Raw genomic sequence first — 121,896 nt, 5'->3', positions numbered from 1 at the left:
ACTCCTCAACTATAATTTTAAAGCAGCGGTTCTCAACCTGTGGGTCGCGACCCCTGTGTTTTGGTTGTTCGACCCCTGCCAGGGTCGTGACCCACAGGTTGAGAACCGCTGTTTTAAAGGAAATCATTCAGGGAAACCAGTTCATCAGTGAGGTGCTATGTGAAGGAAAGACTCACCCAGTAAAAAAAATCAAAAGAATGGAGGATGCAATTATAAATGGCCAGTAAATAAAGATAAAAATTTGTCTACTTAACAAGTAACCAAAGAACGGTTATAAATACCAATGAAGAAACACATGTGACCCATTAAAAAGGCAAAGATGGTAACAGTGAAAATACCAGTATAACCAAGGGGTTGTAGCAATAGGCCCTTTTGTAGACAACTGGTAGGAGAATAAATTGGGACATTTCTGGAGGTCAGTATCACAAAATATATAATATCCTGAAAAGCCCCTTTTTAGAAATACCAGTTTTAATAATTTGGTCTAAAGATATAATCAGACTAGTGTTTTATAATAAATGTATGTAAATTATAATCATACATCTACTGCTTATATAACTAGTCAGTAACTGCTAATATCAACTATAATTTTAAAGGAAAGGATTCAGGGAAATTTATTTGTAACAGTAAACATTAGAATTTGCTTCAGTATGGGAACTAGTTAAATAAAATATTTTATCTATACAATGGAATATTTTTACAGTCATAAATGATCACTATTTTGTTGAGTTGGAAAGATGTCTGCATTATGTTGTTATGTGAAAAAAAATCATGTTATAAGACAATCAATAGTATGATCACATTTTAATTTTAAAAATCTAGAGAGATATATCTCAAATGTTGAGTTACTACTAACAGTCATTACCTCTGGGTTATAGAATTACAGGTGAATTGCATTTTCCTCTACATTTACTTGCATTCTCTGAAAATTTTAAGTAAGCATATATCACTTTTATAATGAAGGGAAAAGGCAGTCAAAAGGCTATTACCACAGTGTAACAAAAGGAGAGTGATCAGGAGGTGTCTGTTAATTTGATCCCTGAGGTTAACCAAATTAAAAAATTCTAATCCCAGAGTCAATTCTATGATCTGAAACAGCAGCAGTTAACCACTAAATGGTAACCATTTAGTTACCATTTTGAGACCATTAGTTAGTGACCCTCAGTCTTCACTCTGACCCAGATTTGGGGAAGGGGGGTGTGGTAATATCTCCCAGTGCATTGGGTGCAATGAGTCACCTAAAATGATGGTGGAACCATTTGAGACCATGTATGGTCAAGGGCTGGATTAGGTCAAAATGAGTTGCACACCTTCAGAGGTAGTCAAAATTTCAAATACATTCTGCCAAGGGGATCAACTAGCAAAGGGATGCAGACTCCGCCTCTATTGACACCTCCTTCCTCCCCTTGGAATGCAGTATTGGTTCATTTCAAACTTGGATGCGGCAGCATCTCCTAGAAAGCTGAGTAAAACACAGACCGTAGGCCCCTCCCCGAAGTTTCTGATAGATCTGGGGTGGGCTTGGAGAACTTGCATTTTTAACAAGTTTGCAGCTAATGCTGATGCTGAGGGTCTGGAGCCCACACTGGTAGAACAGGAGTGACCAGCCTACATATCACTAGTGTGGCCATATGGATGATCCCCTTTTTATTTTATTTTTTTATTATTTATTCATTATAGAGAGGAGAGAGAGAGAGAGAGAGAGAGAAGGGGAGGGGAAGAGCAGGAAGCATCAACTCCCATATGTGCCTTGACCAGGCAAGCCCAGGGTTTTGAACCGGCAACCTCAGCGTTTCCAGGTTGACGTTTTATCCACTGTGCCACCACAGGTCAGGCTCGGATGATCCTCTTTTCAAAAATCACTGTATTACCACACTCTTGTCCATGTCCCTGAGTCTCATTTTTGTGTCCCACCTATTTATGAAATCATGTAGTTCTTAGTTTTTTCTGATTTACTTATTTCACTCAGTATAATGTTATCAAGGTCCATCCATGTTGTTGTAAATGATCCAATGTCATCATTTCTTATGGCTGAGTAGTATTCCATAGTATATATGTACCACATCTTCTTTATTCAATCTTCTATTGAAGGGCTTTTTGGTTGTTTCCAAGAGTGTGGTGGTTACCCAGGGTGGGGGAGAAAGATAGGGAGAGGGTAGCAGGAGGGGAGGGCACAAAGAAAACCAGATAGAAGGTGATGGAAGACAATTTGACTTTGGGTGATGGGTATGCAACATAAATGTCAAAATAACCTGGAGATGTTTTCTCTGAACCTGTACCTTGATTGATCAATGTCACCCCATTAAAATTAATAAAAAAATTTAAAAAAAAAGAGTGCAGCCCCTAGAAACACAAATTTAAAAAAATCACTGTATTGCTAGAAACTAAAATAATAAATAAAATTCAAGGTTTACCTTGCCCATAGTCTCTCGTTTCTCATTAAACCAAAGTTTTCATTTGTTTCCACTCCCTTCTAGGACTTTGGCCATGTGCACAGTCATTTTTTTTTTCATATTCGCAGTTGTCATAGATAGAAGTACAGAAAAGTATACATTTCCCCATGTTCTTGGAGGCTGTGTTCTCCTTATCTCCTCCAGCTCAGCACTGACAACCTGGTTCTGACCTGAATCTGTGCATAGCTCTCTCTGTGCTCATACACACATATACAATTAACAGTATAGAGAAATGGTCAAGAGCTCTGGCCTCAATTCAGGTGAAAATTCTGACTCAACTCTCTTAGCAATTAACTAACTGTATGTCCACAGGCATCTCTAGGCCTTAGAATCATTTTTCTGTAAGATTAGAATAACTATAACACCCATATTGAGTTTTTGAGAAATTCATATTAGTTAACACATAAGGAGCACTTAGCCAGTCACTGGCTTATTTACAAAAGATGAGTGTAAGTTATTATCTGTGCACACTGGGGGGAGGGGTTTACATATACTGCCTGCACCTTGTTATCCTCACAATACTGACATTCCTTCAGGGGCAGGGACAGAGCTCTCACTATCTAACAGGTGGATAATTCTCTACGATTGCATGGGTGCATTTGTACTTAGCCATACCCCTAGTGATGGGTGTTCTGGCCTGTCCAGACTTGTTGCACTACCATAAATGCCACAGCAGCAGAGAGGACAAGCAATCTTTCTGCCCCCTCCCCACTAGGGCAGCCTGTTCTGCTCTCCCCCTTTAGCACAGAAACTGCCCCTTGTTCCAGACCTCTCTTCAGACAGGGGTTTTGTTGGTCAAATATGTTTGCTCGCTTATAGTTTGCATTGGGTGTGGGGGACAGGCTGTAAGCAGGCAGGATCGTTATAGCCTAAGGCTTAGTTTTAAGACTAAGCCTTTCCCACCCTAAGTGACTTTGTATCAGAGACTTCTTTGTTTGTATATTGGATTAAAGCAGGGGTCTCAAACTTGCGGCCCGCGGGCCGCATGCGGTCCGCCGAACAATTTTGTGCAGCCCGCAGACTAATCCACGAAGTTCAAAATATTTTGGATAAAATTAAGTAAGCCCGTGGATTAGTCTGTGGGCTGCACAAAATTGTTCGGCGGGCCACATGCGGCCCGCGGGCCGCGAGTTTGAGACCCCTGGATTAAAGGTTTTGATTTCTACACTATAAAATGGGCAGACCGGGAGCTTGCTCTCTCTTGGTTTCTGAGATTAGCATTAGAGAGGAGAGCAGAGAAAGGCTACGTGGAAGAGAGGAGAAGCAGCCAAGATGGCGGAGTGCTGAAGGAGAAGCCAGTTTGTGCAGAGTTTGTGCAGAGAGAAGGAGATGGGGAACAGAGATAAATAAGGCTAGTGAGGTAGATACCTTTGATTCTAGGAATACTCAGATAAATCAGTGGCTTAGGAAGCCCTGAATGGAAAGGGAAGTGTTTTCCCACTGTGTGTATTTCTTGCCCACGGGTGCAAGCTAGGATTAAAGCTAATAGCCCACCAGTTCTTGGCTCCATTGTTTCATTACCGTCTGTCCGAATCAAATGCGAACCTGCATGGGCCAGGCGGCTGTGATGGTGGCCGTGGCTACTGGCTTTACAGGTTTCCTCCACAGGCCATCTCCATGTTCTAGCTCTCTTCCCCAGGCCTCCCCTTGTCAGACCAGCCCAGCCAGAGCTGAAGGCTCCAGAGCCCCGAGGAGGACTAGCTGGCAGCTGCGATGCTGAAGCCAGAGCCCCTGAAACACCATCATCCCCAAATGAGACAGCTGCCATGGTTCCTGGGGCCGGAATGAAGGTCGGACCAGCAAAAACATGCCAGGAAGCCATTTTGACTGTAACGAGGGAACAAAAACAAAACAAAATGCCCAGGCCATCAATTTGTGGATGTGCCCCAGATGTTTCCATCCACCACCTCCAGAACAACACTGGCAGGGACACCAGCCACGGATTTAGCCTGTTTTAGGAACTAGCCACTAACAATGAGAACTTGTATTGGCAGAGTGACTTACACATTCTCAGAAGATTCTCTTGGCTCTGTTGTATCGTTAGCGGTTCTTCTGTTCTAAGTTAAGAGACCCCCATGGCTCAGATCAACTGAGCTGTGATTTCGCTGCTCTGTGGAGCTTTGCTGAAATACTGGATCCAGCTACCTGTGAGCTAGGTGTTCTGTGTTGTAACGGCAGATTAAAATGCTCCCTTAAAATTCCTGAGAGTTCATCCTTTTCCCGCTAGACCTGGGAGCTGACAGTAATGGAAGGTAGATGTGCCCAAGACTGTTCCAGTGTAATCTGACATTTGATTCTCCCTGAAACCCAGGAATTATTCATCTCACTTTTCAGATAAGGCCATTGAGGCTGGGTGGGGTGGGGAGATGAAGCACTTTGCCCCAGGTCACTTACCTGGTCAGGGATAGAGCTGGATTCAAGCCCGAGTCCATGCAAATAAAAACGTGTGTCATTTCCACCACGCACACAACTTAATCATCAAAGCCCAACCTTACAAAAACAAACCTGCTTCTGAAACATAAGGAAAAAGGCACTTTCCCATAGTTGACTAGGATGTTTGTGCACCAAATCTATATTATATTTAATAGTTCTATCAGACTAGAAGCCAAATTATTTCTTATGCGCCTCTCCAGGCAGTTGGTTGTAAATATGAGGGCATAGTGATGATGATGTTGGTACTGGTGGTGGCAATTATCTTCTGTCCATTGAGTACTCACTCTGTGCCAAGCTCTGTGCTTAGCATTTTGCATATTCATCCTGACTCTTTTTTGGTCGCACAACAAGCCAGGTGTTTTGTGTTGTAAGGCACAAAAGAAAAAAAAATTCTGTGCAGGTGTCTAAGCATACACAGCTAGAACACAGCAGGCCTGAGACTTGGCCTCAGGATCCCAGCTGTGGAGCCAGTGCTTGGAACCACATCTCTGCCCTCCATCGGCCATAGGGTCCTGATAAAAGAAAACAGACATTAGAAACACTCCATGAGCTTCCACTGCACTGATGGCTATTCTTAGATTTACGTGTTTTCTTCGGCAAGGCTCAGACACAGACACTTTAAGTTCATCACTGCCTGTCACCATGTATCGCGGCTGTTCATTGTCAGCCCAGCACCCCCTGGCTTCAGGACCCATTCACCCTCTGCCTTACATCATTCTGTAAATCTGAGCCGTGATATCAATAGGTGAGTTCTCTTGCTAGCAGTAGGCCATTGTTGGTCAAATAAGTTTTTAAATATGACATATATGTTTGCTCACTTTGGGTGTAGGAGACAGGCTGTAAGCTGGCAAAGTCATTATACCCTAAGGCAGGGGTCCCCAAACTTTTTACACAGGGGGCCAGTTCACTGTCCCTCAGACTGTTGGAGGGCTGAACTATAAAAAAAAAAAAAACTATGAACAAATCCCTATGCACACTGCACGTATCTTATTTTAAAGTAAAAAAACAAAACGGGAAGAAATACAATATTTAAAATAAAGAACAAGTAAATTTAAATCAACAAACTGACCAGTATTTCAATGGGAACTATGCTCCTTTCACTGACCACCAGTGAAAGAGGTGCCCCTTCTGGAAGTGCGGCGGGGGCCAGATAAATGGCCTCAGGGGGCCGCATGTGGCCTGCGGGCCGTAGTTTGGGGACCCCTGCCCTAAGGCTTAGTTTTAAAACTAAGCTTTTGCCCACACCCTTGACTGTTGCATGATAGGGGGTGGTACACTCTTATGAGGAATCCCATTTATGCCTCAGATAAGTGACTTTGTATCAGAGATGTCCTTATTTGTATATTGGATTAAAGGTTTTGAATTCTACACTATAAAATGGGGACAGACTGGGGGCTCACTCTCTCGGTTCCTGCTATCAGCATTGCAGGGGCCTCCCCCATCCCTTACCCTTCATGGGAAAAGCAGGATTTCTGCTTTTCCCTTGTTTTCTCTTGTGGCTTGCCTGTCTTGGTGAGACACCAATAAACAGAATGGCCCACCATCCTCCGACTCCGCCATTTCTTTACCATCTTCCTGAATTCAATGAGAACCTGCATGTGAATGGCCACAATGGCAGCCCCTGGCCTTACAGCCATTTTTTGGAATTGATGATATAAATGCTTGGCTTAAATTAACTGGATAATTGCTTCAGTCTTTTTGGTAATTTGTCATCATGGGCTCTCACACAGCAGACATCAGTCATGGCTAAGATGACACACTGTGTCCTCCAAGAAATTGAGAAAGAGAATTGATTTCTGTATAAGACCCACCAACGCCCTGAACCTGAATTTCACATCTCTGCCCAAGAATTGCCTCTCCTGGCTTGGACAGAGCTCCCACTTGCTTACCAGACTCCTCACCTTACAATCAAAGGTCATCATTATCATGATGCATGACTGCTGTGTGCCCGCCAAGTTGGCAGTCCAGTCACATACCAGTGACACAGCGTTTCTGCTTAACTTGACAGCAGGCTTTTGCACCAGCAATGTTCAACTGGTGTGCCGCAAGAACTTTTAAAACATGCAATACCTGACTGTTTAGCTGGGGGCACTGACCTCTTCTGCCTTAGATAAAGTCCTCTGGTGTGAATGCCCTGTCTTGCACCATAAATATAATAATGTTGCATCTTATCGGTCACATCGCATCATAAGGTTGCATCTGATTGGTTACTTCTTGGTACCAGAAGTATAGGCACTTGATTTTTTTTTTTTTTTTGTATTTTTCTGAAGTTAGAAACGGGGAGGCAGTCAGACAGACTCCCGCATGTGCCCGACCGGGATCCACCTGGCATGCCCACCAGGGGGCGATGCTCTGCCCATCTGGGGCGTTGCTCTGTTGCAACCAGAGCCATTCTAGCACCTGAGGCAGAGGCCATAGAGCCATCCTCAGTGCCCAGGGCCAACTTTGCTCCAAAGGAGCCTCAGCTGCGGGAGGGGAAGAGAGAGACAGAGAGGAAGGAGAGGGGGAGGGCTGGAGAAGCAGATGGGCGCTTCTCCTGTGTGCCCTGGCTGGGAATCGAACCCAGGACTCCTGCACGCCAGGCCGACGCTCTACCACTGAGCCAACTGGCCAAGGCCTGGCACTTGATTTTTTTTAAAAAAGTCACTTTGGAGCAAAAAAGAAAGGTATTACTGCTTTTTGTTTAACCAAATACCCATTGATATCTGCTAGAGCACAAGTGTTCCACAGAACCTAGTTTGGGAAATGTTATCATCTTATCCAGGGCTTCTTTAAAGACAGAATGCAAAGAAATCTTTAAGTATTTTAAACATTTTTAATTTTATAAGTAATAGACCTGACTCAATTCTTTAAAAAAAATTAGAATATTGGAAATAAAGCTAAAGTCCCCTTTGACTAACATCCTCAATCCTGGTTCCCTCCTCCTCCCAGAGGTGGAGTGTTTTACCCCGTGTGTGCATATACAGGACACATACCCACATGCACACACACACACCCTCATAATTCATATAAAGTACAAAATATGGTTTTGGATTGTTTTTATGTTAATGGTATACTGTTTTGTAGCTTGCTTTTTCGGTGTAAAATGTGCATGGGAAATCTTTCATAGTGATCTGTAGCTATGTATCCTTCATTTCAAGTGCTCTGTGGCATCTCCTCTTATGATTTCATTGTGATATATTTATCTGTTTCTGTCCTGTTGGACCTGGAGATGGTTTCCACTCTGGGCTTATTAGACTTCATACAGCACTGAACATCCTTTTCCATGGTCCCCCAAGCACAAGCATGGGTATCACCACGCCTGACCTGTTGTGGTGCAGCAAATAGAGCGTCGACCTGGAATGTTGAGGTCGCCGGTTTGAAACCCCAGGCTTGCCCGGTCAGGCACATACAGGAAGCAACTACTATGAGTTGATGCTTCCCACTCCCCCACTTCTCTCTCCCTCTCTCTCTTCTCTCTCAAATCAATAAATAAAATCTTAAAAAAATAAGTAAAAAATAAAAATGAGGCTACTTTACTAAAAATAATAATAACAAGCAGAGATTACAAAGAAGAGCCTCGCAGGAAAAATACAGGTGATCAATAATCATGAAAACATATTCAATGTCATCATAATAAAAAAACTCACAAAGCAAACCAACATACTTCACTTGATTGACAATAACAGTATCAAAATAAATCATTTTTTTGCTTCTGCTGGGTCACAGGGTAGATTTTCTTTTTTTTTAAATTGAATTTATTGGGTTTTAGGTATCAGGTATACAACTCAACAAAACATCATTTGCAGACTATCATGCATCCATCACACCAAGCAAAGTCTCTTTCATCCCCATTCTTTTCCTTTGCCCACCTCCATCTATCCCTCTTTCCCCCTGCCCTCTGGTTATCACCATACTCTTATCTGTGTCTGTTTATTATATATGGTTGTTTTTTTTTTTTGCTTAATTCCTTCACCTTCTTTCATCCAGTCCCCAACACCCCTCCCCTCTGACAGCCGTCAGTCTGTTCCACATGTCCATGCCTCTGTTCATATTTGCTCATCAGTTTATTTTGTTCATTAGATTCCACATATGAGTGAAGTCATATGGTACTTGTCTTTCTCTGACTGGCTTATTTTACTTAGCATAATGCTTTCCAGGTCCATCCATGCTGGTATATTTTCCTTTGCCCAGTTGTGAACAAAGACTTTTCATTGGCAAGAAAGCCAAGGGCAGGAGTCTTCACAATGACTCAAGGAAGTCAGAAAGGAAATGAATAAGGTGGTGTGCTAGCTGCTTCTGAAAACCCGCCGAGGTTCATTTTCATGCCAACAGTCCCCAAATCCATTCACTGTCAAGACTACAGCCAAGGCTCCTTCTCAATCCAAAGGCAGCCTTCTGTCGTTCTGAGCTTTCTTTCTCCTTTCCAGACTCTGCTTTGTATGCTGTTGAAATTGGTGTTCTGATCTGAACTGCAGTAGAATGTGAGTGTGCACACATGTGGATGAGGAAGACAGGTTAATTATCATTGAATGTTTACTCTTGCCAAATTTTCACTGAGAAAGCTTACACCTCATAAATGGTGATGGACAAAGACTTGGCTTGGGGAGGTGAACACACAATATGGTGTACAGAGATGTGTTGTAGGATTGGGCACCTGAAACCTGTATAATTATGTCAACCAGTGTCATCCCAATAAATTTAATTAAAAAAAAGAAAAAAGAGGTTTATAAAAATGAGTGCCAAAATTCTCCCTCGTCCTCACCAATACTGAATTTTATCAAATGTTGCCATTGTTGTGAATTTAGTAAAAATGATTTATTTTGATACTGTTATTGTCAATTAAGTGAAGTATGTTGGTTTGCTTTGTGAGTTTTTTTATTATGATGACATTGAATATGTTTTCATGATTATTGATCACCTGTATTTTTCCTGCGAGGCTCTTCTTTGTAATCTCTGCTTGTTATTATTATTTTTAGTAAAGTAGCCTCATTTTTATTTTTTACTTATTTTTTTAAGATTTTATTTATTGATTTGAGAGAGAAGAGAGAGAGGGAGAGAGAAGTGGGGGAGTGGGAAGCATCAACTCATAGTAGTTGCTTCCTGTATGTGCCTGACCGGGCAAGCCTGGGGTTTCAAACCGGCGACCTCAGTATTCCAGGTCGACGCTCTATTTGCTGCACCACCACAGGTCAGGTATCTCTTATTTTTTAATTTTCTATGTTGGGCAGTGAATGGTACAGGCTATCTACATATATATAAAAATAGCCTGGGTCACATGGGCAGCAAAGATTTTTTTTTTCTAGTATAATTTATCTTTTTACTTTGTCTATGGCATTTCTTACAATACAAAATTATTTTTGTATGCAGTATTTCATTTACATAGATAAATATACAACTATTTTTCTTTATAACTGCCAGAACACTTCACTGTATTTTTTTTATTTTTAATTGATTGTGCTAACATGGTTTCAAGTTTCCCACTCAATTTAACACCCTCAAGCTCACACATTGTGCCCCCTGTACCCCATGCAAAGTCTCTTTCCATTCCCATTTCACCCCCTTTTCCCCTGCCCCCACCTCCACCCCCCCTTTCCCTCTGGAACTTGCTGCCCTGTTGTCTGTATCTATGTGCTATGTATATATAAATTGGCGAATCCCTTCCCCTTCTTTGATCCTGTCCCCTCATCCCCCTTCCTTCTGACAGCTTATTGTGTTAACTAGATTGCACATGTAAGTGAGATCATATGATATTTGTCTTTCTCTGCCTGGCTTATTTCATTAAGCATAATACTCTCCAGGTCCATCCATGCCATTGCAAAAGGTAAGATTTCCTTCTTTTTCACGGCCATGTAGTACTCCATTGTGTATATGAACCATGGCTTTTTAATCCACTCGTCCACTGTTGGACATGGGCTGTTTCCAGATCTAGGCTATTATAAAGAATGCTGCAATAATCATGGGGGTGCATATCTTCTTTTTTTTTCTTTTTTCTTTTTTTTTTTTTTATATTTCTGAAGCTGGAAACAGGGAGAGACAGTCAGACAGACTCCCGCATGCGCCCGACCGGGATCCACCCGGCACGCCCACCATGGGGCGACGCTCTGCCCACCAGGGGGCGATGCTCTGCCTATCCTGGGCGTCGCCATGTTGCAACCAGAGCCACTCTAGCGCCTGGGGCGGAGGCCACAGAGCCATCCCCAGCGCCCGGGCCATCTTTGCTCCAATGGAGCCTTGGCTGCGGGAGGGGAAGAGAGAGACAGAGAGGAAGGCGCAGCGGAGGGTTGGAGAAGCAAATGGGCGCTTCTCCTGTGTGCCCTGGCCGGGAATCGAACCCGGGTCCTCCGCACGCTAGGCCGACGCTCTACCGCTGAGCCAACCGGCCAGGGCTGCATATCTTCTTTTGAAGATGTTTTGGGATTCTTAGGGTATTCCTAAAAGTGGGATAGCTGAGTTATTAGTCAGTTTCATTTTTAATTTTTTGAGGAAATGTCATACTGTTTTCCACAGTGGCTGCACAAGTCTGCATTCCCACCAGCAGTGCAGGAGGGTTCCCTTTTCTCCACATTCTCATCAGCACTTGTTATTTGTTGATTTGTTAATGAGTGCCATTCTGACAGGCGTGAGGTGGTATCTCTTGGTGGTTTTAATTTGCATTTCTATGATTAGTGACATTGAACATTTTTTCATATGCCTAATGGCCATCTGTGTGTCCTCTTTGGAGAAGTGTCTATTTCAGGTCCTTTGCCCATTTTTAAATTGGATTGTTTATCTTATCTTCTTGGTGTTGAGTTTTAGAAGTTCTTTATATATTTTGGTTCTTAATCCTTTATCAGATATATGAGCAAATATGTTCTCCCATTGAGTGGGTTATCTTTTTATTTTGTTAATGGTGTCTTTAGCTGTGCAAAAGCTTTTTGGTTTGATATAGTCCCATTTGTTTATTTTTCCCTTTATTTCCCTTGCCTGCAGAGATATATTGGCAAATACATTGCTACAAGAGATATCAGAGTTTACTGTGTATGTTTTCTTCCAAGATTTTTATGGTTTCACAACTTACATTTGTCTTTTATCTATTTTGATTTTTTTTTTAAATGTAAAGCATTATGACTTAGTATTTTTTTAATTTTTTTATTTTATTTATTCATTTTTAGAGAGGAGAGAGAGACAGAGAGGGAGAGAGAGGAGAGAGAGACAGAGAGAGAGAAGGGGGGAGGAGCTGGAATCATCAACTCCCATATGTGCCTTGACCAGGCAAGCCCAGGGTTTCGAACCGGCGACCTCAGCATTTCCAGGTTGACGCTTTATCCACTGCGCCACCACAGGTCAGGCCTCTATTTTGAGTTTTTTTGTGAATGGTGTAAGTTGGTAGTCTAGTTTCATTTTTTTGCATGTACCTGTCCAAATTTCCCAACACCATTTATTAAAGAGACTGTCTTTACTCCATTGTATACTCATGCCTCCTTTGTCAAATATTAATTGACCATAAAGGTGTTTATTCCCTGTTCTCTTCTATTGATCTGTATGCCTGTTCTTATGCCAGTACCAACCTGTCTTGATTACAATGGCCTTGTAGTATAACTTGATATCAGAAAGTGTGATAGTTCCTGCTTTGTTTTTCTTTTTCAAGATTGCTGAGGCTCTTCGGGTTCTTTTTTGGTTCCATATAAATTTTTGGAATATTTGTTCTAGATTGGTGAAGTATGCATTGGATTTATAGATCGCTTTGGGTAGTATGGACATTTTGATGATGTTAATTTTTTTTATTTTTTTATTTTTCTGAAGCTGGAAACGGGGAGGCAGTCAGACAGACTCCCGCATGCGCCTGACTGGGATCCACCCGGCACGCCCACCACGGGGTGATGCTCTGCCCATCCCGGGCGTCACTCTGTCGCGACCAGAGCCACTCTAGCACCTGGGGCAGAGGCCAAGGAGCCATCCCCAGCGCCCAGGCCATCTTTTGCTCCAATGGAGCCTCGGCTACGGGAGGGGAAGACAGAGACAGAGAGGAAGGAGAGGGGGAGGAGTGGAGAAGCAGATGGGCGACTCTCCTGTGTGCCCTGGCCGGGAATCAAACTCGGGACTTCCGCACGCCAGGCCAACGCTCTACCACTGAGCCAACCGGCCAGGGCCGATGATGTTAATTCTTCCTATCTATGAATGTGCTCTATGCTTCCACTTGTTTGTATCTTCCTTAATTTCTTTTTTCAATGTCTTATAATCTTCTGAGTATAAGTCTTTTACCTCCTTAGTTAAATTATGCTTCTGTTGTGAGTATTGAATGCAGTTGGTCCTTTTGTGAGTGCTGTTATTCCTTCAAGCTGGCTGGCTTTAAGGGTCAACCTTGATTATATATATTAGACACTATGCAGTGTCTGTCCTGTTGGGCGTATTTATTCTGTGCAGTACCTGGTGGCTGCTGAACTCCTTTGGGCATGCTGCTTGTATAGCTAGCTGAGTCTAGCATTGGTGCAGTCTGCCATCCACTACTGTTTGTGTTGGTTCTGGGTCTTGTTGGGTTGGCATCAGCCGTTGACTGTAACCTGCCGTGGGCTACCTGTCTGAAAGTACTGCACTGTTTGCTGTTTGTGTCTGTGTTTTCTGTGCCTGGGTAGTATAGGAGGGGCCAAGCTATGTATAAGGACTAGCTTCCTCCTGCTTAGAGAAGATAGCAGCTCTGTAAAAGCCCCAAGTTCTATAAGATTTGCCTCCACTTTCAGTTGCTCTACCTCCTCTTGCAGCTGCCTGGTCTTACCAGAGTCTTCTGTAGAAAGAATGTCGTGTGGATTCAGACTGGCCTCACCCCACCAACCCCTTTACAGGTTCCAAACTTGATGGGTTAGGGCAGCTAAGATTGGGAATACAATGTCAGTGGGCCTCCCTATTTCAGGGGCCTTTTGGTCAGGAGCTCAATACAGGGAAAGTGGCCCCTATTCCAGAGCCTAATCCCTCAGACACTGGTGGACACTCCAATTTTATTTCTCCCCAGCAAGGTGAGAAGCAGGTTCAGGTTGGGTGGGGCCAACAGTGCTTCCTAAAGTTCTTCCAGCTGGTGAGCCCCTGGTCTCAGGGAGTTAGACTGAGTTTCCTCCTCTGTGGCTGACTGTGCCCCTCCTCCTCCCCAAATCCAAGGCTAAGCCCCTTAACCAGACCCAACAATATTGCGGGAATTCACTCTTCGAATGTCCATGCTCCAAGCCTCTCTCCCATCCTCCTGGGGAACCTAGCCCAGTGGGGCAGGAGACCCAGAACTTCGGCCAGCTGATTGTGAAGCTTCCTTCTTTCCACTGTGTGCAAACTGCCATGCCAGCACTGATCACAGAAAAGGGAATTCACCTCAGCCGGGCCATGACATGCCACCAGCAAGGGCTGTTACGTCCTGAACCAATGCTCTCTGCATCTGGCCTCCGGATGTGCCATTCCTGCACCTCCCTGGCAAGAACCCGGTGCTGACCAGTGGGAGACACTCCCCTTGACTGACCCTCAGCAAACTTCTTGGAGCTACAAGCAATTCAGAGTTTGTGGCTGCCTCTGCTGGGCCCAGGTACACATGGAAATGCTAAGCTGCTCACCTAGGCTGGCTTTTACCCACACTGGGCCTGGAGGAAAGTCAGAAAAAGGCCAAGGTTCCCTGAGCCCCACCTCCTGTGGCCTCTGTCTGCTGGCTGCTTATTGGGCTTGGCCACTGGAATAAAACCTCTGGTAGAGTCTAGAGCCTGTGGCAATTTGGGGATTAAAAAGGGTGGTGGGTATGGCTCCCATCTCTTGGCCCCTGGTGTCATTCTGTCCAGACGTTTTTTACAGACCTCAGTAGGGTGTGGCCACCAGGAATCCAGTGGGTGTGGCCCCTGAGACCCAGAGATGTGGTCTGCCTGCACTCTGGACAGTTTCTACTGAATCTCCCCTGGGGCGGAAGCACCATAGATTTGGGAATGTGTGGGGGAAAGCTCTGGCCTCAACACCAGAAAACTGAATCACTGATGTGCCCCCTGCTTCCTGGTGACTTCTCAGAACAGCCTGGTATCCATAGGGTGGGGCAGGAGAGGTTCTTGAGGGAGGGGCAGTTGCCTTCCCCCAGGCTGATGTCCCACAGAGATGACTGCTCCACCAAAGAAAGATGGCGACTGCAGTACTGGAGAATGACTCAGCACGAGTTCCAGTGGCTATCATCCACAGTGTCTCTCTCTGGGCTACCAACTTCATAGTCTCCTCAGGCAACTTTAGTCCTCTCAGCCTTTGCTTGCCAGAGCCCCGGGTAGGTGGCTGTGAACGAGATTTTCTGTGCTGGTCCTTTAAGATGGAGCCTGCATCTCCCAGAGCTCCGTTTCTTTCTCACAGACAGAAATCTTGGCTTTCACTGCCAAATGCCTCTTCCAGGCTCTGGGGCTCTAGGCTGGGGTGCAGGCCTGGAGCTGAGGACTCTCCCCTCTCAAAGCGACCCTCACTACAGTGAGAGTCCCTCTGGACCTCTGCCCCACTCACTCCTGGGAGCGGGGCAGCCCTTTCTGCATCTCTGCCCTTCCTACTAGTCTCATTGTGGCTTATTCTGTGATCCTTGGTTATAGACTCCTCTTTGTTTAGTACAAAGTTGGATTTTCAAGGTGATTGTTCTTAAAATAAACTGTAATCCAATTTAGTCCTGGGAGGTGGCAGTTGGAACGTCTGCCTACTCTATCTCCATCTTGGAATCCCTTAACTTCTTTTGTTGTTCCTTCTTTATTAAAATTAAAAAATTTTCAGTTACAGTTGATATTCAATATTACGTTATCTTCAGGTGTACAGCAAAGTGAAGTAGACATTTATATAACTTGTGTTCCCCTCAATATATCTAGACCCCACCTGGCACCACACAGTTGTTACAAATTTACTGACTATATTCCCTACACTGTACTTTATATCCCCATGAATTTTTGTAACTACCAATTTGTCCTTCTTACTCCTGACACCTTTTCCACCCTACTCCCTAAACCTACATCTGACAGCCATCAATTTGTTCTTTGTGTCTATGAGTCTGTTTCTGTTTGGTTGTTTATATTGTTTTTTAGATTCCACATACAAGTGAAATCATTTTTTCTCTGATTTATTTAACTTAGCATAATACCTTCTAGTTCAGGGGTCAGGAACCTATGGCTCGTGAGCCAGATGTGGCTCTTTTGATGGCTGCATCTGGCTCGCAGACAAATCTTTAATAAAAAAAAAACGTTAAAAATATAAAACATTCTCATGTATTACAATCCATTCATTTCCTACTGCTCATGTTCATGGTTGCGGGTGGCTGGAGCCAATCACAGCTGTCCTCCGGGACAACACCAGATTTTTATTGGATAATGCCTAACGTACATGGGTCATTGTATGACTCTCACAGAATTACATTTTAAAATATGTGGTGTTCATGGCTCTCTCAGCCAAGAAGTTTCCCAACCCCTGCTCTAGTTCCATCCATGCTGTCGCAAATGGTAATATTTCATTCTTTTTTAAGGCTGAGAAATACTCCATTGCATATATATGTAGTATGCCAAGTGAATACACTTGGCTATTGATGGGCATGGGGGTCTCATTTCATTCAGCCACCCTATGTCTTTTGATTGGAGCATTTATTCCATTTACATTTAAAGTAATTATTGATAGGTATGTAGTTATTGCTATTTTATTAACTTTTTATTTATTCTCCTTCTTCTTCCTCTTCTTTTTCAAGAAGTCCCGGCCTGCTAGTGATGGACTCCTTTAGGTTTTTCTTGTCTGGGAACTAGGCAAGTCTTTTAGGGGGTACAGAAGTAGAGAGGCTCTGGGGCTTTTTCATATGACGGTTGGAAGAACTTTGAGTTTAATCTAGTGATGGGAAGATCTGGAGCTTACCTTTCCCACTAATGTCTTAAAGCCTGTCTGGTAAGATGGGTCTGACTCACTCTATTTCACCCAAAGGAAACACTTGGGATCCATGGATGGAAGTTGTGGGAGCCAGATTGCAGTTCAGTTTAGGGAAGAATTTTCTAAGAGTCAAAATGAAAACAGCCTGACCTGTGGTGGTGCAGTGGATAAAGGTGTTGACCTGAAATGCTGAGGGTGCTGGTTTGAAACGCTGGGCTTGCCCTGGCCAGTTGGCTCAGTGGATAGAGTGTGGGCCTGGCGAGCAGACGTCGTGGGTTCGATCCCTGGTCAGGGCACACATGAGAAGTGACTGTCTGCTTCTCTCCCCCTTCTCCTCCCCTTTCTCTTTCTTTCCCTCTCATAGCCAGTGGCTCAGTTGGTTCGAGCATCAGCCTCAGGCGCTGAGGATTGCTCAGTTGATTTGAGCATAGGCTCCAGATGGGGGTTTCTGGGTGGAACCTGGTTGGGGCACATGCGAGAGTCTGTCTGTCTCCCTTCCTCTCACTTAAAAAAACAGAAAAAAGCCCATGCTTGTCCAGTCAAGGCACATACAAGCCGCAACCATGACTTGATGCTTCCCACTCCTCCCCACCTTTCTCCCTCTCTGTCTCTCTCTCCTCTAAAAGTTAATAAATAAAATCTTTTAAAAACTACAAACAAGTCAGTAGGAAGGGCATCCTCTGATTAAAACCATCTGAGCAGAGGCTAGCTGGCCTCTTCAGGTCGATTCTTGCCCTGGAATGGAGGTGTAAACTAGAGGACTCCTCCCTGTTTTCACTCTCTATGACATCTAAGCGTATCAATAAAATTAATTTTAAAGCACACAAAAATTCTAAGTCACAGGGAAGTTATAGGAGAAGGGGAGAAAATATTGGAGAATCAACAATTTAAAATAGGGATTTAAATAAGAGTTTATCTCAAAGCTTCACACGTAACGACTTCTTTAAAAGGAAGAGATGGGCCCTGGCTGGTTGGCTCAGCGGTAGAGCATCGGTCTGAAGTGCAGGAGTCCCGGGTTCGATTCCCGGCCAGGGCACACAGGAGAGGCGCCCATTTGCTTCTCCACCCCTCCCCCTCTCCTTCCTCTCTCTCTCTTCCCCTCCCGCAGCCGAGGAGCAAAGATGGCCCGGGCGCTGGGGATGGCTCTATGGTCTCTGCCTCAGGCGCTGGAATGGCTCTGAACTCAACAGAGCGATGCCCCAGATGGGCAATGCATCGCCCCCTGGTGGGCATGCCGGGTGGATCCCGGTCGGGCGCATGTGGGAGTCTGTCTGACTGCCTCCCCGTTTCCAGCTTCGGAAAAATGAAAAAAAAAAAAAAGGAAGAGATGCACTTCGCTGTTTCCAGGAGTCTGTACTACATGCTCCACCTTCCACCTCCACATCGTGCACGGTGTCCCACACGAAGGGATGATGGTGATGACCCACTGCACTGCAGCTAAGCCCTATGTTCTCTTCTTGGAACTTAATAAGCATACTGACCAGTGCAGGGGCTCAGAGTGAGGATGCCCCTATTTACAGCCAACATCTGTGTGCAAAAGTGTTAGTGCCAATAAGAGCAGAAAAGGCCCCAGAACCTTCCTGCCAGCTCTGCTTCCTGCTAACAAAAAGCATCCACCAGCGTCCAGGATTCTTCAGAAAATTTGGAAAAATTTTGTGCTCATGGCATTTATCTAAGGAGAAGGTCCGAGTTTTCATCAGCGTCTCAGAGGTGTTTATCACTAAAAGAAGAGTGAGATCTATACTCAGGGCACGCCTGCAGTTCCCTCCTCTGGGGGATACAGGCCCCTCATTGTCAGGTGGGGCAGGGGCAGGGGAAGTTAGAGAACTGATTCTGAATTTCCCCCAACTCTAAAGCACCAAGGCAGAGAAAGCATGGTTGCAAACATCCTTGCTTGCAAGGACCCTGGGCCCCAAGCCTTGATCTGTCAAACTAGGAGGGTGTGTGTGGCCCTGGGCCTTGAGGGCTCAGTGAAAATCAAGTTTCCCGTGGTTGCGATGGGCATATCCCTGTTAATCATAGTTACATAAAACCTCAAGGTGATGTGACTGGCCACACTCTGTTACTGTTATTACTACTTTAGTTACCAATTTTCCTGATTAAAAACAAAAAATATAAAAAACTGACTTATTGTCAAATTGACACAAGTAGGCACAGAATGAATCTCTAGGATGGTATTCAGTTATTCTGAAATATTACCCCTCTCCCCACCACCAACATGTACCATTTCAGTAAACTAATAAAAAGTATTTCAGTACTGTTTATATAGAAAATGGGAAGGGGTAAGATAGAAAAATGTAACCCAGACCAATATCAAGAGAAATGTTTTCCTTCTCCAGAGGCCTTTAAAAATGAGATACTCTTTTGTCTGGAATGACTCTAGTTCTTTTAAGCAGAGAGAAAAGTGAGACTCTAAGGCCCTTTATTCTTGTTGTTTTAAGAGGTGAACATCCTAAAGTGCTTTAAAACCCAAAGTGAAATCTGGGTGTTCACCCTGGGCACGAGCCGCAAACCCATGTGTGCGAGGAGGGACGTATGGAACACCAGGACAGACTCACCAATGGAGGCTCCTGGCCACATCTGTGAGCAGATTATTACACCAAGGTTCTGAATATTAGATTTTGCACTGCATGATTTTGAAAATTTAGATTCAGGAATCTGCAGAATATCTTCAGTAAAAGATCTAACAGAAATTTTTATCTTTCAATTTAAAAACATTTCCTAGTGCTGATTTAAATGACAACACTCTAACATCCACCCTTGTTTATGTTAAATCTATAATCAAAGATGGTGATGTAGAAATATACAGTCAATTGTCACTTAAAAACACACAAAAATTGGACATGCTATACACTTCTCTTTTAAAATGTATCTGTATTATTTCCACCAATCAAAACACACATAATATATTTTATTATAAAACATTAGGCAATGTTACTTTTGAGATATGCAATCTGAAAGGTCACATCTGGATTTACGACCAGTATGAAATATCAGAGGCGTTCCATTAGCGATCAAGCAGAAGTCATGATCATCACCGTGACTGACACAGCATCAGATCCAGAGGAAACCAGCATCCCATTCAGCCTCTCGACTGGGACTCTGGCTGCTGGCAAGGGCCCTGCGGAGGGTTTCTCCATTCAGCACTGTGGCTGAGTCTGCGTCCCACAGATCAGAACAGAGTCATCCTAGCATCTCCAGACCACAGCTGATCTCCTCCTACTCTGATGGACTCTGCTCTCGGGAACCTGCACTTGAAATCAAGACCGGACCAAGGGGGGGGCGATCATTTCAGTTTTGACCGAAAACAAACAAAACAAACCTAGTCCAAATTCCAGGCTAATAACAAATTACCTGGCTTATAAAAATATGTGTTCAAAATAGTTACTTTCAGGGTTGTGTACAATATAAGTTACAAAAATAAAATAGAGAAGATGAAAAATTGAGCACATTTTCAGTTCTTATCCACACATAGGCATTCATCCGTAGTGACCGGCGTGAAGCCCAGCGCATCGCACAAGGACCCTGGCACACCTCGCTCAGGAGGGAGGACCCTGCAGAGGCCAGGGCACTCCTACAGAGCTCTGCTGTCTGTAGGCCTGGCCTATCCTGGCTGCACTTGCCACTACCTGGGAAGGTGGTCTTGGCAGCAAAGTTCCTGCACAGGTGCAGCTCTGTCTGTGAACATGCAGAGGAGTGAGTGAGCAGGAAGCCCATCTGCGGAGGACCTGGTAAGTGGGACCTCAAGCTGTGGGCGGATAATACATTTTAAAAACTCTTCCCGTTCTTTGTTTTTCTTTCTCAAGATAGATTTAGTAAAGCTTTTAAAAAGAAAGTAGGTTAGAGAGGTCATTTTAAGATGCTTTTATGTGTATAGTGATAACTGTCTTTCCTAGCCCATCAGGCCTTCAAAAACAAAATCATCCCAAGCCCCATGAAATGTATTTCTGCCTCTGTCCAAGTTAGTATTTCCATTTTGTATTCAAATGTGTCTATATATCACAATATAAAACTACTATTTCAGTATTAAAGTTTCCACTTTTTAGTGATCAGATCAACCACGAAGATACAACTGGTACAGAGGGAATTATATATGCTGAATAACATTTTTAATAAACTTTCTTATCAAACCTCCTCAAAACAATTCTATAGAATGTTGACTCAACAGCTTCTAAAATAATCAAACACACCATACAAGCTGTAACAGAAAAGCCCGGGGAAAGTACTGTGCGCACAGGCAGCCGAAATGCAACCGTCGGTAGCGGTTTCTGCAGCGAAACTTCAACACTCAATATCTTAGTGAATTTGGGATAATTTCCACATGCAAAAGTCTGAAGGTATCAATTTCAGGTGAGCAGTTTTGAATCAGGAAATCTTCAATAGTTAACCACTATTCTTTTGGGCATTTCCTCCACATCCCTCCGAAGAGTTTCCCCAGGACACTCAAAGGTTTCAAGGGGGAACAGATGCCTCCACCAACTGGGAAACCAGCCCCAGGCTCCACTAACAGACCACAGGGAGATTAATGTGGTTTCTTTAAGGAAAGAAAGAAATACCGGTGAGCACGCAGTACTGGAGGAAGAAACACTGCCTGCTAAGTCCTGCATGCCTTGCATGAGGAAGGAAGAGGACTGATCACGTTGGGGGCAGAGCAAGGGCTCAGTGCCTGCAATCACCCTCAGGGATCACTGTAGCATTCTACTCTAAAGGCAGGTAATGGATTCAAGGAGCTATTTACCATCATATTATTGAAATTGATTGTTAGGTGGCTAATAAAGACAGTGAATTTCTAGATAGCATCTTAAATTAATAGTAAGTCCAGAAAACCAAGAAATAGAGTAGACAACATTTTAAAGGTATATACGTCTTAAGCAGCACAAAATTTGAAATTTTATCATGCAATAAAGCTGACGTACAACCATCACAGACTTAGATGACTTAGAACAAAGTGTGTATCTAAGTGGGTTTTAGCCCCAAACATGACAAATTTTTTAAATGTTCTATTGTTTATTTATTAAATAGACTTAATTATATTCCTTCTGAAATACAAAAGATAGACTAAATCATACTATAAAACAAGGTGAGATATGGTAATATGATGGTGGCCAATTAATACACATAAATCTATTTTTTCTGGACAGACAGCAAAGTACTTAAGGGGATTAAGAGGTAATTCTAGAAGGAACACTACCTGGAAGACTATTTGGCATTTAAATATTGATTTCCAAAGTGCTAGATGGCAAGTTGGAGCAAGCATTTGTGGTCACATGCATATAAGTCCCAACAGTTACTGAGGATGAGAAATTGTCACTACTATTACCATATAACTTAAAAAAATTCATTCATTCTAATTGCTCACCTGAAATGACCTTGAACAAAATCTCTAAAAGTGTGGCTTGCATTTTTTTCTTTAGACATAACCTGCTTCACTTTATAATCTAGGCAGGCAATGCTATTAGGACTGAGCAAGGGCAAGGCGTTGTGTTTCTTACATGCAGAACATAGACTTTTCTATTTGGTTCCATCAACTCCCGGGCATTTCAGGCCCATGGAGGCGAGACTTCTTCGCTGACGACAAGCCTGCTGTTTCTAACTCATCACCGACAGCCTTCCAGGGGTCCTGTGGAGGCCTCGAGGCTGTTGTCGGTGTCTGAGGCCAGCGTCTGCTCGGTGGACATAGATGAAATGTCATTGACAGATGATGACTGGGAAGGAGTGGCGCTGCTGCTTATTGCTGCATCTGTGCTAAGAGAACCAGAGGCAGTGAAACCGAGGCAGACAGCGTGCGACCCAGCCTGACCTCACGCCCCACTCCGTCCTTCTGTATTTCAGAAGTGCCCTGTCCTATTAGTCCACAGTACATTTTTAGTTTTCCTAGTCTTTCGTTTGGGCCAGAATCCCAAATATTCCTGTTTTTCCCTTTAACATTCACCTTTCCTTCCCAGTGGTTAAGCATCAAATATGCATTCATCTATAATCACGTTAACTGCCTAAAAATACCTGCTGGTTTAAAAAGGATATTAAAGAAAGTTGCTGTTTATCTTAAAATGATAAGTATTTCAAAAGGCTTAAGCCCAAATAGGATTCAAGTGTCATCAGGCATTTCAATTATCAATATAATTGCAAAAACAATCCAATAAAAAAAGCATCAAATTTTTTTTTTTGAGACAGAGAGACAGATATGGACAGACAGACAGGAAGAAAGATGAGAAGCATCAATTCATCATTGCAACTCCTTAGTTGTTCATTGATTACTCTCTCTTATGTGCCTTGACCGGGGGGCTATAGCAGAGTGAGTGACCCCTTACTCAAGCCAGTGACCTTTGGCTCAAGCCAGCGACCATGGGGTCATATCTATAATCCCACACTCAAGCCAGCGACCCTGTGCTCAAGCTGGTGAGTCTGCGCTCAAGCCGGTGACCTCAAGGTTTCGAACCTGGGTCATCTGCATCCCAGTCCGATGCTCTATCCACTACACCACCACTGGTCAGGCAAAAAGCATCAACCTTTTAAGGATTTTCTTTCTTTCTTTTTTTTTACAGAGACAAAGAGAGAGTCAGAGAGAGGGATAGATAGGGACAGACAGACAGACAGGAATGGAGATGAGAAGCATCAATCATCAGTTTTTTGTTGCGAAACCTTAGTTGTTCATTGATTGCTTTCTCATATGTGCCTTGACCGCGGGCCTTCAGCAGACCGAGTAACCCCTTGCTTGAGCCAGAGACCTTGGGTCCAAGCTGGTGAGCTTTGCTCAAACCAGATAAGCCTGCGCTCAAGTTGGCAACCTCAGGGTCTTGAACCTGGGTCCTCTGCATCCCAGTCCAACACTCTGTCCACTGCACCACCACCTGGTCAGGCTTAAGGATTCTTTTGTAATAAAAATACCTTCTAAAATGAGAGCTGTGTACATACAAACAAACAAAGAAAAAAGGAAAAAATGTCGTGGCCTTTTATTCATGTTATTTTTGTATTAGAAAAGCCAAAAACTGAAAATTTAAGGTAAATGATCCAATTTCCTACTATCCATATTTTGGTCTGGTCTGAGCAAAATGGAAACAGCCCAGCCCTCAGAGTTCAGAGTCTGCAGGTGTTAACAAGGGCACCTGGCCCTATGCAGGAGTTGTCCGCCCGCTAGCTGCCTGACCCACGTGTCATGCTGAGAAGGCAGCAGGGCACAGATTCCATGAGAAGTGGGTGAGAAAAAGCTGCAACTGAAGAGTTTCAGTCAGTGAACAGGTGGCACCCTACAGACACGAAGTGACACCACAGGCCATCATACCATTACCTCTCTGTTGGTCAGGCTTCTCCCACTAGCAGGTCAAGGAGAAAATGGGATAACTGTATACACAACTTTCTCAAACAAAACCAAATTCCATTTTACCTAGATTGACATTAATTTTCTTTTTTAACTGGGTGGGGCCAGTACAAAATGGGTCATGACATTAGAAAGGCTTTTAATTCAGTCCCCTCATCCATAAATGGAGCTGGCAGCGGCTGCCACAGGCATGAAATGAGAATGATTGTAACAGCTTTGCTCAGTGCCTGGCACCTCAGTGTCATGTCACCTGCCATCCCCGGGACAAACCCAGATGGGAAGACTCACACCAGAGGAACTCTCAAACCCAAGGCTGGCCTGCTGGCACTGCACCCATGGCTGCCATCTGTAATCGCTGACCAGGGAAAGGAAAATGGGATCAAACTATTAAAGCAATGACTAACCGGAAGGCTGGTCTTTCACAACACCATTCTTGCTCCTTTCTTCCCAGTCCATGACTTCTTTGTAAATTAGCTCTGCAAAAAGAGACCCAAGCTAAAAGGCTTCATCAGTTTCTTGGAATTTCTAAATCCTGCTTTCAAATCAATTAGAACCACCCCCAGGGCACTATGATATGTTATTTTTAATTGTGGTATACAGTTAATTCAGAAAGATAGTCCACCTAGACCAAACTATCCATGTTTTTTTGATTGATTACATCTTTTCAACACAATTATTTTTGTTTTCAGTGAGAGGAGGGGAGGCAGAGACAGACTCCTGCATGCACCCGATCCACCCGTCAAGTCCACAAGGGAGCGATGCTCTGCCCATCTGGGGTATTTTGTTCTGTTGTTCAGCAACCGAGCTCTTTTTAGTGCCTGAGATGGAGGCCATGGAGCCATTCTCAGTGCCTGGCACCAACTCGCTCAAACCGTTTGAGCCATGGCTGCAGGAGAGGAAGAGAGAGAGAAAAAGAGAAGCAAGAGGGGTAGAAGTAGAGAAGCAGATGTGCTTCTCCAGTGTGCCCTGACTGGGAATCGAACCCGGGACATCTACATGTCAGGCCAATGCTCTACCACTGAGCCAACCGGCCAGGGCTTCAACACAAATATTAAAGCCACCAAAAATGTAGTTGGTTCTGGGTTCATGTGGGCATTTTACAGAAGGAAGTGTAAGGGGGGAAGAGAGAAAGAGAGAGAGGGAGAAAACTAGCAAAGTGGCTCCAACAGAACATTTTAAAGTACTGGATGCTCTCTCACACCCATTTGCATGTTTTGTTCAGTCATCACTGTGTTCTCCAAATGTGACCAGCATCCCTCCAGACTGACCAGAAATTAATCCAAATAACCTTTTTTCTTGGCTTCAACTGCAGTTCTACTCAGTAAGAAAGACAATTACTGGCCCTGGCCAGTTGGCTCAGTGGATAGAGCATCAGCCTGGTGTGTGAACATCCTGGGTTTGATCCCTGTTCAGGGCACATATGAGAAGTGACCATCTGGCCCTGGGCGGTTGGCTCAGCGGTAGAGCGTCGGCCTGGCGTGCGGAGGACCCGGGTTCGATTCCCGGCCAGGGCACATAGGAGAAGAGCCCATTTGCTTCTCCACCCCTCCACCGCACCTTCCTCTCTGTCTCTCTCTTCCCCTCCCGCAGCCAAGGCTCCACTGGAGCAAAGATGGCCCGGGCGCTGGGGATGGCTCTGTGGCCTCTGCCCCAGGCGCTAGAGTGGCTCTGGTCGCAACATGGCGACGCCCAGGATGGGCAGAGCATCACCCACTGGTGGGCAGAGCGTCGCCCCATGGTGGGCGTGCCGGGTGGATCCCGGTTGGGCGCATGCGGGAGTCTGTCTGACTGTCTCTCCCTGTTTCCAGCTTCAGAAAAATGCAAAAAAAAAAAAAAAAAAAAAAAGAAGTGACCATCTGCTTCTCTTGCCCACCCTCTCCCATTTCTCTCTCTTTTCCTCTCACAGCCATTGGTTTGATTGGTTCGAGCATTGGTCCTGGGCACTGAGGATAGCTAGGCTGATTCAAGCATTGACCCTGGACAGGGGTTGTTGGGTGGATCCCGATCAGGGAGCATGTGGGAGTCTGTCTCTCTACCTTCCCTCATCTCATTTAAAAATAAAAAAGACAATTACCTATTAAGTTAGTTATTAGGGGTGCCTAAAATTTTAGTATTTATGAAATAAAATGAGCCAACTGTGGCTGGGTGCAGGGCCCTGCTGCGTGTAAGTGCATTCAGGTCACTGGCCCTTGGGGCGCTGGGGGGCCCTGGGCAGAGGACGTATTGTCACTTTTTTTTTTTAATTAAGTGTGAGAGGGAGAGGCAGAGACAGACTCCCACATCTGTCCTGTCCAGGATCCACCTGGCAAGCCCCCTACCAGGGGGGATGCTCTGCCCACCTGGGGCTGCTGCTCCATTGCTCAGCAACCTATTTTAGAGCCTAAGGCAAGGCCATGGAGCCATCCTCAGTGCCTGGGGCCAACTTGTTCAAACCATTTGAGCCATAGCTGCAGGAGTGGAAGAGAGAGAGAGAGAGAGAGAGAGAGAGAGAGAGAGAGAGGAGCTAGAGGGGGAAGAGTAGAGAAGCAGATGGGTGCTTCTCTTGTGTACCCTGACTGGAATTGAACCGGGCCTTCCACATGCCAGGCTGATGCTCTACAACTGAGCCAACTGGCCAGGGCCAACCACTTTTGATTTGTACTGAGCACAGTTCTCAATTACCACTTTTAATGAAAAATCATTAGTTTAGTCTCTTTGTTGCTGGTTTAGTTTGTTTGGTTAGCTTTATAGTGGTAATAAAAACTATTTACATATTTGTGACCTGCAATTTTGCCCAAATTCTATTTTAAAACACATATAAAAACAAAAAAATAATATATAACTACATGACTTATAAATACAGCTGGAGCTCACATGATCCCAGCCAAGTTCTGCTTTACTGTAAACTGGGGTTACTGAACATTTTACAACATGTTATAAAGCTAAGTGTGACATAACTACTAAGTTTAGTTTACAAACCAGGCTTTGATAATAAGTCATGTAAAAAAGTCCTTATTTTTTTCTTTTGAAGCCAATAATATCCAACACATACATGTTGCTCATTCATTCTGTTACCTGCCAGCTCTTTTTCTCCTGGGAGGTAGCACGAGAGAGGGTGATGGCCTGCAGGGTTTCCCGCTCCTGCCCCCCAAGGCTCTTGCTGAAAAGTAAAAAACTGCCCCTTTACAGGACTTCAAGAAAGGGCATTAAGTAAAGGGTCAAAACAAGCTCATCTGTACCTTTCCATTCTTCAATTGCATGTTCTCTTTCTTCCAACTGGGTGTCATAAATTTGAGGTGGTGGCTAGAAATTAAATTACGTGTAAAGTCAACAGTCTACAAAATAATGAGGCATAAAGAAAAAGGTAGAATCACTTGGAAGACTTCTAATATATCTATGATATGGATGTAATTTCTTTCAAAGATGGCTTATGAAAGATTTCTTTACAAGTGTGAGACTACGTCAGTTTTAGAATCAAAATAATTAAGAAAAAATTAACCAAACAAATAGAGCTATTATAGTCTTCTTTATAATCACAGGATCTCAAAACACTCTAAAGATATCTGCTCAGGTGTATGAGTTAACACAGGCAGCTTCCCAGAGACCGGCCATGGACAGGTTCTGTGCCAGGAGACAGACAGTGGAGGACACAGTCCAGACAGACAGCTATTCCCCTTACAACTCCAAACCCAGCCCTCAACTCATCAATGCACTGTTCCAAAAATATGCTTACAAATCACGTTTATATATCAGATTATTTGCTTATAAAACAATGTTTAAAAATGGTGGTTGAATTCATAGGCCGAGTCATAAACATGTGCTCCTGATGGCATGCAACAGCACACCACTCTGTGGTTCTTCCACTCACAGCTCAAGGTCACCCACGCTAGGGCAGCAGCAGAAAAACACACATGGGCACCAGCTCAGAGTGGATCTCCCTGGCAGGCACCCCTGGTAATGACAAACAAACTTGTGATTTCCAGCAAGTTTCTTAGCCTGCGTGGGTGCCTAAGCAAGATCAAAACCCAGGCACAGTGCCAGGTATACAGCGGAGGCTTAAAAATGGTGATGGGGTGACTGTGCCAGCACCTGCATCCAGGCAGACGATTGTTACCACCGCATAAGCATGTTCACTCTTAAAGTACTCTGAGCTAGAGCTTGTCACATGGCCTCTTTGTCATCCTCTTAACTCTAGGACTTTCCATGCTTGCAGAGCCACTCCAGCCCAGCTGGAGTGGACAGAAGAGCCAGGCAACACAGGCCTGGCCTCTGCACTCGTCTTCCAGCAGCTGCTTACCGCTTCTGCCTCGGCAGGGTCATACCACACGGTGATGTACGGGTGACGCAGAGCTTCGTCCACAGAGATGCGCTTGTCAGGATCTATCACTAACATTTTTGATAACAGATCTCTGGCTTGACTCGCTAGAGTGAAAACAAATATTACATTAGTAAGTAATACTGTTTATCTGAAAACTGTGCAATAAAGAACTAAATGTGACAGCACAGATAGAACAAAGATATTTTAACTTTGAGAATTTTTTGATGGGCTCAAGATCAACAGAACCTTTCTCTTTAAGAACAACTCGGCCCTGGCCAGTTGGCTCAGCGGTAGAGCGTCGGCCTGGCGTGCGGGGGACCCGGGTTCAATTCCCGGCCAGGGCACATAGGAGAAGCGCCCATTTGCTTCTCCACCCCCACCCCTCCTTCCTCTCTGTCTCTCTCTTCCCCTCCCGCAGCCAAGGCTCCATTGGAGCAAAGATGGCCCGGGCGCTGGGGATGGCTCCTTGGCCTCTGCCCCAGGCACTAGAGTGGCTCTGGTTGCGGCAGAGCGACCCCCCCCCCCCCGGAGGGGCAGAGCATCGCCCCCTGGTGGGCAGAGCATCACCCCTGGTGGGCGTGCCGGGTGGATCCCGGTCGGGCGCATGCGGGAGTCTGTCTGACTGTCTCTCCCCGTTTCTAGCTTCAGAAAAATACAAAAAAAAAAAAAAAAGTAAAAAAAAAAAAAAAAAAAAAAAGAACAACTCAAGCATCCCCTTTCACTAGAAGCCAGGTTTTGAATATGGTTTCAGCCTATGGCTCTGGGAGAAGAGGACAGGGCCCCAGGCTGAGAGGCCGGTCCGGTTCAGGAGGGTGCAAGAGCTGAGCAGCAGGTGGCACTGCTGTTGTGCAGGAATGAGCACGGTGAGCCTTTTCTTCCAATGTCATTTTGAAATAAAATCAGAACAGACTGGGTAAGCCACACGACAGTCTCATGTTCACACAGTACAGAGCACTTCAGATGCCTCTGCTCCACTGACCTGTACACAATGTTATCTACGCACACTTAAAAAAAATCTAGAGATTGGTAGTTAGAAAAAAAAAACAAGTTAAATACAAGGCTCACCTAGGTTTGGGCGGTTAAAGTTCACGTGTATCGGCAAAGGAGAGATGGGGCTTTTCTGACTGAGGGGCAGTTTATCTCAATGTGGAGGGAAACAAATCTACTCTTCTCCCATAAGTAAGTCGTGTTTCAGTGATGGACACAGGAGAACGGGAGAAGGGGCTTTTTTACTGAACTACTATCATGGTTTCTGACTTTTAAACTGGGCTAGAGCTAGATCTTTATTCAAGTAGTCTGGAAACCTGAAAACTTTTCAAATTACAGCTGCTATAATTAACATAAAAGTCTTAGTTAATTACAGAGTGGGGATATGTTATTTTGATCAATGGCTTTAGTTCAGCTATTTTATTGAGGACAAAACTTCTAGGTCTTAAAGCTTTTACTCTGCAATGCCTTCTTTCTAGCCTATAGATGGCATTATTTGCAGGTTTTAACTGTTTTGTCTCCCAGTGTTCACAGGTTTTAGAATACAAACTTAAAAAACGAAAGCTTCACCCAGATTATGACAACAAGTATAAGAAAAGAGGTATCTTACTTTTAATTTTGTCTCGTTCCAATTCTGATGGGAATATCCAATCTGGAAAGAGTTCTTCAAATTTGATTCCAGGATACTTTGGTCTGTTTTCTACATAATTCCTCACAGTTGGCTGAAGTTTCTTCATGAAATCTGCAGACGGTGTTCCTAGCTGTTCAATAACTTTATTCCACTGATCAATATCTAAGGAGTCTCTTGAGGAAAATACAACTGAAATGCCTTATATTCTTATTATATGAAGTAGCATCATTCAAAGAAAAAAACTGTATTTATACCTATCGACAAGTAGTTAACTAGGCTACCACAATGGGTCAGCAGAAACATTCTCAAATAATATTCAAATAAGGTTTGAGTTTCCAAGGTTAGATTACTTTTTAAAAAGCTCTTAACACTCTGAATCTTTATAAACTATGATCGCAGTTTATTAAATCAACACACTGAGGTTTATATGCCTTCCCATTCTAGATCAAAATAAAGTTATCTTGTAACTCAAGAAAACCTCTAACAGAAATGCTTATACATGACATTAGATAATAATTACACAGGCAAACTGAAATCAGTTTTCGTACTAAAGCTATGTTAGAGCCAACACTCCATAAAGTGGGGAGACCTATGGGACTCCTTGGTTCACAGCTGGGGAACCAGAGCCCTGTGAGGCAGGGCTCACACATCTGCTGCTCAGCTACCATTCTCACTCGCAGCAAAAAGAGTTGTGTGCACTTATATCTCCAATTCCCAGTCTCTTGTTTGCTCTTAAACATTCTCTTGTCAGGCTTTCTCCTATCACTGCACGAAAACTGGCCCATTGAGATTCCAGTGACCATCTCTCACTCCAGTGGTCAGTTCTCAATCCTCACCTTTTTAACAGCATCACCCAGCTTCCCTCAGTAGCTTACTTCCTGGCCTCTAGGGCCTCCCTCTCTGGGAAGGGCCTCCCTCTCTGGGAAGGGCCTTGTACCTTTTCTAGATCCTCTTTTCTCTGCCACCCAGGGGGCTTGGTCTTCCTTTGTTTTCTCTCTCTGTCAGCACTTCCTCCCAGTATCCTGGCTTTATAGGGCATGGCAGACTGACAAGCCCACATTCATTTCTCAGTTCCAGACCTCTTTCCCAAGCTAGGTTCTTGATATATCCAGCGTCTACCAGACATCTCAGAATCCTAACAAGGATCTCTGAAGATATAACCTTCAAAACAGATGCAGTGTTTCAGCCCTCTCCCACCCTTACACTCCCATCCTTGTGGTCTCCTTGCTTCAGTCCTAGACCTTGCAAGTCTATCCCCCAGTTCAGCAGCTGAGCCATCCTTTTCCACAGTAAATCAGATGGGAGCCTAGGAAAGGGTGGGTGCTCAATAAATAACTAGTAGATGGTCTTGTCTATAGACTGCAGGAGGAGACGATAGGAAAACAGTTCCAACAAGCCTGGCTGACGTCTTGGATGTGTGAATGCACTATTGTGCTCAATATAGCAAAGAGGAACCAAAGCTCAGAGAGGTCCTGACTCCTCAAGGATGTACAGACACCACATGGGAGTCAGAACTTGGGCCCAAGGTGGCCTGGCTAAAGCTTTCTCCTTCTTATAGGCCATGTTGGAACAAGAGTTCTTTTCTACCCCAGGTCACAAATTTATTTATTTATTCATTTTTTTACACAGGAGAGGGAGAGACAGAGAGAGAGAGAGAGGAGAGACAGAGAGAGAGAAGGGGGGGAGGAGCTGGAAGCATCAACTCCCATATGTGCCTTGACCAGGCAAGCCCAAGGTTTCAAACCGGGGAGGTCACAAATTTAAAGCAAATCTGTAAAAACTGCAGTCTAGTTTCCATAATCTTTTTCTATCCTAGTAATTTTTAATCTAACATTTTAAAAATTGGCAAAATTATTTTTGGAAAATGATGTTAATCTTTGTGTATGTTCTAAGAATGACATTAGATAACCTTATCTATATAACTATTAATTACTGATACTGAAAGATGTTAATATGTAAAGTAGGAATTTTAAATTACTTAAAATGTACCAAAAAGTACTCACATTTTTCATTTTTGTGTTTTCTAGAGAAAGCATTTCTTAATACAAAAAGGAAATGAATACAAATTCATTTCAAATGAATACAAATTGAATACAAAATGAATACAAATTGAGATAAACTAAATGTTAAGGCAGGGGCCCACAAACTATGGCCAGCAGGCCACATGCGGCCCCCTGAGGCCAGTTATCCGGTCCTGCCGCACTTCCGGAAGGGGCACCTCTTTCATTGGTGGTCAGTGAGAGGAGCCTAGTTCTCATTGAAATACTGATTAGTTTGTTGATTTAAATTTACTTGTTTTTTATTTTCAATATTGGATTTGTTCCTGTTTTGTTTTTTTACTTTAAAATAAGATATGTGCAGTGTGCATAGGGATTTGTTCATAGTTTTTTTTATAGTCCGGCCCTCCAACGGTCTGAGGGACAGTGAACTGGCCCCCTGTGTAAAAAGTTTGGGGACCCCTGTGTTAAGGAGATATTTCTAAATTATCTTTGGCATAAGTCAACTTTTCCCTTTTTAATTGGCTTTATTTGCAAAATAAAGGTCCTCTTACAGTTTGATACAAGTGAACCTAAGGTAGACTATGGGAAACTACTAGAAAATTTATTAGAACAAAATAAAATGTTGCATTTAACTTCACATAAAATCTGTAATGTAGAAACGTAAAGGAAGGTAGATAAAATGACAGGAACAAAATCTTTTCATTCCAAATTTGTGTTATTTTAATAATACAAGAAGACCACCCTCATAAAATTATAAAAACTAAAATTACTAAAATACAAATACTGACTACATAGCTTGATTTCCTTTAAAAATAACCATCAATCTGCCAAAGAACAGAGACACTTAAAGGTTTCATAACAAAAAACAAAATCAAAGACTAATGAAAATTTTAAGTGGCTAAAACACAAATGGAAAGGTCATATGTGAAGAACCATGTTATAGCAAATATACTGAGATGGAAGAACATGAGGACCATGAGGAAAGAAAGCTATCGTATCATCTACCCTACTTCATATATGTCCTTCATATGACTTCCTGACCACAACATAAATCAATCCTTTGCATTTTGTATTTATTTAAACTTCCCAGTGTCTCACAAAATAACCTTCTAAACAAATCTTTTTAAAATTTCTACAGAGTGTCAGCAGTGTAACAAACAAGAAAATTTACCATAGTGTTCCTTACAAACTTTCATTTTAGTCTTTTTCATTCAGGTCTTAGGTAGTGTGCTTCAGTTCTTTGGGCGAAAGTACTTTAATGCATATACTGATGACTAACAAATTGGCATATTAATTAAATTATGCAAGAATATTGCCCTATTTAATTTAGATAGCAACTTACCTAATTAAATTAATTGAATAAACTAAATAAACAATATTTTCTTTTAAATTACAGTATGTTCATCAAACAGTAAATACCTTCCTAATAAGCTATTTTTGATAAAATTAAGAGCTAATGTCATTGGTTTAACTTAACTCCTAGCCTCAATAAAATCATTAGAGGGAGTCAAGCAAAAAAGACCATGTAAAATTGAACCATTTGGTTTGTGACACTAATTTAACAAACATAATAAAGCTCTTAAAAGCCAGTCTGGAATTATGACACTTTCCTTTTGAGCTGCTGCCTGTGGTATTTAGGGGAAGCATGGCCGGGAAGGTCCCGGGAAGGATACGGTCAGTGCCTTGGAATATCACACAACCTTTCACCAGCTCGCCCATGATGCAACCCACTGACCAGATATCAACTGAAAATAAAATGAAATGATAAAATTATAAAGTGCCATGAACAAAACAAAGGTGAGGAAAAGGAATTCTAACAGTATACTAAACACACAAATATGGAAGAACAAATTGCTAAGGGTGAACTTCACACAATGTCAATGTTTGTCGCCTCCATTGTAGCCATGTGCGCAGCAATCTGGGCTTTTAGTGCCACAGAGTCCAATACTTTACAGCTTAAAAGAACAAACCAAACCCAGAAACAAGAAGTACCTGCCCACACAAAGCTGTCTTAGGCCACACACCTACTGCCCCAGCCCTGTGGCCAATGCAGCATCTCCCTGTGAAGGATACAGTCTCTTCCTGGAAACAGGACTTTATGGAGGACCATTTCTGCCATGATGCACCCGACAGACCAGATGTCCACTACCAAACACCAGGTGATTAAAACCAGAAGGAGGACCCCCACATCCTCAAACTCTCTCCCATACAAAGACAAACCCAGCTGTTCAATGGGAGCTTTGGAAAACACCGAACCCCCGCCCCTGTATGGTCCTTTTCTAAAGCATCCCATCAGCAGGCCTCACAGGGGCAGGCTTGCTTTTCTGGGCTCCAGGTGAGGTCCTGCCAGGTGCCCTGACTGCCAGCTGTGCACCCTCCTCTGTGGAGCCACCTGAACCCAGGCCTCAGCCAGCCAGGCAGGGGGCTATTTAGTGCCCCTGCTGGAGACAGTATGGTAGGGAAGGTAACCAGGAGTCTGCTTTCTCCCCCGTCCACAGGAAGCAACAGAAGCTCACAGACCTGTGTCTCCCAGAGTGGGTGCACAGGCTACAGAACATCTAAACAAACCTGAAGCAAAGCTCATTTCAGATGATGGGTAAACTTTCAGCCTTTTTTAAAACAAGTACATGTGATTTCTTTATATACAAAATTTTTTCAAAAGCTTGAGTTTGAAAAAGCTCTGATCTTGTTAGAATAAGTTGAGTTTTAATGTTAAAAAACACCTATTTATGCAAAAAGAACATGTATTATTCCATTTATATGAAGTTCAAAAATAGGTAAAACTACTCAATGGTGCTAGAAATTAGGGGAATGGCTTCCCTAGGGGCTGAGACCTGGAGGGTCCCATGGAGGCCTGGGTGGTGCTGGGTATACGGGTGTGCTCCCATTGACTGCACATATGAGATCTGCATACTTTGTATGTAACACAGTCCCCACATTATATTTCATGTAATTCACAGGAGAGAAATCTAGTGATGACCAATGGCACTATTTTTAAACATCTCAGCCTCTTCCAGTTCTGTTTATACTCACCATTCTCTTTGTAGCCCATGCCCAGGATGACTTCCGGTGCCCGGTAATACCGCGTCACCACATAGGGGGTCATCATGAAGTTGGTGCATGCTGTCCGGGCTAGGCCAAAGTCCAGGATCTTAAGGGTGCAGTCTGACTTTACTACGATGTTGCTAGGTTTCAAATCCTAGGACAGAAATGGTTTAAATGAATGGAATGAGCTAAGCATGCTAAGTAAACAACTTCACATTGGCAAGGACTGAGAGGGCAGCGACTACTGAAATCCACGAGTGCTGGTAGGAGGAGGAAAGTCAGAATGCAATCTGGGCATTTTGGAACAATTTTGGAAAATCCTGCTCTCAAAGTGAAACTCATACAAATAAGCCTAAAGAGGTTAGAAACTGCCCTCACCCCCACCCATGTGGAAACCTCCACAATCTTTCTTTGCTTAAAACCTTCTGAGGGGGAGCGGACTGGCTGAAGGCCACCATGCCACCCGGCCTGGGGCCTGCCATTCCATGCCCTGCTGCGCTGGCATGGTTAGTCTGGTGGTCATGGTGTGGTACTGGCTCCTGAGGAGGAGACGTGGTGAGAGATGGGAATCTCCTTTAGGTTCAGGAACATGTTCCACCCATTCGGTGGAAAGTGCAGTTTAACATGGGCAACAGCAGGTGGCCCAGCAACCAGTCCTGGCACTCCATTCAAGGGAAGCACCTCATTACGGTCAAGCTGAGAAGAATTTGCTGGTGAATGGCTACTGTCACGTCAATGTCTGGGTACCAAGCAGTACTGGTGTGTGGCTGCTTTTCCCATGGCTGCTGCAGTGCTTATGAGCACTGCATTTTCTGCTGCCTGCAGCCCAACAAGCAGCTCCTGAAGCACTTCCTCCACTGGGCAGCTGTGGCATCCAGAACCTTTTCAAGGCAGTTGAAGATCACTTTGAACAGTGTCTGGCTAAATGCAAAACCAAATCCCAGCATGCAGCACAAGAACACCTATAGGGATCCCACAGCAAAGCACTGCTACAAAGAGAACCCTCCCGAGCCTTCCTGTGATGGGAGTAGACAAACTGCCGGGCGCACAGCTGGAACGCTCAGTCTGAAGCCAGGCCTCAGTGGTCTCCAGGCCCATGGGGAGAGAGGCATCATGAGGAAACCTTAGGTTTGACCACTTCTTGTATTGTACCTTTGGTTTCACTCCCCACTGGGTTTACCCGATGGGACTGATCTGTAAAGCAGCTTGGAATACCAGGGGTCACATGTGAAAAGGACAAAGCTGCAGGCCATCTTACAGAGGAGCTGGTGCTGTGGGCACCCCCACACTGCAGCTGCTCAGGGACCTGTGGTCATGCACAGTGCTCATCAAGGCCTTTCACTGTAAACTTATTAGATTTCTTTCTAGTGGGAAAATAATGTTTTACATAGGAAAATGCCGTGCCTTGATAGTTGAATATATTCAAGGAAATTGTTGTTTTCTTGTGTTCTTGAGTTTCATGAGTTAAATCATCCCTTTACCCAGACAAAAAGTTTGGCCTTAGAACACGCATGTTCTCTCAAGGTAGTTATTTTTGTTTTATTTATTTTATTTTATTTTTATTTATTCATTTTAGAGAGGAGAGGGAGAGACAGAGAGAGAGAGAGAGGAGAGACAGAGAGAGAGAAGGGGGGGAGGAGCTGGAAGCATCAACTCCCATATGTGCCTTGACCAGGCAAGCCCAGGGTTTTGAACCGGTGACCTCAGCATTTCCAGGTCGACGCTTTATCCACTGCGCCACCACAGGTCAGGCCTATTTTCGGTTTTAACTGCATCTTCAGAAGTAGGCCCTGTACACCATGTGCTAACATCTAAAATCTCAGAGACACTGCTCCATTCTAACCTGCCAAAACAGCCAAGTCTATGGCCGCTGGCACCAGGTATGCTCAGATTCTTTCTAGGGGGACTTGTGTATTTGAATACCCATGTGTGAGCACTGTTTTAATCAGAGATTCTGACTTATTTTTCTGGAGGATTTTGTTCTCGGTTCCTATGAAGTGATTGGTCTCAGCCGTGGTCCGGGGGCAGCCTCCCCCACCCCTGGCATGGAAACCTGTGTTAAGGTGACTCCTCAATGGAGATCCATCTAGCAGATGGTTATAAGTGGTGATCCTTTATTGATTTCAGCTTCAAGAGATTTAACAGGTATAGCAGTTCAGTTTTCCTATGATTTGCAAAGAATAAGAAAACCCACCCACATTTCTAGCAAGGAGCTGTAAGAAACTAAACATTTAACCCTCAGTGGGATGAATGAATGCAGGCAGGACATGCAGGTTGCTGGTCCACATGCTCTAGGAGTGCCCGTTTCTAGGACAGCACCAAATCTCTCGGGGTCAAGCCCAAGAGTGTTTAGTCCTCAGATCAAGACCTGTCCCTTGCGAAGTATCATTCTTTGCTCTAGGAAGTTTCATTAACAATGACTCTTTCCTGGAGTCCCTCACTGACCCCAGGATTGGGCAGTCTTTTTCATTTCTTTGGTTGTTCAAGTTGTTGGCCTTGGAGCAGGACACTAGTTTTATAATCTGCTTTTGACAGTTTTCCCTTAGTGGAGCTTTCTCTTTGGGCCCTGGTTGCCTTGCAGTATGTCTCTGCAGTATGTAGTGGTCATTTCCCTTAACTTCCTCCTAGGACTTTTCACACTTACCTTCCCTAAGTAGTCTGTACCCATAAATGTTTCCTTAGAGGGTGTCTCGTAACTGTTTTTAAATGTTAGATCCTAAGAAATATATTCAGTTTGCAGTGGGCTTTTTTGGATTCTCTGTGTTTTCACTAGTGCTTAACCAAACTTTGTACATTAAAGAAATGTGCATGTTCAGATGTTTTATAATCTCATTCATTTTGGTAACTCAGTAACAAACAGGAACCCTCTGAGGACTTCCACACTACCCTCCCTGCATCACTCCCTTCCTCCCTCCTTCTACGCCTGCTTATCCTCCAGTTCTCAACACTGGCTCTTCCCCACTGCCTAACACATATAATTCACATTTTCTAGTAGCCACCTTAAAAAGAGTGAATAGAAACAGGTAAAATTTTAATAATACATTTTATTTAATCTAATATATCATAGTATTGAGGAAAGAGTGAAAGTTGGGAACATATAAAATGGGATCACTTTAACCAAGCTGCTATAATTATTAACATTATGAAGACTGAGGCATAAGGAAAGACAATTCTTATTCTAAGTAGCCTGGAAACTTAAACTTTTAGAACTTCCCAGTCCTGTGTCAATGCCTGGACATGCATGTGGATATACACCAGACCTCCAGATAGCCCTTTGACCACCCCCTGAAGGACCCACATATCTAGGCCACCTGACATCCATTACCCAGACCACCGGATGTGACCAAACCTCCTGGTGCCCACCATCCAGACAGCCTGACATCTGACTGATAACCATCCTGGACCAGCCCTGGAGCCAAGAATGCAGGGCTGATTATTCTGAGAATGAACTTCCTGCTATAAAAGCTCCTAAGTTTTCTCGCTCCTTTGGAACACTTCTGGGTTTTTGCCTCACTGTGTTTCCAGTGTGCAAACTCTAAGACCCTTGAATAAATGTATCATTTATTTTAGCAAGAGCCTCCAGGCTCTTTTTTGAGTTTGTCTCACAGTATTATCTAGCATTTCAAAATGTAACCAAAATATAAAAATTATTGAGATAGTTTACATTCTTTTTTGGCACCAGTTAGAGCTACATTCTGAGTGCTCAACAGCCTCTGGCAACTGGTGGCTACCATGCTGGATAGCACAGGGCTAGAATGCCCTTGCCCTGGACTCTCCCCATGGCTCCTTCTCTCCTTGGTAGATGAATTCCATGATCACCAGGCCTGCTCCCCAGCCCTAACCTGTGTCCCTCGGCACACACACCTCATCTCTCCCCCCACACCCAAGTGCAGGCACTGGGAGAGGAGGCCCTCCTGCACTCTCCCCTCTCAGAACTGAGCTTGACAGAGAAGTCAGTCAGAAATGTCTGCTGAGTAGACACCTGCCACACTCCACCATTCTGGATGCTTTGACTTTTGCCTAGGGACACTAGCCTGCAAACCCACCTTTGAGGCTGTGACTCCTGAACAATCCCCATCTACTCCATTCACCAGTTTCTGAGGTAGCTGCCATGTCAAACTGCCAAGTCACACTGCACAGAAGGACCTGTGTAAAGTTTCGGGCCAAATAAATGACCTCAAACTCTCCAATTGATGCGCTACAAGTGAGTATGTGCTGCTGCCACGTGTGACCGGGCAAGCAGAGAGTCATCTAAAAATCACAGCAGCTGAAGTTCCACTCAGTACATTTAAATACTCTTTCTAAACTTCCTGATTCAGGGAAACAGAAGTTATAAATATATAATTTTTAAGAACCTCAGTGAAATCTCCCACTAAGCCCTATGCAGATGCCCCGGCCTCTAGCGGCCTCAGAGCCCCATGTGTGTCCTAGGGGTGCGCAGCTGCCCTGGCGCAGCCGCTGCTCTGCACGGGTAACGCCAGGCAGAATCAGCCACACCCACATAGCACCCTGTGAGGAGACTCACAGACAAGGCAGCCAACACTAAACAAATCAGTTTGTTTCTAGTTTCCTGTTCAAAAAAATCGAAGAATATGGTGAGAATAGGAATTTTAGAATACAAATAACTAAAAGATAAAGTAATACTCAACTTCACAAAAATTTTTTTTAAACCTCAAGCAATACAGAACCGTTTTTAGCCCCTCCTGTGGCAGTGAGGACAGGGTGACACCCCGTGTTGGTGGGAGAAGCCCAAGCGGACCCTCTGGACAAGGGCTGGTGGGGATGGCAGTAGGTGCTTTCTTCTTAGAAAGGTAATAAAAAAAAAAATTAAAGTGTCTATATTTTACCCCCAGCAGCCCCTGCAATCCAACCTGGCTTTGAACTAGAGCAGAGCCACACCAACAAGGGTATGAGCAGCACTGCTAGCCAGCTCGATGAGTCCGAGTGGACTGGAAAATATGACTGCCTCTGGCTACTTCCACCAGTCAGAATATTGTCTTCTTGTACAAGTTTTCTTGGAACACACTTTACTGCCATCTGCTGGAGAATGATGATAAAATGCAAATAATGTAGACAGTTGGAAGTGGGTAAAGAGGTCCAGGTCCCAGAAGACTGCACATCCATGGCTGACTGCTCTCCCATCAGCTCCACACACAACCAGAGGCAGCTTTCCAAGACAACTAGATTTGCAGGTTCAAGGTAGCAGGGTAAAGACAGTTCTGCCTCTTTAAATCTTAAAAACCATCCAAAACAAGGAAAACCAGGAACACATGTCAAAATACAAATGACACCTGAATTTGGAGGACTGACCCACAGAGTGTGGAATGTCTAATAAAGTGTGGCCTCCCTAGGTAGCCACCAAGGGAGTATAAGTGGCCCACAGAGAGACAATCTAGACCAAGATCCAGAGATGGCTCAGGAAGCAAGTGACAGGTTCTGGGGAGGCCAGTATAACACAAGAAGCAAGACACGGAGGGAACTTTTTAGAAGGGAAAAGTAGCCTTCCTAGAAGAGAGACCTTGTTCCTTCATCACTCCTAATGTGTGTATGTGTGTGTGTGTGTGTGTGTGTGTGTGTGAGTGAGTGATTGAGAGAGAGAGACAGAGACAGAGAAAGGGACAGATAGGGACAGACAGACAGGAAAAAAGATGTGAGAAGTATCAGTTCTTTGTTGCAGCACCTTAGTTGTTCACTGATTGCTTTCTCATATGTGTCTTGACCAGGGAGCTACAGCAGATTAAGTGACCCCTTGCTCAAGCCAGCGACCTTGGGCTCAGGCTGGTGAACTTTGCTCAAACCAGATGAGCCTGCGCTCAAGTTGGCGACCTCGGGATTTCGAACCTGGGTCCTCCGCATCCTAGTCCAATGCTCTATCCACTGTGCCACCACCTGGTCAGGCCCCACTGGCTTCTTATCTAGTAAAATGGAAGCCAACTTTCCAGAGGTGAGCCTTAGACTCAAGACCAACAGAGCTGCTAGTGCGAGGCCCAGCCTGTGAAAAGCACTGACAGAGTCATGGGTAACATAATGCACAATACTGATATTGATCTAAAACCAATTACATTGTAACAACTGGGAGATGGCGCCACCGCAGGTGAGGGTCCTGGCTGGTGAAAGAGAGCTAAGTCAGTACCTTATGTCCCAAAGTTAAAAAAGGTAAACAAATAGAGATCTAGCCATATAATTTCAAGATATAGAGATAAACACTAAAACAGCTCAAAGAACTGAAAAGAGTTGCTTCTGGGAGGAGAGAAATCAAGACAGAGGCGTTTGGACCCTACTTTTTTTTTTTTTTGTATTTTTCTGAAGCTGGAAACGGGGAGAGACAGTCAGACAGACTCCCGCATGTGCCAGACCGGGATCCACCCGGCACGCCCACCAGGGGGCAACACTCTGCCCACCAGGGGGCGATGCTCTGCCCCTCCGGGGCGTCGCTCTGTTGCGACCAGAGCCACTCTAGCGCCTGGGGCAGAGGCCAAGGTGCCATCCCCAGCGCCCGGGCCATCTTTGCTCCAATGGAGCCTTGGCTGCAGGAGGGGAAGAGAGAGATAGAGAGGAAGGAGAGGGGGAGGGGTGGAGAAGCAGATGGGCGCTTCTCCTGTGTGCCCTGGCCGGGAATTGAACCCGGGACTTCTGCACGCCAGGCCGACGCTCTACCACTGTGGACTCCACTTTTTTTTTCTTAAAATAAAATTTGTAGAACTGTTTGATCGTTGACTAAAAAACCAAATCAACCAGTTCAGCAAGTTGCAAGACAATTATGTACAAGATGATCACATTTCTGAAAATTTTAAGTTAAAAAGGACATAACAGATACTTTGGTATCAGCTTAAGTAGGAAGTCCATGTCTATGTAACACAAGGAAGGACATACCTGCCTGCTCACTGGCCACCTCCAGATGACAGTGGAAGGCTGGGGGACTCTAATTTCTTTTAAGTTTTTTTAATTATATAAAGTAAAAAGTACTGGGATTATGGGCCTTTTAAAATAAGTAAAATTTTATTCATAGTATAAAACCATCTTAATGAACAAAATTGAAAGTGCGTATCTGTGTGCATGGTACTGCACACAGGCAGGAGGACTGGAGCGCTCACAAACTAAAGGTCACATACTAAGGGTTAACTGCCCTGCCTCACTGCTCAGGACCTGTAGGGGTGGGTGCAGTGGGCACACAGGGCCTTTCACTTTGCTTTATTGCCTTTCCCACATGAGCATGTGGCACTGTCACTGGTGGGTGGCCTAGCAGGCTCGAAAAGGTTTGAGCAGGATGGAGAGGTAGCCCATAGAATCATGTACTCAGTCTTCTCAGGTTTCTGAATACTGTGCTGGGCAAACCAAACACTTCTTTGGACCATATCTAACCTCTAGTCAGCAGTAGTGGGCCCAAGATGCAGGGCCAGCACACTCCCTGACACAGGCACGTGCTGGCTGCAGCTCTCACCAGGCCCCAGGAACTGGACGATGTGCTTTCGCACGCATGTCCGGGCTCAAGAGGGAAGAAACAAGCAATGGAAACCACTCTCTTTACAATTTAAAGGCTTAACAGAATAATTGGGGCACTTACTCTAAAGCATGAATTTAATATGAATATTAAGAGTGCCTTAATTTATATAAACGTCTGTGAAAATTTTAGGAGAAATAGAATGGTATGTTGGGAACTCTTTGTTTTTAATTTTTAAAAAGTGTTATTATTTTTAAATCAAATTCAATAGAATTTGTATTATTTTAACTGAATACCTGGTGGCAGCAAAGGCTATACAGTATTTTACACAATGGTTCACTGGTCAGAAGCCAAGTGCTCATCAACCAGCATGTTGGGGGGAGAGGGAGGAGAGGACCGGCCCTGGGAGGACTAGGGATTCCTCCCCACATGCTGGCCTCAGGCTGCAGACCTGAGGCTCATTACAGGGGCAAAGGCTGGGCCCTCTCTGGGTCGGTGACCTCGATCCAGCAGCCAGGATGGCACCATGCTTTCCTGGCACCACTACACCATGGAAAATCTCTCCATTTTTCTCTGTGTGAATAGGCTTCATTGTTTTTGTCTCACTAGCTTCCTCCTCACACAGATTTAATTCCAAGAAATGACAACTTCTTGATGTTGAAACATAATATTTAAAACAGTAGGTGAACAAAATTAGTATGGTAATAATTCAGAGAAAGAAATGAATGATTCCAATAGAATTAATTACATTATTTCTGCCTCCAATTTCACTCAATATTTTAGTTGTTTCAAAAAATTCTATTATGATGTTCTGCTTATACAGCAGTCCAAGTCAACCCTGCATCTTCCTGACAGTACAGGCAACTCTGTCACTTAAATCCCAGTCTTAAACCAGTCACAAAGCCTATCGCAGGCCATTCAAAGAGCTCCCACCAGTGGGGTCAGGAAGCTAGAGTGGCAGAATTTTACAATAGAAGAAATGAATATTTGGGCCATAATTTATGTAAGGTTTCTCAAACAACTTGATCATTTACTACTTGGACTCTAAATTTCCCCCACCCCAAATTTAATCCCTTTATTCATTAAAAATGGGATTTCAGATATGGCAAAAATATTAATAGGTGATTCTGGATAAATGGTATTTGGGAGTTCTTGGTCCTGTTCTTCTGCAGTACCAAGCTGAGCACCTGGCTCTGGCCTGTACCCGGTCAGCCCATGGCTCAGGCTAACCAGGAGTTCTACAGATGTCTTCTGATCTCAAAAATATTTGGAAACTCATAGTTTATTTGGATTTTCAACACTGACAAATTTTTTAAAAATCTTCAGTCCTTTTGTACCTGGAGGAATCTGACAACAAAATAAAATTAATATGGTATCACTACTTACTCGATGAATGATCCCAGCTGAATGCAGGTGTTTAATACCACAGAGCATCTGGTAAAGGAGGTAGGACATCCTCTCATGGTCCAGCTCCATGTGAATAACCTGACATAAGTTAGCGTCCATTAACTCCATAACCAAATACCTGAGGGGAAAAAAGACGAGCCATGTACACATGAAAATCACCCAAAATTCCTTCATGACTATTAAACCAGAATTTTTATGAAACAGTAATAATTACCTAGTGAATGCACTGGCTGAAGTAAAACAACTTGTTTTCTCTAAACATTTTATAAGGTATCTTGAAAAGAAGCAAATGTATAATGAAACTTTGTAAAAGTTTTTTAAAAAAAAAACTAACTGCAATGATTTTCCAAGTTAAAAACAAAATAATTTTTATATTATAATAAATAGAATCTCAACACATCCAAATTCTCCTACATTAAAAAAATTATTTTTGCTATTGAATCATTCTTACCAGCATAGAAACCATGCTGTTATTTCTCATCTTAAGAAAACTTGATCTTCAGAAATGTAAAATAAATTTGTCAATAATATTGTAATAACAGCATATGGTGCCAGGTGGGTACTAGACATATTGAGGTCATCATTTGATAAGGTAGATAAATGTCTAATTACTATGTTGTACACCTGAAACTAATATATATTTATATAATATTGAATATCATCTGTAATTAGGAAATAAATAAGTGTATTTATTTATCATTAATTAACTAATTCATTCATTCTTCTTTTCCAAGAGAGAGGAGGGGAGATAGACTCCCACATGGGCCCCAATGGGGATCCACCCGGCAACCCCCATCTGGGGCCGATCGTCTGCCCATCTGGGGCCATGCTCTCAACCAAGCTACTTTTAGTGCCTGAGGCGGAGTCTCCATGAAGCCATCCTCAGTGCCTGGGCCAATGTGCTCCAACCAGTTGAGCCATGGCTGCAGGAGACACAGGGAGAGAGGGGTAGGGAAGGGGAAGCAGATGGTCACTTCTTCTGTGTACCCTGACCAGGAATTGAACACAGGACATCCATATACCAGGTCGATGCTCTACCACTAAGCCAACCAGCCAAGGCCAAATTGATTTTTAAAAATAAAAAAATTTGATCTGAATTCCCCCAGCAGCTAATGCCCCTATTTTTATTCCCTTTGTAAGTAAAACACCCAAAAGAGGAGTCTATATTCACCATTTCCAATTCTCCCATTTTTTCTTAATCCCACTTTGATCAGGTGTTTGCCTCCATCACTCTGCTGACACCATCCTCAAGACTGCCAGTGACTTCTATGTTGCTAAATCCTGGCTGACAGTGCCCATTTCCTCTCCCCAGCTTTTTACTGCCTGAGTCAAAACACTAAGTCCTTGACCTTGTCTCTGGCCTTGATGATCTCCTCTGGTCTTTGTCCCTCTACAAACCATCAACTTCAAGTTCATACCTTCAACCCAGACCTTTTCCAGGCTCATCTATCTAACTGCACACTTCATAGTTCCACATGGGTGCCCAACAGACATCTCAAAGTCATGTCCAAAACTGAGCTCCTGATTCCACCAAAACTGAGCTCCTGATTCCACCCAACCTTTGATATGCTCTTCCTGCAGCCTTCCTCATTTCAGTCAAATGGGCACGTTTATCCTTCCAGCGATCAGGCCAAAACTGGAGGCGTCATCCTCAATTTCCCTCACTTTCACACCACACGTCCTCTTTCAGAGCAAACACTGAGGTTCTACCTTCAGAACAATTTCAGCATCTAATCTCATCCCTTTACCCTCATTATTAACCCTCTGGTCTAAATAAAGCCACCACAATCTTTCACTTGAATTGGTATAATTATTGTACCTTCTTCTGGTCTTCTGTGTCCCCATATCTTATGGTAGGTTCTCAACCCAGAAACCAAAGTTATTCCTTTAAAATAAAAGTCAGGTAAGCTCACTCCTCTGTTGGAAGTCTTACTGACTTGCCTTGGAATAAAAAAACAAAAAACTTGTCACAATGGCCCACAGGCTCAACAGCGTCTAGCTCCTTCCCTTCTCTTCCTCTCTCCTCTGCTCCCTATGCTCTAGCCACACTGGCCTCTTGCTGTTCTCAGAACACACCAGGCATGCTCCCACTTCCACTCCTTTGCACCACCCTGTCCCTTCCATCTCAGTTCCACCTTCTCCCAAATATCTGCAAGACTAAACTCTCTACCTCCTTTAAAGATTTCTTCAAATGTCACCAATCCAGTGAGGCCTTTCCCCAACCTCAAACATCCTGACTCCTAGCCCAGCACCCTGATCCCCTCACCCAGCTCCACATCTTCCACGGCACTGTCCATGTTCTAATGAATGACAGCATTCCCTTATTTCCTATGTTGATGACCTCTTCCCCTGGCTTTCCTGCCCCTCTAGGAATGAGGATGACCACCAGCAATTCTTAAGTAATAAAAGGGATCTTTGCTTGTTTTGGTCACTATGAAGTATGCCAAGTCAAAGAGAGTGCTGATCACAGGGCTGGCCATCAAATATTTATTGAATGAATGACTACAGCAATTAATTTAGGATAAAGTTGGGCTTATATCTCAACATGATAAATTAATACTAAATTTCATTGTTAGTAAGATAATTCTATTTTAGATTTTGGAAACACACAATATTTAATGACTTAACCATTTCAAATAATAACTGTAAACAATTAAACCCTACAATCCTGGCTTTTGTGGGGATCAGAGAAAAATGTTTTGTATTTCAGTAAAGCAAATTAATGGTACTAATGGTTACTGTGTGCTCTGAAGAATTATTTCCAATCATCCATTATTTGTTATGGAGATGATAACCATCTAGGTACAAATTGTTGAGTAATATTATCCATTTTCTTGATATCTCTCTTCCACAGAGAAAAGTGGCTAAGATGTCATTAAAAATGTATTGTTATCCTAAGTTAAAAAAACAATTACTTTCTTTTCTAAATATTAAGTCTTAGATGCATTGTGCATTACTGAATAAAAATGATACTTACACATCTTGAAATTCTTCTAGAGATTTTTGTGGTGTAAACACATTTAACAAACTAATTATCTGTAAAGAGAAAATTAGTTAAACCTCAGCATGTCAGATGGCTCTAGAAATTAAGTTTAACATATTAAAAATGAGGGAAAATCACAGCAGAGTTCAGTATTTATTATTATTTTTATTGCTTCTACCAAAAACATTCTATTACATGGTATTTGAAAAAAGTTAAATGATTAGGATTCTCACTTGGAAATAAGATGCACTTTTAATCAAATCACTTTTGTGTGTCCCTAGTAATTTATTATTAAATAATTTTAACACTTAACAGCTTTCTAACTCTGAACATAAAGTAGAAATTCTGAGCAGAAAAACACTAAACAAAGCATATATTAACTCTGTAAACAAATACTATGTGAAAATTTCTAAAGTTTTGAAATACAAAGACTAAGCTTGCATTTTTGGTATGATAAAGATGAAATGGCTCACAGCATTATGTATTTATTTACTTACAGAGGGTTCTAGAATGGCCCCACTGCAGGCCTTGGTCTTGGCAGTCCAATGATGCTTGAGCATCAATGACACATCCTCACTCATTTTAAACGACCCAGGGAATTATTCAGTATACCATAGAAAGTGGGTGGCTGGCTAGCCAGGGAAGAAATAAGACCGGATCTACACTTCAATCTTTATTTACACCAAGATAAACTGGGAATGCAACAAAGATTTGAATCTAAAACATGAAACCATAAAACATTAAAATGTGGATAACATTTATATAATCCTAGTATAGAAAAGCCTTTTCTAAACATGACAGGAAACCTAGAAGATTTGATGCTATTAAACCAAAACCAAAACCAACACAACAAAAATAAAATCAGTAGGGCAAAAACCACCTCAATAAAAAGATGAAAAAGATGTGAAGGTTGACAGTTTTAATATACAAAGACATCCTATAAGTGTATGAGGAAGAGGCCAACAGTCCAAGAGAAAAATAGACAAAGACCATGGAAAACATTGTAAAGAAATAAAAATAAATAGCTAATAAAGAAATGGAAAAAAATTCAACCTCATAAATAAAAACATTTCAGCCTGACCAGGCAGTGGCGTAGTGGATAGAGTGCTGGACTGAGATGCGGTGGACCCAGGTTCGAAACCTCGAGGTTGCTGTCTTGAGCACAGGATCATCTGGTTTGAGAAAGGCTCAACAACTTGAGCCCAAGGTCACTGGCTTGAGCAAGGGGTTACTCAGTCTGCTATAGCCCCCAGGTCAAGGTACATATGAGAAAGCAATCAATGAACAACTAAGGTCCCTCAATGAAGAATTGATGCTTCTCATCTCTCTACCTTCTTGTCTGTCTGGTCCCTATCTGTCTCTCTTTCTGTCTCTTTGTCTCTGTCACAAAAAAACAAAACAAAAAAACCCAATTCACTTGTCATCTGTCAGACTGGCAAAGTAAAACAAAGATAACAGTAGTGCAGGGGAATTTTAAAATAGAAAAATTCTGATACTCTTAACAAAAGAATAAAACCAAAGGTCTTCCTTGTGGTCAACTTATCAGGATGTATTAAAATCAGAAGTGTGCATACTCTTTGACCCAACAATCTTGGTCAAGAAATTCAGCTGGACAAGTGTATAAAGATGTTTACTGCAAAATAAAAATGTTTATTGCAGCACGTTCATAATAGGGAAAAGAGGAGATGACCTAAATATCCAATAATAGGTGATTGGTTAAGTAAATTATTGTGCATCTGTACTATGTAGCCATTTAAAAAATGGTTTATATCTATTTTCATTAATGTATAGGAGATTTAGCAACATTCCATGAGGGAAAAAAGTAGGATGCATAATAAAGCTGATCGTGTGTGTGTATGTGTTCATGAGGATGCTCCCTAAGATGTTAACAACAGTGATCTATCAGTGGTAGGAGTCAAGGATTTTACTTCCTTGTTTACATTGTTTGAAGTTTTAAAAATAATAACCATATTTTTATAAACAAATTTTAAAATTAATAAGTAAAATAATGCGTGCATCAAAGAAATTAAAAATAAACTGAAAGCAGACACAAAAGACAACCTATCTTAGTTTTATAAACTATATAGAAAACCCCAGCATAAATGTTAAGAAAAAGGAGTCATATAAAGTTAACTATAATCTTAACCCCCCCCCCAACAAAAAGAGGTTACATGGGGAAGGGGTTGCCAAAAGCCCTTCCAGACTTAACAGTTTATGATTTTACAATGTGGCAAGTTTATAAAAGAATGCCCAGAAACCAGATACAGAACATGAAATGTGCCCGACTACCTCATTTTCTAGAGACACTTTTTCTCCTTAAAATTTACAGTGCTTTGATTCCTGTGGAGATACCAAGCACAGCAATCTTGACTATAACATCATCAGATAATATTTATTTGAAACTAAAATGTCTGTATTATAAGGTAGAAAGCTATGTATAGAACAGTTTTTCTAAAAAATAGTTGTTTCTCAATTTGCTGAGTCAATACCAACACTTTAAAATTTTTCATTTATTGATTTGAGAAAGAGATAGAGATAAACATTGATTTATTGTTCAACTTATTTATGCATTCATTGGTTGATTCTTGTATGGGTCCTGACCAGGGATCGAACCTATAACCTTGGCATATTGGGATGATGCTCTAACTAACTAAGTTCCCTGGCCAGGGCCTGATGCCATTTTATTTTATTTTATTTTATTTTACTTTATTTATTTTATTTTATTTTATTTTGTTTTGTTTTGTTTTGTTTTTTCATTTTTCTGAAGCTGGAAACGGGGAGGCAGTCAGACAGACTCCCGCATGTGCCCGACCGGGATCCACCCGGCATGCCCACCAGGGGGCGATGCTCTGCCCCTCTGGGGCATCGCTCTGTTGCATCCAGAGTCATTCTAGCACCTGAGGCAGAGGCCACAGAGCCGTCCTCAGTGCCCGGGCCATCTTTGCTCCAATGGAGCCTTGGCTGCGGGAGGGGAAGAGACAGACAGAGAGGAAGGAGAGAGGGAGGGGTGGAGAAGCAGATTAAGCCCTGGCTGGTTGGCTCAGTGGTAGAGCGTCAGCCTGGCTTGCAGGAGTCCCGGGTTCGATACCCGGCCAGGGCACACAGGAGAGGTGCCCATCTGCTTCTCCACCCCTCCCCCTCTCCTTCCTCTCTGTCTCTCTCTTCCCCTTCCGCAGCCAAGGCTCCATTGGAGCAAAGTTGGCCCGGGCGCTGAGGATGGCTCCATGGCCTCTGCCTCAAGCGCTAGAATGGTTCTGGTTGCAACAGAGCAACGCCCCAGATGGGCAGAGCATCGCCCCTGATAGACTTGCCAGTGGATCCTGGTCGGGTGCATGCGGGAGTCTGTCTGACTGCCTCCCCGTTTCCAACTTCAGAAAAATACAAAAAACAAACAAACAAACAAAAAACAGAAATAGTGAAAAGCAAATGGATAATTTGACATTCCTATCCTGCTGAGTGACCTAAATTCTTACGAACCATGATGTCTCTTGCTGAGTTCAATTTCACCAATGTTGAGAAGAATTTTATCAATAAAATATAACCATTTAAAAATATAGTGCTCATAAAAATTAGGGATATTTCTAAATGAATATGAAGTGACAAAACATCCCCTAATTTTTGTGAGCAGTGTAGTTATTTTTATCATTAGCTACCCTAGGTCTGCACTCATGTAACCCATAAGATTCTTGCATCACTGACAACATTTAAGTACACTGAAGAAGCACAGATATAACTTACATTTTTATGATTGACACATTTTAGGAGCACAAGTTCACGATAAGCTCTCTTTGCATGAGTTTGATTCTGAAAAGGCCGACTTAGTTTCTTGACTGCAACATTTATCCCAAGAACTGTATCAAAAGCAGCACTAAAATTAGGAAATATAATAAGCAATCCATTAGAACAATTTTGGAAAATACAGCAATGCAAAATGTATAACGTGTGATCTTTTAAATGAGTAACAAGGAAAAAGCTTTCTGCTTGTTTCCACTCAAGGTATTTCTACATATGAAGAGCCAGGTGAGCTGGCTGAGGGTACAGATGGACTGATTCCTCTCAGAGGCACAGACACAACAGCTGCAGTTAAGATGGGGTTCAGCAATCCTTGGTATGTTGACTTCTGATTATATTAATTGAGATTATTATATTCAGAACCAATATAGATCATGTAACACCAATCAATAAATAAATGAAATCTTTAGTTTAAACATGACAGTTGAGTTGAAAATAAGCCACTGGTTGTCACAGAATAAAATATAAGTATATTTTGGAGTATCACAGTGGAGGAAATGGATGAGCTCGCGGAAGAATATAATAAATATAAGTTTTGATTCAGTGTATTTTCCCCAGATGAAAGAATCTAAAAAGAAAACAGAAGCCAAAATCTCAGCTGACAGAAAAGCCCTAAGACACAAAACCCTAATGTAAGCAATTGCTATATATAAAATTTTAGGCCCTGGCCGGTTGGCTCAGTGGTGGAGCGTCGGCCTGGCGTGCAGGAGTCCTGGGTTCGATTCCTGGCCGGGGCACACAGGAAAGGCACCCATTTGCTTCTCCACCCCTCCCTGTCTCCTTCCTCTCTGTCTCTCTCTTCCCCTCCCGCAGCCAAGGCTCCATTGGAGCAAAGTTGACCCGGGCGCTGTGGATGGCTCTGTGGCCTTTGCCTCGGGCGCTGGGGTGGCTCTGGTTGCAACAGAGCAGCGCCCCAGAGGGGTGGAGCGTTGCCCCCTGGTGGGCATGCCGGGTAGATCCCGGTCGGGCACATGTGGGAGTCTGTCTGGCTGCCTCACCGTTTCCGGCTTCAGAAAAATACAAAATAAATAAATAAATAAATAAAATAAATTTACGGCTACAGGATTTGGGTTTGTCCTAGCCCCCTGTAGTCACCAGCCAATAAACTCCTCAAAAACTTAAAAAAATATATCCTACTAGGAACACTACCTCATAGTATATATAGTAAGGATAGAATCTTCTAGAGTCTGTGTTTTCAGCCTCTCAAATTCTCAGTTGAAATTTATGGTTCATTTTCCTCCAAAAAATAGAAAAAACTGAGTAGCCTGACTGCATACTTTGTACCAATTTTAAACGAGTATTAATCACACCATTTGTATGATTATCTTTTGGCTACCCATCAGGGGATAAAAGCTGCTAAGGCCACCTGCATCATTTAAAATACTGCTTCTATTTTTTTACACACTCATTTATAACATAGCTTATACTTACTCACTTCTATGAAAAAGGTTTTCTTTGCCAAACAATCCTAACTTAATTCAACCTGCTTTTAAACTGAAGGCTGTCTGCTGTAGCATTTGGTTGAGAATACTTAGAAACTTCATGTCACTTTGGAATTATTTTTTTTCTAATTCAGCCCACATTACATGCTCATGTTTACACACAGGTGAATTCACATACCCATATATAAATGTACTATTCACATAAACTATAAAATGTTAAAGAGAAACCTATTTGTGATATAAATCATTAATGTACTTGTACACACACATATGTATTCATATCTTTATATTTCTCAGTAACAGACACATCTTTTTTGGCTTCAACAGTTTCTGTCTAAAATGAGCAAAATGGGACAATTCTAAGCATCTGAGCAGATACATACTTCTCCATTCTTAGTTCCACTCCTGGAGCGACTACCTTCCTGGTTTTATTTCTTGTAGTCACTTCTCAACTCCAAAGAATATACTTTTATCACCATTTCCTCATTTATCAACTTTAGTCACTTAGTGGAAACTTAAACTCCTCCCAGTTTTTTGCTCTCATGTTATTTTTAACTTTCCCTGGTTAACTGTGTAACTTTAAGTAACATGACCAAACTTCTGTTCCATCAACTTCCAAAGGGCCCTCTTGACTCTCTGGTATATAAAATTAGACTATTATATTCCATGTCCTTTTCCTCCAGCTCTCTACTCTGTTCACTCCAAACTTCTGTCTTACTCGGTCAAGCCTGGTATAACACATCTATAAAATCTCTATAATTAAGTCTTCCATATTTTTTACTTAGTATTTGACTGAAAGTTGAAAATCAAGACAGAGTGTATATATGTGTGTATGCATATAAACTGTGGAACTTGGAACACTTTCATTCTAAAGATCACAGGGCTCTTGCTGCCATTCATAAAAGAGATTGTTTCCAGCATCAAAAACAAGTCAGATGGAATCTCTTTTCTTACATTCCATCAATTGCTCAAACTGTCCTTTTAAATTTGATTTATACTCAGACCATGACTTTTTCTAGCTTTCCCACTGTAAGTTTCCAATAAGTGCTTCTTTTTTCCTTATTAAGAGAATAAAAATATACCTATTTAAGCCTATTACCAGTAGTTAGTACTTTCTTACTCATAGTGTCTATTGTTTGGGATCTATTCCATTCTTTCTGAAGACATTTTCCTGGAGTTTCTTTCAAGGATTGCTGCACAGCTGTCACCCTGGGACTTCTTTTCATTGGCCTCCACTGTTTCCTGTGTTATAAGTTCTTGTAGTCTCATTCCTGGAGTACATCCTCAAGGAATTTCCTCAAAAGTGTATGGAAGATAATGATGTTTCTCTGCCCTCACCTTTGATAGATAGTTTGTCTTCCAAATCCAAAATCACTTTTCTCTTGGAACTCCACTCATCTCCAATGTTGAGTGCCGTTGGAGACAAGGCTTATGCCTGTCATTCCTTTGCTTCCTTTTTTGTTCCTCAGCTCAGTGATTTATCACAAAGAGCCTGTTTTGTCAGCATTCCCAAAGCACCCCACACCTCTTACTAATCACTGTCCCTTCTGTCCTCCAACTGCTTATGACTTTTATGCTTTTAACAGCGAAACGTGCCTCTTTCTCTTTATAAGCCATGAACCACGGTTTATTTTTGCCTGGATTTTGAAATCATCTGTGTTTGACTTATTTGACTTAACATTATGTGTCATCCATTTTTGCTTTGCATAGCTATAATTCATTCTGTGTCGTTGCTGTAATATTCCTTTGCATGACTATATGACATACTGTTGTTTTCCGTCTGCAAGCAATGACAAAACCATGTTCATAAACATTCTTAGGGAGTCCAAGATGGCAACAGAGTAGGTAGACATTCCAATTGCCACCACCCAGGGCCAAACTGGATTACAATTTAACTTAAGAACAATCATCTTGAAAAACCAACTCTGGACTAAATGAAGAGGACTCTATAACCAAGGATCGCAGAAGAAACCACACTAAGACTGGTAAGAAGGGCGGAGACACAGGGCTGCCCCGCCCCTAGGAGCAAGTGGTGGCTGAGGGTCTGGAGGGACTCTCACTGCTGGGAGGATCATCCTGAGAGGTGTGAGTGCTCAGCCCCAGGCCCAGAGCCCCAGCCAAGAGCCCCAGAGCCTAGAAGAGGTGCCTAGACAGCATTTGGCAGTGAAAAGAGCAGGGTTTCTGTCTGCAAGAAAAAGACTGAGCTTTCTGAGATGCAGGCTCCGTTTTAAAGGGCCCATGAGGAAAATCTCATTCACAGCCGCTTACCCGGGGCTCCAGTGGAGGAAGAGCTGAGAGGACTTGAGTTGCATGAGGAAAGTGTAAAGCTGGAGGCCCAGAGAGAGACATTGTGGGGGACAGCCACCAGAACTCCTGTGCTGAGTCATTTTCCAATACTGCAGTCACCATCTTTCTTGGGCAGAGCATACCCTTTGTGCAGCATCAGCCTGGGAAAAAGCAACTGGCCCGCCCTCGGGAGTCTCTCCTACCCCAGTCATGGTGACGGGTCACTCTGAGAGGCCAGGAAGTAGTGGGCACATCAGTGGCTCAGTTTTCTGGTGTTGAGGCCAGAGCTATCTCCCTCCCCCATGCTCCTGAGTCTAAGACTGGTACTTCCACCTCATGGGAGACTCAGTAGAAACTGTCCAGAGAGCGGAAGACCACATCTCTGGGTCTCAGAGGCCACATCCACCGGATCCTGGGGCAACACCCTGCTGAGGTCTGTGAAAAATGTCTGGACAGACTGACACCTGGGTCCCAGGGATGGAGCCACACCCACAACACTTCTTAATCCCTGAATTGCAGCAGGCGCTAGACTCTAGCAGAGGTGTTTTCAGCAGGTGAGCCCAACAAGCAGCCAGCAGACAGAGGCTGCAGGAGGCGGGATGCAGGGAAACTTGGCCTTTTAAGCAGACATTCCCTCAGGCCCAGAGTGGGTAAAAGCTAGCCTAGGAATGCAGCTTTGCATTTCCATGTACACCTGGGCCCAGCAGAGGTAGCCACAAACTCTGGATTGCTTATAGCTCCAAGAAGATTGCTGAGGGCCAGTTACGGGCAGTGTCTCCCACTGGTCTGCACCGGATTCCTGCCAGGGAGGCCCAGGGCTGGCACATCCAGAGGCCAACTGCAGAAAGCAAAGGTTCAGGACTTAATAACCCTTGCTAGAGTGGTATCCTAAGGAAAGGCTCCTCACACCTGGCCCAGCTGAGGCAAGTTCCAATGTCTGTGATCAGCACTGGCACAGCAACTCATGTGCATTGGATAGGGTGGAGCTTCATAGTCAGCTGGCCTGGGCGCTGGATATCCTGCCCCGCTGGGCTAGATTCCGCAGGGGGAAGGGAGAGAGGTTTAGAGCATGGACATTTAACGTGCGGGTCTCTGTGAGACTATTTTTGGATCTGGTCAAGGGGCTTAGCCATCTTTGGGGGGGGGCACACAGTCAGCCCCAGGAGAGGACTCTCTCAGTCTTCCTCCCTGAGACCAGGGTCTCACCAGCTGAAAGAACTTCTGCAGAGGGGCCTGTTGGCCACACTCAGTTTGAACCTGCTGCTCATCTTGTTGAGGAGAAATAAATTTAAGTATCGAGCAGTGGCTGAGGGATCAAGCTCTGGAGTAGGGGCCACATTCCCCGTACTAAGCTCCTGACCAAGAGACCCCTGATGTAGAGGATCCCACTAACATATTCACAACCTCAGCTGCCCTAACCCACCAAGCGTGCAGCCTGTAGAGGGGTTGACCGGGTGACGCCAGTCTGAGCCCACACTACAGTCTTACTACAGAAGACTCTGAAAAGACCAGGCAGCTGAAAGAGGAGGAGGAGCAGCTGAAAAGTGTGAACAAATCTTACAAAGCTTGGGGCTTTTACGGAGCTGCTGTCATCTCTAAGCAGGAGGAAGATGATCGTTATACAAATGTTGGCCCCTCCCATGCTACCCAGGCACAGAAAACGCAGACACAAACAGCAAAAAGTGCAGTAGCTGCAGACAAGTAGCCCACTGCAGGTTACAAACAACAGCTGATGCCAACCTAAGATCTAGAACCAACACAACTGGTAGTGGGTGGCAGACAGTACCAACACTACATACAGCTACCTACACAAACAGCAAGCCCAAAGGTAGAGTCTAGCAGGCACCAGACACTGTGGAGAATAAATATGCCCAATAGGACAGACATTGCAGAGTGTGTAATACACATGATCAAGGTTGACCCTTAGAGCCAGCCAACCTGAAGGGATAACCATACCCATGAAAGGACCAACTGCATTTAATAATCATATACAACAAGAGGGAAAATAGTACCCTGAAGAAGCATTCCTAAAACAAGGTAAACAGGTGGCCTGGAGGTCAGTCCCACAGAGCCCATCTTCTTGATAAAGACACCATATAAATTTCAAAGTCAGACAGTGCTACCTAATGCACAGACAAAATGGGCAGAGAAATGTGACCCAAATGAGTCAACATGAGAAATCCCCAGAAAAAGAACTGAATGAAATGAAAGTAACCAAACTACTGATGCAGAGTTTAAAATAATGATTTCTAGGATGCTCAAGAATCTTAGAGTAACAACGGATGGAACTAATGAGCACCTAAATAAAGAGATAGCAAGCATCAAAAAAGACATTGAAATCATAAAAACGAACCAGTCAGAAATGACAAATACAATACCAGAGATAAAGACTGCACTGGAAGGAATTAACAGCAGTCTAGGTGAAGCAGAGGATCGAATCAGCAATTTAGAGGACAAGATAAATAAAACACAGAAACAGAGCAGAAAAAGCAAAGAGGATCAAAAAGCCTGAGGAAACTCTAAGAGAGCTCTGTGACAACATGAAGAAAAACAACATCCGCATCACAGAGGTTCCTGAAGGAGAAGAGAACAAACAAGGGACAGAGAACCTGTTTGAAAAAATCATAGCTGAAAACTTCCCAAATGAATGAAGGAAAAAGTCATACAAGTTCAAGAAGCACAGAGAGTCCCATGAAAGAGGAACCCAAGGAGGTCTACACCAAGACACATCATAATTAAAGTGCCAAAGATAAGAGACAAAGAAAGAATACCAAAAGCTACAAGAGAAAAGCAGTTAATTACTACAGAGGAGCCCACATAAGGATGACATCAGACTTCTCAACGGAAGCATTTGAGGCCAGAAGGGATTGGCAGGAAATATTAAAAGTGATGCAAACCAAGAACCTAAAACCAAGACTACTTTATATAGCAAGGTTTTCATTTAAAATTGAAGGAGAAATAAAAAGCTTTCCAGAAAAACAAAAACTCAAGAAATTCATCACAACCAAACCAATGCTGCAAGAAATGTTAAGGGTCCTGCTGTAGACAGAACAAAGTGGGAAGAATATATATATATATAAAGAAGAATGTAGATTTAAAGAAAAAAAATGGCAATAAACAACTACTTATCAATAATAACCTTAAATATAAAAGGATTAAATACTCCAATCAAAAGACAAAGGGTAGATGCATAAGTAAAGAGATGGAAAAATGTATTTTATGCAAATGGTAATGAAAAATAAGCTGGAGTAGCATAACTTACATCTGACAAAATAGACTTTAAAACAAATGCTACAGTAAGGGATAAAGAAGGTCACTACATAATGATAAAGGGAGCAATCCAGCAGGAGGATATAACCATTGTAAATATTTATGTGCCTAATATACGAGCACCTAAATATATAAAGCAGATTTTGATGGACATAAAGGGAGAGATCAACAGCAGTACTATAATAGTAGGGGATTATAATGCCTAATTAACATCAAAGGGTAGATCCTCCAGACAGAAAATTAACAAAGAAACAGCCTCCTTAAATGACACACTAGATCAACTGGATTTAATAGATATCTTCAGAACCTTTCACCCCAAAGCAACAGAATACACATTCTTTTCAAGTGTTCATGATATATTCTCTAGGATAGACCACATGCTAGGACACAAAACGAGTCTCAAAAATTAAGAAGATTGAAACCCTATCAAGTATCTTCTCTGATGACAATAGCATGAAACTAGAAATGAACTACAAGAGAAAAGAAAAACTAAAAAACATTTAAACATTTGGAGGATAAATAGCATGATATTAAATAACGAATGAGTTAACAATGAGATCAAGGAAGAAATAAAAAAATTTCCTTGAAACAAATGAAAATGAACATACAACTCAAAATTTATGGGACACAGCAAAAGCAGTATTGAGAGGGAAGTTCATAGCATTACAGGCATACCTTAAGAAGCAAGAAAAAACTCAAATAAACAATTTAACCCTGCATCTAAAAGAACTAGAAAAAGAACATCAAGTAAAACCAGAGGAAGTAGAAGGAAGGAAATAATAAAGATTAGAGCAGAAATAAATGACAGAGGCCAAAAAAAAACACAAAAAACAAAATATCAATGAAACCAACAGCTGGTTCTTTGAAAAGGTAAACAAGATTGCAAACCTTTAACCCGACTCATTAAGAAAAAAAGAGAAAGGACTCAAATAAATACAATTAGAAATGAAAGTGGAGAAGTAACAACTGAAACTACAGAAATACAAAGGATTGTAAGAAAATACTATGAAGATCTATCAATATATGTCAAAAAATTGGACAACCTAGGTGAAATGGATAAATACCTAGAAACATACAATATTCCAAGACTCAATCTGGAAGAATCAGAAAACCTAAACAGACTGATTACAACAAATGAGATCAAAATAGTCATCAAAAAATTCCCCAAAAACAAAAGTCCTGGGCCAGATGGCTTCACAGGTGAATTTTATGAAACATTCAAAAAAGAACTAACTCCTATTCTTCTCAAGGTATTTCAAAATTTCAAGAGGAGGAAAGACTTCCAAGCTCCTTTTATGACGCAAGCATTATCCTCATTCCAAAACCAGGTAAAGACACTACATAAAAAGAAAACTGCCTGACCAAGCGGTGGCGCAGTGGATAGAGCGTCGGACTGGGATGCAGAGGACTCAGGTTCGAGACCCCGAGGTTGCCAGCTTGAGTGTGGGCTCATCTGGTTTGAGCAAAGGCCCACCAGTTTGAACCCAAGGTCTCTGGCTTAAGCAAGGGGTTACTCGGTCTGCCAAAGACCCACGGTCAAGGCACATATGAGAAAGCAATCAATGAACAACTAAGGTGTTGCAACGCGCAATGAAAAACTAATGATTGATGAATGGAGAGACAGGATCTCTCTCCGTTCCTGTCTGTCTGTCCCTGTCTATCCCTCTCTCTGACTCACTCTCTGTCTCTGTAAAAAAAAAAAAAAATAAAGAAAGAAAGAAAGAAAGAAAACTATAGACCAATATCCCTGATGAACACAGATGCTAAAATCTTCAACAAAATATTAGCAAACCGGTTCCAGCAATACATTAAAAAAGTCATACATCATGATCAAGTGGGATTTATTCCAGGGAGGCAAGGCTGGTACAATATTTGCAAATCAAACAATATGATATATCACTTAAACAAAAGGAAAGAGAAAAATCAAATAATTATATTAAAAAGATGCAGAAAAAGCATTTGATAAAACCCAGCACCCAGTTATGATCAAAACTCTCAGCAAAGTGGGAATACAAGGAACATACTTCAACATAATAAAGTCCATTTATGACAAACCAATAGCCAACATCATACTCAATTGACAAAAATTAAAAGCAATCCCTTTAAGATCAGGAACAAGGCAGGGGTGTCCCCTTTCACCACTCTTATTCAGCATAGTTCTGGAAGTCCTAGCCACAGCAATCAGACAAGAAGAAGAAATAAAAGGCATCCAAATTGGAAAAGAAGTAAAACTCTTATTATTTGCTGATAACATGATATTGTACATAGAAAACCCTAATGTCTCAGTCAAAAAACTACTAGACATGATAAATGAATTTGGCAAGGTGGCAGGATATAAAATTAATACTTAGAAATCAGTGGCATTTTTATACACCAACAATAAACTGTCTGAAAGAGAAATTAAGGAAACAATCACCTTTACTATTTCAACAGAAAAAATAAAGTAACTAGGAGTAAATTCAACCAAGGAGGTAAAAGACTTGTGCTCAGAAAATTATAAGGCACTGAAAAAAGAAATTAAGGAAGATCCAAACAAGTGAAGCATATACTGTGTTCTTGGATAGGAAGAATAAACATCATTAAAATGTCTATACTTACCCAAAGCAATCTATAGATTCAATGCAATTCCTATTAAAATACCAATGACATACTACAAAGATATAGAATATTCAAAAAAAAAAAAAAAAACCAAACCCCCCAAAAACATGAATAGCCTCAGCAATCTTGATAATGAAGAATAAAGTGGGAGGTATCACACTTCCTGACATCAAGTTATACTACAAGGTCATAGTAATTAAAACAGCTTGGTGCTGGCATAAGAACAGGCATACAGATCAATGGAACAGAACAGAGAACCCAGAAATAAACCCACACATTTATGGTCAATTGATATTTAACGAAGGAGGTAAGAGCATACAATGGAGCAAAGACAGTTTCTTTAATAAATAGTGTTGGGAAAATTGGATAGGTACATGCAAAAAAATTAGACTAGACCACCAACTTATACTATTCACAAAAATCCTCTCAAAATGGATAAAAGACTTAAATGTGAGTTGTGAAACTGTAAACATCTTGGAAGAAAACATAGATAGTAAACTCTCCAATATCTCCCACAGCAATATTTTTGCTGATATATCTCCACAGGCAAGTGAAATAAAGGACAAAATAAACAAATGGGACTATATCAAACTAAAAAGCTTTTGCACAGCAAAAGACATCATAAACAAAAGACAACCCACACAATGGGAGAACATATTCACCAATACGTCTGATAAAGGGTTAGTAACCAAAATTTATAAAGAACTGCTAAAACTCAACACCAAGAAGGAAAACAATCCAATTAAAAAATGGGCAAAGAACTGAATAGACACTTCTCCACAGAGGACATACAGATGGCCAATAGGCATATGAAAAAAATGTTCAATGTCATTAATCATTAGAAAAATGCAAATTAAACCACAATGAGATACCACCTCACACCTGTCAGAATGGCGCTCATTTACAAATCAACACACGATAGGTGCTGGCGAGGGTGTGGAGAAAAGGGAACCCTCTCACACTGCTGGTGGAAATGCAGACTGGTGCAGCCACTATGGAAAACAGTACGGAGTTTTCTCAAAAAATTAAAAATGGAGCTGCACTTTGACCCAGCTATCCTACTTTTAGGAATATATCCTAAGAATACCAAATCACTGATTCAAAAGAAGATATGCACTCTCATGTTTATTGCAGCATTGTTTACAATAGCCAAGATCTGGAAACAGCCTAGGTGTCTAATAGTGGACAAGTGGATTAAAAAGCTGTGGTAGTAATCACTTGCAGGAGGAGAGTGTGCTAAGATGGCAGCGGAGTAGGCGGATGCACAGACGCCCAGCTCTCACGACCAAACTGAAATACAAATCAATTTAGGAAAAATCAGCATGAAAAACCAACTCTGAACTGCAAGAACAGCTCTCAAAAACCAAGGAGCAAAGAAGAAGTCACAACAAACCTGGTAGGGAGCACCTGAATCTCCCCTTCTTACAGGAACGGGGGGGGGGGGTGAGCCTGAGAGCCCAGAGGGGATCTCACACAAGGGAAAAGAGCAGAGACTACTGTTCACAGCCACTTGCCTGGCGACGAGGGAGTGAGGTGTGTTGAAAAGACCAGCTTATCTCCCAAGTGGAAAGGAAAGAGAGAGGGACAGACTGTGAGGGGCTAAAGAATGAAGGAGACGACCTAAAAAAGCTGACTCATCCGTGCTGGAGGCGGCCATAGCTGGGGGAGGGACTGAACCTTTTACAAAACAGGGCTGAACTGCTTCTGGATCAGAGATCTACGGACATCTATCCAGCTCCAATCAGCGCAACAAGACACAGCTGAAAACAAGAAGTGGGGAGGAGGGGCAGTAACTCAGGTCTCCATGGAGATCTGAGATACACCTCCCCCTACTGAAGCTGAGAAAACACCCAGCCCCCAGAAAGATAAGTTGGCTAAAGAGGCCTTCAGAGTCTCAGGTTACACCCATCGCATTCCTGGATACAGTTTCAAGGAAGCCCCCTGCTGAGATCAGTAAACAAGACTATGACCTGTTAAGAAAACAAACAAATCAAGAGTTCAAAGCTGCCCAAATCCGAAAGTGGATTACAGATAACAGCTGATACCAACACAAGAAGACCTAGAAATAACACAACTGAAAACTGTAGGCAGACAACACCAAGCCTAGACTCAACCAACTCTATAAATAAAACACCCAAAAATAGACAATGAGAAGACAAAGAAGTGCAATCCAAATGAAACCACAAGAGACACCTTCAGGAGATGAACTGAGTGATATGGAAATAATCAAACTTCCAGATGCGAAGTTCAAAATAATGATTGCAAGGATGCTTAGGGATCTTAGAACAACAATGGATGGTCATTATGAACACCTAAATAAAGAAATAGCAAGTATAAAAAAGAATCAGTCGGAGATGACAAATACAATATCAGAAATAAAGACCACAATGGAAGGAATTAAAAACAGGATAGATAGAGCAGAGGATCGAATCAGCGAGTTGGAGGAGGACAACTGGAATGAAGGCATGAAAGCAGAGAAGAAAAGAGAAAAGAGACTCAAAAAGTCAGAGGAAACTCTTAGAGAGCTCTGTGACAACATGAAGAGAAATAACATCCGCTTCATAGGGGTTCCTGAAGAAGAAGAAAAAGAACAAGGGATAGAGACTTTGTTCAATCATATCATAGCTGAAAACTTCCCTAAATTAATGCAAGAGAAACTCTCACAAGTCCAAGAAGCACAGAGGACTCCATTAAAGAGAAACCCAAAGAAACCTACACCAAGACACATCATAATTAAAATACCAAAGCTAAGCGATAAAGAGAAAATATTAAAAGCTGCAAGAGAAAAAAAAGTTATCACCTACAAAGGAGCCCCCATAAGGATGACATCCGACTTCTCAACAGAAACACTTGAGGCCAGAAGGGAATGGCAAGAAATATTCAAAGTAATGCAGAACAAGAACCTACAACCAAGACTACTTTATCCAGCAAGGCTATCGTTTAAAATTGAAGGAGAAATAAAAAGCTTCCCAGACAAAAAACAACTCAAGGAATTCATTACAACCAAACCAATGCTGCAGGAAATGTTAAGGGGCCTGTTGTAAACAGATCAAAGTGGGAAAAGAATATAGCAAAAAAGGAATACACCTTTAAAGAAGAAAATGGCAATAAACAACTACATATCAATAATAACTTTAAATGTAAATGGGTTAAATGATCCAATCAAAAGACATAGGGTAGCTGCATGGATAAGAAAACAGGACCCATACATATGCTGTCTACAAGAGACACACCTTAGAACAAAAGATACACATAGATTGAAGGTAAAAGGATGGAAAAAAAACATTTCATGCAAATGGAAATGAAAAAAAAGCTGGGGTAGCAATACTTATATCAGACAAATTGGACTTTAAAACAAAGGATATAGTAAGAGATGAAGAAGGCCGCTACATAATGATAAAGGGAGTAATCCAACAGGAAGATATAACTATTATAAATATCTATGCACCTAATATAGGAGCACCCAAATATATAAAGCAGACTTTGATGGATTTAAAGGGCGAAATCAACAGCAATACTATAATAGTAGGGGATTTCAATACCCCACTAACATCACTAGATAGATCCTCAAGAAAGAAAATTAACAAAGAAACAGCAGACTTATTGGAAACACTAGATCAACTTGATTTAATAGATATCTTCAGAACCTTTCACCCTAAAGCAGCAGAATGCTGCTTTTCTTTTCAAGTGCTCATGGTACATTCTCTAGGATAGACCACATGTTAGGGCACAAAAGTGCTCTCAACAAATTTAAGAGGACTGAAATCATACCAAGCACTTTCGCCGATCACAACGGCATGAAACTAGAAATGAATCACAACAGAAAAGCTCAAAAATTCTCAAACACATGGAAACTAAATAGCAGGTTGTTAAATAATGAATGGATTAAGAATGAGATCAAAGAAGAAATAAAAAAATTCCTAGAAACGAATGACAATGAGCATACAACAACTCAAAATTTATGGGACACAGCGAAGGCAGTGCTGAGAGGGAAGTTCATAGCACTACAGGCACACTTTCAGAAGCTAGAAAAAGCTCAAATAAACAACTTAACCCTGCATCTAAAAGAATTAGAAAAAGAACAGCAAGTAAAGCCCAAATGTAGTAGAAGGAAGGAAATAATAAAGATCAGAGCGGAAATAAATGACATAGAGGCTAAAGAAACAATACAGAGGATAAATGAAACTAGGAGCTGGTTCTTTGAAAAGGTAAACAAGATTGATGAACCTTTAAGTAGACTCACCAAGAAAAAGAGAGAGAGGACTCAAATAAATAAAATTAGAAATGAGAGAGGAGAAATAACAACTGACACAACAGAAATACAAAATATTGTAACAAAATACTATGAAGAACTGTATGCCAAAAAACTAGACAACCTAGATGAAATGAACAAATTCCTTGAAACATACAATCTTCCAAAAATCAATCTGGAAGAATCAGAAAATCTAAACAGACCGATTACAACAAATGAGATAGAAACAGTTATCAAAAAACTCCCAACAAAGAAAAGTCTGGGGCCCGATGGCTTCACAAATGAATTCTACCAAATATTCAAAGAAGAACTAACTCCTATCCTTCTCAAACTATTTCAAAAAATTCAAGAGGAAGGAAGACTTCCAAGCTCCTTTTATGAGGCGAGCATAATTCTGATTCCAAAACCAGGCAAAGACAACACAAAGAAAGAAAATTATAGGCCAATATCTCTGATGAATATAGATGCTAAAATCCTCAACAAAATATTAGCAAACCGGATCCAACAATATATGGAAAAAATCATACACCATGATCAAGTGGGATTTATTCTGGGGAGGCAAGGCTGGTACAATATTTGTAAATCAATCAATGTGATTCATCACATAAACAAAAAGAAGGAGAAAAACCATATGATAATTTCAATAGATGCAGAAAAAGCATTTGATAAAATCTAGCACCCATTCATGATCAAAACTCTCAGCAAAGTGGGAATACAGGGAACATACCTCAACATGATAAAAGCCATCTATGAGAAACCCACAGCCAACATCATACTCAATGGGCAAAAATTAAAAGCAATACCCTTAAGATCAGGAACAAGGCAGGGGTGCCCCCTTTCACCACTCTTATTTAACATGGTCCTGGAAGTCCTAGCCACAGCAATCAGACAAGAAGAAGAAATAAAAGGCATTCAAGTTGGAAAAGAAGTAGTAAAACTATCATTATTTGCAGATGATATGATATTGTATATAGAAAACCCTAAAGTCTCAGTCAAAAAGCTTACTGGACCTGATAAATGAATTCAGCAAAGTGGCAGGATATAAAATCAATACTCAGAAATCAGAGGCATTTTTATACACCAACAATGAACAGTCAGAAAGAGAAATTAAGGAAACAATCCCCTTCACAATTACAACCAAAAAAATAAAGTACCTAGGAATAAACTTATCTAAGGAGACTAAAGACTTGTACTCGGAAAATTACAAAGCATTGATAAAAGAAATCAAGGAAGATACAAACAAGTGGAAGCATATACCGTGCTCATGGTTAGGAAGAATAAACATCATTAAAATGTCTATATTACCCAAAGCAATCTATAAATTCAATGCAATACCAATTAAAATACCAATGACATACTTCAAAGATATAGACCACATATTCCAAAAATTTATATGGAACCAAAAAAGAACACGAATAGCCTCAGCAATCTTAAAAAAAGAAGAATAAAGTGGGAGGTATCACACTTCCTGATATCAAGTTATATTACAAGGCCATTGTACTCAAAACAGCCTGGTACTGGCATAAGAACAGGCATATAGATCAATGGAACAGAACAGAGAACCCAGAAATAAACCCACAGTTCTATGGACAACTGATATTTGACAAAGGAGGTAAGGAACTACAATGGAGTAAAGACAGCCTCTTTAACAAATGGTGTTTGGAAAATTGGACAGCTACCTGCAAAAAAATGAAACTAGATCACCAGCTTATACCACTCACAAAAATAAACTCAAAATGGATAAAAGACTTACATGTAGGCCGTGAAACCATAAGCATCTTAGAAGAAAACATAGGCAGTAAGCTCTCCGACATCTCTCAGAGAAGTATATTTGCTGATTTATCTCCACGGGGAAGTGAAATAAAAGACAGGATAAACAAATGGGACTATATCAAACTAAAAAGCTTTTTTTTGCACAGCTAAAGACAACAAGAACAGAATAAAAAGACAAACTACACAATGGGAGAACATATTTGACAATACGTCTGATAAGAGGTTAATAACCAAAGTTTATAAAGAACTTGTAAATCTCAACACCAGGAAGACAATCCAATCAAAAAATGGACAAAAGAGATGAATAGACACTTCTCCAAAGAGGACATACAGATGGCCAATAGGCATATGAAAAAATGCTCAACATCACTAATCATTAGAGAAATGCAAATTAAAACCACAATGAGATATCACCTCACACCAGCCAGAATGGCGCTCATCAACAAAACAACACAGAATAAGTGCTGACGAGGATGTGGACAAAAGGGAACCCTCCTGCACTGCTGGTGGGAATGCAGACTGGTGCAGCCCCTGTGGAAAACAGTATGGAGATTCCTCAAAAAATTGAAAATTGAACTACTTTTTGACTCAGCTATCCCACTTTTAGGAATATACCCCAAGGACACCATAGAACGGCTCCAAAAGGAGAAATGCACCCCCATGTTTGTGGCAGCATTGTTCACAATAGCGAAGATCTGGAAACAGCCCAAGTGTCCGTCAGAGGACGAGTGGATTAAAAAGCTTTGGTACATATATACTATGGAATACTACTCAGTCATAAGAAATGATGACATCGGATCATTTATAATAACATGGATGGACCTTGATAACATTATACGGAGTGAAATAAGTAACTCAGAAAAAAACTAAGAACTATGTGAATCCATACATAGAAGGGACATAAAAATGAGACTGAGAGACATGAACAAGAATGTGATGGGAACAGGGGTGGGGTGGGGGGAGGGGGGATGGGGTGAAGAAGGAGAAAGGGGTTGGGGGAGGGGAGGGGCACAAAGAAAACCAGATAGAAGGTGACAGAAGACAATTTAACTTTGGGGGAGGCGTATACAGCACAATCAAATGTCAAAATAATCTAGAGATATTTTCTCTTAACATATGTACCCTGATTTATCAATGTCACTGCATTAAATTTAATAAATAAATTTTTTTAAAAAGCTGTAGTAAATATACATAATGGAATACTATGCAGCCATGAGAAAGAAGAAAATCTTGACTTTTAAGATGGCATGGATGGACTTGAAGATTATTATGTTAAGTGAAATAACCAGGAAGAAAAAGACAAATACCATATGATCTCACTTATATGTGGAATCTAATGAACAAAAGTGAACTGAGGAACGGAATAGAGGCAGAGGCAATGTCACAGGGAGTACAGGGACAACTGTCAGAGGGAAGGGTGATGAGGGGATGGGATCAGAGAAGGTGAAGGGATTAGTGAAATTATATATACATAACACATAGATACAGATAACAAGACAGCAAATCCCAAAGGGAAGGAGGGAGAGGTGGGCAATGGGGGACAAGGGGTGGTGGTGAGGGAATTATATTGAGTGGGGCACTTGAATTCATGTTAACACAATAAACTAAAATTAATTTTTAAAAAGCCATTCCTGTACATAACTCTGGGTCCCCTATGCATGTATATCTGATGAGTAGATAGCTAACAGTGGAACTGCATATATTTTATTTTCCAAAGTGGTTTAGTCTCCCTATGTTAAGGGATTTTATTATTATTAGTAGTAGTAGTATTTTTGCATACTGACCCTGTTTCCTGCAACAGAACTAACCACTCATTGATTTAACAAAAGGGAGATGGTGGCTAATCTTATCATGAGAGCCCCTTAGGAGTAGTGTTTGTTCTGGCTAGTGGGAAGAGGGGCCAGAGAGATTTGAATCCTGACAAGGATGAGATGTGACATTGCTACCTTTAAGATGGAGTGTCACATGAGAAGGAATGGGGACCTCAGACCTAAAGCTGCAAGGAACTGGGTTCTGTCAATAACTTGAAAGTGCCTGGTCGCAGATTTTTCCCCAAAGCCTCCAGATTACTGCCCAGTTCAGCTGACAACTTGGTTTCAGTCTGTGTGATGCTGAGCAGAGAACTTGGGCAAGCCCACTCAGACTTCTGATCTACAGAAGCATGAGATTATAAATGGGCATTGTTTTAAACCACAAGTTTGTGGTAAATTGTTATGCAGCAATAGGAAACTAATATATCTTCTCTTCTCTATTTTTCCAGCCTTTTGTCTCTCCAGGCTTCATTCTAGATATTTTTCCTAAATTGTCTTTCTTTAGTGTCTTTAGACCACTAATTCTTTCTTCAGTTTTATCTAATATGCTGTCAAACCCATCCATTAACATCATAATTAGACTATCTTACAGTTCTAGAATTTCTATTTCGTTTAAGTTTTCATCTTTCCACCAAATTTATTTCATCTTGCCTTTTACCATCCTGAATATAACACCATAGCTATTTTAAAGTTTGGATCCAAAATGCCACTTGCCCTGTAGATGTTTCTTTTCTTCTCTTCTCTTCTCTTCTTTTCTTTTCTTTTCCAAGTGAGAGGAGGGGAGATATAGATACAGACTCCTGCATGTGCCTCGACCGGGATCCACCTGGCAACCCTATCTGGGGCCATGCTTTCAACTGAGCTATTTCTTTCTATCTCTTTTTTAAAAGGTATTTTTCCAACGTTAAAAGTGGGGAGGCAGTCAGACAGACTCCAGCATGTGCCTGACCAAGATCCACCCAGCATGCTCATCAGGGGGCGATGCTGTCCAACTGGGGCTTTGCTCTGTTGAGGCCAGAGCCATTCTAGCGCCTGAGGTGGAGGCCATGGAGCCATCCTCAGTGCCCGGGACAACTTTGCTCCAATGGAGCCTTGGCTGTGGGAGGGGAACAGAGAAAAAGGAAGAAGGAAAAGGGGAAGGGTGGAGCAGATGGGCGCTTCTCCTGTATGCCCTGACCGGGAATCAAACCTGGAACTTCCACACACCGGATCAACACTCTAAAGCTGAGCCAACCGGCCAGGGCTGCAACTGAGCTATTTTTAGCACCTGAGATGGAGGCTCCAAGGAGCCATCCTCAGCACCTGGGCCGATGTGCTCAAACCAATCGAGCCATCGCTGCGGGAGAGGGAGAGAGAGAAAGAGAGAATGGGGATAAGGAGAGGTGGAGAAGCAGATGGTTGCTTCTCCTGTGTGCCCTGACTGGGAATCAAACCCGGGACATCCACATGCTGGGCTGACACTCTACCACTGAGCCAACTAGCAAGGACTATTCTTTTATTTGTTGTTTGTGCTATTGTCTAATCTCCTTGTCTGATTTTTTCTGATTGTGTGCTGGAGTTTGCAATTACAAAACTGCCATCTAGATATAATTTGATATGCAGTATGATGCTGTCTTCCTCCAGAAGGTACCTGGGGGTGATAGTAACTTGGGTTCACCTCAAGTTCAAGTTCAGCAAATGAGATGATTTGCAGCTGAGTGGCAGTACCTGCAAGGGCCTCTTTCTTTCTGGTTCATTCTTACTGCTAGAATGCAGCACTCTACCTGTCCCAATTCAAAGCAAAGGAGGTTGACTAATCCTCTTTAGAGGACCCTACACTCAAATCCTGTTTCCAAGCCACAAGGCAGTCCAAAGCACTACTCAATATCTTAGTTGCCCACTCCTGAATTTTCAAATGCTCTCTAGGTAAAGACAGTCCCAAATCCTGGGTTCCCCTCTTTAGGTTTTTGTCCTTTCATGAATCCTAGACTAATGATTCTTCACTCACCTATGTACTCTCTAGGGGCAAATGTTGAACACAGAGGTGAGGGTAAAAATGTTGGGAGCTGACTGGCACAACTGGTTCATAGACACACTTTTTTTTTTTTTCATTTTTCCGAAGCTGGAAACGGGGAGGCAGTCAGACAGACTCCTGCATGCGCCCGACCGGGATCCACCCGGCATGCCCATCAGGGGGCGATGTTCTGCCCCTCTGGGGCATCGCTCTGTTGCATCCAGAGCCATTCTAGCACCTGAGGCAGAGGCCACAGAGCCATCCCCAGCGCCCGGGCCATCTTTGCTCCAATGGAGCCTTGGCTGCGGGAGGGGAAGAGAGAGACAGAGAGGAAGGAGAGGGGGAGGGGTGGAGAAGCAGATGGGCGCCTCTCCTGTGTGCCCTGGCCGGGAATCGAACCCGGGACTCCTGCATGCCAGGCCAACACTCTACCACTGAGCCAACCGACCAGGGCCGACACACTTTTAATTAACACCCCTATTTCTAGCCACCTGTTTCACTTCCATTTTCTGTATTTGTCACCTCTCTACCCATAGACTCTTTGGGGTTCTACTATAGATGGTTCTCTTCCTTGTTGCAAATGTCTCAACACTTATTCTCACTTTCTCTGCTCTGCTTTGTCTGTATCAAGTTTCCAATTACTTCTTATATTTCAGAAAACTGTTAAAAGCTCTCATCCACTGATTACTGATCTCTTGTTCTCTTTTGTTTAGGTGTGTGATCCACTATCTTAAATCAGAAGTTCCAAACCACTCATTTTAGAGGTGAAACTACTAAGGCCCATTGAGACACATGAAGTGTTAAGGTCATAGAAAACTACTGCTCTGAGGATCAGAGCTGGGTTTAGAGCTCATGTCCCTGAATCACAGCCTTTCTCTGCCTGATCCCATACATCTTCTTTATCACAGAAATTAAATTATAGACATTATGTTTATATTAATAAAGAAAATAAAACAGTGTAAGAAGAGGCCAACATTCCTGCTTATACAGAACTAGAAAAAAAGCAAAAAGAATTAAGAGCTAAACTAACCATTTCATATTAAGATTTCCTTTCTTTTATTTTAAAGAAGTTTTTTAAAAATATTTTATTTATTCATTTTAGAGAGGAGAGAGAGAGAGAGAGAGAAAGAGAGAGAGAGAAGGGGTAGGAGCAGGAAGCATCAACTCCTATATGTGCCTTGACCAGGCAAGCCCGGAGTTTTGAACCAGGAACCTCAGCATTCCAGGTTGTCATTTCATCCACTGTGCCACCACAGGTCAGGCCATATTAAGGTTTTAACAGTCACTTCTAAGTGCTGTCAGATCTAAGATTAAACAACTTTAAAGGAAAAAAAAAAAAAAGAAAATAAAAAAAGCTCAACACTTCATAGAACTGTTTCCTAAAATAATCTTTATTATACTGGCTGAACAACTTGAGATTTTAGAAGGCAAAGAAAAACTGAGTATATATGAGAGAAATGTACACATATTTTGCCCCACTAGAGCTGTAAAATCTTGGAATTACTTAATTTTACTGTACGACTTGCTGATATTTATGACTACTTCAAAATGATAAACATTTTAAAACTTATTTCCTAATTAATTTTACTAACATTTGTAATGAACAAAAACTAGGAGACAATAAATCAAAGATAATTATTAAAACAATTCAAAATTAGGAGTGAAACATTTTATTCTAATTCCAGCTCTTCTATTCAATCCTGTACCAGTACCTGCACTTTGGTTTACCTGAAGACCTATCCTTACGTCTTTATAAAGCTATGGTTTAAATAGATGTTTTGTAAACAAGTACGATTGCTATTATATTTCTCAAACATGTGAAAACCCACTTGCCCCTGTATTGCTTTCCTATTGCTTCTATAATTGATTACCACAAATTTACTGGTTTTAAACATACATTCCTGTACAGCTCTGAGATGTAAGTGTGTGTGTGCAGGCACACACATCAGTCAAGCATTTGGTTCAAGCTGAGAAGAGACCCTATTCCAAGCGTGAGGTGAGATCCCCTGGGGAACATTTCATAGATGATCTAAGTTTTGAAAGACCATGGATACTATCTGAGCAGACCCAGGGGATTTCAGAGGAGAATCCAACCAGCAAACACAGTGGGACACAGGTGATGGACGTTGCAGAGAATTTGCCATATCTGCAGGGAAAGGATCACTAAAGAGAAAAGGTTATCTGGAAGGTACGGTTTGACAACAAGGACACTCAAGCCCTTCTGTCAGATGGGGAAGAAAGGAGTTTTACTGGCACCAGGGTTTCGTGCTCAATCCAAATAGCAGGACAAGGTAATAAACCTCCTTCTTGCACAATGTACAGTTTTCTTATGAGGAATGTACAGCATAATTCTAATATCCAAGATGCTATGCAAAATAGAGCCAGGGAAAAATCCTCAGAAGACATGTGGCGGGGGGGGGGGGGGATAGTATTAAGGGAAAGGCTTCTCTCCTGTCAATCCAAGGACACCACACTCAGCACCAGCACTGCTGCAGCTCAGCAGGCCCACAAAGCCTAAAGCCTGGAAGGCAAGCAATGAGCAGTCAACCAGCACCCCACAGGCCAGCTCTGGCTCTGGGAGAAAGTAGCAATAAAGTAATGATGGAGACCAGATCTCAAACCATCTAATGTCCAACTTCTGTGATGGTACTTCAGCTAAAACCAAAAGATGAAACATCCCAGGAGTCTAAGAATAACTTTCATAATTGTACAAATACTCTAAAAGGAAATATCAATAATTTGAATCAAGTAGCCCTTTTTCCATGTATCCAGTAAAGTAAGCCAAACAAAAATGTTTTTATCTGGTAACGAATAAGTGGCTTAGGTTACAAAGTTAAGTGAATTAATGACATCAAAGACCGTGACTGGGCCCTGGCCAGTTGGCTCAGTGGTAGAGTGTCGGTCTGGTGTGCAGAAGTCTCGGGTTCAATTCCTGGCCAGGGCACACAGGAGAGGCGCCCATCTGCTTCTCCACCCCTCCCCCTCTCCTTCCTCTCTGTCTCTCTCTTCCCCTCCCGCAGCTAAGGCTCTACTGGAGCAAAGATGGCCCGGGTGCTGGGGATGGCTCTGTGGCCTCTGCCTCAGGTGCTAGAGTGGCTCTGGTCGCAACAGAGCGACGCCCAGGATGGGCAGAGCATCGCCCCCTGGTGGGCGTGCCGGGTGGATCCCGGTGGGGCGCATGCGGGAGTCGGTCTGACTGTCTCTCCCCGTTTCCAGCTTCAGAAAAATACAAAAAAATACACACACACACACAAAAAACCCGTGACTGTTAGCTGTGCATGGGCTCATGAAGAGCTGCCTTAACTGATTCAAAATAATGGCTTCTTTCTTGGCAGAAAAGAGCAAAAACAGTTTTTGAACTTTTCTTAGAACCAAAACTCAAGTCATGGAAATTGGGATTTCAAAAAGATAAGATCTAGGATGGTGTTAAAATTGTAGTTTCTATATACCTCTTTCTTCCTATCTTTCTGTATGTGAGATGAAAGCTTTTCCTGAAAATACTAATAAAACTGTCATAAAATCATTTGAGTAATATCATTGAGTAAAATATTAAGTTAAGTGAAATTGCTGTTAAGATTCTATCAATGTATAACTTAAGCTGCTAAATTGCAACATATTTTATGCATAATATATAACATGAATATATATTTAATATTATAGTATTAAAAGTTAACTATCCATTAAAAATAAACAGCCTTAGTTTAAGGCACTTTCCAGTTTACTATTTTAAAAAATAATATTTATGGCCCTGCAGGAGCCTTAGCTGTGGGAGGGGAAGAGAGAGACAGAGAGGAAGGAGATGGGGAGGGGTGGAGAAGCAGATGGGCGCCTCTCCTGTGTGCCCTGGCCGGGAATTGAACCCGGGACTTCTGAACGCCAGGCCGACGCTCTACCACTGAGCCAACCGGCCAGGGTCACTTAGCATGTTTTTGAGGATCATTCACACTGCAGCACGCATCAGTGCTCATTACTTTTTATGAATAATATTGCATGTGTGTATATTACACAACTTGTGTATCCATTCATCCATTGATGAACATTTGGGCGATTTCCACCTTTTGGCTATTGCAAAGAGTGCTGCTATAAACATTGTGTTCAAGTCTTCATTTGAGCATCTGTTTTTAATTCTTTGGATATTTATCCAGGAGTATTTAATAGGTCACATGGTAATTCTATGTTTAATTCATCAAGGAACCTCAAAATATTTTCCACGAGTGGCTGAACCATTTTACATTCTCACCAGCAATGTACAGGGTTCTAATTTCTTGCCAACATTTGTTATTTTCAGTTTTGATTATAGTCATCCTAATGGGTATGAAGTGGTATCTCACTGTGGTTTTGATTTACATTTCCCAAACGACTAATGCTGAGCATCTTTTCAAGTGCTTACTGACTATTTGTATATCTTCTTTGGGGAAAGGTCTATTCAAATCCTTTGCCTGTTTTTTAAAATTGTATTTTTCTTTATGTTGTCAAGTTGTAAAAGTTCTTTACATATTCTATACTAGATTCTTATCAGATATATTACTTGTAAATATTCTCCCATTTTATAGGTTGTTTTCTCACTACTTTTTAGTATCCTTTGATATACAATTTGATAAAGTCTATTTTTTTCTTTTACTGTTCATGTTTTCAGTGTCATTTCTAAAATCCAAAGTCATGAAGTTTTTCCATATGTTTTCTTCTAAGAGTTTTATAGTTTTAGCTCTCATATTTAGGTCATTGATTCATTTTGAGTTTGCTTTTTACATAATGTGAGGCAGGAGTCCAGCTTCATTCTTTTGCATGTGCAGTCAGTTGTCCCAGCACCATTTCTTGAAGTGAATGTTCTATCTCCAGTGAATAATCTCAGGACCAGTTTAGAAAATTGGGCCATAGATATATGAGTTTATTTCTGTATTCTCAGTTTTTAAATTTTTAAAAAAATTCTTAAGTTTCCATCCTATTATTAAACCACTGCTTTTACCAGAGAAGGTTTAGTTTATAATGGCATATTAGGAACTTTTATTTCAAAACTAGAATTTTTAAATGAAAAATACACATTCATAATGAACATCCATATTTTAAACATTCTTTAAAAGATAAAGATGAGAAGTAACATATACAAAATGAAAATCAAAACCAATCTCTGGCCTGACCAAGTGGTGGCACAGTGGATAGAGCATCGGACTGGGATGCGGAAGGACCCAGGTTCGAGACCCCGAGGTCGCCAGCTTGAGCGTGGGCTCATCTGGTTTGAGCAAAAGCTCACCAGCTTGGACCCAAGGTCGCTGGCTTGAGCAAGGGGTTACTCAGTCTGCTGCAGCCCCACGGTCAAGGTACATATGAGAAAGCAATCAATGAACAACTAATGTGTCAAAACGAAAAGCTGATGATTGATGCTTCTCATCTCTCTCCGTTCCAGTCTGTCTGGCCCTATCTATCCCTCTCTCTGAGTCTCTCACTGTCACTGTAAAACAACAACAACAAAAAAAACAACAATCTCTGCAAAACAGTATTTTATAAATAGCGTGTGATATTATTATTGAAATCATGTATAACAAAGTCATTAATTTTAACTGCCTACCCTTTATACAGCCTTCTGTTTTACAATGAATTATGAACTTCTAGTCAGTCTCTTAACATGAGTACTTCATTAAATGTCCTTGATACCAGTCTTACGGAATTACCTGTGTCAAATTACCTTCCAATTCCAAATAAGAGATGGACTTTAAATCAAAAGAATGTTTTATCATCTAGAACTTTTTATTTATATCAAAGTGTCCTAATAGGAACCATCCACATTAACTTTATAATTCCTCTTGGCACACTGGATTTAAGTGCCAATATGGCATGCTGTCATTTAGAAGTTAAGATCACTACTATTTTAGACATAAATTGGACATTCCTTTCCAATTGCCCCTTTTCCTGCATTAGTTTGCCCGGGAAGCTCTGACTGCCATGTCCTCTTCCTCTTAACTCACAGGGGTTCCAGCTACTTATGCCAAAGTAAACAACTGACTTCCCTGATCACATGTCTCTACAATAGAGGATTAGTTACAAACGCTAGTGAAGATTCTCCAAACTCAGTGTCTGTAAGGAAAATAAACTGCCCTACCACAATATCCAAGAACTCTCTTTCATCTCGTACGCCCTGCTACCAGCTGGAAACACTGAGTGTTTAGTTTCATTACAGTTTCTTTAGATACAAAGACAATTTTGTTTTTATTGACCAAAAAAGAGAAAAAGTTTTGCCCAGAAAACTAAGGAATAAGAAGTTTGGGAAGTTCTGTAACAGTAGTCCAGAAAACATGTGAAAAACTTTACCTTTAGCTGGCCAGTGATGTCGCAGCAGCTGACTGTCTTACCATGCAAGAGACTAAGGTTCAGGGTCAGACCAACGGTTCTGACGTCCTGGGCTGGACACATAGTTGAAGTGAGACACCAAGGAAGAGACGGCCAGCCCAAGCCCTCAAACAGCATCCCTTCCTGGTTAATCCATGGGGTGATAATGACACTGACTGGCCTCATCCTGCCAATGAAGGGCAAGGAACTGCAATGATGGTGCCTAGAAATGAATAGGAGTGATTGGGAATAAAAGGGGGAGGGGGAAAGGTGGCCAGGATGAAGAAATGAATAAAACTCCAAATTTCTGTTACAACTCACTGTCATACCTATTACTCTAATATCATAATGATAGGGGTAATGGAAAAGATAAAAAAAAAGAAACAAAGGATAAAAGAAAAATTACTACCTATTTAATTTATGCAGCATTCTAAGAATTTGGGTTTGTATCCTACCATCTATCTGACTACATATAACTAGAGCAAGAGATTAATTCAATTTAGGTCATAAACCTACAGCAAAGAAAAGAGTATGTGCATCATCAGTTTTTCTAAATTCTGATGATTTAATTTTATTTCATTTTAATTACAAAAACAACTCAATCCACGCTATTGAAACAGATCGTACTTACCAAACAATTCCTTGGGCTCCAGAGCCAATTGGTTTCAATTGCTGGTAACGCTTTAGGACAGTGAAAGTTGAGTCTGCCACTTGCACACTGTAAAACTGACTATCACATTTACTGTCACACATGATGCAGTGTCATGTAATATTCCAAAGGCTGTACAGTCGTCAGATTCCTTAAAAGAAAAACAGAATGAATATGCATTCTTACTGAAATTATACATAGCTAGCTTAATAGTGTTTCAAATTTATTGGTATATAAGACAACATGGCTGTAAGTTCATAAACTCAGATTGACCAAGATCTGAACTTAAGCAACACACAAAAAATGCAATGGTACAGAACTATTATGAAAGAAAGAAAATATGAGGTTCTATATTACCTCATTTTATAGGACTGGATTAGAAAATAATCCCTTTTGGAGAAAAGAAACTACGTTATTTTAGCCATGAATAAACTATGTCATTCTATGATTCTCATTAGCTTGCTTCTTGTGGGACCAGCTTAGAAGAAGCTATCTCAACCAGAGGAGGCACTGTTTCAAATAATCACATCTATGATTCCTGCAAAAAAAACAAATGGACCAGTCTTCTTTTAAGTCCACAAATGCAGGTTAAAGTGATGATCCCACAAGCAAGTCCTTTGTTAAAGTGATGGAAAAGAGAAAAGTTCAAGAACAATGGGTTGTCGAAGGCCGGGTGATGCAGATGTGCCTGGTGCTCATGGTCACATTCCTAGCTGATGAGAGTAGTCCTGGACCCACACATGTCCCCACACCCCATATCACTAGTGGGCAATCAATAACATGGATGCCACAATGTTCATTCATGAAATATGAGCATAACCTGGCAGCCTTGGAGTGGCTGTCCCAGGTTTTGGGCAGAAGCTGGGATGTCTACTCTGCAGGAGTCCACATGACTTTACACAGAAACTCATCAGGCAGATACACTTACTTACATGGTTTCCTGGCTCTTGTTTAACAATGTTTACTGAGAAGCCAGCAAGCTCTTTAGGTTTGTCTTTTTAAAAACAATAAAAAGCCAGTGCCAAGGTTGTGAGTTCAACCCCCAATCAGGGTATAAACAAGAAGAAACCAATGAAAATGAATGCATAAATAAATGGAACAAATGAATGTTTCTCCCCCTCTCTAAAAAGATTAAAATGCCCCAAATTAAATCAAATATGTAAACATTCTATACTGTTTAAAAACACAGAATTTAAATTTTATTCTATACCACCAGCAAATTCCTGCCTGTTTGTTCTATCATCTAATATTTACTGTCTACCTCCTGAATATTTTTCAGTGGCGATTTAGATCTCAACATAATAATGTCTAGAATTTCCATTAAATATGGAAATAAAATGGTAAAAAAACAAGCCTAAACAAAGAATTTAAATCAAATGACTAGTTTCTCCAACTGACCATTGCTTTATGCTTTTTACTGGTATCAGGACAGTGGCTGTGGCACTACCATCAGTAACATCAGCCACTGCTCTCTGAGAGCTATGTACCCTGCCAAGGCGTGCCTCAGGGAAGCCAGCACAGCACAAGGTGAACTATCACACCGCTCATGACACCACAGTGGGATGACCCTCCCCATGTTATACTACACTAGATGGCTGACCAAGTCATACTGTTGTGAGGAGAGGACCTGATGCTCCAGGAGGGCGGGGGCAGGTCTATCTTGTTTACCCTGGCATTACACAACCACAGAACAGAAGGACAGGGAGAGCCTGGCCCCTGTGACAATGGGGGCCTTCAACAGACCTTTGTTGATTTAACCTGTAATACAGCATCTAATGATTCCCTTACAGTGCTGCTACATTCTATTGACATCTGAAAGAACATCCTGATCTAAAAATTAATTTATTTAGGGACAATTCTACTTAATATTTAGGGGGTGCCTTTGTACTAAGAGAGGAAAAGTCAGGCCCCCAACCCCTCCTCCCTGAGGAGGAAGAAATAAGAAGAATGCAAGGGAGAAGAGCCTGCAGGGACAACTGAGTCAGCTAGTCATAGTTTACTTTCTATAGTTCTCTGGAAGGACTGGTGCCACTTGCAACACAGAGCAAAGAAGATAGAACTTATCTGAAAACCATTCCTCTTTTTTCTCTTAAAAGCCTTTAAGAGACAATGTTTACATACCTTAATTAAAAATTCCAAGACTTCAAAGCAGCTCTACTAGGAAAGGAGACCACAACTGGAAGAAGCCTACAAGCCATACAGAGAATAATGGGAAGGCAGAGAAACATAAGTCATATGCTTCAACAAGACAAATCCCCAGAAAAAGTCTTGAATGAAAGGAAAGTAATCAAATTACCAGGTGCAGAGTATAAAATGATGATTGTTAGGATGCTTAAGGTTGTCAAAGCTACAATGGATGGACTTAATGAACAGCTCAATAAAGAAATTGTAAGCATCAAAAATGACATGGAAATCATAAAGAAGAACCAGACAGAAATGACAAACACAATATCAGAAATGAAGACTATACTAGAAGCAATTAAAAGCAGGCTGGATGAAGCAAAGGATTGAATCAGCAACTTAGAAAACAAGATAAGCGAAGCACAGAAGCAGAACAGCAAAAAGAAAAGAGGATCATAAAGTCTGAGGAAACTTTAAGACAGTTCTGTGACAACATGAAGAGAAACAATATCTGCATAATAGGGGTGCCTGAAGGAGAATAGAAAGAGCAAGGACTAGAGAAATTCTTTGAAGAAATTATAGCTGAAAAATTCCCTAAATTGATTCAGGAAAGAGTCACACAGGTTCAAGAAGTAGAGAGAACCCCATTAAAGAAGACCCCGAAGAGACTCACACCAAGACATATCATAATCAAAATCCCAAAGCTAAGAGATATAAAAGAATATTAAAAGCTGTAAGAGAAAAACAGTCAATCACCTACAAAGGAACCACAATAAGGATGACATCCGATTTCTCAACAGAAACACTTGAGGCCAGAAGGGATTGGCAAGAAATATTCAAAGTAATTCAGAACAAGAACCTACAACCAAGACTTCTTTATCCAACAAGACTATTGTTTAAAACTGTAGGAGAAATAAAGAGCTTTCTAGAAAAATAAAAACTCAAGGAATTCATCACAACCAAACCAGTGCTGCAAGAAATGTTAAGGGTCCTGCTGAAGACAGTACAAAGTGAGAGGGGGAAAAAAAAGGAAAAAAATATATATAGTAAAAGAGAAATGTAGATTTAAAGAAAAAAAATGGCAATAAACAGCTACATATCAATAATAACTTTAAATGTAAATGGATTAAATGCTCCAATCAAAAGATATAGGGTAGTTCAATGGATAAGAAAACAGTACCCATATATATGCTATCTACAAGAGACACATCTCAAAACAAAAGATACACATAGACTAAAGGTAAAAGGATGGAAAATATATTTCATGCAAATGGAAATGAAAAAAAGCTGGGGTAGCAATACTTCTATCAGACAAAATGGACTTTAAAACAAAGGCTATAGTAAGAGATAAAGAAGGTCACTACATAATGATAAAGGGAGCAATTCAACAGGAAGATATAACCATTATAAATATCTATGCGCCAAATATAGGAGCACCTAAATATATAAAGCAGACTTTAATAGATATAAAGGGCGAGATCAACAGCAATACTGTAATAGTAGGGGATTTCAATACCCCGTTAACATCACTAGATAGATACTCAAGAAAGAAAATTAGCCTGACCAGGCAGTGGCGCAGTGGATAAAGCGTCGGACTGGGATGCAGAGGACCCCGAGGTCGCCAGCTTGAGCACAGGCTCATCTGGTTTGAGCAAAAGCTCACCAGCTTGAACCCAAGGTCGCTGGCTCCAGCAAGGGGTTACCCGGTCTGCTGAAGGCCCGCGGTCAAGGCACGTATGAGAAAGCAATCAATGAACAACTAAGGTGTTGCAACGCGCAATGAAAAACTAATGACTGATGAACGGAGAGACAGAATCTCTCTCCGTTCCTGTTTGTCCCTGTCTGTCCCTCCTCTGATTCACTCTGTCTCTGTAAAAAAAATAATAAATAAATAAATAAAAATAAAAATAAAAGAAAGAAAATTAACAAAGAAACAGCAGAATTATGGGCACACTAGATCAACTGGATTTAATAGATACCTTCAGAACCTTTCACCCTAAAGCAGCAGATATACATTCTTTTCAAGTGTTCATCGTACATTCTCTAGGATAGACCACATGCTAGGGCACAAAAGCGGTCTCAACAAATTTAAGAAGATTGAAATCATATCAAGCATTTTCTCTGATCACACCGGCATGAAACTAGAAATCAACCACAACAGAAAAAATAAAAAAAACACATGGAAACTAATAAATAGCATGATATTAAATACTGAATGGGTTAACAATGGATCAAAGAAGAAATTAAAAATTTCCTAGAAATGAATGATAATGAGCATACAACAACTCAAAATTCATGGTACACAGCAAAAGCAGTACTGAGAGGGAAGTTCATAGCACTACAGGCATACCTTAAAAGGCTAGAAAAAGCTCAAATAAACAACCCAACCCTGCATCTAAAAGAACTAGAAAAAGAACAGCAAGTAAAGCCCAGAGGTAGTAGAAGGAAGGAAGTAATAAAGATCAGACCAGAAATAAATGACATAGAGGCTAAAGAAACAATACAGAGAATCAATGAAACCAAGAGCTGGTTTTTTGAAAGGGTAAACAAGATTGATGAACTTTTAACTAGATTCACCAAGAAAAAAAGGCACAGGACTCAAAATGAGAAATGAGAGTGGAGAAATAACAACTAACACAACAGAAATACAAAATATTGTAGGAAAATACTATAAAGAACTGTATGCCAAAAAATTAAACAACCTAGGTGAAATGGACAAATTCCTTGAAAAATATAATCTTTCGAAAATCAATCTGGAAGAATCAGAAAACCTAAATAGACCGATTACAACAAATGAGATTGAAACAGTTATCAAAAAACTCCCAACAAACAAAAGCCCTAGGCGAGATGGCTTTACTGTTGAATTCTACCAAAGATTCAAAGAAGAACAAACTCCTATCCTTCTCAAACTATTTCAAAACATTCAAAAGGAAGGAAGACTTCCAAGCTCCTTTCATGAGGAGAGCATAATTCTGATTCCAAAACCAGGCAAAGACAACACAAAGAAAGAAAATTATAAGCCAATTTCCCTGATGAATTTAGATGCTAAAAGCCTCAACAAAATATTAGCAAACCGGATCCAGCAATACATGAAAAAAATTATACATCATGATCAGGTGGGATTTATTCTGGGGAGGCAAGGATGGTGTAATATTCATAAATCAATCAATGTGATTCATCACATTAACAAAAGGAAGAACAAAAACCACTGGTAATTTCAATAGATGAGGAAAACGCATTCGATAAAATCCAGCACCCATTTATAATCAAAACTCTCAGCAAAGTGGGAATACAGGGAACATATCTCAACATAATAAAGGCCATCTATGAAAAACCCACAGCCAACAACATAATTAATGGGCAAAAATTAAAAGCAATCCCCCTAAGATCAGGAACAGGACAGGGGTGTCCCCTTTCACCACTCTTATTCAATATAGTACTGGAAGTCCTAGCTACAGCAATCAGACAAGAAGAAGAAATAAAAGGCATCCAAATTGAAAAAGAAGAAGTAAAACTATCATTATTTGCAGATGATATGATACTGTATATAGAAAACCCTAAAGTCTCAGTCAAAAAACTACTGGACCTAATAAATGAATTCAGCAAGATGGCAGGGTATAAAATTAATACACAGAAATCAGAGGCATTTTTATACACCAACAATAAACTGTCAGAAAGAGAAATAAGGGAAACAATCCCCTTAACTATCGCAACAAAAAAATAAAGTACCTAGGATTAATTTTAACCAAGGAGGTTAAAGACTTGTATTCAGAAAATTATAAAACATTGATAAAAGAAATCAAGGAAGACACAAAAAATGGAAGCATATACCGTGCTCATGGTTAGGAAGAATAAATATCATCAAAATGTCTATACTACCCAAAGCAATTTATAAATTCAATGCAATACCAATTAAAATACCAATGACATACTTCAAAGATATAGAACACATATTCCAAAAATTTATACGGAACCAAAAAAGAACACGAATAGCCTCAGCAATCTTGAAAAAGAAGAATAAAGTGGGAGGTATCACATTTCCTGATATCAAGTTATACTATTGTACAAGGCCATTGTACTCAAAACAGCTTGGTACTGGCATAAGAATAGGCATATAGATTAATGGAACGGAACAGAGAACCCAGAAATATCCCGCACCTTTATGGACAATTGATATTTGACAAAGGAGGTGAGAGCATACCATGGAGTAAAGACAGCCTCTTCAACAAATGGTGTTGGGAAAACTGGACAGCTACCTGCAAAAAAATGAAACTAGACCACCAACTTACACCATTCACAAAAATAAACTCAAAATGGATAAAAGACTTAAATGTAAGTCATGAAACCACAAGCATCTTAGAAGAAAACATAGGCAGTAAGCTCTCCGACATCTCTCGCAGCAATATATTTGCTGATTTATCTCCACGGGGAAGTGAAATAAAAGACAGGATAAACAAATGGGACTACATCAAACTAAAAAGCTTTTGTACAGCTAAAGACAATATGAACAGAATAAAAAGACAAACCACACAACGGGAGAACAATTCAAAATATGTCTGATAAGGGGTTAATAACCAAAATTTATAAAGAACTTGTAAAGCTCAACACCAGGAAGACAAACAATCCAATCAAAAATGGGCAAAAGAAATGAATAGACACTTCTCCAAAGAGGCCATACAGATGGCCAATAGGCAGATGAAAAAAGACTCACCATCACTAATCATTAGAAAAATGCAAATTAAAAACCACAATGAGATACCACCTCACACCAGTCAGAATAGCGCTCATTGACAAAACAACACACGATAGGTGCTGGCCAGAATGTGGAGAAAGGGGAACCCTCCTGCACTGCTGGTGGGAATGCAGACTGGTGCAGACACTGTGGAAAACAGTATGGAGATTTCTCAAAAAATTAAAAATAAAACTGCCTTTTGATCCAGCCATCCCACTTTTAGGAACAGATCCCAAGAACACTATATAACTGATTCAAAAAAAGAAATGCACCCCATGTTTATGGCAGCATTGTTCACAATAACGAAGATCTGGAAACAGCCCAAGTGTCCGTCAGTGGATTAAAAAACTGTGGTGTGTGTGTGTGTGTGTGTATATATATATATATACACACACACACACACACACACACACACAATGGAATACTATGGGGCCATGAAAAAGAAGGAAATATTAAGTTTTGCAACAACATGGATAGACTTGGAAACTATGATGTTAAGTGGAATAAGCCAGGCAGAGAAAGAAAGATATCATATGACCTCACTCTTTTGAGGAATCCAACGAACACTATGAACTGAGGAACGGAATAGAGACAGAGGTGGGATCAAAGGAGCCAGAAGGAAAGCGGACAGAAGGAAAGGGAATGATAGGATGATAGGATGGGATGAGAGCAGAAAAGCAAATCATGGAGGGAAGAGGGAGGGTGTTATGGGATGGGGACAGGGGGGATGTACTGGGGAACATGGGGGGGGGAGGATGTATTCGGGGGGCACTAGAATCTATGTAAACACAATAAATTAATTTAAAAAAATTCCAACACTTATCCTCTGACTCACCCTCCCATCCTGGAGTCACGAGAGTGACTAGACAAAGGGATCACGAGCCCCTTGCATGAAAACCTATATTCTGTAAAAGGTATATAACCTGTTAGAAAATCAACTTCGGGGAACATGTGTCTTTGGAGCTACTAATCCCGCATGCTCCACCAGCTTTTAATAAATTTTGTTTTCTTCTAATAAAGTTATCTGAGTGTCTATCCTCCGTCAGGTCGCTTCCTGCTACAGTACAAGAAAGTGACAAGTCATGTAGGAGATATACAGCAGCAGCTAGGAACCTGTCTTGAAGCAGCATGTAGTTTCCAATTTGGAGAAGTGTGAGGAATGCTTCTGTTATTTATAATGTAATGCACGTTACAATGAGGTGAGGGTCATAAGCAAAATGTAAGCAAAGTCAAAAGAGGACCTACCCATAGGCAGGAGTGTAGAAGACAAAGACAGCTTCCTGGAGGAGGTGGTATCTGACCTGGTCTCTTTAGGCAGACAGACAGTAGAGGCACAGAGCTCAAGCTGAATGCTCAGATATGGTGAACTGCTCAGCTGGGCTAGTGAGGTACAAATGCAAAGGATCAGAGTCAGACTTGGCAAAAAAGCAGGTAGCTATTATCACTTGCTATTTCTTTGCCATATTGTAATGTCATGTGCAAAGCATGTTCTGAGCACACTGTGGGTGAGGTCCTGTGACAGAGCAGCCAATGTGCTCACTCAGGAAGAGACCCAAGGCCAGGAAAGCCCTGAGCTCAGAGAGACAGAGATGGTTTGGGTGCGGAAAAGGAAAACAGCATATGCAGAGAGCTGGAGGTGCCGCTGACCATGACAAGTCACTTGAGACTGAGCTTTGCTGGGTAGTGGGGGAAAGAAGCTGGAGAGAGAAAATGAGGCCAGAGCACCACAGGCTCGGAAGCTGCTGGGAGCTGCCTGGGCCTGGGCCTGAGGCCTGAGGTCTGCTTTTCGGAGCACTCATTTGAGAAGCTGAGAAAGGGGTGGATCTGAGTGGTCAGGACTGCAGGTGAAGACACCTGGCAAAACTGAGTGGATCATGGCAGTAGGAAAAGGGATGCATGGTGCAGAGGAAGAGTGCATGCAGCCTGCTGCTCTCAGAGGAGACAGGAGACACAAGGGGGAAGCATCTGGAGAGGGCTGGAGACCATGTCCAGTCAATGAGTTCACCTTTGGAGTCTGAAGTGCCTAACGGACAAGCAGCATGACAGGCACAGGCTCCTGAGGCAGTCCAGGACGCACTCCTCCCTTCTCTGTTTTGGTAACAGGAGCCTTCCTGTTCCAGCTGGACAAGTGACTGCCCAGCTAGAGACAACATCCGGTCCTTTCCTGCTAGCCGGGTATGGCGAGATGACCAACCTCTGGCTAATGAGGTGTGAGCATTAAGTAATGTATGCTACCTCCACATCTTCTTCTTTTTTTTTTTTTTTTTTACAGAAAACTGCTTGCTGTCCAATTTATCTTTCTTTCTTGCTGCTGGCTGCGAGATTAGCTGTCACAAACCCAGAAATGGAAGTCACATGCTACAGTCCCCCACCAACCAGCACCCTGGATTATCTGGTGGCACAGAGATGCCCCATTCTGGTGCACCTGCCCACACTGAGACTGGCATAAACTAGTCTCAACCTTGTTGAGCAAGTGGGGGACTCTCTGCTACAGCTGTTATGACCTATAGTCTGACTGTTAAAATATCAGGTTAGCTTTTATAAATTTTGGGACTATTTCACATCATTAGGTACAAGACTTATTCATATAATTTCATCTCAAGATTTCAAATAATTTTAAAATTAAAATTAGTTGTCTTCATTGGGCAGGAAAAAAAGGACCTAAGTGAAAACGAACTTCTTTGTCAAGCTTGGGCCTCATGAGCACAAGAGAAAGAACCTCTAGGCGAGGTTCGTGATAAAATTTAGTTTTTCATGAATTTTAGTTCTTAATGAAATAACTCTCCTGTGATAATATTTCAACAAAATGGATCACAACTGGGTTTCAAAGGACAGTTTTCAAATTGGGAAGTATAAGACCTCCTCATGCAGGACCCGGCTGGTGGCTCAACAGATAAAGCACTGTTCCAGCACACCAAGGTTGCCGGTTTGATCCCTGGTCAAGGCAGATACGAGAAGCAATCAATGAGTGCACATCTGAATGGAACAACTAAGTGGAACAAGTTGATGCTTCTCTCTCTCTCCCTCCCTTCACCTCTCGCTCTACCTCTCTCCCTCTCAAATCAGTGAAAAAATTAAAAAAAGAATCCCTCATGCAATAACGTTCCAACACACTGAAGCTGCAGTCACTGCCTTCATGTCCCTCCCCAGTGGGTGCTGGTTCCTTTACCTCGCTCCCAGCAGTAGGACCTGTGCCCACTAGGCCAGGAGCTCCTCAAAAGCAGGGAAGGCCAGTCTTCCCTCTCCTACAGCATTCCGTGATAAATTAAAGAAATGTCCAGGCCCACCACTGATCCACTGGAAAAGCTTCTCAGACCTGAGTGCGGCGGGTGTACTCCTAGAGGAAAGGCGTCAGCATGGCCTCTGCTAATGGCATCTGACTCCCCCCATGGCCTTCCCACTCTCCATGACGCTTCCTGAATGCTTGCTGAATGAAACACACTCATCTAAAATCTGTATTTCTCTAACACTGGGGACTCCTGGAAAATTCCCTCCAAATAGTTAGTAAACCTGAGATATGCTATAAATAAATACTGGTGGGAAAAGCATTCCTACCTATTTAGAACCTAGAGTAAGAAACACTTAAAAAAAATCTCTCCAACTCTAGTTTTTTCTAAATATAAGCAATTTAGGTACTATAAATATAATATTAAATCTCTGGTTATAATTTATAAATTTTAAAAATTGCTCTAACTACAGCTTTATATAGTTTTCAACTCTTAAAGTGGGAAAGAACAGCATAGAACACAGTCCCAGCCCTGTGGGATGTCAGCTACCATTCACCAGGTTCTCCCAACAAGCATTTCCTGATGGCCTCTTATATACAAAGCTTAAGGCAGGGGCTATTGAGAGCACTAACCAAACAGTCTCTTTCCTCAAACCACCAACAGCATAATTATCATACCACATCCAAAGTGCCATGGGGGTGTGCACAGGCCACATGGCAAGAGCCTAGTGGAGTGGTGTGAACAAGCGGATGGAGTATGCGAGTGAGAGGTGAAGTATAGGAAGGCTTCCTGGAGGAGGTGAGACCTAAAAGCAAGTTTTTTCATAGTATCAACCCAGGTATGAAGAAACTGGTACTTTCATATATGCCAGTGAGAAGTATAAATTGGTGAAAGATTTTTTGGAAGAAAAAGAGGTAATATCTAATAAAAATTTCAAATGCAGATGACTCAAACTGGCAACTACAATCCTACAAATGTATTGACAACTATGTGACAAATATTCAAAGATGTTTGTGCAAGGATGTTTATAGCACTTCTTCTAACAGGCGAAAAATTAAAAATAACATAATATGTAAACTTGGAATGACTGAAAAATTACTGCAAGAAACAAAATAAAGCCGTTAAAAAACAATGCTTGGAATTCATGTATTGACTTACTGACATGAAATAATGTCTAAAATACATAAAATAAATAAGGCAAATTAAAGAGTACACACAGTAAATGTCAATCTATGGAGAAACACACACACACACACATACACACAACATGCTAGTAAGTGCACAGACACAGTGAAATGACACTTTCACTCTTCCATTTATAGCTTTCTGTTCTGTTCTGGGGTTTTTTGGTAGCCATGCACATATTTCACATTAAACAAAAACTAACTAAACAAACACTTTTAAATGAAAAGCTGCAGAGTGGTCACTCTGACCTTCGTGGGGAGGATGGGTTGGAGAGACATGAGTCTGGAGGCAGGAGCGTAGGCCGGGCTCTGAGTTCACAGTTATAAATGCTCTCTTGACAGCGTCTGAGGTGCACAGTACTGTTGCCACTCTGCAAGTGAGGACACAGCTTGGAGAGCTGAAGGGGTGGAGAGTGGCATGGCCTGGGTTTGAATTTTGGTGTGCTTGACTACAGTATTTGTGTTCTTCCCAGTACACCATTCTAATGTCTCTAATTTTAGTTAGAAAATAAACTGATGTGTCCAAGGACTGATCTCCACTTCATCTTGCTGCCTTCACTCCACCTAGACACTTTTTCTTCTTGTGAAGATGACTCAGTCACTCAGAGGCTCAATTAAACCTTTGATCACACTAAGGTTTCAGAATACTCAGGATATGCAATATTTAAATTAACTGATTGCTGTGATTAAAAGCAAATTTTCATAGTACATTCTCTGCTTCAATACTTGCTGCTAAAATTTTAATCAAATCGTTTTTTCCTACTTTAATCCTTATTAAAAATATCATTGCACAACTTAATCTTTCTTCAATAATCAAGATTATTGATTAGCTGCTATAGCAACTCAGGGCCATCCTTCTGAACATCGGTTCTTAGGTTATAGTACATACATAAAGAATAACTTGTGGCCCTGGCCGGTTGGCTCAGCGGTAGAGCGTTGGCCTGGCGTGCAGGGGACCCGAGTTCGATTCCGGCCAGGGCACATAGGAGAAGCGCCCATTTGCTTCTCCACCCCCCCTCCTTCCTCTCTGTCTCTCTCTTCCCCTCCCGCAGCTAAGGCTCCATTGGAACAAAAGATGGCCCGGGCGCTAGGGATGGCTCCTTGGCCTCTGCCCCAGGCGCTAGAGTGGCTCTGGTCTCGGCAGAGCGACACCCCAGAGGGGCAGAGCATTGCCCCCTGGTGGGCAGAGCGTTGCCCCTGGTGGGCATGCCGGGTGGATCCTGGTCAGGCGCATGCGGGAGTCTGTCTGACTGTCTCTCCCTGTTTCCAGCTTCAGAAAAAAAAAAAAAAAAGAACAACTTGTATTTGGTTATCACATCACCCACAGTTGGATACTAAGGATCCAGCGAGGATTCCTCCCCACTATCCCTTTGCAGGTCCTTGGGCTTGTCTGTTCTCCCATCTCCAGCCCAACTCCCAAGGTACTCAGTAAGGCCTTTTCATCATACCCTGGACATGGCAGCAGCCAAAGAGCTCTCCCAGCCTCTAGTCCCACTATCTCCAAACCACTGTACATACTCCATTTAGAAAGAGAGATTTGCCCACACAAAACCTGTACACAAATCTTCACAGCAGCTATATTTGTAATAGCTCAAAACTGAAAACCATCCAGACGTCCGTCACTGAGTGAATAGTTAACCAAAATGCTGTGCATCCAAACCATGCAACACCACTAAGCAATCAAAGTGAGTGAACTATTGAAGGACACAACTTGGGTGGATCTTAAAGGCAATACTTAGTGAAAAAGCCAATCGCAAAAGATCCACACTGTATAATCCATTTATACAACATTCTTGAGTTGACAAAAGTAGAGCTATAGAATGGATTAACAGTTGCCAGGGGTTATGGACCACAGTGGGGAGAGAGGTGGTGTGGTTATAAAGAGGCAGTTCAAGGGAGACCTCTGGGTAATAAAATGGGATGATGTATCTTGACTGCAGTGTAGTATACAAATCTCCATATGTGATAAAATGATAGAACTGTAAGTGCTTGCTCATTGTACCAGAGACACTTTCTTGGTTTTGATGTTGTATATTGTTATAAAAATATACAACCATTAGGGGAAACTGGGTGAAGGGTGCAGAGACCTCTCTGTACTATTTTTGCAACTTCTGGTAACTGTATTTCAAAATAATGAATTTAAAAAGATTAAAAAAAAAAAGAAGCCCTGGCTGGGTGGCTCAGTAGTAAAGCATTGGCCTGGCATTGAAAGTCCCAGGTCTGATTCCCAGTCAAGGCACACAGAAGCGACCATCTGCTTCTCCACTCCTCCCCTTTCTCTCTCTCTTCTCCTCCCTGAGCCATGGCTCGAATGATTGGAGTAAGTTGGTCCCAGGTGTTGAGGATGGTTCCAAGGCCTTGCCCTAGGTGCTAAAATAGTTGGTTGCTGAGCAATGCAGTAGGCTGCAGAGCATCCCCTGGTAGGGGGCTTGCCGGGTGGATCCTGGACCATATAGGAGTCTGTCTCTCTACCTCCCCATTTCTCACTAAAAAAAAAAAAAAAAAAAAAAAAAAAAGGATAAAAAAAGAGATGTGTTGAAAATATGCACTGATCATGTCACTCTCCATTTAAGTGCCTTCAATAGTGACTGATTTGAGAGTAAAATTCTAATCCTTACCACAACAGAGGAATCTGCATGCCCTCTGGCCCTCTCGGGGAATACCAAATCACCTGAGAACAGTAGACACACTGGCACACCTACAGTCTCTGCCTGAGCTGTTCAGTCTGCCTGAAACGACTTCCCTCTCCCTTTGTTCTGGCCAATATTTGTCCTCCTTCAAAATCCAGCGCAAGTACTTGCTTCTTCTGCAAGTTTCCCCTCCAGCCTTTTCCTTCAAATTGTGTCAGGCATGCCCCTTTTTTTGCCACCACCACCTGTGTTCATTTTATATTGCAAATCTATTTCTACTTCTACTCTGTGAGCTCCTTGAGGTAAGAAAATATGTCTGACTTGCTTCTCAATCCCCTATGAACTACAAAGTGGGTGCCCAGTAGGCATTTGTTGAAGGCAAAACTGAGGGGGAGAATAAATGGGTAGGGCAGCCATTAGATCTAATGCAGTGGTTTAGATCAGGATGCTGGAGTCAGAGGGTAGATTCCAAAAAAACCTGTTAGAACTAATAAACAAATTCAGAAGAGTAGCAGGATACAAATCAATAGATAAAAATCTGCTATTTTTGTATACAGTAATAATGACCTCTCAGAAAGAGAAATTAAGAAAACAATCCCATTTATAATTGCAACAAAAATAAAATACTTAGGAATAAACTTAACCAGAGGTTAAATATCTGTAGTATACATTACATTAATGAAAGAAATTGAAGAAGACACAAATAAATGAAAAGATATTCGATGCTCATGAATTGGAAGAATTAATATTGTTAAGTAATATACATACACTCAAAACAATCTACAGATTCAATGCAATTCCTATAAGGAATCTAATGGTATTTTTCATAGGAATAGAATAGATAATCCTAAAATGTGTACGGAACCACAAAAGGTCCCCAAAAGCCAAAGCAGTCTTGAGGAAAAAGAACAAAGATGAAGGCATCATTCTCCCCGATTTCAAAATATATTACAAAATTATAAAAATATGGTACTGGCATAAAACCCCACATAGAGATCAACAGAACAGAGAACCCAGAAATAAATCTACATCTATAGGATTAATTAATTACACTGTATATTCTTTGAGAATATACAGTGGGGAAAGGAGTCTCTTCAACAAATGGTGCTGGGAAAACTGGGCAGCTCTGTACAAAAGAGTAAAACAATCACTATCTTATATCATACACAAAAATTAACACAAAATGGAACTACCATATGATCCAGTAATGCCACTTTTGGGTATCTATTGAAAGAAAATGAAACACTAATTTAAAAAGATATATACTGTTCACAAAAACTAGGGGGATATTTCAAAAATAAATATGAAACGATTTAAAAAAAGCAGCACTTGATTTTTTTTAATTAAACAAGAACATCAGAAAAGCAAACAAGTAAAAGAAAGTTGTTTGATTATGCAAATGAGGTACAAAATCAGCTTTATTTCATTGGTGAAAATGCACTATACAAAAGCCTGAAAGTACTGGAGTATCTGCACATTCCCTGATCCCCTAATTTTTGTGAGCAGTATATATACACCCATATTCACTGCAGCATTCTTTATAATTGCCAAGACATGAAAGTAACCTAAGTATGATATTTATCAATGGATCAATGAGTAAAGAAATTGTGGCATATATACAAAATGGAATATTATTCAGCCGTAAAAAGAAGGAAGTCCTGACATTTGTGACAACAGGGGTAGACCTCAAGGGCATTATACTAAGTGAAATAAGTTAGACACAGAAAGACAAATACCATACAATCTTACATGTAAAATATAAAAACAAAAACAAATTAGCAAATAAAAAATCCAAGTTTATGAATACAGAGAACATTGTTTATGATGCCAGAGATGGGGGCTGGAGATAGAATAGGTGACAGAGGTCAAAACATAAAAACAATGTACTATCCTCCTCTAAACTACAGTTTACAGACAAGATTTAGAGTGTATATTTCTCACAATTGTCAAAATAGCTGCCTATATTAGGATTTATATATTTGCTATTCAAAATTTTAATTGTGGTATATAAAACAATAAAAGACATCTATGTAAAAATAAATTAAGACTCTGGAGTCAAAGGGCAGTGGGTCTGCCACTTAACTGGGTAACCTGGGCAAATAATCATTTGTACTCATCTGTAAAATAATCATTACACTCATCTGTAAAATGGGGATAATTGCAGCATCAACCTTAGAGGTGAGCTCGCACAGAGCCCAGCACTGGTCAGTGCCCCAGTGGCAGCTGACATTAGAACAGATGCCACTACACCCATTACTGCTCCCCAAACAAATGTCTGAATTCTAAAAATATGACCTAAAATCTGGGAAGTGCAAGAGCTGATGCCATGACTAATACTGGGAAAGCACCTCAGGGAAAGACAACAGGCAGGAGGCAATGCAAACAATTTACTTTCATTCCAGGGTGTGGCAGATGGGATGATGCTTCAAGAATTATCTGCTTCACAGTATATAATAGTAACTATGTTTCTGAGAATACAGTTAAAAGTTGGTGAAACAGATTTTGATTTCAGAATCAGAGCTGGTGGATTTATTACCTGGGCTGCACTCTCATGCCCAGTATAAAAATCAAGCTAGTAGCAGCATCAGTTGAGATATGAAATATTTAAATAGACTAACAAATTAAATCACTTAAATTCCATAGAAATATATGTTGAAAAAATATATATGTATATACACACATACTTTTCGTTTTAGAAAAAGTTATTTTAAAAGCAATTTCAGATCCTATTTAACATATCTGTTAATATTAATGCCTCCTTTTAAAGAAAAAATAAGAACTATCTAATTTGTAATTCATTTATCCTTAGAATCTATTTTTACTATTTGTGAAATGTTTCACAGTATGTATGTAGTCTTTGCTTAGGAAAGATACAAAAGTAAAATTAGCTGTGGAGGGATGGTGGTGGTGGAATATTTTATAGGACCAAAAAACAAATAAAAACCAAAACCAAATAAATTAAATAACATCAAATTTGTTGAATTTCACTTTCAAACGTTTAGTAAACTTTCTCAGCTGTAAGGAATTCCTGTATTAAAATGATGACTACTCTCATTCAATATTTTTGTATCTACTAATTTATACCCTAACATTTTCTAAAGAGGATTTGAGGCATCAATTAAAAACATTTTAAGTGATGGCCACTGGCCAGAATTTTCCATGGATAGCGAGGCATCCCTGTGTACGGAGGTCACGGGTTCAAAACCAGATCAGGGCACCTAGGAGAAGCAAGCACTGAGTGTAGAATTAAATGGAACAACTAAGTAAAAAATGCTTCTTTGTCTCTCTCTCTCTCTCTTTCCATCTCCCTACCCCAAATCAATGAAAAAACAAAACATTTTATGTGGCAATTCAAAGGCCATATAAAATTGGAGATCCACAGTTCTTTTTTTTTTTTTCCATTGATGTGAGAGAGAGAGAAGCATCAATTCCTTGTTTCACTTAGTTGTTCCATTTAGTTGTGCACTCATTGATTGCTTTTTCTACATGCCCTGACTGCGGGTCAAACCCACAACTTCTAGTGCATAGGGTGGAGGTGTTATTCACTGAGCCACCTGGCCAGGGCTCCACAGTTCTTAAAAAAGTGAATTCTTATTGGGCAAAAGATATACAAACTTGTCTCCCAAATAATACATCCTCTTAATCAGTGGTCCTCAACCTTTTTTGGGCCACAGACTGGTTTAATGTCAGAAAATATTTTCACGGACCGGCCTTTAGGGTGGGACGGATAAATATATCACGTGACCAAGACAAGCATCAAGAGTGAGTCTTAGACGGATGTAACAGAGGGAATCTGGTCATTTTTTAAAAATAAAACATCGTTCAGACTTAAATATAAATAAAACAGAAATAATGTAAGTTATTTATTCTTTCTCTGCGGACCAGTACCAAATGGCCCACGGACCGGTACTGGTCCGTGGCCCGGGGGTTGGGGACCACTGCTCTTAATGACTCAATGGGTCTATGACTGAGTGTCAACTGCTGTTAACATCCCAGGGGGCCAGGCAGTGTTACTTGCCTCCAGACAGGAGAGTGCACCCTACCTAGGCAGACACTCTGAATCTGACCAAGCTTCATCTAGATCCAACTATGAATTTTCAGGAGATACAGAGAAGCACATTAAATTACACTGCAGAAAAAAAATTACAGAGATGTAATTAGTAACCCCCAACTATAAAAATGCTATAGAACAACCCAATCACTTCAACAAAAAAAAAACTAGAGGGGGAATCTATAGATTAAAAGACACTTAAAAGACCTATCAACTAATCACAATGTATGGACTTTATCTGGATCCTGACTCCAATAAACAAACAATTAAAGAAAGTAAAAAATGTATGGGACAATGGGAAATTTGAATACTGATCATTCATTTGGTTATATTAAGAAATTATGCTTTGCCTGACCAGGCAGTGGTGCAGTGGATAGAGCGTTGGCCTGGGATGCTAAGGACCCAGGTTCAAAACCCCGAGGTTGCTGGCTTGAGTGCGGGCTCACCAGCTTGAGTGCAGGGTCGCCAGCTTGAGCCTGGGATCATAGGCATGATTCCATGGTCGCTGGCTTGACCACGGGGTCACTGGCTCGGCTGGAGCCCTCCAGTCAAGGCACATATGAGAACGCAATCAATAACAACTAAGGCGCTGCAACTATAAATCAATGCTTCTCATCTCTCTCCCTTCCCTGTCCCTGTCTGTCTGACTCTCTCTCTCTCTCTCTCACTAAAAAAAGAAATTATGCTTTTCCAAATTTAAAAAAGTCCTTATCTTTTAGAGACATACTGAAAAATTCATGAATAAAACAACCTATTTAGGGTTTGCCTGAAAATAATATTAGGTGAGGGTGTAAGTAGATGAAGTTAGGGATGATACAAGATTGACTAGGAGTTGATCATTGTTGAAGCTGGATACTATTTTTGAGATATATGTAAAGCTATCTATCTAACCTGTATATATGTTTGAAGGTCCTCATAATAAACAGTTGAAATTAAGACTGATACTGAAATTAGTTCACCAATCACAAAAGCCAAGCACAAATTTAATTATTCTCAAGGAAAATTTTGTAAAAATGTCACCTTCTTAACCTGGAGTAAAGTATAACTACATATTTAAACCAAAAATAGCTAGACGATCCTTCTAAAGCAGGGGTCTCAAACTCGCGGCCGTGCGGCCCGCCCACCAATTTTGTGCGGCCCGCAGACTAATCAAACTTCGTGGATTAATCTGCAGGCCAGTCTGCGGGCCGCACAAAATTGGTGGGCGGGCCGCGAGTTTGAGACCCCTGTTCTAAAGGGAGGGAAAAAGGTTAAATGAAGGAAAACATTAGCTAGATAAGATATTGTTCTTCCAGAACAAATTAAAAAGCAAAAGGGAATGCTTGGAGCTGAGGGATCCAGGAAGGCACACTAATCTGGGAAAGACCTGGGTTCAAATTTCACGCAAACTCCTGAAACTGTCAGCCCTCATTTCCTCTGCTGTAGAAATGGGTTTCACAGCTGCCACTCACAGGGCTCCAGTGACAAATGAGAATACCTGTGCTAACCAGGTCCCCCTGGCTTTAGGCTACCTTTCTGGCTCACGGTACCTCTTCTCTTCTGTGTTGCCTGCCCTGGAGGTCCACAATACTGCAACAAAGCTGGATCAGATCTGTATTTTGCTTGGCTCACAGCATATAAAAACTCTTTAAATTAGGTACTGCTAATATTTTAAAATCCAGAGAGTAAAAAAATTTGGAGTTGAGACTTCTTTTTTAAAATTGCTGGGTGAGGTCTGGTTCTCCAGGGTTCCCACCACCTGTCTTTTTTACTCCTGACGCTGCAGACTGAATCTAGACCCCACACTGGCTGAGGAGGTCCCCTGCCCTTTCCCACTTATGTGCCTCTCCTTCCCTGGTAAATTTCTCTCACCCTTCAAGGCCCAACTCCACCACCAACTGTCATCCTCTCCAGGTTTCCACGGTACAGCCTCTCCACTACAGCAGACCTCACACTGTCCTGGCACTGTGTGTGTCCTCCTTCACTGCTGGGTTTTAGGGGTCTCTGGAGGAAGGCAACGTGTTGCCGCTGTATTTGTCCTCAAGGCTGAGCAGAAAGCCTGACCTAAATAATGCAGAATTCAGTACATGTATCCTGAATGTATGGAATTAGAGCTAAAACATTATGAAAATGTAAGCTTTTTATATCACAGCTTGTTCTGAGTGTTACAAAATAAAGGGGTCAGGACATTAAAATGAGAACAAGCATCCAACTGCTTCAATGTTTTATAAATTATTCAGAAGTCACTAAAAAACAGATAAAGCAGAGACAATAGGCAGGCAGTCATTCATTCCATTTAAATGCCCTGAACTGATTATGCACTCCTAATTTAAATGCCCTGAACTGATACTCCTGAGTACTTACTGTGTGCTTTCTAAATTGGGGATAAAGCAGGGTGGACAATCAGATAAATAATGTGTTTTCATAGGGGAAAAAACTGCACAAAACAATGCCTGAACGAAAAAGGGTGGTTAAAGAAGGCCTCATGTTAAATGAAACATTTGACCAGAAGGAGCCAGTTGTGCAAAGAACTCGGAGACAACTCCAAGCCCTAGAAACAGCAAGTGCAAAGGTCTTAAGGTAAATAAACGGGGCTGCACGTTCAAGGCAGGTGAGAAGATGGCCGGGATGACAGAGCGCTGCGCTGGGTGCGGGCAGTGGAAGGGGAGATGGGCAGGGCCCGCTCTGGCTTCGCTGGGCACTGAGTGAGCAATGACGAGGCACCGGGGGAGCTCGAGGATGGGGTCCGCCGGGCAGATGAGGAGGGAGTTGAGGGAGTTCTCGCTACACACTCAGCAAGCAGCGAGAGGCAGAATCCCAACCCCGTTGTCCACATTTGTGCCCTGGGCTCCGGCCGAGACGCTTTCCTACACATTCATATTGCCTGGCAACAGCCGTGTCCAAAAGGGGAGGCACGTCCCCACTTTCCCAAGGGGAAAGAGGGCAACTGTCAAGTCAGTGCCATGGCCAAGGTCGCCGCAGGAATCAGACCCCAGACTCCTGAGCATCCCAGCGCGGTGTGCAGCCGCGCGCCACACAATCCGGGGGGTGGCGCCCCCATACTCACGGTTGGTCCGCTGGGGCCGGGCCGGGGAGCGGCCCGCCGTGAGGACAGGGGCGTCGGCGGGGCTTGCAGAGCCCGAAGCCCGGCGCCGCAGCGCCCAGTGCCGGGGCCCGTCACCCCTGGCCGACCCCGGCCGCACCGCCCTCCCGTCGCCCCTCCCCGGCTGGGCGGGCGCAGCTCGAGCAACCCTCGCCGGGCCTAGCTCGCCGCCGGGCTCACCTCGCCTCTCGCCGCTGCGCCGGGGGACCGGAAGGGCGGGCGGACTGGCGGCTCCTGCCCCGGGCTTCGCCAGCCGTTCCGCCCGCTCCGCCCCGTCGCCCCACCGCCCCGCCGCCGCCGCGGGTGTGAGGATGCCTGGTCGCTACGACCCTTCCAGTTCGGCTCCCTCTGCTGCCAGCGCCGCCGCCGCGGCCCCCCTCCTGAGCGACCCGCACATCGACCAATCAATGTGCAGTGACTCGGCCTGGCGCAGCCAATGGCGCCAGGGGGCGGGCCGCTGCTGGGCGGCGGGCGGGCCTGAGCTCTGTGCGGACCTAGGGGCGCGGTGCGGCTGAGGGGCCCGTTGCAGGTTGGGGGCTGCAGGCACATCTCGCGGCGCCCCTGGCGTCCCCCCACGGTCCCTCGCCGCGGTGGCCTGTAGCGGAGCCGACCGAGAAGCGGATCATTGGGACGGAGAGCCTGGCCTCTAGGCTGCAGGTACAAACTGGAGCGCCGAGGCGGCCTGGACAGGGACGGAACCAGCCCATTAAAGGAAGAGCCGGGCGTCTCGGTGCCGGGCACTCCGGCATGTGATGGCCTCACGAAGGCGGAGCGTTGGACTCCGCTGCTCGCTGTCAACGGGCTTGTAGGGGTGCAGTCAGAAGTCGGGGATGGGGAAGTGGATGCCAAGGAGATGGCCATATCCAGACGAGTGTCCCCTGTCGGTCAGTGGCAGAGGGGAGGAGAGAACAGGCTAGCGCGCTTGGACTGGGTCAGACCAGTCTCAGAAGGGCAGGGCTGTAAATGAGCGGAAGAGAATGCAGTACCGAGGGCTCCCTAGGGCCTGGGGTCGGTTGACACCTTTTGAGGCATCTCCCGCAGCCCTCCGGCCCCTCAGGCTGCTATGAAATGGTGGGAGAGGCCAGGGTATTGGCTGTTGCTGCTAGATCGTTTGGATGAGCACCCGCGGAGGAAAAGCTAGGAGGCTTGACGCAAGGCCGGGGTGGGGCGGTGCGGAGTGGTCCTTGAATGGGGTGGTAGGACTTTAGGGAAAAAGCAGCTGTTACTGGATGCCCGGGCCTACAGGGTGGGGGCCAAAATGGGGGGAAAGGAGCAGAACCCTCCATTTAGGGAGGTGAGGGGGCAGGAGGGTACGGAAGGCTATGGCAGAATTTGGGGAGGGCGGCAATCTTGTGACCCAGAGTCAGGCTGGGGGGCACCAGAGCCTCAGAGGAGGAGTGGTATAGACTCTATACCACTATAATAGAGGAAGGGATCCCGCCATGGTATCTCTCTTAGGCCCTCTCCCATCTTGGCCATCAGAGGGAGTTTTCTGAAATTGAGCAAGGCCCAGTGTCGGCTTGAAATTGTAGCTCCTGATTGTGGTTCCTGCCCACAACCGTCCCCCTCTCAGTCTCATCTGCCACCTGCTCCAGTCATACAACAGAAAACAGAGAAGCAGAATTTTCACCATCGAGGCCTATGGGAAACTAATGAAGCCTGGCGGTCACAGCTGTGGTTTTTACCAGGGAGCACTTGTGTGCTTCCCCTCAGAATAGGAAGAGGCAGCCATTCCCAGACATTCTCCAGCCCTGAGTTTACAGCACTCACCCCAAGCAAAGTTAGTACCAAAAATCAGTGTATACACACACACCTGTACATATTTTATGTTGTTTTCTGAAAGGATTCTGCTTTTGGGAGACTTATGAAATACAGTGAAAAGAACTGAGTTGACAAGGGGACACTGATCCATGCTTAGAAGAGTGCACAGAATTCTGTTTGAGGCCAACAAATGAGAGGATCCTACGCCAAGTGTGATCAGAATCTAGGGAGGACACATGAGCACGACTGACAGCTGATCTAGCCTGCCAGGTAGGGAGAAGCAGTTGAGGAAGGCCTTGGCCAGGAGAAGCCCCAGCTGAAGCTGGAAAGCCAGCAGGAATATGCTGGGCCAGTATTTGAGCCCAAGGGTTTAGAACTGAGGACCTGCATGCTGTGTTCAGGGAACCTGAACATATCACCTGGTTTTGCCGGAGATGGACAGTTATGAGAATCTTGAGCGGGGTGGACAGGACTGAGCTGGCTTCAGCTCACTGATATGCCTTGTTTGGCCCAGAGAGTTTTTTTTGTTATTATTATTTTAATTGAGAGAAGGAGAGGCAAAGAAACAGGCTTCCATATGCACCACGACTGGGATCCACCGAGCAAGCAAGCGCCCTATGGGGCGATGCTCTGCCCATATGGGTGTTGCTCTGTTGCTCAGCAACTGAGCTATTTTTAGCACCTAAGGAGGCCAGGGAGCCATCCTCAACCCCCTGGGCCAACTCCCTGGAATAAGTCAAACCATGGCTGCAGGAAGGGGGAGAGAGAGAGAAGAGGGAGAGAGAGTAGTGGAGAAGCTGATAGTCACTTCTCCTGTGTACCCTAACCAGGAATCGAACCCAGGACAACCCAGTCAACACTCTACCACTGAGCCAAATGGCCAGGGCCACCCCAGAGAATTTTTTAAATTGCCAACTTAAAAATTGGGAGCTTGTACTTGAAAAATCTCAATTGATGGTTTCATTTATATAAGTTAGAAGCTCTGGCAACATGTGTCCTACATTCCCAGAGGGCAGTGGTTAGTGGAACTGAGTGGTAGCTGCCATTTAGGCAAAGCTCCCAATTCACCACAGTCTTCACCACTCCCTACTACCCACCTCTGTCTGCAACTTCACTCATCCCTTACCTGCTGGCTCTTGGGAGCCCTGGTTGTGGAGGTAAAGGACAGCAATTGAGAGAGGTTAAGAAAGAAAGTGAGTGATGTGGGTTATTTTGGAAAGATTTCTAGAGCACATGAAGTTTCAGGGATAAAAGGGTTAAGGCCACAAGACCAGTAAGGTGTCAAGAGAAAGGAACTGATTGTATAACAATTTCAAAACTTTAGGGAAATGCAAATTAAAATTACAATGAGCAACCATTACTAGGATGACTATAATAAAAAAACACAGACAATATCTGTGATGATATGGAGCAACTGGAAATCTCATACACCACCAACAGGTGGGAAAGCAAAATGGTATATCACTTTGGAAAACAGTGTGGCAGTTTCTGACAACATTAAACATACACCAATTATACCACTCTACTGTCCTATTTCTATGTATGTATCTGAGAGAAAAATGTCCACACAAAGAGCTGTACATGAATGTTTATTTGAGCTTTATTCAAAACAAAAACTAGAAATAACCCATATGTCTATAATGTAGTGGGTGGATGAACTGCATGAATCCAGTGGGTGGATGTACAGCCATCCAGTGGGCTATTATCCGGCAACAGGAAGGACTAACTTGCCAACAAGAGCACAAATGGATGAGTAACAAAAACATCATGCTAACTGAAAGCAGCCAAACATAAGGCTGCATCACCTATGAGTCCATTTATATGACATTCTGGAAAAGCAAAATCAGATTAGTGGTAGCAAAGGTCAAGTGGAGGAAGGAGAATGACTACCAGAGGCCATGTGGTAATTTTCTGAGATGATGGGTATACTTAATATTTTTTTAAGTGAGAGGAGGGGAGATAATGAGACAGACTCCTGCATGTGCCACGACTGGGATCCACCCAGCAACCCCCATATAGGCTGCTGCTCAAATCAACCGAGCTATCTTCAGTGCCTGAGGCTGATGCTTGGACCAACTGAGTTAACCTCAATGCCCAGGCCTACGCTTGAACCAATCAAGCCACTGGCTGCAGAAGGGGAGGAGAAAGAGAAGGGGAAAAGGGAGGGGTGGCAAAGAAGCAGATGGTCACTTTGCATGTGTGCCCTCATGGGGGATGGAATCCAGGATGTACACATGGCAGGCTGACACTCTATCCACTGAGCCAACCAACCAGGGCCAGGATATACTCTATATTTTCATTATGATGGTGGTGATGTGACTATATATTTCTCAAAACTCAGAATGTGCACCTAAAAAGGTGACTTGTAATGCATATAAATTATACTACAACGATGTAAAAGAAAAAAGTCTTTTTAAGATAGGGAAGACTCTGGCTGGTTTGCTCAGTGGATAGAGCTTTGACCTGGTGTGTGGACATCCCATGTTCAGTCCCCAGTCAGGGCACACAGAAGAAGCGACCATCTGATTCTCCTCCTTCCTTCTCCCCTTTCTCTCTTTTTTCCCCTCTCACAGCCAGTGGCTCAGTTGGTTCAAGCTTGGTCCCCTGGGTGCTAAGGATGGCTTGGTTGGCCTGAGTGTCAGCTTTCAGGGCTGAGGATAGCTCCATTGATTAAAGCATTAGCCCTGGACAGAGGTTGCTGGGTGGATCCTGGTAAGTGTGTATATGGGAATCTATTTCCCTTTTTCTCAGAGAGAGAGAGAGAGAGAGAGAGAGAGAGAGAGAGCGAGCTATGAAATTGTCAAATGGTAAAGGTAAGGTGAGGGAGGAGAATAGATCAGGAAGGATGCCATGGTTTTTGGCTTGTTTTTTGGAGTGGGGCTTTTACCTTTGGCTTGCTCACCCTCCTAGTGTGATGAAGGCCTTTTCAAGCCAGCATCCCAGCTACTCATCCACTGTCCCCTTCCCCCTCTCCTTCAGCTCTGTGGTCCTGGCTGTATACCTTCTGGGATAAAGGCCACCAGCTCTTCCCTCCTCCTGAGACTTCACTGCTTCTCCCCTGCCCTTAACTTGGCTTCTTGATTGCATTGTTGGACACTAAGCAGAAGAGAGTGCAGGAAGAAGGAAGAGCTCCATCTTCACTCCCTGAAAGGGGCGTGCTAGGGGCACTGGGGCTGGCCAAGGGCCAGAGTGCTGACATGTGTCCATGACTCTAATCTCATCATCCATCCTTAACTGGCCTGGGTTTCAGTGGGCTCGCCACTTAGTTGGCCTCTTCTGGACAAAGCATTCACTTCTCCTAGCCTCAGCTTTGTGGGGATGGTGTGGGTGATGGTCTCAGCCTGATGAGGATGTAGCAAGAACTCAGGGGGGTGGGTCACAGATCATGCATGCAGTGGGGTGAGCATCCTCATGCTGGCCTCCCCAGTCCCTTCTCCCACCTTTTACCAGGACCAAAGAGGTGCAGGGGGTGGGTGCAAGTCATGACTGTTTCAGTTGTCTGTTATAGCAGACCACATTGCACTTAAACCAATAGGGCAATTATTAATAGGTTTTTCACACAGGAGGGGGTGGGGGGATGGGAAATGGAGAGGCAGGGCTGGAGCTGGCCTCAGGACTGCAGGCTAGAGAACCAGGTTGAGACCTTGAAAGTCATGGGCAAACTGTTCCTCATGTCCCCATATTTATGTGCTGGCCTTTTTCCTGTGTCATCTGCTTTTACACTACCCAAGAGTCAGGCCCTCTGTCCTAAATGCTGTTTGAAAACCTCCAGAGGAGGGCTCTGATGGCCCTGCTGGGCTGGGCTTCCACTCTTGGACCTGGCAGTCAGGTTCAGGTGAGTACATGGCAGGAGAAAGGGCAGAAACAGTGGGAAAGGCAGAAGTCTGGGGGTGATAAGAAAGAGAATGTCTGAGCCAGGGGGGGGGGGCACAGCTGAGGGTCTGGAAACTGTATGGAAGCAAGGCTGCTGTATAACTCTGTGACTGAATGCTGACCAGTGGCTCTCAGCCATCCTCCTCCAGGCAGCTCAGGCAGCACCAGCCCCTGGACTCTTGCTCTTCTCTGGAAGCCTTAAAACCTAAAGGAAGGGCCTGTTTCCCCTGCACCAACCCCCCCCCAAACTTCCTGGGATTTCCCAGCAGTAAATCTTGGCATCAATAGGCCCCACTGTGTGCTCAGAACTATCCCCCCTTTGAATCTGACTAGACAGCCCAAGGTCATGTGGCAAAGAAAACTAAGGCAATCAAATAGAAAATGCATCCAGAAAGAAACAGAGTATTTGGAGAAAGAAATTCCCAAAGGAAAAGAAAATATTAATGTAGGCTTCAGAGAGAGAGAGAAAATGAAAATATATTGTGTCCTTGAAATGAGAACTAGTCATTAAAAAAATTATTCAGCACACAAATTATGTGCTTGCTCTCCCAGCTGAGATGGCCTGGAAGCAATGATGTCCCAGTAGCAATAGCACACCTTGAGCCCAGGTCTTGTCTCCAATATAAGAAGCTGGGTTGATTCCAGGGCCGGGGCAAAGGATATACAAGATGGGCCTGGAGTAGCTTGTAGTGCAAGAAAGTAAGGACATGCTCACAAAGGACACACACAAAGAATGTGAAGACATGTCATAAAGGCACAAGAGCCAACTGAAAGAGCTGGAACAATTTGAGAAACAAAATAAACAACATAGTATTGAACTATGACTCAAAGTATAAAATAAATATCCATGAGTTTGTAGTGATATAGATATAAATAAATAATTTAATGAATAAAATAAATGGGGAAGAATAAACACATCTGTACTAAATTCCAAATAATTGATGGGTATGCTACCCTCTCAAAGAGGTGAAGCACAACTCTTTCCTCTGTATGTGGGGCATAAACATAGTGACTTTCCTCCAAAGAGTTCAATATGAAAAAGAGGAAAAAATAGAACATCTCACAAACACGACCTCAGCTAGGTGACCAGTGATAAAACATGTTGATAATATGTATCCTGGATATAAAGTGATGAGAAGGGCACTTCTGTAGTCTTCCTCCTAAAAACACATGAGCCCAGTCTAAGCACGAGAAAAGCATCAGACAAACCCAAATGTGGGACATTCCACAATATAGCCATCAATGGTCCTGAAAACTGTCAAGGTAATCAAAAACAAGAAAAATCTGAGAAACTGTCAGACCCAAGAAGAACTAAAGGAGACGTAATGTGGTGTCCTCAAATAGGAAGAGGGCATTTGATACAAACTAAGGAAATATGAATACAGTATGGACTTTAATTAATTAGAAATAGTATACATATTATAAAAAAATAGAGAGCATAAAAGAGCTCTTGGGCTTTTCCATCTGGCAGTAGTCAGAGGAAGTTGCATGAGGTACCATTGGCCATATGGCCCACAGGCTGTCACCAGGCTTTTCAAGATGCAATAGAATAGAGAACCAATGAGTTGAAGATGAATGAAGGTTGTCATGATGACTGTTTTCTAAAAATTTATCACAAAGGATGACTAAACCCCTATGAGCACAATTGCAGTGACAAGTATATAGGTAGCTGTGGTATTTAAAAATTCTTCATTACCTCAGATGTAGCATGCAATAAATATTTTGGATGGAAAAACAAAAAAAAATAGTCAAGAAGAAATGCATTGAAGCAAATGATAAAAATTAATATTTTATTTAACATTGATCAGTTCATAATAAATTATGTAGAAAATACATGTTTTAATACTTTTAATTGCTGGGCAATATTTTTTTAAAAAACAAAATAAAAATAAAATAAAAAGAGCTCTTGCATATTAAATGATGTTGACAGAATTTTTAAAAAAATGTTTGTAGTAGGCTGGCAGCAAGATGGCGATGGAGTAGCTGGAAGTACTTCTGCCTCCCAGAACCGAAGCAGATTACAACTTAATTTTAAGAACCATCATCTGGAAAAACCAACTTTGAACTAAACTAAGAGGACTCCTTAACCAAGGAATACCAAAGAAGCCACACTGAGATTGGTAGGAAAAGCAGAAATGCAGAGAGGGGTGCCCAGCTCCTGGGAGCAAATGAAAGCCCAGAGAGACTCACATGGTGGGAAGCGAGTTTAGGGGAGAAGGGAGGGTCCTGGGTCCCAGAAACAAAGCCCCAGCCTGCAGCTCCAGAGCCTAAAAGAAGCGTATGGACAGTATTTAGCTGTGAAATGAGTCAGAATACTGTTTGTGAGAAAGAGACAGATTTCTCAGGCCCAGGATTCTTCTTAAAGGGACCATGCAGAAAACCTCTTTCACAACCACTCACCCGGGGTTCTGGGGGGATGGGGAGAGAGGAGAGGTTCAGAGTAGCAGGAAGAGAGTGTAATCTAGGAGGCACAGGCAGAAACACTTTGAGGGACAGCCACCCTAATCCATGGGCTGAGTTACTCCCCAAATCTAAAGTGAGTATTACCCCTGTAACCAGCAATACCAGCAAAGGGAAGCAGGACACCAGTCAAACAAGCTCTTCAGTGGCACTCAGAGCAGAGTCACTGAGAAGGAGGAAGCCTTAAGGAATATAATATTGAGTGCTAGGGTCTGAGCTGCAGTGCCCCCAACCAAACTGCTGAAGGCTAGCCAGAGGGCAGGCAGTGGTGGGATGCAGAAGCACAGTCAAGTCGGCAGGGGCAGAAGCGGGGCCTGTCACAACTGAGGCCCAGCATGAGCTCAGTCTCGCCCGGCGGGGGCAGAAAGGGCACACCAAAGTGGTCCCACAGGCTGTGGGCTGACCTGAAAACTCGCCTGGATGGGAAAGGCAAAAGCCTGTGAACTGCTGAGACTTGTGACTGAGCACCACACACAGCCCCACCCGACCCACAGAGCTGGAACTTGCGGCCCAACTTGTGAATGCAGCTCCAACTGCAGGGGTGGGGTGAAAGCCTAGAAACAGGTGCAGACCTGTGGCTGAGCAAAGGTGCTCACCCTTGCCTACTATGCTGAGGCTTGTGGCCCGGGAGCAGCACGTAGCCCCACTTATGGGGTTCTAAACCCAGGCACATGAATACAGCCCCTCTCATGGAGGAGAGGCAGAAATAGCAGTGACAGCCACAGCTGGCTGGCGCCAGCAATGCCCATTCATACTCAAATGCTGAGGCAGTGGCATAGGGGGTGGCGGGCCTGCAGACAGATCACACATAGGGAACACAGAGGCCACACCCATTGGACTCCTGTGGCCACACTCTTCCTATACACAGACAAAATGAGAAGGCAGAGAAATGCAACTAAGTTGAATAAAGAGAAATAGCCAGAAAAGAACTTGAATGAGTCAGATATAACCAAATTACCCAATGCAGAGTTTAAAATAATGATTATTAGGATGCTCAAAGATCTTAGAACAACAATAGATGGTCATAACAAACAACTAAATAAAGAGATAGTAAGTATAAAAAAGAAAATTGAAATAATAAAAAAGAATCAGTCAGAAATGAAAAATACAATATCAGAAATGAAGACCACAATGGAAGGAATTAAAAGCAGGATGGATGAAGCTGAAGATCGAATCAGCGAGTTAGGGGACAAGATAAACAAAGACACCAAAGCAGAGCAGAAAAAAGAAAAGAGACTCAAAAAGTCTGAGGAAACTCTAGGAGAGCTCCGTGACAACATGAAGAAAAATAATATCCGCATCATAGGGGTTTCTGAAGATGAAGAGAAAGAACAAGGGATAGAGACTTTGTTTAATCAAATCATAGCTGAAAACTTCACTAAAATGATGCAGGAAAAAGTTACACAAGTTCAAGAAGCACAGAGAATTCCATTAAAGAGAAACACAAAGAAATCTACACCAAGACACATCATAATTAAAATACCAAAGCTAAGTGATAAAGAGAAAAATATTAAAAGCTGCTAGAAAAAAAAGACTATCACTTACAAAGGAGCCCCCATAAGGATGATATCTGATTTCTTAACAGAGAGACTTGAGGCCAGAAGGGAATGGCAAGAAATATTCAAAGTAATGCAGAACAAGAGCCTATAACCAAGACTACTTTATCCAGCAAGGATAGCTTTTAAAATTGAAGTAGAAATAAGAAGCGTCCCAGACAAAAAAAAAAAACACAAAAAAACAAAAAAAAAAACAAAAAAAAACCAACAACAACTAACTCAAGAAGTTCATTACAGCCAAACAAATGTTGCAAGAAATGTTAAGGGGCCTGTTGTAAACAGAACAAAGGGGGAAAAGAATATAGCAAAAAAGGAATACAGATTGAAAGAATAAAATGGCAATAAACAACTACATATCAATAATAACCTTAAATGTAAATGGATTAAATGATTTAATCAAAAGACATAGCGTAGCTGTGTGGATAAGAAAACAGGACCCATACATATGCTGTCTACAGGAGACACGCCTTAAAACAAAAAATGCACATAAACTGAATGTAAAAGGATAAAAAAAACATTTCATGCAAATGGAAATGAAAAAAAAAGCTAAGGTAGCAATATTTATATCAGACAAAATGGACTTTAAAACAAAGGCTATAGTAAGAGATAAAGAAGGTCACTACATAATGATAAAGGGAGGAATTCAACAGGAAGATATAACCGTTATAAATATCTACACACCTAATATAGGAGCATCAAAATATTATATATAAAGCAGACTTTGATGAATATAAAGGGTGAGATCAACAGCAATACTATAATAGTAGGGGATTTCAATACCCCACTAATATCACTAGACAGTTACTGAAGAAAGAAAATTAACAAAGAAACAGCAGAATTATGGACACACTAGATCAACTGGATTTAGTAGGTATTTTCAGAACCTTTCATCCTAAAGCAGCAGAATATACATTCTTTTCAAGTGCTCATGGTACATTCCTAGGATAGACCACATGTTAGGGCACAAAAGAGGTCTCAACAAATTTAAAAAGATTGAAATCATATCAAGTATTTTCTCTGTTCACAATGGCATGAAATTAGAAATCAACCACAACAGAAAAACTGAAAAATATTCAAACACTTGGAAACTAAATAGCACGTTATTAAATAACAAATGGGTTAACAATGAGATTAAAGAAGAAATTAAAAAATTCCTAGAAATGAATAATAATGAGCATACAACAACTCAAAATTTATGGGACATAGCAAAAGCAGTCCTGAGAGGGAAGTTCATAGCATTACAGGCATTTCTTAAGAAGCTAGAAAAAGCTCAAATAAAAAACTTAACCCTGCATCTAAAAGTACTAGAGAAAGAACAGCAAGTAAAGCCCAGAGGTAGTAGAAGGAAGGAAATAATAAAGATCAGACCAGAAATAAATGACATAGAGGCTAAAGAAACAATACAGAGGATCAATGAAACTAGGAGCTGGTTCTTTGAAAAGGTAAACAAGATTGATGAACCTTTAAGTAGACTCACCAAGAAAAAGAGAGAGAGGACTCAAATAAATAAAATTAGAAATGAGAGAGGAGAAATAACAACTGACACAACAGAAATACAAAATATTGTAAGAAAATACTATGAAGAACTGTATGCCAAAAAATTAGACAACTTAGATGAAATGGACAAATTCCTTGAAACATATAATATTTTAAAAATCAATTGGCAAGAATTGGAAAACCTAAACAGACTGATTACAACAAATGAGATTGAAACAGTTATCAAAAAACTCTCAACAAACAAAAGCCCGGGGCCCAATGCCTTCACAAGTGAATTCTACCAAATATTCAAAGAAGAACTAACTCCTATCCTTCTCAAGCTATTTCAAAATTTTCAAGAGGAAGGAAGACTTCCAAGCTCCTTTTATGAGGACAGCATAATTCTGATTCCAAAACCAGGAAAAGACAACACAAAAAAAGAAAATTATAGGTCAATATCCCTGATGAATCTAGATCAGGGGTAGTCAACCTTTTTATACCTACTGCCCACTTTTGTATCTCTGTTAGTAGTAAAATTTTCTAACCATCCACCGTTTTCACAGCTATGGTGATTTATAAAGCAGGGAAGTAACTTTACTTTATAAAATTTATAAAGCAGAGTTACAGCAAGTTAAAGCATATAATACTTTAACTTGGACTTTAAGTTGGATTTTCACTGTTTGGCAGAATAAATTCTTTATAAAAACAACTTACTATAATTAAATCTCTCTTTTTATTTATACTTTGGTTGCTCCACTACTGCCCACTATGAAAGCTGGAATGCCCACTAGTGGGCAGTAGGGACCAGGTTGTCTACCACCGATCTAGATGCTGAAATCCTCAACAAAATATTAGCCAACCGGATCCAGCAATAGATGAAAAGAATCATATACCATGACAAAGTGGGATTTATTCTGGGGAGACAAGGCTGGTACAATATTCGTAAATCAATCAATGTGATTCATCACATAAACAAAAGGTAGGACAAAAACCACATGATAATTTCAATAGATGCAGAAAAAGCATTTGATAAAATCCAGCACCCATTCATGATCAAAACTCTCAGCAAAGTGGGAATACAGGGAACATATCTCAACATGATAAAGGCCATTTATGACAAACCCACAGCCAACATCATACTCAATGGGCAAAAATTGAAAGCAATCCCCTTAAGATCAGGAACAAGGCAGGGATGCCCCCTTTCACCACTCTTATTCAACATGGTCCTAGAAATCCTAGCCACAGCAATCAGACAAAAAGAAGAAATAAAAGGCATCCAAATTGAAAAAGAAGAAGTAAAACTATCATTATTTGCAGATGATATAATATTGTATATAGAACACCCTAAAGTCTCAGTCAAAAAACTACTGGACATGATAAATGAATTCAGCAATGTGGCAGGATATAAAATTAATACTCAGAAATCAGATGCATATTTATATACCAACAATGATCTGTCTGAAAGAGAAATTAAGAAAACAATCCGCTTCACAATTGCAACAAAAAAATAAAGCACCCAGGAGTAAATTTAACCAAAGAAATTAAAGACTTGTATTTGGAAAATTATAAAACATTGATAAAAGAAATCAAGGAAGATACAAACAAGTGGAAGCATATACCATGCTCATGGTTGGGAAGAATAAACATTATTAAAATTATTAAAATTATCTGTATTACCCAAAGCAATCTATAGATTCAATAAAATACCAATTAAAATACCAATGACATACTACAAAGATATAGGACACATATTCCAAAAATTTATATGGAACCAAAAAAGAACACGAATAACCTCAGCAATCTTGAAAAAGAAGAATAAAGTCGGAGGTATCATACTTCCTGATGTCAAGTTATACTTCAAGGCCATTGTACTCAAAACAGCTTGGTATTGGCATAAGAACAGGCATATAGATCAATGGAACAAAACAGAGAACCCAGAAATAAACCCACACCTTTATGGACAACTGATATTTGACAAAAGAGGGAAGAGCATACAATGGAGTAAAGACAGCCTCTTCAACAAATGGTGTTGGGAAAATTGGACAGCTACCTGCAAAAAAAATGAAACTAGACCACCAACTTACAACATTCACAAAAATAAACTCAAAATGGACAAAAGACTTAAATGTAAGTCATAAAACCATAAGCATCTTAGAAGAAAATATAGGCAGTAAGCTCTCCGACATCTCTCGCAGCAATATATTTGCTGATTTATCTCCACGGGCAAGTGAAATAAAAGACAGGATAAACAAATGGAACTATATCAAACTAAAAAGCTTTTGTACAGCTAAAGAAAATAAGAACAGAATAAAAAGACAAACTACACAATGGGAGAACATATTCGACAATACTTCTGAGAAGGCGTTAATAACCAAAATTTATAAAGAACTTTTAAAACTCAACACCAAAAAGATAAACAATCCAATCAAAAAATGGGCAAAAGAAATGAATAGACACTTCTCCAAGAAGACATACAGATGGCCAATAGGCAGATGAAAAATGCTCAACATCACTAATCATTAGAGAAATGCAAATTAAAACCACAATGAGATATCACCTCCCACCAATCAGAATGGTGCTCATCAACAAAACAATACAGAATAAGTGGTGGTGAGGATGTGAAGAAAAGGTAACCTTCCTGTACTGCTGGTGAGAATGTAGACTGGTGCAGCCACTGTGGAAAACAGTATGGAGATTCCTCAAAAATTAAAAATTGAACTGCCTTTTGACCCAGCTATCCCACTTTTAGGAATATACCCCAAGGACACCATAGAACTGTTTCAAAAGGAGAAATGCACCCCCATGTTTTGGGCAGCATTGTTCATAATAGTGAAGATCTGGAAACAGCCCAAGTTTCCATCAGTGGATGAGTGGATTAAAACGCTTTGGTACATATGCACAATGGAATACTATGCGGCCACAAAAAGGAAGGAAATCTTACCTTTTGTGATAACATGGATGGACATGGAAACTATTATGTTAAGTGAAATAATTCAGGGAGAAAAAGAAAAATATCATGTGACCTCACTCATTTGAGGAATCCAATTAACAATGTGAACTGAGGAATGGAATGGATACAGAGGAGAGATCAAAAGGACCAGAAGAAAAGAGGACAGAGGCAAAGGGGATGATAGGATGGGATAAACCTGAATGGAAGGGGGGAGGGCACTATTGGGAGGGGGAAAGGGAGATGTTGAGGGGAATATGCAGGAGGGGGGATGCATTTGGGGCAACACTAGAATCTATGTAAACACAATAAATTAAAATTAAAAAAATGTTTGTAGTAGACAGGTTTGGAGAGAAAATTGAAGAAAGTTCTCATTAGGTAGAGCAAAGGACAAGATGCATAGTAGAAAAGATAAGAAAATTTCAAGGGATTTATTGAAGATGGCAGCATAGGTAAATGACATACTGGAATCCTCCCACAACAACGTCAAAATTACACCTAAAATGCAGACCAACCATCATTCAGAAATCTAGCTGAACAGAAGTCCTACAATTAACACTTTAAAGAAGAAACCCCGGCCCTGGCCGGTTGGCTCAGCGATAGAGTGTCGGCCTGGCGTGCGGGGGACCCGGGTTCAAATCCCGGCCAGGGCACATAGGAGAAGCGCCCATTTGCTTCTCCACCCCCCCTCCTTCCTCTCTGTCTCTCTCTTCCCCTCCCGCAGCTAATGCTCCATTGGAGCAAAGATGGCCCGGGCGCTGGGGATGGTTCCTTGGCCTCTGCCCCAGGCGCTAAAGTGGCTCTGGTCACGGCAGAGCGACGCCCCCTTGTGGGCAGAGCGTCGCCCCTGGTGGGCGTGCTGGGTGGATCCCGGTCAGGCGCATGCGGGAGTCTGTCTGACTGTCTCTCCCCGTTTCCAGCTTCAGAAAAATACAAAAAAAAAAAAAAAGAAGAAACCCCATTGAGACTGGTAGGAGGGGTGGAGATGCTGAATGGGCTGGTTCCATACCGACATGTGTCAGATAAAAATTGGGAGTGATGGCCCTGGCTGGTTGGCTCAGTAGTAGAGCATCGGCTCAGTGTGTAGATGTCCTGGGTTTGATTTTTGGTCAGGGAACACAGGAGAAGTGACCATCTGTTTTTCTACCCTTCCCTCTCCCCCTTCTCTCTCTCTCTTTTCACCTCCCATAGCTATTGCTCAATTGGTTTGAGCAAATTGGCCCTGGGCGCTGAGAATGGTTCCCTCAAGCCTCTGCCTCAGGTGCTAAAAATAGCTCAGTTGTGAGCATGGCCCCAGATGGGCAGAGCATTGGCCACAGACAGGGGTTGCCAGGTGGATCCTAGTCAGGGTACATATGGGAGTCTCTTCTCTCTATCTCTCTTCCTCTCCCTTGGAAAAGAAAAAAAATGGGAGTGATATCTCAAATGCAGATGTCTCCCCTGAGGAGCAAGGGAGTCCCAGCCCCCGTGCCAGGAAAAGAAGTCCTCATAACTTCTGGCTGTAAAAACCAGCTCAGATTGTGGCTGAGTGAGACAAAGGGCTGCTGGAGTCACAGGTGTTTCCTTTAAAGAGCTCTATGCATACTTACTTGACTCACTGGCTCTGAGATCCAGCACTGAGGCACCAGGGACATAGGAGGAGGAACTGAATTGTCTGGGGAAGAATTGAATTGTCTGGCATAGGGCAAGAGCTGAAGGGGCAGCTTTGTTCCAGACAGAAGTACTGGCCTCCACTGTAGAGCTGGCAGGTGGGCACTAATTCTGAGTCTCCATCAACAGTGCTAACATTGTTTGCCACCCTAGTGATTTCCTGCTTGCTGGCCCAACTCAAGCTGTTGCCAGTGACTATTCCATACAAATGGTCTCTCTTGGACCATGCTTCAGACTTTCCCTAAAATCTCAAATAAGCAGCATCTGGTCTCAGCATATCGTGTACCATTCACTAAGTGGCCTCAGGCCTGGCAGTAGTGGCAGCCAGCCTTGGTTTGTAGCTTGGCCTCTCCTGGGCACCTCCCTGCACAAGTATCAGCTATCTTCAAATAGCTTTATAGCTCATACCAGTTGACCCTAGGCAGGGACAGGTGGTAACTGAGCTTGGGCTATACTTCCTGGGTGGTCCTAGAGCCACCACACCCAGTGGACAGCGTCACACAACACTGTAAACCATTCAATATCCTCAATTAGGGAAACACTCAAGGGGTGGACTCAGCAGGCACCAGAGCCCCACTGAAGTAAGTCCTGCTCCATGGCCTCAGTCCCTGCACAGCTGATCTTCCACGTGGTTGCAGCAAGTTCTCCCAGCCTGGGGGTAAATCCCTCACATTGATATGCCAACAGCAATCAAAGCTCATTTACAACATGAGGGTGTACACAGGCCACATGGGCTGGCAGAGGGTGCACATGGAGAAACCAGCTTGGGTGATCACCGAGTATGCGCCACTGGACCCTACAGGAAACCTGCTACATAAGATCACTCTACCAATCCCGGGAGATGTAGCATTTCTACCTAATATAGAAACAAATACAAGGAGGGAGCCAAAATGAGGAGACAAAAATAAAAGTATCCCAAATGAAAGAACAGAATGAAACTCCAGAAAAAAAAATTAAACAGAATGGAGACAAGCAATCTACCAGATGTAGAAGTCAAGATATTGATTATAAGAATGCTCAATGAAGCCCTGGCCAGTTGGCTCAGCGGTAGAACATCGGCCTAGCGTGCGGAGGACCGGGGTTTGATTCCCGGCCAGGGCACACAGGAGAAGCGCCCATTTGCTTCTCCACCCCTCCGCCGCGCCTTCCTCTCTGTCTCTCTCTTCCCCTCCCGCAGCTAAGGCTCCATTGGAGCAAAGATGGCCCAGGCGCTGGGGATGGCTCTGTGGCCTCTGCCACAGAGTGGCTCTGGTCGCAACATGGCAACGCCCAGGATGGGCAGAGCATCGCCCCCTGATGGGCAGAGCGTTGCCCCATGGTGGGCGTGCCGGGTGGGTCCCGGTCAGGCGCATGCGGGAGTCTGACTGTCTATCCCTGTTTCCAGCTTCAGAAAAATGCAAAAAAAAAAAAAAAAAAGAATGCTCAATGAACTTAGGAGTGATCACTTAGTAAATTATATAATGTGTAATCACTGGGTTGTACATACAAAATTAATACAAAATTATATTAAATTTTAAAATTAAAAAAAAGAAAATTAAAAGAAAAAATCTCTCAGACTTCAAGGGCATGAGTTACCAACCTGAAACTGGCACTCAATGAAAAGAGACAAGACAGTCCTGGCCAGTTGGTTCAGTGGTAGAGCATTGGACCAGCACATGGATGTCGTGGGTTCAATTACCAGTCAGGGTACATAGGAGAAGCAACCATCTTCTCCTCTACCCCTCCCCCTACCTCCCTCTCTCTGCCCCTCTCACAGCCATGGCTCACAAGTGCATCGCCCTGGATGCTGAGGATGGCCCTGTGGCCTCCACCTCAGGTGCTAAAAATAGCTCGGTTATCAAGAAACAGAGCAATGGCCCCAGATAGGCAGAGCATTGCCCCATAGAGAGCTTTCTGGATGGATCCTGGTCAGGGCATATACGGGAGTCTGTCTCTCTGCCACCCTTCCTCTGACTTAATAAAAAAGAGAGAGAGAGAGAGAGAGACAAGACACTTTATTGGGATATTTCACAACACAGGGAAGAAAAGAAGAAAATAAAAAGATCATCTACAATGGCACATCAGAGTGACTTTAGACCCCTGAGTTGCCACACCATGAACAAGATAAAGGAGCATTATCTTTACAATTCTGAATGAAACATTTTTCTTTCTGAGACTGAACTCTATATTTAGCTAAACCCAAAATCAAGTGTGAGGAATAAAGTCATTTCCAGACATGAAAATTCTCAAAAATCTTCCCTCCCAAGCACTATTGCCCTAGAAGGATATGCACCACTGAAACAAACAACAAAACTCAGGAAGAAGAGGGATCCAAGATGGCAATGGAGTAGGCAGACATTCCTCTAGCCTCCTCCCAGGACCAAACTGGAGTTATAACTCAGTTTAAGAACAGTCATCCTGAAAAACCAACTCAGGACTAAATGAAGAGGAGTCCTATAACCAAGGATTCACAGAAGAAGACACATCAAGATTGGCAGGAAGGGTGGAGATGTGAAAAGGGTTGTCCCTGCTCCCACGAGTGGTGGCTGAAGTTCCAGAGGGACATCTCAGCTAAAGGGAAAGTTTTCCCTGAGAGGTGAAGGTCTTAAGCCCCAGGCTGAGTGCCCCGGCCTAGAGCACCAGAGCCTAGAAGAGGTGCCCACATAGGATTTGGCAATGAAAAGAGGTGAGGTTTCTGTCTGCCAGAAGGAGACAGGAGATCTCAGAGACACGGGTGCCCTCTTAAAGAGCCAACACAGAAAATCTCATTCACAGCCACTTACCTGGGCTCCAACAGAGGGAGGCCTGAGTGGACTAGAGTCATGAGAGGAGAGTGTGATTGGCAGTCCTGCGGAGAGCTGTGGTGAGGGAAAGCCACTGGAAACCTTGTGCTGAAGGATTCTCTAATACTGCAGGCACCATCTTTCTTGGCTGGAGCAGTTCCGTCTGTGCAGCATCAGCCTGGGGGAAAGCAACTGCCCTACCCTCGAGTATCTCTCTGCCTCATCCTATGGAGATTGGGCCCTGCTGAGAAGTAAGTAGCCTTGGCCAGAAAGTGGGGGCCTAAAAAGACTCAGAGGGTGACAGTGACTCCAGTTGTCTGGCGTTGAGGCCAGAGCTATTCCCCCCACTTTCCCAAGAATATAACTGGTGCTTCTGCCTGATGGAAAATTCAGCACAAAATATCCAGACTGTGGGCAGACCAAATCTCTGGGTTTCAGAGGCCACACCCACTGGACTCCTAGTGGCCACATTCTACTAAAGTCTGAGAAAAAATTCAGGACAGACCAACAACAAGGGTCCTGGGGTGGAAGCCACACCCACCATGTTTTCTGATGCCTGACTAGCCTCAGGTTCTAGATTCTACCAGAACTTATTTCAGGGGCCAAGTCAAATAAGCAGCCAGCAGACAGAGGCAGCAGCAGGAGAATATCAGGGAACATTAGGTCTTTTGCTGACCTGCCCCGAGGCCTAGTGCTGGTAAAAGCCAACCTAGGTGTTCAGCTCAGGCCTTCCATGTGCACCTAAGCCCAGCAGAGGCAGTCACAAACTCTGGGGTCACTTATGGCTCCAAAAATGTTGCTGAGGGCAAGTCACAGGAAGTGTCTTAGGAACCAGATACTTTCCTAAGAGGCCAAGAACCAACACATCCAGTGGCCAGCTACAGAAAACATCGGAAAAGGATCCAGATAGCATTACTAGCAGCATATCCAAAGGGAGAGCTCATTGAGCATCAAACCCAGCTGCAGCAAATTCTGCTTTATGTGGTTAGTACCTGCACAGCAACTCACACACATTGGATGAAGTAGAGCCTCACAGTCAGCCAGCCCAAGTCCCAGATACCCTGCTTCACTGGTCTCAGTTCCACAGGGAGAAGGGCGAGAAGCTTAGAGCTCAGATATTCAAAGTGTTAATTTTTTGGAGACTATTATTGGTACCAGATGAAGGGCTTAGCCATCTCCTGTGGGAAGGGCCACAATCAGCCCCAATGAAAGACTCCCTCAATCTTCCTCCCAGAGACCAGGAGTTCCTCAGCTGAAAGAACTTCTGCTGAGGGGACTGTCATCCCCACCCAACCTGAACCTGCTGCTCACTCCTCAGGAGAAATAGAATTGAAGTATACAACAGGACAGAGGAGTAGACCACTTTCCTTGTACCAAGATCCTGACCAAGAGATTCCCCAAGGAGGGAGTCCCACAAACATTGTCCTCTCAACCTCAATAGTACTAATCCACCAAGCATGCAACCTGTGGAGGGGTTGGTGTGGTGAGGCCAGTCTGAGCCCACTCTACAGAATTTCTACAGATGACTCTGAAGACCAGGCACCTGCAAGGGGAGGTGGAGCAGCTGAAACGTGGAGGCAAATGTTAAGGAACTTGGGTCAATTCATGGAACTGCTCTCAGCTCTAAGCAGGAGGAAGTCAATTCTTATACACATGTTGGCTCCTCTCATACATACCTAGGCACAGTAAATACAGACACAAACAGTAAACAGAGTAGTAGCTACAGACAGGTAGCTCACTGCAGGTTACAAACAACATCTGACATCAACACATACCCAATTCCAGTTCCCACCCAAGAGGACCTAAAACCAACACAACCAGTAGTGGGTGGCAGATGGCACCAATGCTAGACTCAACCAGCCACACAAGCAGCATGCCCAAAGGGGGAATCCAGCAGGCACCAGACCCTGCTGAGAATAACTACACCCCAGAAGACAGACACTGCATAGCATCTAATACACATGATCAAGGTTGACCCTTAGAGCCAGCTAGCCAGAAGAGTTAACCCCACCCATGAAAGAGCCAACACCATTCAAGACTCACATACCACAAGAAGGTAAATATAACCCTCAAGAAATATTCCTAGAGTAAGGGACTCAGGTGGCCTGGAGGTTAGTACCACTGAACCCATCTTTCTCATAAAGTCATCACAAAAAATTTTTGAGTCAGAGCAGAGCTACCTAATACATCAACAAAATGGGCAAAGAAACACACCCCAAATGAATCAACAAGAGAAATCCCCAGAAAAAAAGAATTAAATGAAACGGAAGCAACCAAACTATCAGACACAGTTTAAAATAATGGTTATTAGGATGCTCAAGGATCTTAGAATAAAAATGGATGATCTTAGTGAGAACTTAAAGAGGTATCAGCATTAAAAAGGACATGAAAAACATAAAAAAGAACCAGTAAAAATGACAAATACAATATCTGAAATGGAGACTGTACTAGAGAATCAGCAACAGGTTGTATAAAGCAGAAGATCGAATCAATGATTTAGAAGACAAGATAAATGTAAACACAGAAGCAGAGCAGAGAAAGAAAAAAGGCTCAAGAAAGCTAAGGAAAATCTGAGACCTCCACAACAACATCCACATCATAGAGGTTCCTGAAAGAGAAAAGAATGAATAAGAACATGTTTGAAGTAATCATAGCTGAAAACTTTCCTAACATCGTGAAGGAAAAGGTCACACAAGTTCAAGAAGCACAGAGAGTCCCATTAGAGATGAATCTAAAGAGGTCTACACCAAGACACATCATAATTAAAATGCCAAAGATAAGAGACCAAGAATTCTAAAAGCTGCAAGAGAAAAGCAATTAATTGAGATGACATCAGAATAATGGCGCGGTAGGAAGCGATACCGATAAATCTCCCCCAAAACTCAACAAGATCTTCAACCAGAAACAGAAAAACCTATCCTTGGAGCTTCCAGATGTTTCGCAATACACCTGAAGGTATGGTCGAGCAAAACATTGGCTAAATATATAATCAAACCCCAAAGGAAATAGGGAGTAAGAAATGCTCCGCCTTCCTCACTAACCTAAATAGGGATGCTTTCATTGGGAACTGAGAATATAGAAATTAAGGCGGGCAAAGGGGGTGAATAGATCCAGGCCGTGGCACAAACGGCTGAACCAGGCTGTGGCATGGAGATTCAAGACGAGGAAAAACTGTGCCTGTCGTAACCCAGTCAATACAAGCTAAGACTCGTGCCAAACCCAGATAAAGAAAGACAAGTGGGGCAGCCATTTTCCCCAATCTCCTGGTCGGCACATGCAGATAGTGGGCAAGAGATTCCTTTGAAAGCCCCGGGAGTGGACACCCGTGTTATCCCACAGAGAGGCAGAGTCAGAGGCCTTTGTGTGGGCCAAAAGTGGAATCTCCTGGCCTCCCCAGTGCCCTGAAAAAGCTGCTCACGGGGAGGGAGCGAGAGCCAATTCCAACGCTGGAACTTTTCTGTGTGGGCAGGGGTTTCACTCAGAGGGTGAGGCAGCCAGCCTGATATCCTGGTTTGCGCACAGATAGTGAGCGAGAGTTTCCTCCAAGCGCCCCGGAAGTGGGTGCCCACCCGTGTTACTGGACAGAGTGGCAGAGCCAGAGGTCTTTGAGTGCGCGGAAGCCCCACCTGATTATGCTAGCAGCTCTGACTGACTGAGCCTTACCCAGAGCCCTCTGCTGAGTGGGAATAGAATGGGGAGTTGCCAGCTCTTTGAGCCTCTTACTATCCAGGCAGAGGCAGCAGCAACCCCATAGCTGGGTTCTCAGGCTACTAATTGAGGAAGGAAAGACTAGGAGAGAGGCTCCAGGAACACAGACTCTCTCACTGTCAGAGACTATAAATGTTAATGAGCCTCAACTGCCAACGAGACTGAAGCACAATACATGACATTGCCATAGAGACTTATCAACTGCAAACCTCTACCTGAGCGTGCCAAAGGGGCAGAACCCGGGGTACAGAGTCACCAATCAGGAAGAGGGAGAGAAAAGAAAAAGCAAGAAGATAACCTCTCAAAATCAAAAATAATCCACAGACTTTATAACCTATCCCATTTTAATATATTTGTTTGTTTGTTTCTCTTATCTTCATTCTTGATTTTTTTTTTCCTCCTCCAATTTGGCCGTTTAACTCTCTGCCGGTCTTACTCTCTCCTCTCCTTGAACTACACTACCCATAAGTGTTACATCTCCCCTTATCTTTTCTTTCCTCTTCCTTTCTCTCTATGAGGGTTGCACTCCAAAACCCTTAACTCTCTCTCTCTCTTTTCTCTCTATTCTTTTTTCTTCTTTTAGTGGTACCCTCTTTTTTCTCTCTCCCTCTTTCTTTTCTCCCTCTATATTAGTTTCTTCTTTTCTCCTTTACATCTCCTCTCATTCAAACATCAATAACGAACAAATTATCTTATCTGGGACTCAAACTTATGTTTGTGGCATTTTGGGGGGTTTTTACTTCACCTTTTTAACTCACTAGCAGTGCTCCCATCTCTGGCTCTCCATTTTATCTAGTTCTTATTCCACTAAATACAATAGTAATTTTTTAATTTGTCCCCCCATTTTCCTGTTTTCCTCTTATTCCTCCCATCATAACTCTTAGTCAACCAACACCTAAAAGCAAATCATTTTACTCTTGACCCAAATTTTTTCCTTATTTCCTTTTTGTGGGTCCATAACCCCTTTTTTATTCTTTTTTTTCTCCCCTTTATCACTTCTCCCCAATTCAGGCCCTCCATTACAGGCATTGTTTGTTCTATTTAGTACAATATAATTCACAGTTTGCCACAAGATTTTCTCAAGAAAGAGAGGAGAGGAGAGGAGAGGAGAGGAAAAAGGAGGGGGGGATAATTTCCTTTTTAAAAATTTTTATTTTATTTTATTTTTCTTTATTTAATTAATTTTTTAAAAAAAAACAACTGATTTTTTATTTTTTTAACTTTTTATTTTTTATTAAATCTCATTAATACTATCAACAAAACCACCCTCAGATGCCATTAAGGAAGAGAAAATCGAATATCATGGATACAAAAGAAAGAGAGGTAACACACATAGATGAGGAAAAATCTATGGAGAAAAAATTTAATATATTGGAAACCTTGGAGTTAAACAACAGAGAATTTAAAATAGAAATCCTAAAAATACTCAGAGATATACAAGAAAACATAGAAAGGCAATTTAGGGAGCTCAGAAAACAACTCAATGAACAAAAAGAATATATTTCCAAGGAAATTGAAACTATAAAAACAAATCAAACAGAGATGAAAAACTCAATTCACAAGCTGAAAAACGAGGTAACAAGCTTAGCTAATAGAACAGGCCAGATAGAAGGTAGGATTAGTGAAATAGAAGACAAGCAACTTGAG

The 121,896-nt window shown here is 42.3% G+C and overlaps 1 protein-coding gene, 1 non-coding gene and 1 pseudogene across 11 annotated transcripts; 2 read left to right on the top strand and 1 right to left on the bottom strand.

Moving 5' to 3' along the window:
- Positions 1 to 4,988: 4,988 nt before the first annotated feature.
- On the bottom strand, positions 4,989 to 98,433 carry MAPK9 (mitogen-activated protein kinase 9). 10 transcript variants are annotated; one of them, XM_066272446.1, is made up of 13 exons: positions 98,237 to 98,372; positions 85,128 to 85,262; positions 77,012 to 77,180; positions 50,578 to 50,707; positions 46,834 to 46,892; positions 43,836 to 43,974; positions 34,997 to 35,162; positions 33,637 to 33,708; positions 29,943 to 30,125; positions 28,325 to 28,449; positions 27,267 to 27,330; positions 24,453 to 24,524; positions 20,040 to 22,473 (listed from the first exon to the last, which is right to left on the bottom strand). In XM_066272446.1, exons 3-13 carry the CDS (start codon positions 77,131 to 77,133, stop codon positions 22,331 to 22,333), a joined length of 1,275 nt encoding a protein of 424 aa, XP_066128543.1. In that variant the 5' UTR covers positions 77,134 to 77,180; positions 85,128 to 85,262; positions 98,237 to 98,372; the 3' UTR covers positions 20,040 to 22,330. The 10 variants fall into 10 exon arrangements, with proteins under 10 accessions (XP_066128546.1, XP_066128543.1, XP_066128545.1 ...); XM_066272449.1 differs by lacking the exons at positions 20,040 to 22,473; positions 85,128 to 85,262 and adding an exon at positions 4,989 to 5,398 and having other exon boundaries at positions 98,237 to 98,374; XM_066272448.1 differs by lacking the exons at positions 33,637 to 33,708; positions 85,128 to 85,262 and adding an exon at positions 34,037 to 34,108 and having other exon boundaries at positions 98,237 to 98,374.
- TRNAF-GAA (transfer RNA phenylalanine (anticodon GAA)) lies at positions 17,694 to 17,769 on the top strand. The gene has a single exon. It is a non-coding gene; the product is annotated as a tRNA-Phe (tRNA).
- Positions 35,292 to 36,136, top strand: LOC136334006 (SREBP regulating gene protein pseudogene; annotated as a pseudogene).
- Positions 98,434 to 121,896: the final 23,463 nt, after the last annotated feature.

Source organism: Saccopteryx bilineata, chromosome 4 (assembly GCF_036850765.1).
Source record: "Saccopteryx bilineata isolate mSacBil1 chromosome 4, mSacBil1_pri_phased_curated, whole genome shotgun sequence".
NCBI lineage: Eukaryota > Metazoa > Chordata > Mammalia > Chiroptera > Emballonuridae > Saccopteryx > Saccopteryx bilineata.
Note: the sequence above shows the minus strand (reverse complement) of the source record. Positions and strands in the feature narration are given on the sequence as shown.

Excerpts from the sequence above, each read along its gene's own strand:
- MAPK9 (XM_066272448.1), bottom strand. The coding sequence starts at position 77,133 with ATGTGTGACAGTAAATGTGATAGTCAGTTTTACAGTGTGCAAGTGGCA. Across the intron at positions 24,525-27,266 it reads TGCAATTGAAGAATGGAAAG|AGCTAATTTACAAAGAAGTC; the intron begins GTACAGATGAGC and ends CTCTTTTTGCAG. Across the intron at positions 22,474-24,452 it reads TGTGAAAGACCAGCCTTCCG|ATGCAGCAATAAGCAGCAGC; the intron begins GTTAGTCATTGC and ends CTCTTAGCACAG.